Raw genomic sequence first — 144,179 nt, 5'->3', positions numbered from 1 at the left:
ATATAAAGAAAATAAAATTCATATCATGGTTTAGTAGAGGTCGATCTTTTGATTGGGTGAGCGGAGGTACTCAATAATGACCTTCCCCTGTCATACCTAAGGTTCCGAGCCAAGCATCTTTGGAGACAACAAACAGTGGTCTTGGCACGAGTCACGGGTTTCCTAATTTTTTCAAAACATTAGGTGGTGACTCCAAGATCTAGTGATGCAGTCCATTTCTGGCAAAGGTTTGTAATAAAATGGATTTTCTATAAAAATTTCCAAAACCGGACTCTCATCTATATTTCACATTGCACTCGTGAGATTAGATCAAAGAAATCGAGAGCCCGAACTATTTAACACGCATGGGTACCCACGGGCATGTTACAGTTTTTGGCGACTCTACTGGGAATTTTATGAAACCTTGACTCGAACTCCATGATATGACTTTTATTTTTAATTATATGTTTATTGCATTGTATGCATTGGTGCACTTAAAGTCCCTGTGTTTGCCCAGATACTGGTGGGAGCATAGGCAAGCTTTTTGTGACACTATACCTATCTGTACGTTACTTTAGAGGCCTTGTGTTATAACTTTTTGAGAATTGTCAAAAAGGTAGCTCCGCTATCTAAGGTTCTCAAACTTCGAAGAGAGATTATATTGACTCTTCTAACTTCCTGGGGTCTTCATTGGTTACTACTCAAAGGACTCTTTAGTGACGTCACCTTGACTTCAATCCCTAAAGTAGAGCTGACCTTATACATATAGTGAGCTATAATGCCTTCCAAAAATAGGACATGATACTTTTCCATTTCTAAGTTGTATAATACCGCTTGTTTGAATAGTGAAACTCTAGATCATTTCAAAGCTAGGACAGGGTAACCTTAGCCCTCATAGGGGTGTTTGTTCTTTTTCCTATTATGTGCAATGTATGGGATCTGGGGTTCTCAAATTCTGAACAGTAGTTCAAGCATGTTAGTTTCTAGGGGTTTTTTTTTTTTTTTTTTCCAGTGGGGGCATACAACGATTAGTTATGCGAATTGGGCTAAAGTGCTACCATAGTTTTGATTGGAAGTTCTATTTTGTTTTTGCTAAGTTGTTGTAGCACCATTGCTTTAGAAAAATTTGATATCCCATAAAGTCTACCAGTGTAAATAAATAGAATGTGTGGGTTATCTGACCATTTCTATGATTGGGGAGTGGCTACATGTTAATTGCACGGGCTTTATTTTGAATGTTGTAGATGGTTCACACTTTGACTAGCAATTTGAGAATGATTTTATTCTGAGTTCTGAATTAAGTATTGTGTCTAAGCTTGATTCCACAAAGTTTGTAGAGTTGGATCAGGCTCGAGTCATTCTAGTGTGTCAGAGTCTGTTGATCTCAGGAGTGCTAACCTAGACATTTCTGTCCTGTCTAGGTCTTCTTCGTTATTTTCTTTTGAGTCTGTTGTTATTGCTGAGTCGTAGTTTATTTTTAATAAAAGTGCCATAGATTCTGCCTACTTTTCTGTGCCTTTAATTCATTGCATTGACCAAAAAATTACAAAACTTTTTTTCCAAAACTCTTATAAAAATAAAGAGGAAGAAATTTCTTGAGATTTGTAAATTTTGATCGACTGAGAGGAAGAAAGGTGTGCTAAGCCCTTGATGAATGAGATCAATTCTGTTAATGTGGGTACTGAGAAGGATCTTGGCTTGGTACAGATTGGTTATATATTGTCTTCATAAGAGCGCGAGTGATTAGTCACTTTGTTAAAAGATTTCAAAAAAATATTTTTGCGTGGTCGTATGAAGACATGTTTGGAATTGATCTTGAGATTGTACATCATAGGATCCCTCTCGACTTGAGGTCCGACCTCCTTAGCTTTCAAACCTTGATTTAGAATGTTCAGTAATCAACCAAAGTATAAGGCTTTCATAGCCGAAATGAAGGCAACCCTTGAACTAGGGGCAATAAAGGCCCTTGAATTAGGGGCAATAATGTCGAATGTGGCAAAGATTCAAACTGGATCGTTTCTCAAGCTAATGAAAATTGGAAAAGAAGTCAAATCCCGGAATATGAGAGAATGAGTTTTATTACTGAAGGACAATTGAGTTCCTATCCACGACATTAGGGGCAAATTTAGACCCAAATTAGAGGGATCCCTACATCATCTAGTAAGGAGTAACGACCATTCTTATGGATTTGGATGGTTTAGAATTCTCAAAACCAATCAACATGGAGACTCGTTGGGTAGAAAACCTGGAAGGGCGACCTAGGCAAAAATTAGAGCATAAAAAAAATAGAAAAATGAAAAGATTGCAAGGTTTAAAACCCGAAAGGGTGGCTTTAGAAAAAGTTAGAGCACAAAAGAAGAGTGTCAATACCCGAGTGAATCGTAGTTGGAACTACGTATAACCTGATTCCTATCTTTGGGATACGTAGGTAGCTTCATCTTGAAGTTCGACCCTAATCATTTTTCAACTCACTCATCTCGTCCATGTTTGATTGGTATATCTTTATTCGACTCAACTATCCATATTTGATTGGCTTGTTCCCATTTGATTCAGTTATCCTATTTCTTTTTCATGACGAGTTCAGTTACAAAACGAATTCAGTTATACATCTCAAAGGTTGATTTCATGTTGATCGGGTAGTGGTCATTTGCGAAAATAGATTTTGAGGACTTTTAATGAAGTTAACTGATTTTCTTAAAAATTATTCCATTTTTGCAAAACTCAGACCATTCTTTGGACCAAAAAGAGAAAAATTTTAGTGCTCACAGCCTGACTCACATGATTTCAAAATAGAGAAGTGAAACAAGCATGCTAATCAAACTCTTATGTTCATCAAACTCTTTTTAGTCAAAAAACCAAAAGAAAATGTCAAAGCGATGAACTAAGGGTACAAATCAAGTCAGGTTTTCTGTCCTTTCCTCACACTCTCAAGTCCTCGTCAACAAGGTCACATTAACTTGTACTTTTCCTTTCAGTCGAACACTCGCTAGAATATGCACAGTAGTTGCCTCTGGTGATGTCCTTTTGTTAGGCGGTCAATCGGGCGGTCGACCGGTGATGCTCTGTTTTGTGTCCATTTCATTTCGACAAGCGTAAAGGGGTGCGTTTGCGATGGTTTTTGCTTTGTTTTCCTTTCATTGAGTTTTATTTTGTGTTTTGGCCAGTCATAAGCTCGACATCCAGCTTTGAATTCATTGAAATACAACCATTCCCATATTCAAAATTAAAAATAAATGGTTTTTTTATGCTCAAGTGTTATGTCATTCATGCCATTTGAATTTCCAAAACAAAACTCTTTTATTAAACTTCAAGGATCCCCGATCAAAGTGGTAAAAAAAGAGAGTTGAACCTATAGGTGCCCACTCCAAAAAAGAAAAAAAAAAGAATGTAAAAGGAAATACAGAAGTTTTCAATAGCAGTCTGACTGCAGAGATTACAAAGACAGCTTCGTTGCCGAACTCTACTATCAACTGTCTCACTTCATCTTCACTCCTTCGAAGCTTTTGAAGACTCTGCCTTGGCCTTGGCAAAGCTTCCAAAAGAAATTATTCCCCGCTGGCTGTCAAATGCGAAGTATGAGGGAACTCTAAATCGAGCCATGGAGGTGACCTATCGTTTCAGCTTTTTGTTCTACTTTTTCAATGCACTAATTTCTACTTGAGTGTCTTTGTACATACGTTGAAGCAAGAAGAGTTGCGCTGATAATTGATACATTTCAAATGTCCTATTCTGCAGTTGACGGGACAAGTTAGAGACCGCAGTCACGGTCTCCACACATGACCTCAGCATATACGAGTTAGCCTCGATGTCAGACAGTGCTGCAATTATTTGCTCAACTGACATTGCTGGAAAGCTGAGAACATTGGAAGAATGAGGGGTGCGCAATTGAGGTTAAAGAGAGTCAGAACCAGTTATCTATATCGTGGACTTGTTGAGGTCTAAAAAGAGCGTAAGAAAACTACGAGAAGAGGCTATGTCAAAAGAAAGTAATGCAAAAGAAATAGGTTGCAAGTGGTAGAAGAGAGAGTTTGCAGCTTTTTGCTCTACCTCTTTCACAGGCCTCAGTTTAAGCAGAGAATGAGGAAGAAGAATGAGACAAGGAGGTGAAGGTGTCGAGGCAATCATTGAAAAAAATTGAGGGTCTAGCTCTGTCGGTCAGGTGACGTATTTGTTGAAATCTCGTGCCAGACACGACGCTCGAAGTAGATGAAGGAAAAGAGAGAGACAAAAATAGGAGCAGGGAGAGAGACATGTATGTATATGTATATCTTTGTATATATATATCTGTTGTATGTTCTTTGTATGTGTATGTATATTGATGTGTATGTATACTTTTGTTGTGTATACTGATGCCTTTGTACATTGTTTAAACCTAGTTAAAACCTTTTCCCTTTCTGTATGAGATACGGTTAGGTATGCTTGTTGGTTTCACCACATTTTCACCTTTCACGTGAAATGGGTTAGGATTTGATGTTTACCTAGTTAAAACCTTCCCTCTTTTCGTATGAGATACGGTTAGGTTTGCTTGTTGGTTACATCATATTTTCAACTTTTACGTGAAACGTGTTAGGATTTGATGTTTACTTGGTTAAAACCTTCCCCTTCTCCGTATGAGATACGGTTAAGTACGCATATTGGTTACACCACCTTTGCTCCTTTCACATGAAACGTGTTAGGATTTTCACCATTGCTTGTTGGTTACACCATATTTCCACCTTTCACGTGAAACGTGTAAGGATTTGTGTTTACCTGGTTAAAACCTTCTCCCTCTCCGTATGAGATACGGTTAGGTACGCTTGTTGGTTACACCACATTTTCACCATTCACGTGAAACGTGTTAAGATTTGATGTTTACCTGGTTAAAATCTTCCCCATTTCCGTAAGAGATACGATCAAGTATGCTTGTTGGTTACACCATATTTTCACCTTTCACGTGAAACGTGTTAGGATTTGATGTTTAGGATTTGATGTTTATATGGTTAAAACCTTCCCCATTTTCGTATGAGATACGGTAAGGTATGCTTGTAGGTTACACCACATTTTCACATTTCACATACAACGTGATAGGATTTGATGTTTACTTGGAAAAAATCTCCCCTATTTTTGTATGAGATACCGTTAGGTATGCTTGTTGGTTACACCACATTTGCACTTTTCACATTAAACGTGTTAGGATTAGATGTTTACCTAGTTAAAACCTTCTCCCTTTCTATATGAGATACGGTTAGGTATGCTTGTTGGTTACACCACCTTTGCTCCTTCCACGTAAAATGTGTTAGGATTAGATGTTTACCCAGTTAAAACCTTCCCTCCTTGTGTATGAGATACGGTTAGGTATGCCTGTTGGTTACACCACCTTTGCTCCTTTTACGGGAAACGTGCTGGGATTAGATGTTTACCTGGTTAAAACTTTCCCCTTCTCCGTATGAGATACGGTTAGGTATGCCTGTTGGTTACACCACCTATGCTCCTTTCACGTGAAACGTGCTAGGATTAGATGTTTACCCGGTTAAAATCTTCCCCCTCTCCGTATGAGATATGGTTAGGTACGCCTGTTGATTACACCACCTTTGCTTTTTTCACGTGAAACGTGTTAGAATTGGATGTTTACCTGGTTAAAATCTTCCCTCTTTCCGTATGAGATAGTTACACTACATTTTCACCTTTCACGTGAAATGTGTTAGGATTTAATATTTATCTGGTTAAAACCTTCCCCTTCTCTGTATGAAATACGACTAGGAATGTCTGTTCGTTATACCACTATACCTCCTCCAGCGCGAAACCCGTTTAGATTTCGAGTTCATTATTTTCTTTTCTAGCGTGAAATGCTTTTGGATCTCAGGTTCACTATTCCTTTTCTCATGTGAGACATGTTTGGATTTTGAGTTCACTTTTCTTCTATCAACTGAGTTGTAGCAAATTTAATGCAATGATATGTCACATTTGTATGCGATGCACTCTCTCTATTATTTGTGTTGTGGCACATTTATATGCGTTAGACCCTCTATTATGCTTTATATCATTTGCACGAGGCTTGTCTCATAGGTTACTATCTTCATATCTTTATCATCATTCCATGACGTTGCATCTTATTACATAATCATGAATTTTCAAAACAATCAGCTACATGAAGTGTGTGAGTCCAACTTTCAAATTGTATGCCGAGCATGTCATTTGCATTCTACCCCTGAACTACACTGGTTTGATTCCTTACAATGGCATACATAAGCAACCTTCAGGTTCAACCACTTGCATTGCATCTTGTTTGTTTGCCCAAGTCTTATGACCTTGTCAAAAGGGTTGTCTTCGGGCTTTGACATTTACTCACGTCATGAAATGACTTCGAGCTCTATTAAAGAGGGGCAATTGTAGATACCCCATTTTGATCAGCCGTAAGACTTGGGCAGTTTCTGTTGATTACTCGATGATGACAATCAGAATGTGTTTTTCACAGAATCCTCAGATGAGAGATGGAATTTGATTTTTAATCCCAACCTTCACACATTTTTGGCCAATTTATTTTTAGACTTTAAAACTCTCTTTTCAAAATATTTTTTTAAATGTTTATACGATGTTCCGAGGCTCCCATTTCAATTAAAATATTACACTTTTCAGTAAACCGAGTAAGGACAAAGTTGAAATAAATGGAAGGGAGGTGAAATCTTTGAAAAATATTTAAAAGCATCGCCTTTATTGGTTTGGAGTTAAAGGAAATAGGAGGGGATGGAAGAAAACTGGTTTAGGAAAATGATGAGTATCAAATTGTTAAGAAAGCAATGAACAATCTTTATTACATTAGGCATATCTCTTTGTACACTTGGCATTTAGATGTGAGGCCACCACCATTGAAAGTAGACTTCTGGGGCTTCAATTTAGACTTAATAATCACCTAAAACTGAGTCTGAATAAGGGAGATACGCCTGTTTAAAATTAGGCTTAAGATCAGATTTTGTTGACCCGGCCAGAGACAATAGCATATCCTTTTTTTTTTGTTTTGGTTCGGTTGGGACACCCTATTGACCCATTTTCCGATCCATTCAAGTGCACTCACTCACCCTCCATTATCTCCACTCACCCTTTATTATCAAAAAAGGTTTTGGCCTTGTCATAAAGGACGAATCAAAAGTAACAAAGCCTTGATCATCATTATCATCCTTGTCATCCCCATTACCTTTGTCTTCCACTTTGTCCCCCATTCCTTGACTTGTTTATTCGTACATGGCTTACACATTCAGATTGTATATTGAAGAGGGAGAGGATGTGATGAGAAAAAAAATCTCTATCCACCGGCATTCAAAAATATATATCACAGCAGGAAATAGCCACATCGTGGGATGCTAGACATAATAAGAAAAATCATGTACAAGTGAGATGCTAAAGCATAACAAATTACATATTTATCGACATCTTGCGAACAGGTAGAAAACAAAGTTAGTAAAATATGCACGATCCTATACATAAAATCCTAATGCAATACATACACAAGAATGATTTCTAAAACATGACATGTGAAACATTACAAAACATGCGATAGCGGACAAAATCATATAATAATCAATTAAAGCACAAAAATGCAAATTTAGCTGGATCTAGACATGAATCATGTATGTAAAAGCATGGATATACATGACATGCAAGATATATACATATATACAGTTAGGGAAAATGATTAAAGAATGGGATAGATAAGAAGTAGGAATGAGGAATTATTATAACACTTTAAATAATAGAAATCCGAGGGAGATGAATAAATATTACAATACAATATAAAAATCCTTACAAACACAAAATAAAATAAACATAAGAAAATAGCAGCTTCAAGCGCCTCAAAGACCATCGGAGGTTGATCTTCTTAACGTCGAAAGGCTGCCCGGTTTTGCCTAGAGGTCGTAGGCCCGGTCATGAAGGTCACAGGTGTGGGCACAATCGTGTACTTTTAGGTGGCTACCTGGCCAACTAACGGGCTAAGTGGGCGCGGGCATGATCGTGTACTTTTAGGTGGCTACCCAACCAACTAACGGGCCGGCTAGCCCGGTAGGCTCAGCCAACCTCTTTTTTCTTAGATTTCCACAAAAAAAACAGAACTAAAAACAATATATTACCACTTTCAATTAGATTACAACAATATATAATATAACAAGAAATCAAAGCAAAATAGCAAAATAAGTAAGAAATGCAAGAAAATGAAAAGTTTGTGAAATTCACTTTCCAAGGAAATGATGAACTTCTTAGTTCACAAACTCTCTCTTGATCACCCTCAAGTGTAGGAAGTGTGTTCTCAAATCTTTAATTCGAAATTATGGAGTTTATAGTATGGAAAGTGGCTAACTCTCTAGTTTTTCTCACTTCCAATCACTAAACACTCTTCCTTATGATCAACGCAATTGATCTTTGGTTATATCAGAATTTTTAGAGTGGTTTTGGTGTATGAAAACGAGGAATTTAAGTAGCTATGGAAGCTTGGCAGTGTTTTGGCTCAAGGTTGCAATTTAGAAAAAAATTTCTCTTTTTCTCTCTTTTCTTTCTAACTCCCTCGAATGATTTTTCTCCTCATTCCATCCTCCCCCTCTTCAATATAAAATCTGAATGTATAAGCCAAAACAAGTCAAGGAATAGGGAACAAGGTGGAAGACAAACGTGATGGGAATGACAGGATGATAACTATGATCAAGACTTTGTTGCGTTTGATTCATCTTTTATCACAAGGCCAAAACCTCTTTTGATAATGGAGGGTGAATAGAGATAATGGAGGATGAGTGGCTGCACTTGAATGGATCAAAAAATGGGTCAATAGGGTGTCCCAACCTAACCAAAACCAATAACAAAACAAAACAGGTCTACTGCTGTCTTTGGTCGAGTCAATAAAATCTGCTCTTAAGTCCGACTTCAAACGGGTATATCGCTCTTATCCGGACTTGGTTTTAGATGATTCTGGAGTCTAAATTGAAGTCCCAGAAGTTTACTTTCCAATGGTGGTCGCCTCATATCTAATTCCAAGTGTATAAAGAGATATGCCTAATTTAGTGAAGGCTATTCATTTTCTTTTTAACAATTTGATGCCCATCCTTTTTATAGACCAGTTTTCTTCCATCCCCTCCTATTTCCTTCAACTCCAAACTTATAAAGAAGATTTTTTTAAATATTTTTCAAAAAGTTCACCTCCATTTATTTCCACTTTGTCCTCACTCGGTTTACTAAAAAGTGTAATATTTTAATCGAAATGGGAACCTCAGAATATCGTAGAAACATTTGGAAAATTATTTTGAAAAGAGGGTTTTAAGGTCTAAAATAGTTTGGCAAAATGGGGCGTAAGGTTTTTGAGAGAAAATCAAATTCTATTTTTCCTATTGAGGATTTTGTGAGAAACACCTTCTTGTTATTCATCATAGGGTGATCCAAAGAAAGTGCCCAAGTCTTAGGGCCGGTCAAAATAGAGTGTCTATAGTTGCCCCTCTTTGACAGAGCTTGAAGTCAATTCATGACATGATTGAATGTCAAAGCCCAAAAATGACCCTTTTGACAAGGTCGTAAGACTTGGGCAAACAAACAAGATGCAATGCAAGTGGTTAAACTTGAAGGTTGTCTACGTATCCCTTTGCAAGGAATCAAACCAGTGTAGTTCAAGGGCAGAATACAAATGACAAGCTTGGCATACAATTTGAAAGTTAGACTCACACGCTTCGCGTAGCTGGTTGTTTTGAAAATCCATGATTATGTAATAGGATGCAATGTCATGGAGTGATGATAAAGATATAAAGTAGTAACATATGAGACAAGCCTCGTGCAAATGATATAAAACATAACAAAGGGTATAACGCATATAAATGTGACACAACACAAATAATAGAGAAAGTGTATCGCATATAAATGAGCCATATCATTGTATTAAATGTGCCACAACTCAGTTGATAGAAGAAAGGTGAACTCAAAATCCAAACACGTCTCACGTGAGAGAATATATAGTAAACCTGAGATCCAAACACGTTTCAAGGAAAAGAAAAAAATAATGAACTCGAACTCCCAATGAACTCGAACTCCAAACGTGTTTCACGCGGGAAGAGGTATAGTGGTGTAACCAACAGACGTTCCTAGCCATATTTCATATGGAGAAGGGGGTTTTAACCGAGTAAACATCTAATCCTAAGACGTTTCATATGAAAGGAGCAAAGGTAGTGTAACAAACAGGTGTACCTAACCGTATCTCATATGGAGAGGGGAAAGATTTTAACCAGGTAAACATTTAATCCTAACACAATTCACGTGAAATGAGCAAATGTGGTGTAACCAACAGGCGTACCTAACTGTATCTCATATGGAAATGGAGAATGTTTTAACCAGGTAAACATCTAATCCTAACACGTTTCACGTGAAAGGTGAAAATGTGGTATAACCAAAAAGCATACCTAACCGTATCTCATACGGAGAGGGGGAAGGTTTTAATCGGGTAAACATCTAATCCTAACACGTTTCACGTGAAAGGAGCAAATGTGGTGCAACCAACAGGCGTACCTATCCGTATCTCATACGAAGAGGGGGAAGGTTTTAACCGGGTAAACATCTAATCCTAACACCTTTCACATGAAATGTGTTAAGATGTGATGTTTACATAGTTAAAACCTTCCGCCTTTCTGTATGAGATACGGTTAGGTATGCTTGTTGGTTACACCACATTTTTACATTTCACGTAAAATGCATTAGGATTTGATGTTTACCTAGTTAAAATCTCCCCTCTTTCTATTTGAGATACGATTAGGTATGCTTGTTGGTTATACCACATTTTCATCTTTCACGAGAAATGTGTTCGGATTAGATGTTTACCTGGTTAAAACCTTCCCCCTTTCCGTATGAGATACGATTAGGTATGCTTATTGGTTACACCACCTTTTCTCCTTTCACGTAAAACGTGTTAGGATTAGATGTTTACCTGTTAAAACATTCCCCCTCTCCGTATGAGATACGGTTAGGTACGCCTATTGGTTACACCACCTTTACTCCTTTCACATGAAACGTGTTAGGATTTAACATTTGCCTGGTTAAAACCTTCTCCCTATCCGTATGAGATACAGTTAAGTATGCCTGTTGGGTACACCACCTTTGTTCCTTTCACGTGAAATGTGTTAGGATTTTATGTTTGCTCGGTTAAAACCTTCTCTTTTTCCATACACCTGTTTGTTACACCACATTTGCTCATTTAACTTGAAACGTGTTAGGATTTGACATTTATATGGTTAAAACCTTCCCCCGCTCCGTATGAGATACGGTTAGGTACTCCTATTGGTTACGCCACCTTTGCTCATTTCACATGAAACGTTTTAGGATTTGATGTTTACCCAGTTAAAACCTTTTTCCTATCCATATGAGATACGGCTTGGAATGCCTGTTGGTTACACCACCTTTACTCTTTTCACGTGAAATGTGTTAGAATTTGATGTTTACCTAGTTAAAACCTTCCCTTCTCTCCGTATGAGATACGGTTAGGTACACATGTTGGTTACACTACCTTTGCTCCTTTTGCGTGAAACATGTTTGGATTTGACGTTTTCCCGGATAAAACCTTCCCTACTCTCCGTATGAAATATAGTTAGGTACGCCTGTTGGTTATATCACATTTATTCCTCTCGCGTGAGATATGTTTGGATTTTGAGTTCACATTTTCTCCTCTCGCATAAGATGTGTTTGGATTTTGAGTTCATCATTTGTGTTGTGGTACATTTATATACGATGCACCCCCTTCTTTCTTTTGTGCGATATGTATATTTGTATGTGATGCACCCTCCTTTATTTCATATCATTTGCATGAGGCTTGCCTCACCATATATTACATCGTGCATTGTATACATCATACGTTTCCAAAAGAAATGAAGAAAAAGAAAAAATCGACTTTCACTTGCATTAGCATATCATTTGCATAGTTACATTGTTGCATCACTTGGTTACAATCTATTTACATCACCATTTGAAACAATTTATACTGGCTCCCTCTTTTTGGGTTATAAAAACCATTCATTTGTACTTGCTCTTTTTCGGGATAGCGAAACTATCCCTTTCTCGAGTTGGCAATCCGAACTGTTATTGGTTAACACCTCCCTTTTCTAGGGTTGTTGTTTAAGACTATCTCTTAGTTAATACCTTTCTTGTTTTGGGACCATTCATCGGTTACATTTTGTTCTCTTATGTGAATGTGTTCGGATTGTATCCCTTGTTATGCTTCATATTACTTGTTGCATTGTATTAGTCATGCACTTTTTTCAAAAAAGAAAAAAGGAGAGTTCAATTTTCAATTGCATATCATTTGCATTCTGCCTTTGAACTACGCTGGTTTGATTCCTTGCAAAGGGATACATAGGCAACCTTCGGGTTCAACAAACTACATTTGCATCTTATTTGTTTGCCCAAGTCTTATGGTCTTGTCGAAAGGGTAGTCCTCAAATTTTGACATTCACTCACGTCAAGAAAATGACTTTGAGTTCTGTCAAAGAGGGACAATTGTAAATATCCCATTTTGACTAGCCCTAAGACTTAGGTACTTTCTTTTGAACACCCGATGATGAAAATTAGAATATACTATATTATGAATTTCTCAGCAAAAAAGTTAGATTTAAGTTTTAATCCCACCTTCAACTACTTTGGCCAAATTGTTTTAGATCGTATTTATACATATTTTTGGGTATTTTTATATTTAAAAAATATATATAAAACTAAAAAAAGAAAAAAAAAGAAAAAGGAAGTGCGCGGCGCAAGCGCACCTAATTCAATCATGCATATATATATTATAAATAAAGAAATGACAAAGTGCGCGGATGAGGCACACTTGATTCAATCATGTATATCTTTATATATAATAATTAATATAATATATATAAATAGGTTTCTTTGATGATGGGTGTCGGTCGTTTTGTTTATTTTTTATTTATTGCTTTTACTTTACATGGTTATAAATGGTGTAAGATTTTAGAAGAAAAATGGGGGATTCTCAGAGGGGGAAGAAGAGATAATAAAAGATTTGGAGGAGTACAACACGGAGATGAGAGAAAGGAGAAAGAAAATAGAAAAAAAGAGAAGGAAATAAATTGTTTTATTCTTGAGGGAATTTATCAAAAATTGTTTTAATCAACCTTCCTATCCATTGATATACACCATCCACAACCACATTAAAGCTACAATTTGACATATCTTGTTGAGATTTCAAAGAATACTCCATAATCGTGAGGGTATAACGAAGAAAGTTTGACAAAAAAAAAATTCATCATTTTCTCCAAAGGTAAATTTTTATAATTTTCTCATTTATTTTCTTTGCATTTCTCCTGCTTTAAATATGTGATTTAGGTTGTTGGAAATATTTTTCTTGTTTTAAATATGTGATGTAAATATGTGATTTAGATTGTTAAAAATGATTGGTTGAATCACCTAATGTAATTTGTTTACTGATTGTATATATTTTTGGTGCAATGGTGGGTGAAACCACCACGCACATCATGTTTCATAAAATGGAAAAATATAAAAGCTGTCTAATCTTTTTTTACCAATCCTAGTGTTTAAATATTTTCTGCGGGGAAATTTAATACAAGACTTAGTTTGGCTCAGTGGTTAAGGTTTTAGAGGTTGAAGCTTAGGTTAGGGGAAACCCCTAGAGCAATATATTTGTCTTTTTGTTTGATTTTTTTTTTGTATATTACTATTTGTGGATGATGATGTTAGCATGATGCATCGCTGACATAAGCAAACGGAATATTTCTTGTTTCACAGAATATTCCTTGGTCTTAACAGAATATCTCATGAATTTTGAAAATTGCACTATGGCCCAAAATTTTCAAATAATTGTGGTGTGGTCCAACTTTCTAGGAGGATTTTCAATAAGGCCCTCAGAAATGTGGTGAAGTTATTCCTAGCTAAAAAGACCATTTCGAACACAACTGTGAAGTTAGAATTATGAAATTTTGAATGATTTTTAAAGATTGTCGGATTCAGCTTTAATTTTGGCCACAAACAAAATGAGATAATTTGTGAATATTTGTCAGATTTTTCAATTGATAATTTGTGTATGTATTATATCATTTCTCTTGGAAAGGTTTTGTTTGCTTTGTTTTGGTCTTGTTGCATGAAAAACATGAATTCCCAAATGATTTTCCAATGGCGAAATAGAGCAACAAACAAATTTTCGGTAGATGATCTCCAAGGCCTATGCAGTTTTTGCTTTTCTTTTTAATTTGAGTATTTTTTGAGGTTTTTATTTTCTTGTAATTTTGCTTCCTTTCTCTCATTCGGTTTGTAATTATTTATTCAAAATGTTGTAATAATTTCCCTCCCCACTTCTATATATCCCATTCTTTTACTTACTTTCCTTTGTGAATATCCATCATCATATATATATTTTTATTATATCTATGTTTTGCATCCATATTTCATGCATATTGATTCGGCTAAGTTTGCATTTATAGATTTAATCAATTCCTATGTGATTATATGCGCTATCTCATGTGTCTTAAGATAATTCACATGTCATCTCTTAGAAGCTGAATCTTTGGTTGCATTTCATGAGTGAACTGCATTAGAATGTTATATATAAGATCATGCATATTTTGCTAACTTTGTTTTGTAGCTGCTCGCGGGACGTCGGTAAACATGTGAGTTTTTATGCTTTAGCATCCCGTTTGTGTGTATTTTTTTTTACTATATTTAGTATCCTACCATGAGGCTATGTTCTTACTTGATATAACTGTATGAATGCTAGTGGATGGAGGTTGTGTCACTTAATTTGGAATGATATTGATTTTCATTTTTGTAAACTCAATTTCTATGAGTTGTACATCTTCAAAATTCTTTCAAAACACATGAAATCAATTTGTTCCAAAATGCATGGAATTGTCTATACTTGTATACTGCACATAGTAAATTTTAGGATTTATTAAATAATCAGAACATAAACATATAAAGAAAATAAAATTCATATCATAGTGTAGTAGAGGCCGATCTTTTGATCAGGTGAGTGGGGGTGCTCAATAATGACCTTCCCCTCTCATACCTAAGGTTTCGAGCCAAGCATCTTTGGTGACGATGAACAGTGGTCTTGGCACAAGTCACGGGTTTCCTAATTTTTCCAAAACATTAGGTGGCGACTCTAAGATCCAGCAATGTAGTCCATTTCTGGCAAAGGTTTTGTAATAAAATGGATTTTCTATAAAATTTGCCAAAACTGGACTCTCATTTATGTTTCACATTGCACTTGTGAGACTAGATCAAAGAAATCGAAGGTCTGAATTGTTTAACACAAACAGGTACCCCTTGAGCATGTTACAATAAGATTCATTTTATATGATTAAAACAACTAATTTTTTCCTTCTTCTCCTGATGTGGGATTATAAAATAAATTATAGACTAATTAGAATTTTATCTTTATCTAGTTAAATGGAAAAAGCCAATGAAGATTTTCTTAATTGTTTAAAATTAAGAAAATTAATATGAGATATTGAAAACTCTCACAAAGCTCCTTACTTAAAACCCTATTTTCCTTATATAATATAGGGTAAATTATATAAATAGTCCCTGTAGTTTACACGATGTGTCAATTTGGTCCTGTTGTTTCAATTTTCTCGATTTTGTCCTTTAATTTAATGGATTGTATTATTTTAGTCCAATAAATAGCGGCTATTAAGTTTGATGGATGAGCAGTCAAACTATGTGTCAATTTGATCCCTATCAAAATCAAGTAAATTAAAACAACAGGAACCAAATTGACACATTGTGTAAACTTTCTGTCCACCAAAGTTAACAACTGTTATTTATTAGACTAAAATGGCACAATCTATTAAATTAAGGGGCAAAATCGAGTAATTAAAACATGGACCAAATTGACACATTGTATAAACTACAGGGACCATTTGCATAATTTACCCTATAATATATAGATAGATATGGGAGTATAAGATTCACTTTATATAAGTAAAATAACTCACTTTTTCCTTCTTTTCCCGATGTGGGATTATAAAATAAATTTTTAATTTATTTCGAATCAAATAAATCTTTTAACCTAACCAAAAACAATTTATTTATAATCAAACAATCTTTGTCATTCAATCTTTAATCAGATTAATCTTTAGTTTATTTCGAATTAAACAAATCTAACCATTATATTTTGATCAAACTGCTATCAAACAAATCTAAACCATTATATTTTGATAAAACCACTAAAATCGTGGTTAAACCAATGAATCAGTCAAACGAAAAATAATTTAGCGCAATTGTTAGGTCAAAAGACCAACCAACTTACACAAAAAATAATTTATTAAAAATTTTACATTTTATTTTAAAATTTAAACTATATTGAATTGAAACATGCACAACACTACTGTCAGGACCCAACCCCAAGGGCTTAGGATTGGAATCGCAATTTACTAAAGAATTCTAATCTTAACAAATTAAATGGCGCAGGCAGAGGCAAAATGGAAGTAAGAAAATAATCAAACAGAAAATTTACTTCATTCTACTATTTTGATAAAAGAAAGTACATCCATAGGGCTTTTATTATTTTATTATTCAGTGACCAGCCCTCAGTAAAAAAATGAAAGGAAGAAAAGAAAAGAAAAACAAAAAATAACAAATCAGCATCAAATTCTTCTGCAGGTTCCACTACACGAGGTTACGAGTCTTCCTTACATCTCATCTCCTGAAAGGGTAATAGCTATAAGCACACAACAGAGTGAGAAATATTATGCCAAGAGTATAAGTTATACAAAATAACCATGGATAGTTATTTAAGCTAAAGCATTAACATTTTGAATAAACAAATTATTTAAAGTGGGAGAAAACTGAAATATAGAAATTATAACCATAACCACGGTACAGAACAGAACAGAGGCGACATGATTGACAGTCAGAACAGAGGTCAATGGATCCATGACAAACAGAGGACCACAAAGTGGCCAAACAGAGGACCACAAAGTGGTCAAACAGAGGCCAAGGGTTATTTAAGTCCTCCAACGTACGGGACTCCTATGGTGGTATTTGCATAAAATAATTGTTTATAAAACCATTGTCAAATAATTTCTAAAATTTAAACAAACATATCCACGGGTTTCAATATAAGCAAATGGAGTTCAGAAAATAATTAACGTAATTGAATTATAACTATAAGTTATAAAACATAACTTGTATACAATAACTTATGGTAGTTCAAAATATACGCAAAATATATTATGGTGACTCAAGGTATAATATAACTCACCTTTATATTAATTCCTTACTGTCACTTCTCCGCTTACCAAAATTCCTTCCTATTACTAATCGGTCACACCTCCTTTGCTCTCTAACGAAACTATCCCCGTATCCCTATTTATAAGCAAATTCCTTTGCCTCTCAAGGGACCACATGGCATCACCACGTGGCCTTGGTTGGCATGCTTATCCTCAAGGATAAGCATCTTGATCCTTATCCATATATATATATATATATATGTATATATGTTTACAACAACAATTATTGTCTAAATGTTACATTAACCCTAATTAATACAATAATTGTACAACGACTCCTAATGTAAATTAAATTATATTTTATCGCATACCATCATAAAATTACTAATTTTATTTTACTATTACTACCACTATTATTATTATTATTATTATTATTATTATTATCGTGATTGGTTGTGGTATTAATTAAATATTTACAGTGTCACATTTCTCCCATCCTAAATAGAAGTTTGTCCCCAAACTTGATGTACCTTGGTTTTTGAAAAGGTGTGGGTATTTGGCTTGCATTTGGCTTTCCGTTTCTTATGTAGCTTCTTCAACTCGATGATTTCTCCACAAAACTTTTACAAGAGGTTTAGTCTTGTTTCGGAGAACTTGATCATGATGACGAGAATCTGCACTGGTTGCTCTTCATAAGATAGATCCTTTTGAACTCTAAGGTCCTCATAATCAACCACATGCTTTGGATCCTGAAGATACCGTCGAAGTATCGAAACGTGAAACACATTGTGAACATTGGACAGTTCAGGTGGTAGTGCAAGGCAATATGCAACTGGACCAATCCTTTCCAGTATCTTGAATGACCTAATGTAACATGAGTTTAACTTTCCTCGCTTTCCAAATCGGATGACTCCTTTTGTTGGTGAGATCTTGAGGAACACATGATCCCCTATTTGAAATTCCAAGTCCCATCTCCATGTATCTGCATAGTTTTTCTGGTGGCTCTGGGCATTGTGGATTCGCTGTTGAATTAGTTGAATTTTATCACTTGTTATTTGCACGATCTCGGGACCTAATAGTTTCCTGTCTCCAACTTCCGTCCAACACAGAGGTGATCGACACCTCCTTCTATACATTGTTTCGTATGGTGCCATTCCAATGCTTGCCTGGTAGCTATTGTTATAAGCAAATTCCACTAAAGGTAGGTGCTCATCCCAATTACCCTTGAGGTCTAGCACGCAGACACGTAACATGTCTTCCAAAGTCTGGATTGTTCTTTCAGATTATCCATCAGTTTGCGGGTGATAAGTAGTGCTAACTTCAGTGTGGTTCCCAAAGCCTCTTGCAATTTGTTCCAGAAGTGAGACACAAAGCGGGGGTCTCGGTCAGATACGATTGAAACTGGGGTACCATGTAACCAAATGATTTCCTTAATGTATAAAGTGACAAACTTATTAAGGGGTATATGATTTGATTGGCAGAAAATGCGCCAACTTCGTTAAGCGGTCTACTATAACCCATATGGCATCGTTCTTCGAGACTCACTGTGGCAGCCCGACCACGAAGTCCATAGTAATGTGTTCCAATTTCCACTCAGGTATAGGAAGTGATTGCAGCATTCCTGCAAGTCTCTGATGTTCTGCTTTAACCCGTTGACAATGCAGGCATTTAGAGATTTGGCTTGCTTTGTCTATTTTCATTCCTGTCCACCAATAGTGTTCCTTCAAATCATGGTACATCTTTGTGTTGCCAGGGTGAACCGCAAACCTCAAGCTATGTGCTTCTACCAATATCTTCTTCTTGATTTCTGGAATATCGGGTACGTATATTCGATTTCAAAATTTTAGTATCCCATTGTTTATAATGAAATCAGGATCAGGCATACTCCTTTGCTCCTCGTCCTTTTTCTTCAAAAGTTTATCTTCACATTGGCGTGCTCTAATTTCTTCAATCAAGGTCGATTCCACGGTTATGTTAGCGAGCAGTCCATTGATCTTGAGGGAAACGAGAGTACATGCCAAACTTCTGGTCATCTTTCGGCTCAGTGCGTCTGCCACCACATTAGCTTTGCCTGGATGGTGATGAATCTCTACACCATAGTCTTTCATAAATTCTGGCCACCATCGTTGCCTCATATTTAATTCCTTCTGTGTAAACAGATATTTAAGACTCTTGTGATCAATGTAAATCTCGCAGGTAGCACCGTAGAGATAATGATGCCAGATCTTGAGAGCAAAAATCACCCCAGCCAATTCCAGATCACGAGTTGGGTAGTTCTTCTTGTAAGTCTTTAGTTGTCATGAGGCATAAGCAATGACTTTTCCGTTTTGCATAAGAACGTAACCCAAACTATTGTATGAGGCATCACTATAAATTACGAACCCATCTGCTCCTGCAGAGAGTGCTAGTATAGGAGCTGTCACAAGTCTATTTTTCAACTCTTGGAAGCAACGCTCCTGTTTGTCAGTCCATTCAAATGGTGTGTTCTTCTGAGTTAGCTGGGTCAAAGGTGATGCTATCTTTGAGAAATCTTGCACGAAACATCGATAATAGCCAGCTAGACCCAAGAAACTTCGAATTTCTGACACATTAGTAGGTCGTGGCCAGTCCACAATTGCTGCAACTTTTTGGGGGTCAACTGAGATGCCATCTTTGGTAATGATGTAACCGAGGAAGTGTACACTAGTGATCCGAAATTGCATTTCTTCAACTTGGCATAAAGTTTATGATCACGTAGTGTTTGTAGAACCGTTCGCAAGTGCTGTTCATGGTCTTTCGGTGACTTGGAGTATATAAGAATGTCATTGATGAAGACAATAACGAACTTGTCACGATAGGGTTTGAACACTCGGTTCATGAGATCCATAAAGGCCGCTGGAGCATTTGTGACAACAAATGGCATGACGAGAAACTTGGAGTACCCCATAACGGGTTCTGAAAGCAGTCTTTTCAATGCTTTCCATTTTGATTTTTAGTTGGTGGTAGCCAGAACGTAAGTCGATTTTTTAGAATACTTATGCGCCTTGGAGTTGATCGAACAAGTCATCGATTTGTGGTAAAGGGTATCGATTCTTGATAGTGACTTTGTTCAGCTCTAGGTAATCAATGCATAACCTCATCGTGCCATCCTTTTTTCTTCATGAACAATACTAGAGCTCCCCAGGGTGAGGCACTAGGTCGAATGAAACCTTTGTCCAGGAGTTCTTGGAGTTGAGTCTTCAGTTCTTTTAATTATGTCATTGACATACGGTAAGGAGCTTTCGATACCGGTTGTGTACCAGGTTGGGTTTCAACGGTGAATTCGATTTCCCGATCAACCGGGGTACCAAGTAGATCTTCAGGAAAAACATTCGAGAATTTTCAAACCACGGGGATTGCATCAACAACGGGGGCCTCTTTTTGTGTATCGATCACATAACAAATATAATTACAACAACCCTTTCTTAGAAGTCGTTGGGCTGTCATTGAGGATATGACACATGGAGGGATGGAAACTCCAGTCCCATCAAAGACAAGCTCTAGTTGGTTTGGTAACCGGAGGGAGTCCTTTTTGGTTTTACAATCAATAGAGGCATGGTTAGCAATCAGCCAATCTATTCTGAAGATGATATCAAAGTGACCAATGCGGAGGGGAATCAAGTCTATGTATAAGGTTTTTCCTTTTAGGGATATAGCACAAGAATTGTACATATGAGTACTAAGAGCGGAATTACCAGAAAGAAAAGACACAAGCAATATATATCCTAAGGGTTCAGGTGTTAATGCTAACTTGGTAGCAAAGTGTGGTGCAACAAAAGAATGAGTTGAACCGTAGTCAATGAGAACATGAGCTAAATGACCACAGACATAAAGTGTACCTGACGCAACGTTTTTGGTAGCTTCCGGTTTTACAAGTACCAAAGCAAAAGCCCTTCCTTGGTGCTTTTGGTCCTTCCTCTCTTCTTCAGAGCCTGGGGGTTTTCTGACTGGTCTAGAGGGGCTAGTTGTAGGATTGGTAAGCTTTGGACAATCCCTCAGCAAATGGCCAACTTGACCGCATTTAAATCATGCTCTCGTATCTTAATGGCATCGTCCCCAATGAGCCCTTCCACAAGTAGGACAAGTTGTAATAGTGCCACATCGGGGGTTAGTAGGACCTTGATTGCTTGAACTAGTTGCACCCGAATTTACCCTCTTGGGAGGCGCAACACCGGATCTTCTGTTGTCTCTTTCCCAAAATCGCTTCTTTTGGCTTGGTTCCCCGAAACACGAGGCTTTAATTCTTTTTTCTACAGTGTACGCTCGGTTTACCATTTCCGTATAGGTTGGTAGTTTCAAAACCTCAAGCCTATCTTTGATTTCAGCATCCAATCCAGCTTCGAATTTTCTTACTTTTTGAGCTTCTGTGAGGATGACATATGTCACAAATCGAACGATTGTGTGAACTTGCTTTCGTATTCGGCCACCGTCATGGTTCCTTGCTTGAGATGTATTAATTCAAACGCCTTTTGTTCCAGCAACGAATCTGGGAAGTATTTTGCATAAAACACTTCTAAGAATCTTGCCCAAGTCACGATTTCTTCCTTCTCCAGAGTGAGACGCCACCATTCCTGTGCATTATCTTTGAAAGTGAAAGTGGCAAAAGTTACCTTCTGTCTTTTGATGTAGGGTAAAGCGTGAAAAATCTTTTCCATGTCTTTAACCCAAGCGTCTGCTGCTATTGGGTCTGGACCGCCGGTAAATGTGGAGGGTTTCAGATCCTGGAATCGTTTTATTGTAACTGGCTCTTCTCACCTCTCCGGCATCCCATTATTGATGTTGGTCTTCAAGGCTTGCAAAAAACTAGTGACCACTCTTTCTATGATTCTTTCCATTGATTCAGTGCCACTAACTGATGACTCGCTTTCGTTACCATTATTGGCCATTCTACACAGTAATAAACAAGGCATTACATTTATAACACAGCATATATATATATATATATATATATTGCATATCTAAAATACCAACTTTACTATTTTTGCAAATATAAAATTACATCTTTATTCCAAAAATAAAAAATTGTGTTAGTGTCTCATTCCTGTGACACAAAACAAAAGAGGGATCAGAACCGATCATGGTTAGCTCATGAAAACATTCTTCTCTACCATATCTAGATGGGTGGATCAAACAAGCACGGGAAGTAGTGTTGCATAAAAAGTTCAAATTCTCATCCCAACTATACTACACCAAAACACATTCATGCTGCCTGGACTGTGTAAATGGGGACAGATTGTATGTATCCCCAAAATGCTTGATCAACAATCTAGCTAAGTATCTCGATGTATGATAATTCATTACTAAAATCAACATTTTGAATATTAATAATTTCCAACGGGTTAGGGTCATTGTTAAAGATGTAGTCCTTGGGGTACACTGTAATAACCCCGACCTCCGATTAATGCTAATCCATGATTAGTTATGCCTAACAGTAATTTAAAAGGAATTCGGAATTAATTTGCATATGTAATACATTATCTTTGCGTTTCTATCTGTTTGTCATAGAATGACCTGTTCATGTTTTGACTTTGAACTGCGAATTGAAAGCCTTATCGGCGTCCGATTTTGAAATTGATTAGTGCTATGTGATAATTATAATTTATGTGACTTTATGGTAGATTTAATTTTAATTTGATTTGGTATGATTAAATAAAGTTAAATTACATTAAATGAGTTTATTACAATTTTGCCACTTAGTGGACAATCCTAGACCTACACTCCTTATACCTCATACTTGTTGATACACCCTAATTCAGACTTTTGTTTCTAGACCAAACCGAGTGAGTGAGAGAGGGAGAGTAGGAGAATTGATTTCATCAAGTTTTGGCTAGGAAATTTGAAGAATTGAAGAAAGGATTGCATAATTAGGCTTCTATACCTTAACATTCAAGAACTAAGGTAGAGATCCATCCCCTTGAACTTGAATTTGAATTGTTCCTTTCTTGGTTCATGGTTAATTAGTGTCTAAAGCTAAGAATTGGTGAATTAAAGCTTAATGCATATATGCATGTGTAATTCATGGCATTTGGGGTTGTCTCTCTAAAGAATCCTTGCATGCATGTCATAATCCAAGTTTTGGTTTAGAAATTCTTCATGTTCCATGTCATACTATCATAGTTGATCTTTTTTTTGGGTTGAACATTGCATTTGGTCATGTTTTGGAGGACTTGAGTTCAAGGATTTGCATACAAGTCTTGTGCATGAAATTAATTTCAAGTTTCAAGTTGAGTTTTGTACAATTGGTTTACTCTTGGGCCATGATTTCTTGAATTGAAGCTTTAAACATGTTTTTTTATGGGTTACTAAGTGTTTTCCAAAGATTTGGCCTAGAAAAATGAGTTTTGGATGGTTGGAGTTCGAGTTTCATGTTTGGAGATCAATCTGGATTTTCCAGAAATTTGACCCATGCTCGAGCGGGGACTTTCACGCTCAAGCGTGAAGCCTGAGTACATGCACTTCCGCTTGAGCGGTAAGAGTCACGCTCGAGCGTGAAATGCGTATACCCAGAAGTTTGTGTATTTTACAGTCCGCTCGAGCGGGGAAAGCCACTCTCGAGCGAGGGTCTGTGTCACACGCTCGAGCGAGGGTCGAGCGCTGTAGACACCCCATTTTTGACCGACCTTAAGACTCAGACGTCACTGATTGAGCGCTTGGTGATGTTGCATAATGTGCTCGTTCAGAAGTTTCAGAGTTGCGGCCGTGAGCCCTGCCTCCGGACTTCCGAACCCTCTTTTGTGCTTTGCCTCGGTTTGCGAACCAGGCTCGATTTTCTTTATTTCTTTTCCTGAGGGGAGGGAGAGGTCCCGTAGACCATCTCTCAGTGGCCGTGGGCTACATTTGGTGGCCGTAGGCCATTTTGCCCATTTCGGGGCCCGGTTCCCGGTTTTCGGAGCCGTCAGGCCGTGTGCCTCGGTTCGGGACCGCCTAACCATCTCCGTTTGTTCTGATTTTTGGCATACTTCCTTTTTACTCCCTTTTGAGGGACACTGGGGTCTGAGAAACCCACTTCGTGGCCGAATGCCACTTTCGGTGCTTAACAGCCCATTTTCGGGACCTCGAACTGCGCGTTTTGGTCCCCGAACATTCGTTTTGCAACGGTTTTCGTTCATTTTTGGTAGGTACCTCTGTTTTATCACTGGGAAAGTCACTGAAGGGTGGGAGGCCAGTAATTGTTGCAGCAACCAGTTATATATCCTCCGACGTCCTCCGACGCCCGTTTTTCACACTTCTGGGCTAATGTTGAACACCTTGGGCCCACTTTCTTGAACTTTGAACCACATACTTGTGATGTACACACATGGGAGGACCCTAAAAGTTGGTGGCCGGCCACTAATGTTACTTGACCCTTTTGAACCCCTCCTTCCGGGCTAATGTTGAACACCTTGGGCCCACTTTCTTGAACTTTGAACCACATACTTGTGATGTACACACATGGGAGGACCCTAAAAGTTGGTGGCTGGCCACTAATGTTGCTTGACCCTTTTGAACCCCTCCTTCCGAGCCAATGTTGAACACCCTTGAGCCACTTTCGTGGACTTTTAACCACAGGGTTGTGATGTACACACATGGGAGAACACCATTATATAGTGGCCGGCCACTAAACCAACTTGACCCTTTTGACCCCTAGCCGGCCGGCTAGGGGGTGTGGCCGGCCGGCCACCTGCAACAAAAATACCTGGCCGGCCATGATCCTCACACTGTTCACTTTACAGCTGTATAGCTTTATCCCCCAGAAAATATCTATATCCGGGGGATATTTTGTGGGGGAAAGTTTGCCTCCTTTTTCCCCCACCTTTTGCCCCTCTTTTTGGTCCTTATAACCAAGGGCCAACACTTGTATTAGGGGTTAGAGAAATTGCCTTCAAGGATATACATTCAAACCTCCCTCTATCTCTCTCATTTTCCTCAAAAACATCCAAGTTCTATACTTCATTCCTTCATCACCACCAAGCACCACCACCACCACTCCATTTCCAGCAACAAGGAGGGATTCTCAAAGGCTAAAGGTGCTGCAACTTGGTCCAAGAAGCAACCAAAGATTGGTCTACAAGGGTGAGTTGCTATTTCACCCTTTTTGGGCTTATTTTTGCAACTTTTCTTAACCATATATGCTTTTTGCTTTGAGCTCCGGCCATAACTGAAAGTGGCCTTTTTTTGAGCTCATTTTCACCTTTTCTTAAGGGCTCAACCCTGTTTGAGCCCCCCATATTGCACTTGCTTCAATACCCTTCTTAAATACCGTTTTCTTGCATGATTTTTTTAGCTTGTGTGTGATCTGTTTTGGAGCATGATGTAAACTGTAAATAGGCTTATTTTGAGCCCCTCTTCAACATTGAAGAAGGGATCAACACTGTTTGGGACCTCCATGCTATACTTGCCTTTATACTCCCTTTTTGGTCCCATTTTTGCATGCTTTGGCAGCCTATTGTGCTTCGGTTTTTGGCCATTTTACAGCACTTAAAATAGTCTCATTTTGGTCCATTCTTCATGTTTCATTTAGGACCTTTCATGGTTTGGGACCTCCATACGCCACTTCATGTTATATCTCTCTTTTGGTCCCCATTCTTGCATGTTTTGTTAGCCTATCATGCTTTTGTTTTTGGCCATTTACAGTTCTGAAAACAGTCTTATTTTGTCCCATTCTTCATGTTTCATTAAGGGTCTTTGGCTGTTTGTGGAATATTTTGCATACCTCATGTTATAGCCTCTTTTGAGCCTTATTTTGCATTGCATTTCTAGCATGTTTGTATACTGTTTTGGAGTTTTTACAGTTCTTTAAATATGCTTATTTTTGGTCCCTCTTCAATGTTGTAGAAGGACATTTTTCAGTTTGGGCTTTGCATATACCACTTGCCTCTTTGGCCACCTTTCGGCCCTTTTTCTTGCATGGGAGTGCAGCCATACCTGTGTTTGTTTTTGGGGTTTTTACAGTGCTGGAAAACATCATATTTTGGGCCCCTCTTCAACTTTGTTGAAGGGCCCTAACCTGTTTGAGGACAGCAGCTATGAGTTGCTTCTTAATCCCATGTTTAGGGCCATTTCTTGCATGCTAGTTTTGCCCTGTCTTTGCTTGCTGTTTGGCCATGTTTTGAACTGGAAAAATGCTTATCTTGGGATTGCCTTGCTTCTGTATTTTCATTGCATGTCCATATTGTGCATGTTTGGTATAGCTATAAGCCATTTCGGATGCCAAAATTCATGTTTCGGGAGAAATTCCATGCATCGGGTGTGTTTTCGCCTCATTTCGGGGCTGTTTTCCCCCACATTTCGTTGCTGAAAATCCATTAACATGTTTGCATATCGTTTTCCATGCATTGCATTGTGTATGCCATTGCCTCGGTTTGCGTGCCCGCGTGCACGCATTTCGAGGCACTTCATTTTCACCCACCGGCCTCTTATGTGAGTGTGGCTAAGGCTCTCTCATGTTAGTATAAGTCCATGTTACATTCTATATGCCATTTCCATGCCATTGCATTGCGTATGCCATTGTCTCGGTTTGCGTGCCCGCGTGCACGCATTTCGAGGCACTTCATTTTCATCCACCGGCCTCTTATGCGAGTGTGGCTGAGGCTCTCTCATGTTAGTGTAAGCCCATATCACATTTCCATGTCATTTACATTGCATATGTCATTTTCTCAGTTTGCGTACCCGTGTACACGCATTTCGAGGCATCTCATTTTCATAGCATTGTGCATGCTAGGCTGTATCTTAGTTGCATTCATACATGTCATGCATATTGCATCGTGTTCGGGATAGGAGTTAGCCCGGGCACGGGAAACGAGGTGCATTTCGTACTCTGAGTGACAGAATGTGTCTCAATTCCCCAGTTACCGACACTCCGGATCATTCATGATGGAGTTAGGTCTTGTTGTGTTTTCATGTGCATCCATTCTATATTGAGTTGCAATTCGACTCCTCGGCCATCATGTCTCGGTATGCGTGATTGGTGGCACGAGGATCGAGGTATGCATATATCTGTGAAAATACATTGCTATGCCCCTTTCCTGCTCTCTGTTGCAGCAAAATGAAGAATCAGCAAACTTTCGGAGTTTGGCACGCTTTCCAAGAATAACTGCTAAACAGAGGCTAATTGGGGCATCCCGGTGGATTTCCGCGCAAGACAACCCGGACATGCATCATCCATCAGAAGCAAGGCAGTCCCTGGCTTGCACGCCAGTTTTACAGTTTTCTTAGTTAATTTGTTAATTAATTAGGAATTTGTACATTATTTGGACTGTAATATTCGGACTGTAATATTCTTTTATTTGGGACTGTATATTTATTCGGACCCTCTGCGCGGGGGCAAAACTGTAATAAGTGTGCGTGAGTGTGATGTATGTCTTCCAACCCCACGTCTTTCTTCCCTTTTATTTACCTTCTTATGATGGATAGATTAGGGCATATTTCAATTAGCATACAGTATGACAGCATGTTTGCATCATTCATCTATTTTGCATGCACCGGGCTCGGCGCATCATACTAACTGCATTTGTATTTCAATTACGAGTTGAATACATGTTAGCTGTAGCATTCCACATGCCATGTTTAGAATAGCCGAGCCTGCTATAGTTTGCATTCTTGCATGTGTTGCATTAGGCAATTCTGTATACTTAGGATCATGCATGATTTCTAATGTAGTTTCTGTTTTGGCTTGGAGTACTCGGTAAGCTTTATGCTTTAGCATCCTTGCATGCGTGTGAGTGACTGCCATGAATAGCATGCTTACCATGAGGCTATGTGCTTACGTGATATAACTGCCTGAATGCCTGTGGGTGAAGGTTGGGTTACTTAAATTGGAATAAATCATCAAATGTTTTAAGCCTACCTGCGGGTAGCAAACCATTTTCAAAAAACGAACATGAAAAGTTTTGTTCCAATTCAAGCGATCCAGTCTATACTTATATGCTGTGTGCATCACATAGTAAACTAGGCTAAATAACCGGAATAAGAACATACAATGTTTTCAAAAACAGATATCATGGTTAGTAGAGGCCGATCTTTGATCGGGCGAGCGGGGGTGCTCACGAAGTGACCTTCCCCAATCGTACCCAAGTTCCCGAGCCGAGGCAACTTTGGTGATGACGGACACGTGGCCTTAGGCAAACGAGTCAGGGTTTCCTAAATTTCCCACAAAATAAAATATTTAGGTGGCGACTCTGTATCTGGCAAAGTAGTCCATGTTTGGCACTTCTTTCAAAAAAATCTGTTTTTCTCAAAACGATTTGCCGGATTTGGACTCTTTGGTTCAGACTTAGAACCGTGTCGAGCGTGAATTTCATGCATTCAACACTTTTTCATAAGTTTGCAGTTCGCTCGAGCGGGGCTTCTTTTTCTGCATGTCCGCTCGAGCGGGGAAAGCCACGCTCGAGCGTGGACCTTATCTTCAGCAAAATTTGAGAAATATTTTCAAGGCATCTTTGCATCCTCATTCTATCCTAGGCATTCCTAGGCCATGTTTAAGACTCTATAGTGAGGATTTAAGGTTAGAAACACACTAAGAACCAACGACGTAAGTTTTGTGCAATTAGAATGTGTGTTTCAAGTGTGTGTCCGTTATGTGTTATATAGGTCACATGCCGCGTGTCGTGTGATCAATCTGCTCCGTCTGTCTGTTTCAAGGCCAACTGTGAGTAATAATTTGGTAAAGTTATGTTCAAACTGTATCTACTTTCTGTGTGATAAAACAAGATCTGTTTTCCGAAATGACATGTTCTGTGCAATGAATGATTGTTCAATTTCTGATATGTATTCGTGACATCCTTAGCATCATGTGATATCTGTTAGCTGATACCCGGTATCGGAGGTTCCTTTACGGAACTTATTTCTGTCTGCACTCTGTTACCAGTACCAGAGGCCCTGTCACGAGGGCTCAGCTTCTGTTCTGTTCTGTTACCCGGATCCGGAGGTTCCTTTGTGGAACTGGTTATTCGTAACCTCACGTGTATACGTTCTGTTCTGTTCTGTTCTGTTCTGTTTATGCTAATGGATGTATCACGTAAACTTAATCATTACTTATGATTTCTGTCTGTACATGATCTGGACAAACTATGATTTTGATATAAACTGAATTATGATTTCTGAATCTGTACGAACTCATTCATTGAAACCCTTTACTCTCTTATTATTCACTGGGCTTTCACTCACAGTTTATATTATGTGTGTAGGTGAGCCGACGTGTGACCAGGGCTAGAGTTGACGGCCTTCTGTTCTGTTTTGTCAGCCAACTGTTGTGCCTCCCGAGGAGGTTCTGGTCGAAGTCTAATGCTATGGCTGTTTTTTTGTATTCATGCTAGTCTTTGTTTGTGTTTTGTAAGGACAGGTCTTGGGATATAATACTTTGTAAATATTGGTGTCCTTTGACTAGCATGCTTATGTATAGATATAAGTTTTGAAATGTTCCGTCCCATGTACGTTATCACAGCTCATTGGACCTTGTCTATTTTGTATTATTGCTTCCGCAGCTCCTTATTATTTGCTAATCTGTTCAGAGGCCTTTGGTAATCCACGGATTACTGGCTGGTTACGGTGCTAAACCTACAGAGGCGGGTTTGGGTCGTGACAGAGTCGTATCAGAGCACGTGTTCTACCGCACACACAGGTCCATATGAGCTTAGGATGTCCTAGTAAGAGTTAGGGGCATTCCATCTGCATGTGTGAGTGTGTGGTAATTCAACTGAATATGAAAACTGAATGTACATTGAATCAAATGAATTGAAGGAAACGAATAAGATTATGCCTGTATTTATTATCATTTGATGTCTGTATAGTAAGATGGAGAATGCAAAGGGAAATGGTGAAAGTGAATCTTCAGAGGCTCGCATGGGCCGAATGGAACAGATGTTAGCAGCGTTGACTGAAGCCTGGACACAACAACAAAGACAACAACCTTTGCCCCCTCCGCCTCCACTGGCACAAGCCGAGGCAGATAATACTGACATCATTAATCTGACACAGAAATTTATGAAAATGAAACCGCCAGCGTTCTATGGTGGAATTGAACCTTTGAAAGCTGAGACATGGTTGCTTGAGATGGAAAAGTTGTATGAAGTATTTCCTTGTTCTGAAACTCAAAAAGTCCTCCTAGCCACCTACACTCTGAAAGACGAAGCCCGCAGGTGGTGGTTATTGATTCGAAGTGGCAATGGGAATATGACATGGGCACAGTTCAATGCAATCTTTTATGATAAATATTTTCCCCAATGCTTCAGGGATCGGAAGGTGTCCGAGTTTCAGGAACTCAAACAAGGAAGAATGTTTGTAGCGGAGTATGGAGCTAAATTCACCGAACTGGCACGGTTCGCTCCACACATGGTGGATACTGATTACAAGAAAGCACGAAAATTTGAAGGTGGATTGGATTTGGAGGTGTTCGATCGGGTGGGCGTGTTGAAATTGCCTACTTATGTGGAAGTCTTGGACAAATCCTTAATGGCGGAAGCTACCATAGCCGCCATGAAACAAGGTAAAGCCCCAGCAACTACAACAACTGAGTGGAGAGGAAAAAGATCCGGGTTTGGTTTTAAAAAAGGCCGGTCCTTTGTTAGTAAGAAGTAAAACACAGGGACTTCAAACAGCTCGAGTCAGAGTAGTGGGTCTATTCTAGTCTATTTTGATTGTGGTAAGAGGCATAGAGGTGTGTGCTACCGGCTGTCCGGTGCTTGTTTCCTGTGTGGCCAGCCAGGTCATGTAGTGAAAGATTGCCCGCTCAGGTCTGAGACTACTAGCCGTCCTGCAGCAAGTTCAACAGGATCCGCTTCTGTGGCCAAAACCAATGCCAAAGCCAATACTGGGAAAGAACCTCTGAGACAAGGCCGAGTGTTTGCCTTAGTGCCCGGTGACATACTAAACACCTATACTATGGTGTCAGGTACACTCTCTATATGTTCTCAAAATGCATGTGTACTGATAGATTCTAGTTCTACACATTCCTTTGTATCACATGCTTTTTCTCGCAAAATGACTAGACCCTTAGAACTTATGACCTATGTATTATCTGTGTCTACGCCGTCTGGGGATTCTATGATGTGTGCTCATGTTTATCCACCATGTGATGTTATGATTGGCGATATGATGTTATATGTAGACTTATTACCCTTGGACATTAATCATTTTGATTGTATTTTGGGGATGGACTGGTTGACTAAATAATGTGCTACCATTGACTGCACAAATAAAACTGTTGTGTTTAGACCACCGAGTATGCCTGAATTTACTTTCATTGGGAATGGGGTAGTTCCTCCCCCATATTTGATTTCGGCTATGAAAGCTGTAAAACTCCTTAGGAAGGGATGTAGGGGTTATCTGTGTTATATATTGACTGCACCATCTGACAGTACTACTGTAGAAACAATCCCTGTTGCTTGTAAATTTCCCGATGTGCTCCTAACTAACTTACCTGGGGACTTAGTAGATAGAGAAATTGAATTCACTGTTGAGGTGTTTCCGAGGACACAACCTATTTCCAAGACTCCCTATAGAATGTCTACCTCTAAATTAAAAGAATTGAAAACCCAACTTCAGGAACTGTTAGATAAGAAATTTATCCATCCGAGTACTTCACCTTGGGGTGCTCCAGTTTTGTTTCACAAGAAGAAGAATGGATCTTTGAGAATGTGTATAGACTACCGAGAACTGAACAAAGTGAATATCAAGAATAAATACCCTCTGCCCCGAATAGATGACTTGTTTGATCAACTTCAGGGTGCCCAAGTGTTTCCAAAATTGACCTCAAGTCCGGGTATCATCAATTAAAGGTTACAGCTGAGGACATAGAGAAAACTGCATTCCGAACTAGATATGGACATTATGAATTTTTAGTAATACCGTTTGGGATGACCAATGCACCTGCAGTTTTCATGGATCTTATGAATAGGGTGTTTAAATCATATCTGGATGACTTCATTGTTGTATTTATTGATGACATTTTGATTTATTCTAAAAACAGGGAAGAAAATGAGAACCATCTGAGAACCACCTTGCAGATTTTGAGAGAAAAGAAATTGTATGCTAAATTGTCCAAGTGTGAATTCTGGCTTGACAGTGTGGCATTTTTGGGACATGTGATCAACAAGGATGGAGTTTCTGTTGACCCTCAGAAAATTAAAGCTGTCGTGGATTGGCCTAGATCGACTAACGTGACAGAAGTCCGAAGCTTTTTGGGACTTGCAGGTTATTACCGGAGGTTTGTGAAAGACTTTTCCAAGCTTGCCATGCCATTGACTCAGTTAACTCGAAAAAATGTGCCATTTGACTAGAATGAACAAAGAGAGGCAGTTTTCCAAGGGTTGAAAACCAAGTTAGTGACTGCACCAATCTTAACCTTGCCTAATGGTACTGATGGGTTTCAAGTGTACAGTGATGCTTCCTATAAAGGCTTGGGGTGTGTACTAATGCAAAACGGAAGGGTGATTGCCTATGCTTCTAGACAACTTCGACCTCATGAAAAGAATTACCCAACACATGATCTTGAATTAGCGACTGTGGTGTTTGCTTTGAAAATATGGCGTCACTATTTGTATGGGGTAACTTGCGAGGTGTATACAGACCATAAAAGTTTGAAATATTTCTTCACTCAAAAGGAATTGAACATGAGACAGAGACGATGGTTAGAACTAATCAAGGATTATGATTTGCAAATCTTGTATCATCCAGGAAAGGCTAATACCGTAGCAGATGCCTTGAGCCAAAAATTCAGTGCGAATTTGTCATGTTTGTTATCCAACCGAAAAGAATTGTTGACTGACCTAGAACAAGATGGGCTATTAACTGTTATCGCCGCTCAACCTATAATTCTTGACGAGATTAAACAAAAACAGTGCGAGGATGAATACCTGAAAAAGATCGCGGAGGAACTTGATTTAAAGCCGAGGCTCGGATTTGTGTTTGAGAATGATGTGCTGAAATTTCAGAACCGTCTTTGTGTGCCCGATTGTTATGATTTGAGGAAATGTGTTATGACCGAAGCTCACAGTAGTAAATTTGCTATGCATTTGGGGAACACGAAGATGTATCATAATTTGAAACAGAATTTTTGGTGGCCTGGAATGAAAAAGAGTATTGCCGATTTCGTGGCTAGATGTCTACATTGCCAACAGGTTAAAGCTGAACACCAATGACCTGTTGGATTGCTACAACCACTCCCAATACTGGAATGGAAATGGGAGCACAATACTATGGACTTCATTATGGGATTGCCTCGTTCTTCTCGAGGTATGGACTCTATCTGGGTTATAGTTGACCGTTTAATTAAGTCTGCCCATTTTCTGCCTGTCAAAACTATTTATAACGCTAATAAATTGGCCAATATCTATATGACTGAAATTATGAGATTGCATGGAGTGCCAGTGTCTATTGTGTCTGACAGGGACTCAAAGTTTGTATCGAGATTTTGGCAGAGTTTGCAACATGCTTTGGGGACTGAATTGAGACTGTGCAGTGCCTATCACCCACAGACAGATGGCAAAACTGAACGAACGAACCAAACTCTGGAGGACATGCTCAAAATGTGTGTGTTAGACTTCCAATGGAATTGGAAGACCTACTTGCCATTAGCTGAATTTGTGTACAACAACAGTTTCCACTCAAGCATTGAAATGACTCCTTACGAAGCTTTGTATGGAAGAAAATGTCGTTCTCCAATATGTTGGGCTAAAGTAGGTGATAGACCTTTGTTGGGATCGGAACTTGTGCAAGAAACGACCGAGAAAGTGAAATTGATCCAACAACGTCTAAAGACTACACAGAGTCGGCAGAAGACCTATGCTGATGTTCGAAGAAGAGATAGGGAATACGAAGTTGGGGACCATGTGTTCATTAAAGTGACACCAATGAAGGGTCAAACTCAGTTTGGTGTTAAGGGCAAATTGGCGCCAAGGTATGTTGGACCTTATGAGGTCCTTGAAAAGATCAATTCAGTGTCGTATCGGGTAGCCTTGCCTCCGGTAATGGAACATATGCACAACGTCTTTCATGTCGATGCTTCGGGAATGTTTGAGAGATCCACTCCACGTCATTGAACCGACACATGTGCTTTTGAAAGATGACTACACCTATGAGGAAAGACCTATCCAGATTGTGAATCGCCGGATCAAAAAGTTAAGAAATAAAGAAATACCGTTGGTAAAAATTGATTGGCAAAACCACGGAGGAACCTATGCAACTTGGGAAACCGAGGAAGACATGATGAAGAGATATCTGGATTTGTTCCCATTGGACCCAATGTTGATTTTGAATGAAGGTAATTCGAGTTTAGAGGACCAAACTCGAATAAGGGGGGAAGACTATAATAACCCCAACCTTCGATTAATGTTAATCCATGATTAGTTATGCCTAACAGTAATTTAGAAGAAATCCGAAATTAATTTGCATATGTATTGCATTATCTTTGTGTTTCTATCTGTTTGTCATAGAATGACCTGTTCATGTTTTGACTTTGAACTGCGAATTGAAAGCCTTATCGGCGCCCGATTTCGAAATTGATTAGTGCTATGTGATAATTGGAATTTATGTGACTTTATGGTAGATTTAATTTAAATTTGATTTAGTATGATTAAATAAAGTTAAATTAGATTAAATGAGTTTATTACAATTTTGCCACTTAGTGGACAATCCTAGACCTACACTCTTTATACCTCATACTTGTTGATACACCATAATTCAGACTTTTGTTTCTAGACCAAACCGAGTGAGTGAGAGAGGGAGAGTAGGAGAATTGATTTCATCAAGTTTTGGCTAGGAAATTTGAAGAATTGAAGAAAGGATTGCATAATTAGGCTTCTACACCTTAACATTCAAGAACTAAGGTAGAGATCCATCCCCTTGAACTTGAATTTGAATTGTTCCTTTCTTGGTTCATGGTTAATTAGTGTCTAAAGCTAAGAATTGGTGAATTAAAGCTTAATGCATACATGCATGTGTAATTCATGGCATTTGGGGTTGTCTCTCTAAAGAATCCTTGCATGCATGTCATAATCCAAGTTTTGGTTTAGAAATTCTTCATGTTCCATGTCATACTATCATAGTTGATCTTTTTTTTGGGTTGAACATTGCATTTGGTCATGTTTTGGAGGGCTTGAGTTCAAGGATTTGCATACAAGTCTTGTGCATGAAATTAATTTCAAGTTTCAAGTTGAGTTTTGTACAATTGGTTTACTCTTGGGCCATGATTTCTTGAATTGAAGCTTTAAACATGTTGTTTTATGGGTTACTAAGTGTTTTCCAAAGATTTGGCCCAGAAAAATGAGTTTTGGATGGTTGGAGGTCGAGTTTCATGTTTGGAGGTCAATCTGGATTTTCCATTTGGCCCACGCTCGAGCGGGGACTTTCACGCTCGAGCGTGAAGCCTGAGTACATGCACTTTCTCTCGAGCGGCGAGAGTCACGCTCGAGCGTGAAATGCGTATACCCAGAAGTTTGTGTGTTTTGCAGTCCGCTCGAGCGGAGGAAGCCACGCTCGAGCGAGGGTCTGTGTCATACGCCAGAGCGGGGGTCGAGCGCCTGTCGAGCGTGAATTTCATGCATTCAACACTTTTTCATAAGTTTGCAGTTCACTCGAGCAGGGAAGTCCACGCTCGAGCGGGGCTTCTTTTTCTGCATGTCCGCTCGAGTGGGAAAAGCCACGCTCGAGCGTGGACCTTATCTTCAACAAAATTTGAGAAATGTTTTCCAAGGCATCTTTGCATCCTCATTCCATCCTAGGCATTCCTAGGCCATGTTTAAGACTCTATAGTGAGGATTTAAGGTTAGAAACACACTAAGAACCAACGACGTAAGTTTTGTGCAATTAGAATGTGTGTTTCAAGTGTGTGTCCGTTATGTGTTATGTAGGTCATGTGCCGCGTGTCGTGTGATCAATCTGCTCCGTCTGTCTGTTTCAAGGCCAACTGTGAGTAATAATTTAGTAAAGTTATATTCAAACTGTATCTACTTTCTGTGTGATAAAACAAGATTTGTTTTCCGAAATGACATGTTCTGTGCAATGAATGATTGTTCAATTTTTAATATGTATTCGTGACATCCTTAGCATCATGTGATATCTGTTAGCTGATACCCGGTATCGGAGGTTCCTTTATGGAACTTATTTCTGTTTGCACTCTGTTACCAGTACCGGAGGCCCTGTCACGAGGGCTCAGCTTCGCTTCTGTTCTATTCTGTTACCCGGATCCGGAGGTTCTTTTATGGAACTGGTTATTCGTAACCTCACGTGTATACGTTCTGTTCTGTTCTGTTCTGTTCTGTTTATGCTAATGGATGTATCACGTAAACTTAATCATGACTTATGATTTCTGTCTGTACATGATCTGGACAAACTATGATTTTGATATGAACTGAATTATGATTTTTGAATCTGTACAAACTCATTCATTGAAACCCTTTACTCTCTTATTATTCACTGGGCTTTCGCTCACAGTTTATATTATGTATGTAGGTGAGCCGGCATGTGACCAGGGCCAGAGTTGACGGCCTTCTGTTCTGTTTTGTCAGCCAACTGTTGTGCCTCCCAAGGAGGTTCCGGTCGAAGTCTAATGCTATGGCTGTTTTTTTGTATTCATGCTAGTCGTTGTTTGTGTTTTATAAGAACAGGTCTTGGGATGTAATACTTTGTAAATATTGGTGTCCTTTGACTAGCATGCTTATGTATATATATAAGTTTTGAAATGTTCCGTCCCATGTACGTTATCACAACTCATTGGACCTTGTCTATTTTGTATTATTGCTTCCGCAGCCCCTTATTATTTGCTAATATGTTCAAAGGCCTTTGGTAATCCACGGATTACTGGCCGGTTACGGTGCTAAACCTACAGGGGCGAGTTTGGGTCGTGACATACACATTTCCCTTTCTTTAACAAAGTCTAGGGGCAAAGGGCCAATGATGTAGTGCGGACAGTCATATCCTAGGCCAAGGCCGAGCACGTGAGTGGGTTTTAAGATATCATTCGCGCATGTCAGCACGACTCTGCCTCCACAATAAGTAGGGTACGTCAGTAGGATCAGTCTGTATATAGATTGACCGACCCATCAATTGGGCAAGGCCTAGAAGTAGTCTCCTAACTATATCTTCTGAGTCACTCCATCCTTCTGGTGAGGCGGGACGTGGTGATCTACTAAGATTTCTTCCAAATTAATAGGCCCGAGCTCCTCTCAAAATGCCTTATTAAGGATAACCTCGGACATTCCTACATCACCAGAATCAGTCAGAGTACAAATGTGGGATTTTACATAAAAAGGCTAACGTCGCAAGTAAATAATTATTTCTTTAGTTTACTATTTATTTATTTTTTTTAAACCTACCTCTGATACCACCTTTGTCACGACCCAACTCTAGGGGCTCAGGGCTGGAATCGCAACTTACTAAAGAATTCTAATCTTAACAAATTAAATGGCGCAAACGGAGGCAAAATGGAGGTAAGAAAATAATCAAACAGAAAATTTACTTCATTCTACTATTTTGATAAAAGAAAGTACATTCATAGGGCTTTTATTATTTTATTATTCAGTGATCGGTCCTCGTTAAAAAACATGAAAGAAAGAAAAGAAAAGAAATACAAAAAATAACGGATCAACATCAAATTCTTATGCGGGTTCCACTACACGAGGTTACGGGTCTTCCTTACATCTCATTACCTGAAAAGGTAATAGCTATAAGCACACAACAGAGTGAGAAATATTATGCCCAGAATATAGAGAGCACAAAATAATCATAGATAGTTATTTAAGCTAAAACGTTAACATTTTGAATAAACAGATTATTTAAAGTGGCAGAAAACTGAAATACAAAAATTATAACAATAACCACGGTACAGAACAGAACAGAGGTCACAGGAGTGACAGTCAGAACAGAGGTCAATACATCCATGACAAACAAAGGACCACAAAGTGGTAAAACAGAGGACCACAAAGTGGTCAAACAGAGGCCAAGGGTTATTTAAGTCCCTCAAGGCATGGGACTCCCATGGTGGTTGTCATGACCCAAATCCGCCCCTATGGATTAGAGTCATAACCAGCCAGTAATCATGAGATTACCTGCGGCCTTAGTCAGAAATCGAGTCAAATTTAATATTAGGGGGCCAAATTGCGGAAGCAAAATTTTCAAAGATTGTCCAATGAGTTGTGTATACATGGCTTGACCCAAACATTCTCATATTCATATAATAACTCACACCATACAAACATTCATATTATGTATGTATTATATACATCCAGGATCATTCACTGGTCAGTATTAACAAAACCAAGGTTATACAGAATTGGTCATATATGACCTCAAAAGATCAAAGGACAAGTAAATCAAAAGTAAGGCCTCTTGCGTGAGGCGACCTTGGTTGACCTCTCAAAACTTGATTTCTCAATGCTCACTGGGGTTGGGACTGGACATCCCGTTGCCCACCTACATACATAAATATAAAAAATGAGCTAACGCCCAGAGAATAATACCAAAAAAAAGAGTTCATGAACAAGATTCTTGTAATCATAGTTCATTATTACGCTTAGTACTTGATGTTAAAGCAAAATGACCTCAGGTCTTTTACATCATATCCCAAGTACAAAACGACCTTGGGTCCAATACTTACAGAACGACCTTAGATCCAATTCATATATATATTTATTATGTGCACACATTTAGATCTATGATCATATCCATCCTTGTATTCAAAACGACCTTAGGTCCATATCTTTTCCTTACCCCGAACGGCCTTCGGCCCATTTAATAATCATACAGAACGGCCTTAGGCCCAACCCACATCCTCATTGAATATACTAAACGGCCTTAGGCCCATTTCATACTCATACATTAACCACTTCAGACATTTCATTCTGAAGTGAGTGATTGGAATGCTCATTCATATTATCACTTTAAAGGTTTAGAACCTTACCACATAGGCTTCGTTTAGAAAATAATGTGTATTCAAAATATCTTTGTTAAGATATTACTCACCGTGTTTCGATGCTTGATTCGTCCTTATACTTGACCCTACATAATTCATAACACATTGGATCATAATACCATTCAATCCATTCTTTAGTTTGCTTAACATTCTTCTACTTCTTTCGTATCCTTTAATTCATTTACAATGTTCAATGCATGCCTAAGAGTGCTTAGAAATGAAAGAGAACGAAAAACGAAACATAAAACAACTTTTCAAAATTTTTGAAACAAGGCTCTCCGCTCGAGCGCAGCTTTTCTCGCTCAAGCGGACCCCTTTGGTCTGCAAAAGTACTGGTTACCTCATTTTTGCGCTCGAGCGTGAATTTCGTCGCTCGAGCCAAGAGTCAAGACATGTAAGTGGGTGCTCGAACGTAACTATTCCCGCTCGAGCGAACATCAATGTCTGCAAAACTTCTAGGAGCTAGCATTTTACGCTCGAGTGACGCTTTCCTCGCTCGAGCGAACATGTTGAATTCTGGGATTTCCAGAACTATGTTTGAAGTCCAAAACTTGATTCGAAAAACTCAAAACTCATATTTTTGGTACAAAAACATGGAAAGACATTACATGACATGGGATTTAAGACCAATTGTCCAAAACCATGATCCAATTCTCAAATCATTCCATATTTTTCTTGACAACTTCAAAACACATGCAACTAAGCTACGTACCTTTATGAATCATGCATACATGTAACTCATTGGCTCTAATTCTATTTCAAATGGTACAAATGATGCTTATAATCATGAAGCTCATCAAAACTATGCTTGTGTGTATGATTTGGTGCTCAATCCTTTATGTTTCATGCTTAAGTGAACATAATCATAGAGAATGCAACATGAAAGTATATACAACTCCAATTTCATCGCATTCAACTCAATCCTTGCCCTTAGTCACATATCATGCTTGGATTTACTTAGTTATAAATTTAAACTCATGAACTTGAGTTCAATCACTCACCTAGAAGCTTCAATCTTTCAAATCCTAGCTAGTTCTTGAGTGAATTCTCTTCAATCCTCCAAGCTTAAGCTAAATCCTCCAAATTGTGTTCTTTCTCTCTCTATAATCAGCTCACTCTTTCTCTCTTAGAGTGTATTTCAATTTTTTGAACTCATAATATGAGCTTAAGTGCATTAAGATTCTATATATATATATATATATATATATTTCCTTAAGCAAACTTAATTAGAACTAGTTAATTGTGCCTAATTTAATCAATTTGATCTAATTAATTCGATCCAAATTAATTTTTAATTAAATTTCACCATAGGCTCTAAAAATTAGGCTAATCTCAATAATACAGTGAATTTCGGTTTCTGACGCCTTTATGGTCTTCAATTAAAATTTTATAACAAAAAATCAAACAGATTTTCCTACGGTGAACAGATAGAAATTCACAAACACATATAATCATATAATTAGCATTCAAAATCATATCAAGCTCATAATTATAAACATAATTAAGATTGTTTAGCATAATACAAAGTTGGGTTGTCACAGTGGTACTTATAGAAAATAATTGTTTACAAAATCATTGTCAAATAATTTCTAAAATTTAAACAAACATATCCATGGGTTTCAATATAAGCAAATGGAGTTCAGAAAATAATTAATGTAATTGAATTATAAATATAAGTTATAAAACATAACTTGTATACAATAACTTATGGTAGTTCAAAACATACGCAAAATATATTACGGTGACTCAAGGTATAATATAACTCACCTTTATATTAATTCCTTACTATTATTTCTCCGCTTACCAAAACTCCCTTCTATTACTAATCGGCCACACCTCCTTTGTTCTCTAATGAAGCTATCCTCGTACCCCTATTTATAAGCAAATTCCTTTGCCTCTCAAGGGACCACGTGGCATGACCATGTGGCCTTGGTTGGCATGCTTATCCTTGCGGATAAGCATCTTGATCCTTATCTCTCTCTCTCTATATATATATATATATATATATATTACAACAACAATTATTGTCTAAATGTTACATTAACCCTAATTAATACAATAATTGTACAACGACCCCTAATGTAAATTAAATTATACTTTATCACATACCATTATAAAATTACTAATTTTATTTTATTATTATTATTATTATTATTATTATTATTATCGTGATTGGTTATGGTATTAATTAAATATTTAGAGTGTCACAACTACAATATTAATGGGAGTATAAGATTCAATTTATATAAGTGAAACAACTCACTTTTTCCTTCTTTTTCTAGATGTGAGATTATCAAATAAATCATAAACTAATTAGAGTTTTATTTTTATATGGTTAAATGAAAGCTAGCCAATGGAATTTTTTTAATTGTTTAAAATTAAAAAAATTAAGAAAATTAGTATGAGACTTTGGAACTCTCATAAGCCTTCTCATTAGAAATCTTCTTTTCCTTATATGATAAGATGACGTGACTTACTCTCATATGAAATGGTCCCTCACTTGAAGAAAGTTGATTTGTTGTTATTGGTTGCCATCTCATTAGAGATGCAATTGGGAATGATAAAATGAGGAATGAGACTTTTCTCATTTTAAAAATTATATAGTTTTTGAGGCTAGGATAAGTGTGTACATGGACTTGTTAGAATAGATATTTTGCAATTTACTTAATAAATTGATATATTATGTTCAATAAAAAATATATATTATATTCAAGATTTTTTTATTGTTTTGAGATTATGTTCAAGATTAGAATTGCCTTATTTGTCTATTAATATGTCACCAAATTACTATGAAAGGTTATAATCATACGGGGTTTGGGGTGGGTGCTGAGCTGTGACAGCAAACGCCACCATTTTGATTTGTATAATAAATAATAATAAAATAAAAAAAAAAACAACAGCCCAAATCAACAACTCCTCAAGGCCTACCCCAAATCAACGAGCAAGGATCCTCTAGAATTTTTTTTTTTTAAAGTTTTCTAGAGTGGTGTATTGTGTGGTTGAGATTTAATGACAAGTTACATCAATTTTTTAACATTAAATCTCAACCACATAATACACCACTTTAAAAAACTTTAAGAAAAAAACACTCTAGAGGATCCTTGGTGCAAATCAACAGCCCCCTCTCTCTCTCTCTCTCCTTGCATTTGCGTGCTCGCGCAATTGGAAGATTGGATCCACTTTCTTCTTGACCAAAAACAAAAACCAAAGCAAAAATAAATAAATATTTCGATGGGGTTTGAGGCTGTGATAGCACAATCCTCTTGGAGCATTGAAATTAAGGGGTTGTTTGGGATGACCTAAATAAGTGTACTTTTTGTCTTTTTACGAAAAGGTGTACAGAAAAATAGAGAGATGATATAATAAAAAAAAGATAAAAGATGTGACATAGACAGGCCCACAAAGGCCATGAACCACTATAAATAACCCGAGCCCATCATTCGGGGCCCAATGCATAACCCTGCCGATGGAGTCTGGAACAGCTAGAATCCAATATGGCACCAAGAACCAACAGCATTCAGACACGCGGCGGGTGGAGGATGAGCCACATCAGCAGACAAAGATCTACAAAGTTATTGCCACTACACATCACCATTAATGCAGTCCATCACAGCATTTATTACGACAACACCTCTCCGTCGGAACAGGACCCCCTTACCCTGAGCAAGGTAAACTACAGCATAGGCTTTCGGCAAGGAGAGCAGGTCGGAAGGGACAACAAAATGATGACAAAAGGATATAAGCAAATGTTGTAGACAAGAAAAAAGTTTAAGTTCTCTATCTCGAGTCCTCTCCCATATACTCTGCTTCTCTTCCTAACTTGCTCGTCGGAGAGTTCGCTGGGGGACTACTTCGTTCCCCGTTGAACTTGCCTGCAGGTTATCTGGTGGGCCTGATCATTTGGATACGGGCTGGAGGAGCTTAGACCTGTCTGATCCATTCACTGGGACGAACAGCATTAATAGTTGGCGTCGTCTGTGGAAACACTTTGCTCCGCACGCCAGTTGTGATCATTGTCGCCGGAGGCCCCGTTCCAACAACCTCTCTCTCCTACCCGTCAAAGTGCATGGTCACGACTAGATCCATGGCTTCTCACAATAATGTTACCGACCATCAAAACGACCCCCCCAATCCAAACAACCCACCACAGTACTTTATCGAGCTTACCAACAGCATCAACCGCATGGCCGAACAAAACCAGGCCTTGATAAATGCCTTACTCCAAAGGAACCTTCCGATTCCTCCTCCACCACCTCCAGATATTCCCCCCAACCGAGAAAGAACCCCGAGCCATACTGCCCCCAACCCCATCCACCCAACCTGGAAGGTTTACAACCTCCCCACCCACACATAAATCTGCCACCACCACCCCCACACCCGCCGGTCGTAGCACCAGCCCCTGAAGGGGAGACCAGCAGTGCCCAACCTCTACTGACTGACCAGGGGGACCACGTTCCACTCTGGGACGCCGAGCTCGGAGCAATGAAGCTCTAACTCCAAGGAGTCATCCAGAACATTCAGAATAAACCCTCTACCACGGCAAATTCACCATTTGTTGCCTCCATTCGGGACAAACCTTTGCCCGCCAAATTCAAGATGCCCACCATTGACTCCTTTGATGGTACGACAGATCCAGTTGACCATCTGGAGACCTATCGTACACTCATGATCCTTCATGCCTTCCCCGACGAGATCATGTGTCGGGCTTTCCCTGTGACACTGAAGGGGTCAGCCTGACTGTGGTTCAGTCAGTTACCGGCGAACTCTGTCTCCACTTTCCAGCATCTCATCGACTCCTTCCTTAGCCATTTCATTGAAGCCCAACGCCAACGCCGTCCTGCAACCCAACTCCTCAACATCCGTCAGACCGAGGGGGAGTCACTACGTAGCTTCGTTACCCGCTTCAACACCAAAGCCCTACAAGTAGCGGAGAATGACGATAAGGTCATCCTTACGGCTTTCATGGCCGGGCTGCGATCGTCCAATTTCCTCTTCTCCCTCTCCAAAAACCCCCCGACCTCTATGGCAGCCCTATTATGCAAAGCTCAGAAATATATGAATGCCGAAGATTCACTGGCCGCTCGCCAAGATCCAATATCCAAAAACCCGCCCCCCAGAGAAAAGAGAAAAGACTCGGAACCATGAAACACCCAGTATAACAGCCAAACGCCCCAATATCCTGACCGACCTCCTCGCACTGACCGGTCGGCACCAGCACGACCCCCCGGTCGGTTTGAGCGGTACACACACCTCAATTCTACTATGGAACAAGTTCTCCACCAAATCCAACGGGATTACCCCCTCAAATGGCCCCTGCCTTCACGGACCCCTTCCAACCGAAAAGACCAGTCCAAATACTGTCGCTTCCACCAGGACCACGGCCACAACACTGATGATTGCATCAACCTCAAGGATCAGGTCGAGACCCTCATTCGTTAAGGGCGTCTCAGCCAATTCACAGACACCCGCCCGCAACAGAGGCAACGAACCGAGCCCCTCAGAAACAACCGCCGACGTACCCCACCTCGGCAGCCAGCCTAACCTGCCCAAGGCCATAACCGCCTCCCACAACAGCCTCGACCCCCAAGTAACCCCCCTCTACCAGTTGGTGAAATCTGAGTCATTTCTGGTGGCCTTGCTTGCGGCAGACCGTCCCGCTCCGCTCAAAAAGCAGAGCTCAGGAAAATAAGGCAAGGTTCGGACAAAGGAGTGGACACGGTAGACCGACCTTCCAAGCAGCCCAAGAAGTGGACAGAGCCCATCACCTTCACGAACGCCGATTGTACAGGCATTCGTTATCCTCATGATGACCCCCTCGTCATTTCTGCCCTTCTCTCCAACTATAAGGTCAGGCAGGTTCTCATCGACAACGGTAGTTCGTCTGACATCATATTCCTCAGTTGCTTCCGCCAGCTCAAAATTGGAGAGGAAAGCCTATCCCCTCTCCAAACCCCCTTGGTCAGTTTCACTGGCGACCGGGTGACCTCCATCGGCTCCGTTGACCTCTCCATCACTATTGGCGAATACCTACGGCAGACTACCAAGTTACTCACCTTCCTTGTGGTCGACTGTCCCTCTGCCTACAACATCATCCTCGGTCATACCGCCCTCAACGCTTTTCAAGCTATCACTTCAACCTATCACCTCGCCATAAAGTTCCCCACCGACCAGGGGGTCGGGACAGTACGGGGAGAGCAAACCATCGCCAGGGAATATTATGTCGCCTCACTCAAGGAAGTCAAGTTGAAGGAGGCCATGATCATTGAAGGACTTGACGCCCGAGATGAGGATGGACTGGTCAGGGGCGAACCGGTGAAGGAGCTCGTTGAGATTCCCATCGATCCCACCAACCCAATGAAAACTGCTAAGATCGGCAGCCAGCTATCCCCCCAAGCCAAGGCCGACCTTACTGCACTTCTGACCGAGCACAATGATGTATTCGCCTAGACTCATTCAGATATGCCAGGCATCGACCCTTCTTTTATAACTCATTGCCTCAGCGTTGAACCTCATTTCCGACCGTACCGCCAAAAGCAGCGCATCTTTCATCCGAAGCGCAATACTCTTATAGCCGCAGAGGTCGACAAACTCCTTGAGGCCCAATTCATCAAAAATGTCGACTACCCTAAATGGCTGTCAAACGTGGTCCTCGTCCGCAAGAACAATGGCAAATGGCGACTTTGTGTCGATTACTCTGACCTGAACCGAGCTTGCCCCAAAGACAGCTATCCTCTGCCCCGCATAGATCTGCTGGTCGATGTCACAGCCGGTCATCAAATGCTCAGCTTCATGGATGCTTTCTCCGGCTACAACCAAATTCTCATGCATCCGTCCGATCGGGAACATACATCCTTCATCACCGACCGAGGTACCTACCATTACCAAGTAATGCCATTCGGATTGAAGAACACTGGGGCCACCTACCAACGGTTGGTCAATGCCGTCTTCCATCACCAAATAGATCGGAGTATGGAAGTATACGTCGACGACATGCTAGTTAAGAGCAAACTCTCCACTGATCACCTGACCGACCTGCAGGAGACCTTCGCCATGCTACGTAAGTACCAAATGAAGCTCAACCCAGAGAAATGCGCCTTCGGCGTAAGATCTGGGAAGCTCCTGGGTTTTATGGTCAGTCAGCGGGGCATTGAAGCTAACCCTGAAAAGATCAAGGCCTTGATTGAGATGCAGTCTCCCAGGACGGTCAAGGAGGTCCAAAGACTCACTGGCCGAGTTGCAGCCCTCAACCGTTTCATTTCTCGCGTGACAGATAAGTGCCTACCGTTCTTCAAGATTCTTCGGCAAACTTTTGAATGGACAACTGAATCTGAAGAGGCTTTCCAGTAGTTAAAGCAGTGCATGGCCAATCCACCCCTCCTTTCACAAGCGATCACGGGCGAGTCCCTCTTCCTCTATTTGGCCGTCTCAAGCACCGCAGTCAGTGCAGCTCTTATTAGGGAAGACGACTCTGTCCAACGACAGGTCTACTACATCAGCCGGGCTCTCAAGAGAGCAGAGCAGAATTACCCCCTGTTAGAAAAATTATCCTTAGCCTTGGTCACCGCCTCTAGACGACTCCGTCCTTACTTCCAAGCCCATTCCATAGTGGTCCTCACCGACCAACCCTTGAAGATGGTCATGCAGCAACCAGAACTTTCCGATAGACTTATGCAGTGGTCTGTGGAACTCAGCCAGTTTGACATCTCTTACCACCCTCGAACAGCAATTAAGGGACAGGCTATCGCCGACTTCATCTTGGAATTCACTAATCCTACCCCAACCACTGCCCCTCTACCCCTGCCAGCTCCCATCGAGCCAGAAGACCCTCACTCTTGGACTCTCAACGTCGACGGATCATCCCGCAGGCAAGGTAGCGGGGCTGGCCTCATTCTCACCAACCTTGAGGGTGGTTATTTCAAATGTGCGCTCTGTTTCTTGTTTGAGGCCAATAACAACGAGGTCGAATATGAGGCACTGATAGCAGGCCTTCGCCTAGCCAGGGACATTGGTGTCAGCTACATCCAAGTGTTCAGCGACTCTCAGCTCATCGTCGGGCAGATCACGGGTGAATTCGACGCCAAGGAAAGCACAATGCGGACTTACAGGGATCTTGCACTTCCCCTGGTTCGCCTTTTCAACACCTTCCAGATCAGGCACATTCCCCGGGCAGAGAATTCTAAGGCAGATGAGATGGCCCAGCTGGCCTCCGCAGACCAGTCTACCCTCAGCAGTGGCGTCCGTCTCGAATACCTATCCCACCCTGCCATTTTCCCCGACCCGCATGAAGTACAATTCCTCCAAAATGAGCCCATCCCTTGGGCGTCGGACATCCTTCGATTTCTAACAGCGGGGGAACTTCTGGATGACCACCAGCATGCCGCCAAAGTCAAGGCAAGATCGTCCAATTACATCCTCGTCGACGGCATCTTGTACAAACGTGGTTTCTCACGCTCCTATCTGCGGTGCCTCAATCCGACTCAAGCAACTTATGTGATGCAAGAAATTCATGAGGGCATCTGCGGCAATCACTCGGGCAGTAAGTCTCTAGCCCACAAGATACACCGTACCGGTTATTTCTGGCCCACCCTTAATCGAGATGCGACCGATTTCGTGCTCAAATGTGATAAGTGTCAGCGTTTTGCCAACATCCCCCATGCACCCCTTACAGAGTTGATCACACTTTGCAGCCCTTATCCGTTCGCCAAATGGGGGATCGACTTGGCCGGACCACTCCCTACTGGCCGAGGCCAAACCAAGTTCGCGATCGTTGCCATTGATTACTTCACCAAGTGGGTAGAGGCAGAACCCCTCGCCACCATTACCGAGCGGAACACAACCAAGTTCATCTGGCAGTCGATCGTTTGCAGGTTCGGCATTCCTCAGGCCATCATCTCCGACAACGGTAAACAATTTGACAACGCCAAGTACAGGAAGTTCTGCGCCGACCTCCAGATTCAACCTTGTTTCTCATCCCCTGGTCATCCCTAGACAAATGGCCAAGTTGAGGTCACCAACCGCTCTCTCCTGAAGATAATCAAAGCTAAGCTAGAAGCTGCTAAGGGACTTTGGGCTGAGGAGCTACCGAATGTACTCTGGGTTTATCGCACTACAGCTTGGACGCCCACTGGGGAGACCCCTTTCCGCTTAACATACGGCGCTGAGGCGGTTATCCCAGTAGAAGTCGGTTTGCCTACTCCCAAGGTTTCACATCCGGATCCAGCACTAACCGAAGAACTCCGTCGGGCTGACCTCGACCTAATTGAAGAACTCAAAGAGACCACCGCTGTCCACTTGGCCTCATACCAACAGAAAATGAGAACACACTACAACCGCAAGGTCCGACCAAGGAAGTTCGTTGTAGGGGATCTTGTCTTGAGAGAAGCAACTCTCGCTACCAAAAATCCGGCTGAGGGTAAATTGGCAGCCAAGTGGGAGGGACCCTACATTGTGAAAGCCTGACCCCGACCAGGCACTTACCGACTTCAGGACATGGAAGGTCGAGACCTCCCCCACCCATGGAACGCTGAACACCTTAAACGTTACTTTCAATAAGCTCTTATTTTTGTATTGCTCAGTTATTGCATTTTCTTTTCGGGAAATTCACACATTCTTGATATTCCCCCATACAATGTAACTTCTTGATTATATATCTCAATTATCTATATGTTGTCTCGGTAACATTCTTATTTGCAGTATTAAAAGCCTCTGCCAGACAGAGCACTAAAAGCCTCTACCAGATTGAGCACTAAAAGCCTCTGCCAGACAGAGCACTAAAAGCCTCTGCCAGACAGAGCACTTAAAGCCTCAGCCAAACAGAGCACTAAAAGCCTCAGCCAGACCGAGCACTAAAAGCCCTTGCCAGACAGAGCACTTAAAGCCTCAGCCAAACTGAGCACTAAAAGCCTCAGCCAGACTGAGCACTAAAACCCTCTGCCAGACAGAGCACTTAAAGCCTCAGCCAGACTGAGCACTAAAAGCCTCCGCCAGACTGAGCACTAAAAGCCTTCGCCAGACTGAGCACTAAAAGCCTCCGCCAGACTGAGCACTTAAAGCATCAGCCAGACTGAGCATGAGCCTCCTCGGGCAGCCCGACCGTTCACACCCCCTGCCGGACCGCGCGCTAGATGCTCCATCCAGACTGAGCGTGAAACACTCGTCCAGACTTAACACATAGGGCTGGGTCCAAACCACCCATGCAAAACTTCATACCTGTGGAATTCACTAACACACTTAGTCACAATTCCAGGTCCTCGTCTTCACACCACTCTTTGCTTAGTCCAAATTCCATAGACGTTCTTATCATTTTATTACATTTAACTTTCTCAGGCCTATCATTTTATTAAACTTTAAATTCCACTCTGCCTTGCACAGTTTTTAAATTCCACCGTCATTTTATTACATTTAACTTTCTCAGGCCTATCATTTCATTAAACTTTAAATTCCACTCTGCATTGCGCAGTTTTTAAATTCCACCATCATTTTATTACATTTAACTTTCTCAAGCCTATCATTTTATTAAACTTTAAATTCCACTCTGCATTGCGCAGTTTTTAAATTCCACCATCATTTTATTACATTTAACTTTCTCAAGCCTATCATTTTATTAAACTTTAAATTCTACTCTGCATTGAATCCTTATTACAAGCTTCAATTTCACTCTTATTAACGAGGAGTTCTACAAACACTTTTCCCAGGCCTCATTTATCTAAGATCCACAAGCAGAAATATTCAAATAACAAGCACAACTGAAATTTTATTCGTTTACAACTTTGCACAAAAGTTCATTACAGCAATTTATGTACAAAAGTTCATTACAGCAATTAAAAACAAAACAAAACAAAACAAAAACAAACAAAAACAACAAACCAACAAACTATCTTTTTCTCCTTCCGCCCCAGTTACTCCTCCTCACTGGAGAGGAGGTCTTCTTCTTCAATGCCTTCATCCAGGAGGGTTTGTGCCACATCGTCTTCGCCAATTGTTACACTACTAAGGTCTAAGTCTGGGAACAGATCTTCAGCTCTACGTTTGAACATCTTCCAGCTACTATCCCAGTACTCAGCCATTTCGTGCTTATAAAAGTCCGACTACTGGAAGCTCTCAATAACTTCTGCTTCAATTCTGCCTCCAGCAGTCGTCCTCGATGGGCCCGCCTCCCCAGATTCCTGCCTAGCCAGGTTACTCGCGACCGCGGCATCAACCGCCGTCTGGAATTCGGCAGACCCTTTGAATTGCTCCACTACTGCGACGCACAGATCGGGATAAGCTGCCCTTTCAGAAGCTGCCTTTGCACTCTCTTCGTCCAGCTCTTTCTGTAGGGCCACCCTTTCCGACGCCGCCTTCGCCTTTTCCATCTCCAACTCCTTCTTCAGGCTCTCCTTCTCCGCCGCCACCTGCACTCTCTCTGCTTCCAACTCCCTCTGGAGCCTCCCTTTCTCCTCCCCTGCCTTGGCGCGCTCGCCCTCCAGTTCCTTCTGGAGATCGCCCACTCTGCTATCCGCCTCGTCCTTTTGCCTGACTAGCTCCTCATTATTGCTCATAGCCTCTTCATGTCGCTCGACCGCGACGACGCGGGCTCTTTGGGCCTCGTCCAACTTCTTCCGCTCGCCAGCAAGTTGGAACTCGAGCGACACAACCTGGCGGCATGTGTCCACCAGCTCCGCCTTAACCGTTTGCAGCTCAGTGTGGGCACTCTCCCAACTTGCACTCTTCTCCTTTAACTTTGCAAGCTGGGCCTTGGCCTCATCTGCCTTGAGTTTGGCAGCCCCCGCCTTCCTCAGCAGGACCCCTGCTAAGGTGGTTACCTTCATTTGAGCGGAGTATAACCCCCTTAGCAGCTCAGCCTCGTTGAATCTGGAGGCCGAGCGCAGGGCTGCCTCTTCTACAATCCCTACAAGGCGATCTGCCCCTACTCTGGCTGGGCTTTCTTCTCCCTCCAGCCGCCCCGCCACCGCACGAGCATGGTAGATCGCCGTGGTCCCACTGACTCCTCCTTCTTGAGGTACAAGACCCCCATGGGGCTGTCCCTCCCTCCTTGGCCCAGGGCCAACAGCCTCACCCTCCACTTGCCTTTCGGGGACGACCTTTGCAACCCCTGTGGCGATCGCCGCCACCACTGGCACCACCTCCATGACCTCTGAGGCAACATCCACCACTTCTGGGCCACTTACCCTTCCTGGGGCCCCCTCCACTTCTCCCCCTTCAGACCCCACGGCCGCACTGGTTTCTTTCACACTCTTCTCCCTCCTCCTCTTCTAGACAGGCACTTCCTCACTCTAACTCACTCTCTTCTTCTTCTTTCCCACGCCCAATGCCTCCATCTCTTTCAATGACCTCTCCTTCAAAGGGTCGGCTGGGGGCGGCCGCGACACAAAATCGCCCAAGTTTTTCTCTCCCAAGGGTTTGGGGCGAGGTCGAATCCGCTCCCTCGCAACAGGTTTGGATGGCCGGTCGACCTGGGACTCTTTGAATTGTTGGGCTTTAGCAAGAGTGGCCTGATCCTTTGCCTCATGCACCCTTCTCCTCGCCTCCAACTCCGTTCGGTCGAGATCCCCACTACTTGGCTTTGGCCCCAACCCCGCCTCAAACAATGCCGACGGCTGAACGAGCTCATCCCATTTGGCCTTTTCTCTCTCCCTCCACTCCTTCACCCTCCTCACCCTCCCCTCCCCTCCCCTCCCCAACTGCCCCCAGTTTCAGCTCCACAGACCTGATGGGCACTTTCCATACGGTGCGCGCTCCAAGCCCCCCATTGGTAGACACATAGAACCATCGCGGCCACCACCCCTTGATTGACGACGGCAGACCCGCTACCAACCCCTTCCCCACTGCAGCCTGCAAGGTGACCCACGTCTCCTGCTGCCCCGACGCCTTATAACACGCAAAGAATTCATCTACTGTCATGGCCTCCCCTCCATTTTCCTTCAGCCACGCACTGGCACAGGCCAGCAGGATCTTCCATGCGTTAGGCATTAGCTGCCCCGGTGCTACCTCCAGACGGTTAAGCACATCCACCACCACTTGCGGCAGTGGTAACCTCAGTCCACTCTTCAAAGCTTCCTCATAAAGGGAAAACTACCCTGGCCTGGCGTCAAACGGCCTTTCCGTTGCTATCGGTAGCAACAACTCCACATCCCCAGGGATCTGGTATTTTTCGCGGATAGCCTCCAACTCTGCCTCAGTAATCGTGGATTTGTCAGCCTTCGTGTCCCAATGATCTGGTTCCGCCTGGCTGATTGGCTTTGGAGTTGCTATCATGGTGGTACCGTGGGATCGTACCACTGGCTCCCCCACCCTCTCTGTCCTATACTGCGCCGTTAGCTCCACAGCATCGTCATCTCCAAGCGGGTCCACCTTGACAATCGCACTCCCTTCTTCGGTCATTTCTGTGGTATGTCTGCGAATCGCTTCGGCGGCAGGAACAAGGAAATTGAAAAAGTGTTGCAGAGGTGTATTGTGAGCAACAAAGGAATTCACACTTGGAATATTTTGATTTTTTGTACACAGGTAGGTGAATCGAATAATGCCAAAAGCCCACGGTTTGCCCGTATTCCAAGGGTCCCAATTAATTTTCGCCAGTTTGAAAACTTTTCAAAATCATCCGCCAAAACCGTCTCTTCAACACCCACAATGACCTAACGTTTCGTTTGTGATCCAACGCCTAATCTTCCCTCCTTTTGGGGGATGTGGCCACGTGTACGGCCACGATGCACTGACCATCCCCCTTACCCTGTCTTTTCTACTTCCAATCATCACTTTCCACGCCGCCCTTTGAGCTCCGCGCCAATCCGCCCGTCCTTCGCACGATCAGCCCTCCCCACGGTCGGCCTGCCCTCAACGGTCGGCCTTCTCGCGCGGCCAGCCTGTCCTCACGGTCGGCCCCTTAGGTCGGCCTGCCCTCACGGTCGGCTCCTTGGGTCGATCTGCCCTCACGGTCGGCCTTCTCGCGCGATCGGCCTGCCCTCACGGTCGGCTCCTTGGGTCGGTCTGCCCTCTCGGTCAGCCTCCTCGCGCGATCGACCTGTTCTCACAGTCGGCCCCCTTGGGTCGGCCTGTTCTCAACGGTCAGCTTGTCCTCACGATTGACCCCTTGGGTCGGCCTGCCCTCAACGATCGGCCTTCTCGTACGATCGCCCCTCTTCACGGTCGGCCCTTTAGCTCGGCCGGCAGGCCCTCCGCTCAAACTTCGCACGATCAACCCTCCCCACGGTCGGACAATCCTACCCTCGCCTCGCCAACTCGGCCGCCCATCCCGGTCGGACCCATCTTCCTCATACATATTCCCTTCGCTGGTCTGAAGCTGCACTCGGGAATAGGGGACTACTGACATAGACAGGCCCACAAAGGCCATGAACCACTACAAATAACCCGAGCCCATCATTCGAGGCCCAATGCATAACCCTGCCGATGAAGTCCGGAACAGCTGGAATCCAATATGGCACCAAGAATCAACAACATTCAGACACGCGGCGGGTGGAGGATGAGCCACATCAGCAGACAAAGATCTGCAAAGTTATTGCCACTACACATCACCATTAATGCAGTCCATCACAGCATTTATTATGACAACACCTCTCCGTCGGAACAGGACCCCCTTACCCTAAGCAAGGTAAGCTACAGCATAGGCTTTCGGCAAGGAAAGCAAGTCGGAAGGGACAACGAAATGATGACAAAAGGATATAAGCAAATGTTGTAGACAAGAAAAAAGGTTATGTTCTCTATCTCAAATCCTCTCCCATATACTCTGCTTCTCTTCCTAACTTGCTCGTCGGAGAGTTCGCTGGGGGACTACTCCGTTTCCCGTTGAACTTGCCTGCAGGTTATCTAGTGGGCTTGATCATTTGGATACGGGCTGGAGGAGCTTAGACCTTTCTGATCCATTCACTGGGATGAACAGCATTAACAAGATGAATTATTTTTAGGTTGTCAAACTTGGCCTAATAATTTCTCCTGAGAAAAATTAGTGGCAGTGACTATGGATTGCTAAGCACCCCATGAGTGGGGCACTGAGAACCCGACCCGTTTCTTGGCGACATCATCTTTCTCCCTACTACATCGATTTCCCAACGGACTTGGTCCAACTCTCCATCAAACTCTCATCCCCTGCATTGCCTGCCCCATGGATGCCGTCATTGAGTCTTCTTCGTCATCGTCATCGTGGTGGTGGTGGACTGAGGTCGATCAGGAATGGCGGCAAGAATAAAAGGAACCTTAATCTTTAAACCATGATGATGATGATAATGATGATAATGAAGATGATAAAGATAAGGATGATGGTGAGCAATATGATCAAGTCTTGAAGCTGGTGAGCAATTTGATTGAGCCTTGAAGCTGTCATTTCCATGTCTAGTGACCAAATCAGTGCTTTCACTAATTTTTTTTTTTTTTTTTTATCATACAAATCAAAACGGTGGCGTTTGCTATCACAGCAAGGTGCTATGACAACACCCACTCCAAACCCCGAGTCATACGACTATAGACCTGTTTATCTCAACGAATAAGGTTGTAACACATCATTAAAGTTCAAAATTAATAGTTTAATTTAGTTACGGTAATTTTAATTTTTAAAAAAAAATCCCCCAAATGTTTTTGAATTAGAAATGAAAAATTTGTTGATGTCGCTGTATCAAAATCATTGATTATGAAATGGATCCATATTCATCCGACAATCTGGATCTAAACAAAGATGAAACCTAATCCTAAACATTTTTTACCATCACCAAGATTTTTTTTTTTAAATAAAAAGTTAAGCTGGCACCATCCATTTAAAAAGTTGCGGAATTCAATGGTTTTTTTTTTAATAAAATTATTTACTAATTAATGAAAAAGTTTTGAGAAAATTGGCCTAAGGTTCCTCCCCACTTTTCGTAATGGAAGAGATCCACAAAATTATTTTTTGATGTCTAAGGTCCCTAAACATATATCAGAAAAATTTGACCTTACCAAATCAAAACTCATCTCTCTCTCTCTCTAAACTTCTCCATTCTCAGGAGTTCGAGGCAGTCCCTCGCATTTGCCGCCTCATTCTCGCCGTCTACGAGAACGACCTCCGCTACCCCTACGACATCTACGCTCCCTTGTGCCTACCATCATCTTCAAACACTCTCCCGGCATAACTCCGTTGATCGAGATTGCTTTCTGTACAAGCAGCGGCAACCTGGATAATATATTTGTGTTGGTCTATCCATGCCCTTCTCAGAGTAGCTGTGGAACTCTAGGAATAGGAGGATAGCTTGATTCTATAAAATTCAGATTCTCATGTGTTGCATGGATTGGCTGACAAGAATGCTGTGAAAATTTAATGTTCGATAAGTTTCATGTTTCAAGAGTCTGGAGTTATCCATCCTTGAGTTGCGGCTGTTTGAAGTGTAATGGATGATTATAGCCACCCTGAAGGGCTTTGAACTAGAAATATATGTATTTATCTGTCTTTTGATTTTGTTGTGTGAAAACCTCCTTGCATGCTTCTGAGATTGCAACTAACTAGTGTCTCTGGATTGGTGAACTTCAATACAGTGGCTATATCGGTTAGGTACTGCATTAAAAAATTATTCAAAGGTTGGAGTGCTGAGCGGTATCCCCAGAGAAATTCTCTGGGCTTGAACTAAAATTTCTCTGGATTGATCTAGAGAAATTTCAAAATTTCTCTGGAGAGGTAATGTTGATATAGCTAGTTATCATGCATGTTCATGAAACTTCCAAATCCTCTTGTAAATTTGCAGTTCTTTTGTTGAATGATATGCTATACCTACTATTCCTTCTCTATTATAAATCCTTGAATTTTACAAAATTGTTTTTGGAATCTTGCTGAGTTTTTCAAATCTTGCTCAGTATTTCATATATTAATGCCTTACTATTTGTTGAAACATATTGTCAAACCTCTCCATTCAAACTATGATTGAATCACAATATACAGAGTTCCATTGCTGTTGCACATATTAGAGCAACCTGCATTTTAGATTGCATTTTCTGCAACCTACACCTGCTTCCACGAGGTTGGTCTTCAATTTATGTCCAAAGAAATTTGGTGGATAAATCTGCAAACATCAATATCAGTTCCAGAGAAATTCAGAATTTCTCTAGAGATAAATTTGGAAGTCAGAGAAATTTGGACTAATTTTCTCTGGACCAATTTTCTCTGGATCAATTTGAGGGACCTTAGACATTATGAAAATATTTTGTGTCCTTTATGCTATAAAATGTTAGTACGAGAGACCTTAAAAAAAAACCCCAAAAGTTTTTCACTTTAAATGTTAATAATTATAACGTTTATCATTAATTTTAAAATATTTTTTTTATCTACACACTGACGTGGAATTTTCCCTGAAAAGTTAAGCTGGCACCATCCATAAATGTAGTTTTTAAGGCTTAACAAGAATCAGCCGTATCTTAAAAAAAAGATCAACAAATAATATTGAAAATGTCCTAAAAGTTGTTCTATTTCCATTCTTTGGTGTCTTTGTCATCACCTTTTGTTTTCTTTAGGGGCAATTTTTAATGAAAATCATATAAATTAAAAATAAATAAATGTTTGAAAAAAAGTGCCATATAAAAGAAATTTTTTCAAAAGTTATTGCAGAACTAAAAAGGTCTTACAATTAGCCATTTGTAAAGTGCACAAAATCAAATTATAAAAAATATTTAAAAGTTTATATAATAAAGCAGGAGAGTTTTTTAATAGTGAAAATATTTTTCTCATATTATGACATTTAGATGATTCAAATCTGTTAAAATTATAAAACAATGGTTGAGATGTATTTTTTAAAAACATATCATGTGTGTATATTTTCTACTTTCCTACTTCTCTTTCTTACTTTTTTCTTTTTTCACCTAACCTCTCATGATCCCATGAATAATCTCATGAATGATCTCATCATCCCACATTATTCCCTCTTTTCTTGTTATTTTTCCCTCTTTTTTATTTTTCTCCCTATTTTTTTTCATTTATTTTCATTTACAGTGTACCCTCAAGTACAAACATACATTAGTATATACATATGACAAAGGTCTGCCAAAGTCTAAAGGTGTTCTCATTTGCTTGTATTACTTTATAGTCCCTTAAGTTTTTTGGTCCAAGTTGTCACGCTGATGATTATAAAAACATGTGAAACGGAAATATTTTTTAGCAATGAATCTTTATATTTTTAACAAGCGAATATTTAGACCAATAATATTGAATAGATAGAGGAGGAGACACATTAAAGAGGATATTTTGATTCATCAATTATTAAAGAAAAGACAAATTACATTCTCAGTCCTTATAATTTATTTTTTATGTCAATTTAGTATTAATAATTTTAATTATATCAATTTTACATTTAAATTTTTTACATTGTGTTAATTTATTCTAATTGATAATTCTCATTTAGAAACTAGATCAAAATCAAGGAATAAAACATTTAATTCATTTTTCTCAAAGTGATTAACGGATTGACATCTAATTTGAAATTATCAATTTCTTTTTGGATATACCATTTTGTATTTAATTTTTGTCTAATTTTTTAATAGATATTGTCAGTTTGATTAAATTAACACAGCACAAAATTTTCAAGAATAAAATTGATACAATAAAATAATAAAAACTAAACTACCACAAGTGAAAAGGGGGTAGGAGTGTTATTTATCTTAAGAAAAATGATTTATTCACACAATTTCATCCCTTTCAAATTCTCTCAAATGAAGTGACAAGTAAAATTTTAAAAATTAATCCACGTTTCAATACCCTTTCGAAACTTTCCTTACACTCAAATTTTCTTACTGGTCAGAATCTTAAAAAGGTGTTTTGTTGAGCATAAAACCCACATACATATAGCAACTAGTATAAGATTTGTGTTCTATCTTCTCCTGCACCTTAATTGGAAATGAAACAGGCCAAACAGTATTAATTGAGACCAATTTATACAGTAGCCAAGTAGCTATTCCCAAGCTAATCCCCTGGAAAGATATTACTTTTTTGTTCTGGTAATCACAAGCGAGGTCCCATTTCCATATCCATGGGATGCCAAAACGGATACTGAAATGGACTACAGATTTACTGATGGAGAGTTCTCTGTTTTATTTAAAAATGAATAAGCACGGGAATAGGCCACATGCCAGTCATTATATGCTGTTCGAACAGATTCTGGTAAAATGTCTAACGAAAGACCAAATTTATCCCACCAAACGAGGAACCAATTGGGGACATCGTTTTTAAGGACTTCAGAAGCAACACGGATAAACCAAGAATGATTCTTGATTGGATTCTGGTAATAAAAAACCTGGGTAAAAGCATCAATATAGTCCTAGTATGTATATTTAGTCTGTTTGTTTCTGAGATCAAGATCACGGGTTGTATGCGGGTGGATGCCCCAAGTAGAAATGGGCATAATGGTACGGATGACAATCTTACTGTATTGAATAAGGCTAGCAGCTTTGTTGACATCATGCAAAGTGTGCTTGATTTCAACGACCCCAGTTTCTGTTAACATCTGTTCATAGATGTACCTATACTGGTCAAAATGCGGAGGAGATTACTGGGTAGTAAGATACCTGCGTTTAATCTCCCATGGATCTGACATCCATTGTTCATCTGTTGGTTCAATCCAGAGGACAGTTTCCTCGGTAATACTGTTGGGAGTATACGGATCTTCCGTCTTCAGAAGAATATCCTTTGACGAGGGATTACTGGTTTGACCTCCTCAAGAGAGGGGTGGATATTCTGTTTGATCATAGCGAGGGGTAGAACCCCGGCCACGACCACACCCACGATGGCCTCTACTGGTCATTGACAGATTTCTGCAAATATTCACGGGTTAAGAAATCAGGCAAAGAGTTAATTTCTCCTTTAATATATTCAATATCAAAATCAAAATTGGATAAATAACTTTGCCAAGTCAAGAATCTGTTTGGATGCAAGATTTTTGACATCCTGTTTAAAAATCTGTTTAGCAGCAGAGCAATCAACTCTAATGAGAAAATGCTGGTTTAATAAATCATCCTGAAATTTAATAACACATTTCACAATGGCTAAGCATTCCTGTTTAATGGTCGGATAATTTAAAGCGGCTTGATTCCAATGCCCAGAATGGAATCGCAATAATTCCTCTTTCTGAGTCTTGGGATTAAGCTGTTTTAAAATTCCACAGAAACCTTCATTGGAAGCATCAGTTTCAACAATCTTCTTCCAATTAGGGTTTGGTAATTGTAAACAAGGTAACTGTTGGACTTTAGACTTAATACGTTGAACGGCTAAAGTATGTTCTGGTGACCACGGTGGCGGATTCTTTCTTAACCTGGTATACAGAATGTTAGCATCGGCAGATAAATTATGATAATAGTCGCGAACATAATTAAGACTGCCTAAGAATCTCTGTAATTGAGTTTTGTCTTTATAAAGACTTTAGAGATTGGTACTTTGCTAATCATACTCCTGACCAATTAACAGCATATAAAACTTAATATTACCAGCACCTTGAGTTGCACCAGAAATTAATACCTTTCGTAGAATGGTACCAAACAGTTAGTCAACCTCAATTAGATATTATCGAGGACCAGTATAAAACCTGGACCACAACCGAAGGACAAGCAATCAGTGCTATCCATCCGCCACCTCAAGCTTTAGAGTTAGCTCCTAATGGAGAGACTACTCGTCAACCCTTATTAGCCACAGCATATATAGATGCCCAATTAGGAAAATTTGCTAAAACCGATTATATTAAATTAGTTGATTTAGGTTTAACAGTTAAACAACATAATTACACAAATTTAATCTGTCAAACTATGAGTAAACAATTAACCAGAATTGAAGAAGCTGTTTCTACCTTCAAAGATAGAAGCTTAGCTTTACCAGTAACAGGATCTTCTATCCTACATCCAGTGTCCATTAAACCGCCATTAGAGATTAGTAACTTTAAATTAAAAGCCTCTAATAACGAATTTATGGACACCCTCTTACAGAAAATGCAGACATTAAATGTCCGCCCTCTAGAATCGCAACCACCTGGACAATCCAGTGGATCAGTCCAGATGCTTAGAGCCGACCCAACCAAAGACAATAATAATTTATCACCAGAACAGATTTATGAAGTTCAAATGAATTTCCAAGCACCCTCATCCGTTAATAAACTTCATTCGTATAATTCCTCTCGACCTGCTATGTTACCACCTAGCCGGAACTATTACGCTAGACCAACTCCTCCTGATCTTCTTTATGAATAAACCTATATTAATGACCAGGGAAGCTACCATGGCAAAACCATTTATGAATGGAATATAGATGGTGAATCCGAATATGGAATTTATAAGAAATTACACCAAATGTTGATGTATGCGACCGTATGTCATCAGTATAATAATCAGGACCAAGCCATTGCTAAGTTTATTATTAATGGTTTTACCGGAAAACTCAAAGGATGGTGGGATAATGTTCTTACTCTCACTCAACAGGTAGAAATTCTTAATTCTGTAAAAGTTGAAGTCGATCCAACTACCTACCAGCCTGTCCAACAGCAGGATGCTGTTTACATACTTATCCAAACTATCATCCTCCACTTTGTTGGAACCAGTACTAGTACTCATGACCGTGGTCGTGAGCTCCTTCAGAATCTCCGTTGCCCATCTCTTACCCATTTCCGATGGTATAAGGATGTTTTCCTTCTTAAGGTTATGCAACGACCTGATGCTAACAGTACCCATTGGAAAGCCAAATTTGTTGATGGTCTTCCTACCCTTTTTGCCGAACGAGTTAGGAAAAAACTTCGGGACCGCCATGACTGGATGTCTATTCCTTACGAACAGTACACTTATGGACAACTCTGTTCCATAATTACCGATGAAGGTCTGTCCCTATGTAATGACCTTAAACTTCATTTTCAAATGAAACAACAGAATCTAACAGGAAGAAAAGAATTAGGTGAATTTTGTGATCAATTTGCTTATGAACTAGTTATTAAATATCCAGGTAAACCCCGTAAGGTTTCTCATAAGAAATCTTCTAAGCCTTTCCGACAAAAGTCTAATAAGACTAGCCATCCGCCAACAACTAAGAAGTTTTATCCCAAAAAATCAACCAGTAAAAATAAAAGTAAAAATAAATCAGAAGTGAAATGCTACAAGTGTGGTCAAACAGGACATTAGAATTTTATTTTTATATGGTTAAATGAAATCTAGCCAATGGAATTTTTTTAATTGTTTAAAATTAAAAAAATTAAGAAAATTAGTATGAGACTTTGGAACTCTCATAAGCCTTCTTATTAGAAATCTCATTTTCCTTATATAATAAGATGACATGACTCACTCTCATATGAAATGGTCCCACACTTGAAGAAAGTTGATTTGTTGTTGTTGGTTGCCATCTCATTAGAGAAGTAAATGGGAGTGATCAATTGAGGAATGAGACATTTCTTATTTTAAAAATTATATAGTTTTTGAGGCTAGGACAAGTGTGTACATGGACTTGTTAGAATAGATATTTTGCAATTTACTTAATAAATTGAAATATTATGTTCAACAAAAAAATATATATTATATTCAAGATTAGAATTGCCTTATTTGTCTATTAATATGTCACCAAATTACTATGGAAGGTTATAATCATACGGGGTTTGGGGTGAGTGCTGAGCTGTGACAGCAAACGCCACCATTTTGATTTGTACAATAAATAATAATAATAAAAAACAACAGCCCAAATCAACAACTCCTTAAGGCCTACCCCAAATCAACAGCTCCCTCTCTCTGTCTCTCTCTCCTTGCATTTGCGTGCTCGCGCAATTGGAAGATTGGATCCACTTTCTTCTTGACCAAAAACAAAAACCAAAGCAAAAATAAATAAATATTTCGATGGGGTTTGAGGCTGTGATAGCACAATCCTCTTTGAGCATTGAAATTAATAATTTCTCCTGGAAAAAATTAGTGGCAGTGACTATGGATTGCTAAGCACCCATGAGTGGGGCACTGAGAACCTGACCCGTTTCTTGGTGACATCATCTTCCTCCCTACTACATCGATTTCCCAACAGACTTGGTCCAACTCTCCATCAAACTCTCATTCCCTGCATCGCCTGCCCCATGGATGCCGTCATTGAGTCTTCTTTGTCATCATCATCGTGGTGGTGGTGGACTGGGGTCGATCAGGAATGGCGGCAAGAATAAAAGGAACCCTAATCTTTAAACCATGATGATGATTAGGGGTGTGCATAATACCGCTGAAACCGCCAAAACCGCACCGAACCGCACCGCCAAGGCAAATTCGTTATTATTTGCCAATCGAACTGCCGGTTTTTGGTAAGAAAAATGACAAATTCTAGTGACACTTTTATCAATCCGCCGGTTTCTATTTTTCTTCCAAACCGCACTGACCCGCACCGCTATTAAGTCATGTTTTATAAGATTCTAAAAATTCTTTTTTACTTAAGTTTGCTTGTTCTTCTATATCTTAGAATATAGTTTTACATTACTGCTCGAGGAGAATTCAAGATGTCAGTAATCCAAAATAAAGTTGGATTCCAATTCACTTTTCAATCTTTTTTTTTTTTTTTCTGGCCATGTTGCAAACTTGCATCAGCTCACTTTTCAATCTAAATACTTTTCAACAGTAAGCATTTTCAATATATTGTAAACCCTGAATGATATTAATTTTATGTATTGTATTTGATCATTGTAGCTTCCACAGATGCTTGTAATAAACTGATGGCATAGTCATTGATATTATCATGTTGTTGCTACACTTGCTGCATCAGAAGAAAGTTTCGCAAGATGCTTAACATCACGGTATCTCTCGTCTTTTTTTTACTCTTTGATTTAAGTTTTGTAATTTGAATTATATTTTTTATAAACCGCCAATCCGCCCGAACCGCCAAGGCAAATCCGCCATTATTTGCCAACCGAACCGCCGGTTTTTGATAAGGAAAATGGCAAATTCTAGTGACACTTTTATCAATCCGCCACTTGCCATACGGTTTCTATTTTTCTCTCAAACCGCACCGACCTATACCGCGCACACCCCTAATGATGATGATGATGATGATGATAATGAAGATGATAAAGATAAGGATGATGGTGAGCAATTTGTTCAAGTCTTGAAGCTGGTGAGCAATTTGATTGAGCCTTGAAGCTGCCATTTCCATGTCCAGTGACCAAATTAGTGCTTTCACTAATTTTTATTTTTATTTTTTTAATATACAAATCAAAACAGTGGCGCTTGCTATCACAACAGGGTGCTATGACAACGGGTAATGTTAGGGACATCAAATTTTCTACCAAATAAATAACCAAATGTCTCACATGGGTGTGGGGTCTGCAATTTTGTGGGCCCCACTGTGAGACATTTGGTCATTTATTTGGTAGAAAATTTGAGACCTCTAACATTTTCCCTATGACAACACCCACTCCAAACCCCGAGTCATACGACTACAGACCTGTTTATCTCAACGAATAAGGTTGTAACACATCATTAAAGTTCAAAATTAATAGTTTAATTTAGTTACGGTAATTTTAATTTTTTAAAAAAATTCCCCCAAATGTTTTTGAATTAGAAATAAAAAATTTGTTGATGTCGCTGTATCAAAATCATTGATTATGAAATGGATCCATATTCATCCGACAGTCTGGATCTAAACAAAGATGAAACCTAATCCTAAACATTTTTTACCATCACCAAGATTTTTTTTTTTAAAAATAAAAAGTTAAGCTGGCACCATCCATTTAAAAAGTTGCGGAATTCAATGGTTTTTTTTTAAATAAAATTATTTACTAATTAATGAAAAAGTTTTTCACTTTAAATGTTAATAATTATAAAGTTTATCATTAATTTTAAAATATTTTTTTATCTACACACTGACATGGAATTTTCCCCGAAAAGTTAAGCTGGCACCATCCATAAATGTAGTTTTTAAGGCTTAACAAGAATGATCAGCCGTATCTTAAAAAAAAGATCAACAAATAATATTGAAAATGCCCTAAAAGTTGTTCTATTTCCATTCTTTGGTGCCTTTGTCATCACCTTTTGTTTTCTTTGGGGGCAATTTTTAATGAAAATCATATAAATTAAAAATAAATAAATGTTTGAAAAAAAAGTGCCATATAAAAGAAAATTTTTCAATAGTTATTGCGGAGCTAAAAAGGTCTTACAATTAGCCATTTGTAAAGTGCACAAAATCAAATTATAAAAAATATTTAAAAGTTTATATAATAAAGTAGGAGAGTTTTTTAATAGTCAACATATTTTTGTCATATTATGACATTTAGACGATTCAAATCTGTTCAAACTATAAAATAACTAGCAGTTGTCACACGTGATACGTGTGCAATTCAAATAAATATAAATAAAATAAAACATTTATCATATATTGTATGTTAATTAAGTGGTAAGAGTCTTATTTATTTGACATATAAGTCTCAGGTTCAAATCCCCTCATTTCATTTATCTAATTTTTTTTTTTATTTCAAATAAAAAAGTAGACACGTGACACCATAAGAAATAAAAGTTTCAAAACACCATAAGAGGTGTTCACTTTATAATAATATAGATGGTTGAGATGTATTTTTTAAAAAATATCATGTGTGTATAATTTTTACTTTCCTACTTCTCTCTCTTACTTTTTTCTTTTTTCACCTAACCTCTCATGATTTCATGAATAATCTCATGAATGATCTTATCATCCCACATTCTTCCCTCTTTTCTTGTTATTTTCCCCTCCTTTTTCATTTTTTTTCATTTACAGTGTACCTTCAAGTACAAACATACATTAGTATATACATATGACAAAGGTCTGCCAAAGTCTAAAGGTGTTCTCATTTGCTTGTATTACTTTATAGTCCCTTAAGTTTTTTAGTCCACGTTGTCACACTGATGATTATAAAAACACGTGAAAGGGAAATATTTTTTAGCAATGAATCTTTATATTTTTAACAAGCGAATATTTAGACCAATAATATTGAATAGATAGAGGAGGAGACACATTAAAGAGGATATTTTGATTCATCAATTATTAAAGAAAAGACAAATTACATTCTTAGTCCTTATAATTTATTTTTTATGTCAATTTAGTATTAATAATTTTAATTATATCAATTTTACATTTAAATTTTTTACATTGTGTTAATTTATTCTAATTGATAATTCTCATTTAGAAACTAGATCAAAATCAAGGAATAAAACATTTAATTCATTTTTCTCAAAGTGATTAACGGATTGACATCTAATTTGAAATTATCAATTTCTTTTTGGATATACCATTTTGTATTTAATTTTTGTCTAATTTTTTAATAGATATTATCAGTTTGATTAAATTAACACAGCACAAAATTTTCAAGAATAAAATTGATACAATAAAATAATAAAAACTAAACTACCACAAGTGAAAAGGGGGTAGGAGTGTTATTTATCTTAAGAAAAATGATTTATTCACACAATTTCATCCCTTTCAAATTCTCTCAAATGACGTGACAAGTAAAATTTTAAAAATTAATCCACGTTTCAATACTCTTTCGAAACTTTCCTTACACTCAAATTTTCTTACTGGTCAGAATCTTAAAAAGGTGTTTTGTTGAGCATAAAACCCACATACATATAGCAACTAGTATAAGACTTGTGTTCTATCTTCTCACCTTAATTGGAAATGAATTTGTGCAGAGGTAGAATCCTAAAATAAATAGGAAAGAGAAGCGTTGAATGGGCCTCACCAAAGCAAAGTTGGGCCTTGTGGGGGCCTGGAAGACTTTCTTCTTGTTCGAGAAAGGCCCAGATCCTTCGACACCAACGCACATGCCTACGTAGGGTAACGGAAACTTCGTTTGATAGACGAACAAACAAACGCATCAAATTACAATAATAATTCATCCTCCAAATCCTACTTTTGTTGGCTTTTGATCAATTCATTCCTATCAGAAAACTATATATATATATATAGAGAGAGAGAGAGAAAGAGAGAGAGAGACAAACACATAGAGAGAGTTATTGAAAGATTATTGAGAGAGAGAGAGAGAGAAGAGGAGATGGATTTTGAGCTGAGAAGAGCGAGAGAAAAGCTAGAGAAAGAACAGAGGGAGAGGAAAGAGAAAGCCAGGTTGAAGCTGGAAAGAGAGAGAAAATCCAAACAAGAGGCTGCCAGGCAACGCGACGCTATTGAAGCCGCTCAGCGATCTCGCAGGCTCGATGCTGCTAATGCCCAACTCAAGGTCATTCTTCTTCTTCTTTTTCCTATCAATTGATTTATTAATGGTGAGCTTGATTTTGAGCTAATTGAATCGATTATTGTGTTCTTGTTATGGATAGGGGGAAAAAAGAAAAAATAAAAGATTTTTTCAATTAGGGTTTATAGACTGATGGTTTGTTTCTGATTTGGATAAATAACATTGAGTCTCTTTAGTTTTTTGCAGTTTCATACTTTTATGTGGTCACAAATTTTATGTTCTTCATCTGGGGTAATTTGTGATTTTAGGCAGTCTTTGGTTGACTGGAATGAAACTGAATTGGAATTCCTTAGCCTCCTTTAAAATGTCCATTCCCTTATAATGCATCATGATTCCATTTGCAATGTATTTTTTCATAAATTTGTTTGTTGAACCAAACTTGAGAATGGACATTATGGCGGAATGATCATTCCATTCTAGCTCATTCCAATGAACCAAACATAGCATTAAGGTTTGAGTATGCATTTGGAAAAGTGGTACATCTTTATGCTGTGTTCGGATTATGGATTTGAGTACCAAACCCATGATTCCAAACACAGTCTTCGGTGGATAAAAGAGAGAGACATGGAGGAGTACTTGAATAGCATGGTACATCTTTAATTACCATTGCCATATGGTTTATATTAGACAAGTTGGTTAAAAGTTGGTTTTTTTGACTTTTTCTGAAAAAATGTCTAAAAAAAATAGAGATTTGATATGACTCAAAATAGGCTAAAAGTCAAAATTTGACTTTTAAGCTATCTTTCCAAAAGAGCCCATAGTTATGCTGTTTAGTTGGAGCTTGGAAGTTGCTGTTGAATTGGTTAGCAAAATTGTGAGAATGTTTAGGTAAGAGTTAATTTACTAGAACTCGGTGTTGTTGGATTAAATTGGAGTCTACGACGCCTGGAATTGTTGTGACGTTGGAGTAGTTGAGGAAAGTTTTGATGAATTTTTTTCATATATATTAAGACAAATTTTAAGTGCTGTCAAGACATCTGCACACAAAGTATAATACTTGAAGGGATCAAAAATCAAAACTCACAACATGATGTTAGGCAAACCATATTTCATTTATAGATTAGTGATTTAGTTTCACTTTCTTCTTAACATCCCTGCAGACTATGTAAAAAATTAATCCAAGGTGCCTATAACAGTCAACAATAGATCTCAAACTATCCAAATTCGAATTTCAACAATCTCCCGCATATAATTGTTTTAAATTGATTCCATCTTTTATTTTTATTTTTTTTGATAAATAGACAAATATTATTAAGAAAGTATCAAGATGATGCAACAAATACAAAAAGGCATTCCCAATGAGGGGAAAACTATAAATAAGCACTAACCAATCACCTCATCTAAAAAATTTGAAAAAACAAAAATATCCGGATCAACCTTCCTCTCCAACCAAACTATACATAACTGTGAGAGGATGATTCTCTAACCAAAGGATACCATGATACACCTCTCGAAAGGTTCGTCTATTCTAGGGGTGTACAAATAACCGATCACCCGATGAATCCGATCTAAACCGACCGACCCAATAGCTTCATGGACGGCTTTGTCAGTGTGAACGGTCGGCTGCGGTTGAGATTCATCAAATTTTGGTAAATTTTGGTCGAGTCATGGTTTGTTGGGAAAAAAAAATCATTTAATCCGAACCGACCACTATATATTTAATATAATATAACGTTTGCATCTCACCATTTATTGAGTCAGAAGAATATTTTTATTTTTTTACCTTCCCAAGACAACCTTTCACCTTACGTTGCCCATTATTGCTTTGTATTTTTGTTTTGGTCTTCCCAAGACAAAGACAAGACCTCACCTTTTTGACTTCACATACCTTACACCACCGACTTACTCATGCTCTTTCTCTCTTCTCTCAAACTTTTAAAGCACTTTCCTGTTACCAAAATCTCTAAACAAAACTTTAAAAAAAAAAATATCAAATTTTAAAATCTTTATCTTTAAGTCTTTTACTCGTACAATTTCAACCATTTCTCTCTGCACCTCTCACAAAATTCTCAAATAACAAAACCCCAACCCATTATCTTTAAAGATCAAAGTTTCTTCTCAAGCGATTATGAAGATGAAGGCCATCTTTGCTCTGGCGAATAATGATTTCCATCTTTGCCGAATGGCTTCGTTATTTTCGTGTTCAATGATTTGGGCTCTATTGTTTCCATATTTTCATGTTCGATGATTTGGGCTCTAATGCGTCCATCACTGATGAATATGGTTATGCCACTCCATCTCTACCCAAAAAAAAAATAAAAATTAGATCTATTTTTGAAGGCCTACAGAAACCTTCCAACAACCTTTGTAATTTTCTAGATCTCTTTTTCACCTTTGCAATTTATTTTTATTTTTGCAAATATTATTGTTGAGATGATTTTGTTTTGATTCAAATCTGTTGCTGATCTTTTGTAAGTATGTTTTTTTTCTCTTTTTTCCTTTGCTCCTTTGATATTGTTCGGTTTCGTCCAATCCGACCACCAAATTGATCAAACCGAGTTCCACAGTTTCGAACCATACATCGGTCGGGAACGGGTGAGTTTTTTTCAATCGATATGGTTGGGTCGGGTGATGGATTTTTGGTAAACCCAGTCCAACTCGACCTGTGCACAACCCTAGTCTATTCTGCTCCAACCAAACCAGTCACATCAAACCTAAGAAGCACGGGTGCGGGTACGAGTACGGTACGGGTACGAGTGCGGGTACGTCGATACGGCAAAACCTCAAAAAAGTAGGATACAGGTACTGCTGCGGTACGCCGATATTTTTTTTTTATTTTTTATTTTTTATAATTATGGTTAAAAGATCCAACCTACAAATTGAAATTAAATATCAAAACTAAAAAGTATGATTGATTATTAATTTTGTTCTAATTAATTTTTATAATTTTGTTCTTATTAATTTTTTTGATTATTAACATTATATAAGTGTGATTGATTATTAATTTTTGTGTTCTAATTTATTAATTTTTTTGATCTATTTTTTTAAATAATTTATAAAGGCTATATATATAATTTATAAATAAAAACATATCATACACATATATAAGTATAATTTATAAAAACATAAATAAAAATATATAATAAAAAAATAAAATTTATAATAATATAATATAAATTATAATTTATACTATATATATATATATATATATATCTATATATAATATCTATATCTAGGTTATAGCTAAGAGAGAAACAGAGTCGAAGAGAGAGGAGAGAAATAGGTGAAGTGAGAGAGAGAGAGAGAAAGAGAAGGCGAAGGTCGTCGGAGGTTGTCAAAGGTCGATCGAAGGTCGTCGAGGTCGATCGAAGGTCGTCGGAGCCGTCAGAGCTTCAAACCAGGTACTCCTCTCTTCTCTCCTCTCTTCTCTGTTTCTTCTCTTCCGTGTTCAGAACAGCTGAGTTCTGCCGTACCCCAGCGTACCCACGGCGTACCCAAGCCATACCAGTTCTCCCAAACGTACCGAGACACTGTTTGCCGTATCCGGTACGTGTGCAGCTGTACCGGTACGCGTACCAGCACGCGGTAAGTACCCGGTACGAGTACGGCACCATTTTTGGAGTACCCGTGCTTCATAGCATCAAACAGAATGGTGCTAGCACCCACACCCGGCAACGCTGACGCCCAATCCGAGCACCTCGTCCGGCCCAAACGTATCCAACACCCCTCTCGATTGAACCTAAGCCATCCCAAAAAGTAAACAAATAAAACCCCACAGCCGCGAAGCCACTGAACAATGAAGAAACAGATGATCCACCGACTTCGCATCTGCATAGCGCATACAACACCGATTCACTAAAACATGCCCACGTCGTGCCAAATTATCTAACGTGAGATTTCGCCTCAAAGCTACCTTAGACGAAACATCTGGCACCCAAACACTCTTCCAAGGAAAAACCTTCCCACAGTCCCCCACCAAACCCCAATAGAAGATGAAATTGAGGACCGCCCCTTTGCCCCCACCTCATGCCACACCATAACATCAAGTCGCACGCCAGTGATACCTAACCCATATCAAAAGCCCCACAACTCCATTAACTGAGCCACCTCCCAATCTTGCACCTGTCGCTGCAACTGAATATCCCACACCCCCACCCTCCACGTAAGATGCCACCGTAGCCTCCGGATATCTACTTCCATCTTTTATTGAAATGTCTACTTCTCCAACTCAAGGCAGGCCAGCAACCTGAAATAAATAGATAACATCGTTTTGAAAGATAGGTTCCTAGGATGTTGTGCCTATTATGAGTATCAGTTTTTCCTTTTTGTCTTTTACTTTTCTTTTATTTATTTTTTTAGTTTTGCTTTTGCACTTGGGGTGGGGGGTGTGATTTATATGTGTAACAATATATCATCTTTTAATTGAAAAATATAAGGTTTATCGTACCTGAGAGCTCTGTTGGTTTGAAAAGGAGCTGAACTCCTCAATTTCCAATCTGTAGAAAAGATTTTTGGTTTGAACTATCAACCAGGAAAAATTACCATTCTACCCAATGAATGATCAACAGCTTCAAACATGTTGGTGCCGGTTTATACAGTAGTTGAACATGAACCTCATTTATTAATTCCTCTAGGTGTCAAAGACAGAAACTATTTTCTTGCATGTATGCTAATCAGAAGATTCTTTTAGGTGAATTGAACATCAGTGAAAATAATCTGCTCCCTTTTAGCACCATTTTTACCCTTACTTGGGCTTGATCTTATTATTTGAACTTGGTTAATTTTGATTTTTTTTTCCCCAGGCTAATCAGCAAATGGAGGAAAGTCGATTTGCTGGAAGAGGCATTGTGTTTTGTCATGTTTTGGAAGCTGTGGCTTACCAGGGCAATGGAGATAAAATTAAACTACCACCATCCTGCTTCACAGAATTGTCTGAACAAGGTGCTTTTGACAAAGGACCGCTGCACTTCAGGTTATCTGTAATTGATCAAGAAGCTTTTTCAGATATCAAGGATGATCAAAAGCATAGGACAGCACACGCTGGTGTCCTGGAATTCACGGCAGAGGAAGGTTCAGTTGGGCTTCCTCCTTGTGCATGGAGTAACTTGTTCCCCTCTGGTGCTCCAAAGACTTCTCTGATTGAAGTTCGTTATGTTTGGCTTCCAAAAGGAATTTATGCAAAACTTAAGCCAGATGAGTTGGGTTTTTCAGACATACCCAATCACAAGGCTGTACTTGAAACTAGCCTTCGCCAGCATGCAACTCTTTCACAAGATGATGTGCTTACAGTAAACCATGGTACACTGACATACCACTTGCGTGTTCTTGAGTTAAAGCCCTCTTCTAGTGTATCTGTTCTAGAGACAGATATTGAGGTTGACATTGTGGGTCCTGATTCTGCTTCAGAAAGAACAAATCAGCATGTCCTGAAACCGCTCGTATTTGGAAAATCAGAATCTGGAATTGTCGAAGAAGGGAACTATATTTATTACAAGTTCTCAATAGACAAAGAAGGTTGGGGGAGGATTTCTTCTGTGGATACCAAAATTGAGGTAAAAATAGAATCGGATACAAAGGATGGAGATACTGATCTTTACATTTCTAGGCATCCTCTCTTATTCCCAACCCGGCACCAGCATGGATGGTCTGCCCATGATGTTGGTTCAAAGGCTTTGATCTTTAGCTCCAAGGACCCGAACTTGGGAACGGGTACTTACAGCATTGGTGTATATGGCTTCAAGGGAACAACAAAGTACTCAATAACAGTAACCATTCAAGATAACCATGATCAAAAAATGGGTCAACAAGCTTCGTCTTCCTCATCACCTATGGAGATGGATACTGTAGAGTGTAGGAATTGCAAGCATTATATACCCACTAGGACTATAGCACTGCATGAGGCATATTGTAGCAGGCATAATGTTATCTGTCAGCATGCAGGTTGTGGGATTGTTCTCAGGATGGAGGAGTCCAAAAATCATATCCACTGTGACAAATGTGGACAAGCTTTTCAACGAGGAGAGATTGAGAAGCACATGAAGGTTTTTCATGAGCCGCTTCACTGCCCCTGTGGTGTTGTGCTTGAGAAGGAACAGATGGTAAGTGATGTATTTCTGGCTGTTTTTTGTAGTTTGTAATTTCTGATAGATGTTGTCGTAACTACATCACAGACAGAGACATGCAGATTTCAAAAAAATGCAGGACATGACACAACATGCTTGGGATACGTGCAAAACACATAATTTATATATATTTATTTTTATTCTATGTCAAACATTTATTTTCATCAAATTATAAACCTTAGATATGCTATTCGGGCCAAAATAATAATAATAATATTTTTAAATAGGCCATAGCATGTCCAAGTGTCCCCCATCATGTCCCTAGCTTGTCCCGATGTGTCCAACACGTGTCTGGTGTGTGTCCATGTTTGACATGTGTCGGATACTAGTATGTGATCTCCGGAGAGGTGTCCGTGATTCATAGGTCTAACAAATTAAACATCGTCATCAGTCCTGGCAGGCAAACGTAATTTACTGTCCCACATTGAAAGTCATGCAAAATCACACTGATGCTGATGGTTTTGAAAATCCACAAACTGGATCAAAGATGTGATTTAGGATTCGAAAACCTTAAAACTCAAGCTTTGTATTGTGGCATCTATTTGTTCATACACTTGTCTTATTATTATTATTTTTACCTGTACTTTTTACTTTTGGCAGGTGCAACACCAGACCTCAGATTGTCCCTTGCGCCTAGTTACATGCCGGTTCTGTGGAGACATGGTTCAAGCTGGGAGTTCTGCTGCAGATGTACGGGACCGATTAAAAGGACTTTCGGAGCATGAAAGCCTTTGTGGATCCAGAACAGCCCCATGTGATTCTTGCGGGCGATCTGTCTTGCTGAAGGAGATGGACATTCACCGAATTGCCGTTCATCAAAAGAATTAATCCAGAATTTGTTCTTATGCTTTTGTGTTCTTCATGATGCTACAGCATGCTCAATCTGGTTGCTCTGTTGCAGTTGTATATTATTTTATGAATTCTTTAAATGGAAATATGCATTTATCTATAAAAGCAGTATAGAAAATGTCCATGTGAATTGTAGTGGTGGTAGTTTTCTGATGTTAGTGCATTGCATGTGTCCCAAATTTGGTAATCAATCAAGTAAAATAATTTTTTTTTCTTTGTATGATTCTGTCATGGTGAACATAATGATTAAGAGCTGACCTTACTCCAAACTTTTCTCACTCTAAAATCTTTAGTAAAATGTGCCCTACTATTACTTAAATTTTTTTTTTAGGGTTTTATTATTATTATTATTATTTATTTTGAGGACAAAGATAATGTAGGTCATATAGAAATCAAGCAACTTACCAGACAAATGAAAAGAAAAACAAAACAAAGCTTATATGCCCAAAATAAAGAAATCCAATACAAATCACAAAAAGCGGTCAAAATATAGTCATGGTTTTGAAAAATTATCAACCTTCTTATAAATGTAGTTAGAAGAAACAAGATATGTATCGATTTTAAAATCAAACTTGCCGAATTATTAGGCTAATGAGAATGTGATTCTGAGTCGTCATGATACTAGCATTTAGAACATATTAGAATATGAAATCAGAATGTGATTTTGAGTCCTCATGATACCAAGCTAGCGTTTGGAATATACTATAATATGAAGATTCCTACTAAAATAAGTAATCACACTCTTAAACTAAGTAGCAATTTAATTCCACTACTTTTCCTTACGAATCTCATGATTTTTTAAGGAATATTAGTCATAAATAATAATTGAGTTTATAATATTTAAAATTTTATTATTTTCTTATTGAAATTTTTTAACAAAACTAATTGACATAAAAATTTTCAATTTGCTTCAAAATTTTTATCATCCAAATATAACCTTATTTCCATTTGATGAGGGGAGGATATAGGCAGCATTTGTACCCGGGAAATTAGTCCATTAAGTTTTATTATTATTGTTATTATTATTTTTATAGCGACTCAGGTTTGAATTCAAAACGTTAATGTTTTGGATTTGGATTTCATTGCTTTTTTGGTTGTTCATGTCTTGTTTTCGCTCATTGTTTATTGGGTTTGGTTATCAGAGTGTCTTGATTGCGTTGGGAACAAGTTGGTGACTTGTTTCTCAAGTTGCTGTTGCCCAGAAATTTTTCTTCTGCGCTTGAGCGGCATTTTCTGTGCTCGAGCGGCACTTCCTGCGCTCGAGCAGTCATTGTGAACTTCCAGCACTTTTGCAGGTCTGCAGAGATACTGGGAGTTGTCATTCTTCGCTCGAGTGGCCATTCTTGAGCTCGAGCGGTACTTCTTATGCTCGAACAGCGGTCACTCGTCTGTAAAACTTATGAGAGTTTGTATTCTATGCTCAAGCGGTCACACTTTTTGTGTCTGGATACTCGAGCATCACTTCTTGCGCTCGAGCGGACTGCGTGATTATATAAGGCTGTAGTGCACTGAAAAAGTCACTTTTTTCTTTTTTCCTCTTTTCTCTTTCTCACTTTTCGTCATTTTAGGGTTCCTTGGACCTAGAAGCTTGGGTTTTATGTAGTTACACCCATTTTCTACCCCTAGTCCTATTGATCAAAACGTAAAGTGTTATGAGGGCTTCCTTTTGATCTGAACAGATCATGTTATGAGGATTTTTAGCTTTTCTCCTCTTCGCTCCTAGAGGTAGGGATTCTTGAGTTTCTTTCCAATACCTCTCTATAGATAGACTTGCAGTATTTTTATTACATTTAAAAGTATAGTTTATGGTTGATTTTGTGAAAAAGCATAAGAGTTGATTTGAGTTTAAATTGGTGGGTTTATGGGTTATGTTTACATTTGATTTTGGATTGTAAAAAAAAAAAAAAATTATGTTTAGGATATTGGATTGGAAGGGTTTGGTATTTCATTCGTAAATTGTAGAATGTTGAAGCAAGGTTGTTTGTAAATTGGAAATTGGGGTTATGTTGTGGTTGTTTACCAAATTGGGACTTTGGGGTTAATGATAGCAGATTTTGGTCGTTGTTGCGTACGTTGGGAATTGGAGTGGAGAAGCCCTATTTTTAAAACAAATTGGGATTTGCTATGTTTTTATAAAATGTGAGAATTTCCAATGAATAAGAACATGGAACTACCTAAGGGTGTGTATCTATTATTTCAGATTATGTAATTGGCATCTAGAGTTTTGTCCTTGGCTATCGGTAGAGGATGGTAATGATTGTTGTTAGATATATGCCATGTGTACTATTGTAGAATGGACTATGTGATATGAGATGATATGTTGTTGGTTGTAAGTGGACATTGTGAATAGACAATTTTATTGTTGAATTATGAATTATGTTGTTAAAAAGGTAATTGGAACGTCTATAAATGTTGTTTCTATTATGAGCTTGCTGTTGAATAATTATGGTTTTAAGGTATAATACTCCATGATGTGTTTTGGGAATATATGAAATAAAGGAAAACCACGTAGAACAGTGGTTCGTAGAGTATATTTTAAAAGAAATGAGTTAATGTAATTAACAGATTGTGGCTATTATGATGATAATTGAACTAGGTGTATGTATTACACCCGTGTAGTATTCTGTTGATTAGCTCGTTATGCTTTTAATGTCATATTGTTTGGAGGTCCATTTCCCGCCGTATTTTAGCCGGTAAAGTGTGGCGCCTTGACAGAGGTTTCCTCGTCCCTTCCGGTTTGCGCCCAGTAAAGTGTGAAAAGGGGGTTCGTTTCCCGCCGTATCTTAGCCGGCAAAGTGTGGCGCCTTGTGATAGGTTCTTTGTTCCTTTCCGGTTTGCGCCTGGTAAAGTATGACCTGAGGAGCACCTCCTTCCGGGTGAGGCCGGTAAAGTGTTATGTGGTATTGGTATTGTTTGATCTGCCATCCGTGCTGTAGGCCGGTGGAGATGAGGTTGGTAGTATGTATTACTTCAGTTATTCCATTTTGGATATATATACGTGTTGTCGATTTTCCTATTGTGGAGATGAGATTGGTAGTATATATTACTTCGGTTATCTTGTTTCAAATGTATATATGTGTTAACGGTTTCATGCCGATCTCCTTTTTAAATCCTTGGGCCTATGGTCAGGAAATGTTGTAGATATATATGTTTGGATGTAAATGCTTATAGTGTATTGAGAGGTAGGGTGGAGATTATGATTTGCATGTAGAGTTATATTTTCAGAACGGTGGGTCAAGTGAGATTCTTTTATGTTAACATGAGAAGTTTTATCAAAGAAAGAATGAAGTTTTAAAATATTTTCTTTTGAAAGTAACGATGGGAATGTGAAAGAGAAGAATTAATTTTATATTGAATTATGTCCAAAGGAACGAGTTTGAGAAAAATATAGTTATATGTGTATATTTTGGATATTAAACGTCACACTACTTATATGGTATGTCTTGATACATTCATGATCATTTTTATCTATATGTTATGATTGGTTAGGATCTTTTACTAGGCTTAGTGCTTATCCCATATGTTGATAAACTTTTTTAGGTACAAGGCTAGAGGAATCGTGTATGACTTGAAGTCTTTTAATTGTTGCCCATGGGGCCTTTTACTTGTTGGCTGTATGCCATATGTTGTATTAGGGTAAATCCTTTCTATTTTGTTTATTGTCATTTAATGTAAGCCTAAGGATATTATACCATATTTTATTTATATCATCATTGTTGTCGTGAAAGAATGTTATTATTTATTCTTGTTCATTTCTCAACTAAATGGAATCATTATAATGAATTTGGTAATGGATTCGAATAATAAAAGTCAGGGCATGACAATTGTTTTATTAGTTTTTTTTAGAAAGGAAGTTATGAAAACAATCCACATTATAAGAAGAAAATTACAAAGTGAGACTACACAATCGCAAGAAATAAGGGCACCACATGACAATATGTACTCTAAAAAATATGTAATAATTGTTCAATATTTTTATTTAAATTTTTTTATTCCCCTATCTCAATTAACTTTTAATCATTTGTGCTTCAAAATTCTTATATTTTGGGATTCTCACCATCTCATGTAGCTATGAACATATTGAAGTAGAATAACAAGAAAATTTGAAGACATAAGATTCCTGGCCCATTCCCATGATAAGCAAGGCCTCATCCAATAATAATGGGATCATATTGTGTGGTAGGTTAGTCAACGAAAATCATTTTATTTTATAGAAAAGCATCTCTTTTTTTATATTTATTTTTATTAACCATCAATCAATGCCTAGATTTGTTTAATTTTTAATTTTTATGAGTTTTTAAGTTGTACTCTGAAGACTGGAGGTTTCTTGTCTCACCTGAGAACTCAGATTCTGGAACATGTTGCTCTTTGATAGGCCTCAACATATGGAACTAAGAGGCACATAAACAATTGATTGGGGGTTTCTCTATGTGAGGTGGTTATTCTCAACTCCATATATACCCATCAATGGATTATTATATGATATGGGTAATACTGATATTTCATATATATTATTTTTTAAAATTATCTATACAATATAGTTGGCAAGGTGTACATTAGGTTGTACCTCAATAAATATAAATAAAAATAAGTGTCCATTTAGGCTCTGCCACCTTAGGTACTGATAATTCCAACCTTTTTGCTTACCTTATTTTATGAAGTATTCAAGTATTGTTCATATCTTGTGATCATGTGTGCATCTTGATTACAACATTGTTGATCTATTGCAGGATCAAAGGCATTGTTTGATTACGGTAAATAAAAGAGGATATGAGGGTTGATCCAACATGAAAATAGTCTATATGTTTTGTCTTTCTTTATCTCATGTTTAGTTGTTCTAGATACAGGGGATCCAGATATTATATCCCTAATGTTATGTTTTTGTTAGAGGATTTGAGAGATTTGGAAAGGAAAAGAGAAGAGGTGTGTGAAATTAGGTGGAATGTAAGTATATTTTATTTACTTTTCATCAATTTTTTTTTTCTTTCTCTTTCAAAATCTCTCTCCAAATCCTCTAATCAAATGCAAGGTAAAAATGTGGGATATGCCGACCTTTGAATATATGTTTATCTTTCATCCAATAACTAAAAATAGTAACTCTCCTCTTATTTATACTATATTTTATCCTAACTGAGAGGGAGATTTATGATTTGAGATTGGGCCGTGACGTTAGCCGAACAGATTTGGGCCGAGGTATTGGACTCCAAGATCAGGCCGTGATATTACTCGGTGATGGCAAAGCCCGCGTGGAACCGAGCTATATGATCTCGGTTCTGCGAAGGGCGGACAGGTGGAGGAACAGCCCAGATGAGGCTCCCCGGCTCACGCGTTGTAAGGCTGTAATGCACGCACCTTAACCCGGTAGGAAGGCCGGCACTTGGAGCTTGGCCGAGAAGGTTGTTAGCTAACCGGCACAACCAATCTCCAGTTCAGCTTCGCCGGAATACAGTTGAGCACGGATGGAATTAGGCCCGGTAGTAGGAAACTATATCAACTGCATTTCGGCATGTTCAGTATGGCCGTTGATAGCCGAGATAATGTTGCCCGGCTGCCGTGCTCCCAGCAGAGTGGGCTGACAGTTGGGTTAGGTGATGCATAGCAAGATTTGTGCTGACAAATGGGATAACAGAGCCACGTGTAGAGAGACCAATGGGAGTAGATTTGGGGCGCAGAAGGGTATATAAGCATGTCTGCACCCCCCATACGTGACAGGAACATTTTGTAAGGAAATTCTTACACTCAAACACTCCTCTCTCTCTTTCTCTCTATCCTAAGGTGTGCGCTAACTTGATCGTCGGAGGGTTTTTCCGGCCACACACCGCCGGGTAGCTCACCGTTATTTGCTCGCAGGTGATCGGACTGAAACGAAGCTCGGAAGGAAGGAGTACGGGCTTGCCGGAATATTTACTCCCCGTATAATTGGCGCCGTCTGTGGGAAACTTGACAGACAAAACCTTGTCTTCCAAGCTCGTCTGATCACCGTCCATGGCGAACAACGATGAGTTTCTATTGTCCGCCATAGACGGAGCCACCCCGGAGTTCACCCGAAGGAGAGAAGGACCTCCCGCCATCCATCCAATGGCGGACTTGGAGACACCCACCGGAGGACAGACAGGAGACGCGCGGGATAAGCGCGGAAGAAGTTATGGTCATTCACGAAGTCCGGACGGTCATCGGCGGCGGAGAGAATCACATGCCCGACGTCTGGAACACAAGTTGAGGAACCAAGACGCTGTCATCCGGCGAATGGCGGCGGAGATGGAGGAGCTCAAGCGGCATGTCAAAGGGAAAGGTGTAGCTGGAGTGGGTGACCACAGTGAGCACACCCCATCCCGCCGTTCAGGCGGTCAGAGTCAACGACGCACTCCGTCCATTTCTATTACCAGAAGTTACCAGGTTGGTGATTCCGACGTGCATGCAGAGATGTCTAGCGCGCAAGACAGCACCTACCGGCCCTCACGTCCGGTGACGACGTCAAGGTACTCTTACTCCGCTCATTCAGAAGATTTGCGGGCGGTCTTAAAGGAGCGGGCTCGCCGGCGCGAAGCTCAGAGGATACCGACGTTCCAACGGCTATCCTACGGGGTTCACGCCAGCGAGGAGATCGGAATGCCTCCACCCCGCCAAGCAGTGCCACTCCTAGTGGATTCATATTTGGCCAGGTTGAGTGCCACCCCTTTCTCCCTGGAAATAGAAACTACACCGCTTCCGGCAAGCTTTCACCAGCCAAAGTTCACGCTTTACGACGGGAAAATCGATCCCTACATGCATGTAAGTCATTTCTGACAGGTCATGGCTGGACATAGGCGAAATGACACTCTTATGTGCCTCATCTTTCCGTCCAGTTTGGGCAAACTGGGCTTGAAGTGGTTTGAAAGGCTGCCGGAGGGAAGTATTGAGAGGTGGCATCAGCTGGCCGAAGCCTTTGTCACGCGCTTCAAAACCAACACAAAAACACCAACGGAAGTCGATCATCTACTGAGTGTCAAGATGGAACCGAGCGACACGTTGAAGGCGTACAACTCTAGGTATTGGGAGACCTTCAACGAGATCTTAGATTGCCCGGTCAACCTTGCAATCACTCAATACAAGCGTGGTCTCCCGGTCAGATATAGACTGCGGGACTCGCTTACCATGCACCAACCGACGTCCATGGGCCAGCTCATACAGCGCATCAATAAGCACATCCGAGTTGAGGATGATACGTCAGCATCTACCGTGAAGGCAACTCCGGTAGCAACAGACAAGAAGATAGCAGGCAAAGTGCACGCAGTTGGGCAAGAGTCCAGCCGCTCAAATGACCGAGCAGAGGAATCGGACCGTGGCTCGAAACGCAAAAACCGGGGTAGAGGACGTCGGAATGACCGGGATGACTGCCCCCGAGATGACGTAACGGATACAAACAGAAGGTTGAAGGCAAGGACTGGTATAACCACGGTCTTCAAGATTCCGATCTATCGCATACTTAGTGAAATCTGAGACGAAGAGTATATCCGGTTTCCTGCTAAGTTGGGCGATGGACAAAAGGGCTACAATCCGCGGTATCGTTGCACGTTTCATCGGGAGCGAGACCACCGGACTGAGGATTGTTTGCCATTGAGGCAACACCTGGAAGAGCTAGTCGCGGCCGGGCACCTGGATCTTTACATTGATGGGGGCGTTAAGGCAAATCAAGTTTCGGTTGATCCGCGGGGACCGGATGACCGGGATGCACCTCCTCAAGGGGTTGTGAATGTCATCCACGGCATAGTGGAACCGGCGCGTGTTTGCGAGCTCCGTGGTATGATCAAGAAGGCAGAGCACATGAGGGAAGTTTTGTCAGTCCAACCTGCGCTTAAGAAGGGGAAGACGGAAGCAAAAGATGTGATCAGTTTCTCCTCAAAGGACTTGGAGCGCATTCAGACACCGCACAATGACGCCTTAGTAGTTACACTCCGCGTCAAAGATTTTGAAGTGAAACGGATCTTGATCGATCAGGGAAGCTTGGTCGAAATCATGTACTACGATGCTTTCCAACAGCTCAAGCTCCGAGATACGGATTTGGCCTCGGCGACATCGCCGTTGGTTGGTTTTAACTCACAACCGGAGTGGCCTTTGGAAAAGATTATCCTGCCAGTCAAAGCGGGATCCGTGGTCAAATAAGTGGAGTTCTGGGTATTGCAGGTGTCATCCACTTACAATTTGATCCTTGGAAGGGGATGGCTTCACGCAATGCAAGCCGTGGCATCGACTTTCCACCAAATAATGAGATTTCCCTCGGCTATAGGGGCAATCGAGGAGATTTGGGGCGATCAAGTCATGTCAAAGCAGTGCTTCGTGGCAGTCAACGAGAGCCGGGCTGCCAAAGGATTTGTTCAAATGATTGAGGGACCGGAAGACCAGGGTGTCTTGGATGATGTGGGCACCAAGGTCGAGGACAAAGCTGTCGAGGAATTGGTGGAGGTGCGAATTGATACAGAGCAGCTGGACAAGTTCTTCTTGCTCGGCTCAAACCTTACAGCCACAGAACGGACCGAGATGGTTGAGTTTTTGATGGCCAACATCAAAGTTTTTGCATGGTCGCCTTACGACATGCCCGGCCTCGATCCTAGTTTTATTTGCCATCATCTCAATGTCTTCCCCGGAGCCAAGCCAGTTATTCAGCGAACAAGGAGATCGGCGCTACATCACGCCGAGGTAGTTGCGGAAGAAGTCAAGAATTTGCTAGAGGCACGAGCAATTCAAGAAGTACACTATCCTCGGTGGATCTCAAATACAGTGGTGGTACCGAAGAAGAATGGGAAGTGGTGGGTTTACGTTGATTACAAGACCGTCAACCGAGCTTGTCCGAAGGATAGCTTTCCTTTGCCTAGAATTGACCAGCTTGTGGATTTGACGGCTGGACATAACAGGCTAAGTTTCTTGGATTCCCACCACGGCTATCATCAGATTGCCATGCATGGCCCTGACCGAGAAATCACCTCGTTTACTACACCAAGGGGACTCTTTTGCTACCGAGTCATGCCTTTTGGTTTGAAGAACGCCGGGGCAACTTTTCAGAGGATGGTGACCAAGATGTTTGCTCCTTTGCTGGGCTGGACAATGGAAGCCTACATTGATGATATGGTGGTTAAAAGCCGGCATCAGGTAGATCATTTGTCCGACTTGGTCGAGATGTTCGCCATTCTCAAAAAGCACAAGCTACGCCTGAATGCGTCTAAGTGTGCCTTCGGCGTGGGATCCGGAAAATTCTTGGGGTTCCTAGTCACGAACCGAGGTATCGAAGCAGACCCTACACAAATCCAAGCCGTGCAAGAATTAAAACATCCTAGCTCGGCAAAAGACGTGCAGCATCTGGCCGGAATGGCCGCCGCGCTTAATCGATTTATAAGTCGGTCATCAGATCGCTGTCGCCCTTTCTTTCAGTCCTTAAAATCAAAGTTCTCTTGGGATGAAGAATGTGACCGAGCCTTGGCCGAGCTCAAGGAGTATCTGTCTTCAGCGCCACTGTTGGTCACACCGGTGCCTGGAGAAGAGCTCTATCTTTATTTGGCCGTATCACACCGGTGCCTGGAGAAGAGCTCTATCTTTATTTGGCCGTATCACAGTATGCAGTCAGTGCGGTGCTTGTCCGGGCTGAAGGAATCAAGCACCTCCCCATCTTCTATGTCAGCAAAACTTTGCTACCGGCAGAGTCGAGATACTTGCCGTTGGAGAAGCTTGCTTTGGCATTAATGATGGCTTCAAGAAAGTTGGCGCACTATTTCCATGCACATACCGTCATCGTCTTGACCGAATTCCCCCTCAAAGCTTTATTCGAGCGGGCAGACTTCTCCGGGCAGATTCTTAAGTGGGCGGTCGAGTTGGGACAGTTTGATGTGAAGTTCCAGCCGCGCACTACTATCAAAGCCCAGACTTTGGCCGACTTCGTCGCCAAATTCTCACCTGGAACTCATCCGGTATGCCCGGTCGATATTACCGCGGCAGATGATGAGGTGCACGCAAGAGCAACCGAGATACAACCAGTTGGTGGAGGTAGCGACGCGGAGTTTGCACGCACCACTGAAGCACCCTCAGTTTGTACGGTTTTACCACCTGGTAATGCGTTGACGGAGTTGAATAACACCGACCAACCAGCTCTGTCCGATCCCGCATCACCAAGGGGGGAAGAAATGGAACCACACAGCTCAGAACCTGCGGCCGGCATAATACCGTAACCTGGTGATTCGCCTACGGACTTGAGCATTGCAGATCAACTTGCTGAGTCCAGTGCCGAATCATCAAGGGTGACTAAATTGGAACCGATCAACACAGAACTTAAAACCGCACAGCCGAGCAGTCGTGATCCCATCAACCTTCAAGCCTCTCAGGACCCCTCAGAATGCTGGAAGCTCTTTCTAGGGGAGATGTGGAAACTTTTTGTTGATGGAGCCTCGAACCGTCACGGCGCCGGGCTAGGTATAGTTTTGATATCCCCAGACGGGTTGACAATTGAACACTCTATCACCATTGGCTTTCCAGCATCCAACAACGAAGCTGAGTACAAGGCGCTTTTGGCCGGTCTCAAAAGCGCGCTTCAGATGCAAGCTTCCGAGCTAATGGTGTACAGTGATTCCCAGCTTGTGGTTAACCAAGTCGTTGGGATTTATGAAGCAAAGGATGACAGAATGGAAAAGTACCAAGCTTTGGTCAGGGAACACATCAAGCAATTTCAGGCAATCAGAGTTCAACAAATTGGCCGAGAAGAGAACAACCGAGCTGATGAGCTGGCCGGCCTCGCTTCCATGGTTGATTGCGCATCTCCTAACCCCATGTTAATTGAATTTCTTCCGCGGCCGAGCATAGGGGAAGCCGGACAGACGGATGTATTCTGCACCGCCCTAGGTCCTTCCTGGATGGACCCTATAGTCCTGTTTCTCAGAGATCGGATTCTGCCAGCCGAGAAGAAAGAAGCGCACAAAGTCCGGGTGAAATCAGAGCGGTTTTGGCTCTCTCCATCTGGAGTGTTGTATAAAAAGTCCTTCACCGGTCCTTATCTGAAGTGCGTGCATCCGAGTAGCGTGGAGGCCTTCTTGTATGAAATTCACGAAGGCCTCTGTGGCAGTCACATAGGGGCAGGTCCTTGGCCTACCGTGCTATTTCGCAAGGCTATTGGTGGCCGTGCATGCAAGCCGACGCACAGAAATATGTTCGCAAGTGCGAAAAGTGCCAGAAGTTTGCGCACCAGATCCATCAGCCGGCCAGAGAACTTCTTCTCCTAACCAGCCCTTGGCCTTTTGCAATGTGGGGATTAGACATAGTGGGGTCGCTCCTGACAGCTCCAGGCAACCGGAAGTTCTTCATCGCGACAACCGACTACTTCTCCAAGTAGGTTGAAGCCGAGCCTTTGGCAATAATCAAGGAGAAAGACGTGAAGCGGTTTGTCTGGCAAAATGTAGTAACACGGTTCATCGTCCCTAAAATTTTGATCTCTGACAACGGCACCCAGTTTGACGGTCACCTATTCAGAGGGTTTTGTGAAGATTTGAAGATTGAATTCTATAACTCCATTCCGGCTTACCCGCAGTCCAACGGTCAAGCCGAGGCGTCAAACAAGACTATTCTTGACGGACTGAAGAAGAGACTTGAGAAGGCCAAGGGAAAGTGGGCCGAGGAACTTCCCAGCGTCATTTGGGCATAACGAACTACCCCGTGGCGTTCTACCGGGAAAACTCCATTTGCTTTGGCTTATGGCATGGAGGCGGTCATACCTTTGGAAGTAGGCATGCCCACTCTCTGAAGTGAAAGTTTCGAACCTGAGCTAAACGCCGAGGCCATTGCTTTTGAAATGGATCTGGTTGAAGAACGCCGGGAAAAGGCGCTCATCCACATCGCTGCCTACCAACAAGAGCTGTCAAGGAAGTACAATAAAACGGTGCACCTCAGACCATTCAAAGTAGGTGATTGGGTTTTGAGAAAAGTTATGGGCAACACCCTGGTGCCAGGTGAAGGCAAACTAGGGGTAAATTGGGAAGGACCCTACAAGATAACCGGTCTGGCGGGCAAGGGGGCATACCACTTGGAGGATCTCGATGGTAGAGGAATACCCCGGCCATGGAATGCGGCCAACCTCAAACTGTACTATTTCTAGCTTTTGTTTTCTTTTTTGTGCAAAAGGAATTTTTTGCCTTACACTTCAGAATGTAATTCTTTTTGTCAATATATAAAAGTGTCTTCTTTGACTGAGCATTTTGACTGATTGCTTTGATTTCTTGAGATCCCAACCGAGATGAATTACTCCGGTTGAAGGAGTTGGTGGTTTGTCTAACTCAGAGCTCCCAACCGAGATGAATTACTCCGGTTGAAGGAGTTGTTGGTTTGTCCAACTCAGAGCTCCCAACCGAGATGAATTACTCCGGTTGAAGGAGTTGGTGGTTTGTCCAACTCAGAGCTCCCAACCGAGATGAATTACTCCGGTTGAAGAAGTTGGTGGTTTGTCCAACTCAGAGCTCCCAACCGAGATGAATTACTCCGGTTGAAGGAGTTGGTGGTTTGTCCAACTCAGAGATCCCAACCGAGATGAATTACTTGTTCAATTCTCAGAATTAAAACCGAGATGGTGTATTCCGGTTATACAAGATGTTAAAAGAATTAGTGATTCGTTCCACTTTGTTTTTCCCACCGAGATGTTTATTCCGGCTGCAGAACCTCAATTTTGTTAAAATTTACCGAGGTGTTAACTCCGGTTAAGCTAGTTGGTGATTTGTGCAACTTAGTCATTCAAACCGAGATGTTTTGCTGAAGATAGAGTTGGAGAGAACCATGCAAACACTTGATGAAATTAAAGCTTTTCATTGATAAATAGTTCATACAAAATGTGGGAAATTTAGCCCGGTTACATTTGCAGACAGAAAAAAGAAAAAACTAAGCTAGGGGGGAGAGATTGGTGAATTCATCATCCGGAGTTGTCTCCAAGTTCACTACTGGAGATCAGTCTTCAACACCGGCCTCAGTTCGGCCGGGCTGCTCCTGTTTTGGTTGCTCCTCTCCATCAGTACCTTCCCCGGCCTCTTCTTCTTCAAGCCCTTCCTCGGCCTTGGCCTGCAATGCACTGAAGACGTCATTGGCATATGGCACGAGGTAGGCCGTCAGGGAAGCAAGCGGCGGGGTGGCAAAGACGTCAGTATCAGGTCCCTGACCGAGATGCTCGCAGGCAGACTTCCAACCCGCTTTGAAGTAGATATCTTGGGTAGCGAAGACCTGCTTCTTATAGCTTCCCTCAGCTTCTAGGAAGCCGGCGTTGTTTGCATCTCGGCAGTCCTTTCTTCCTTGACTTTTTCAGAGCGTCCAGCTCGGCTTGGAGCTCATCGCGCTTCTTCTCGGCCTCGTCAAGCTGACCGTGCAACTTGTTGTTGTCAGCATTGGCGATTTGGAGAGATGCTTTTGCCCGGCCAAGCTCGGCTTGGAGGCTTTGGACTTGGCTTTTGGTGTCGGCTGCCTTTTGCCGAAGTCGGTGGATGCGCTCCATGACTAAGTGTTATTTTTGGATGGCCTGCAAAAAGGAAACCTGATCAGAGAAGAAGAAACCGTGCAAACACTTGATAAAAATTTCAGCAAAGGATTGAGACTTACCCTGGCCATGGACTTGACTGAAGACCTCACAAGCCGAGTGTCAGGAATGTGGTCGCTGCCAACCACGTCGCTCGGCAGGAGAAGGGCTTTGGAGAGATCAAAGGCAAGAAGATGTTCTTTGTCTCCCTTGATGGAAGCCGTCTCCGGGATCTCTTTTCCCCGGTGCTTGAGCTGCGGTCTCCATGCCGGCGTTGGGTCAGCTGTGACGGTAGGTTGCTCGGTGGATAGTTCGGTAATCAGCTCGGCAGACTGGTCCGCGCGAGCTCTTTTTCCAGCCCGGCGTGTTGCTTGGCTTGACTCCCCGACAGCTTAAGAAGCAAGGGCGACCACGGCGCCCCTTGACTGACCGGCGGCTGGAGAGCGGGTGACGACGCTTGGTATCTCGGCAGAAGTTGCGGTGAGCAGGTTTTGATTCGGCTTCGTTTGGCCATCTCTTACTTTTTTGTCAACCGGATTAGTGGAACGTCTGGCAAAGTTGGATCTGGAGGAGGTGATGGAGCACGGAGGAAGTCTGTAACTTTACTCCGGCGGGGAGCGGAGTATCTGTAGGTTGGAGTGTAGCCGAGCAGCTCGTTGCAATCTCAGTGGCGATGGCGGAGCACGGTCCGAATTGCCTCTACGTTGGGAAATTGGTAGTTGGCTTGCAAGGCTTGGATTGCTGCAAAAGAAACAAGAAAACTGGTTAATTACAGAATAAAAATGGTAGGCTGACCGAGCAAGTTTGAGAGGCTTACATGAGGAACCGAAGTTCTTGCTTATAAACCAGCCCGGTACCTCGGCTGTTTCGTAATTGCCCAACACACAGAAAAAATTATCGTCATGCAAGTCTTTATCCGGGGTGCCGGTTACAATTTTCTCCTTGCCCGATCTGATTTTCAAGTAATAGGCTAGGTCGTCACTGGTGTGACCCATCGTGTATTGCCTTAATATCTCGGCTAGACCTAAGTTGGTGCCTAGCCGATTGTTCAGTTCGTGGACGCCGTTGATAATTCGGTAAGTGTTGGTGGACACTTGTGTGGGTGCCAGCCCGGTGCGGCGGAGGAACTCGATGATAAGGGGGTTGAGTGGGAAGTGGAGACCTCCTTCGACGATCGACAGCACGGTGAAGGGGCATTGTTCTGTTCTGCCCCAATGCGTGGTCTCTTCTTCTGGAGCTCTAGGTGGACATAGGCCGGGATGCCGTACTCCTCCCTGAACGCAGCTAGGGCAGTCGGAGTATCTACGAGGAAGCAGAATTTCCCCATTTACGACCGACTAAATTAGCTCGGCTTTGGTTTGACACTGTCAGGTGATTTGTGGCTGCTTGGTCTTTGGGAGCCTTAGGATTGGACAGTGGTTCCCTTGGACTCTGCAGGAAAATGAGGGCAAGTGTAAGAGGGAGCGCGGTCGCGCAAAGCGAGCTTGACTTTAGCTCGGTCGTCTAGAGTGCCAAACCACATCGGTTGTAGAGGCTGACAAGGAGCTCGGCCGCCCAAGCAGACCAGATTTTAGCCCGGTTGAGCGGCCAAGACCTTTGTTGTCCCGTTTCTTGCTATGGTTATATCTAACAGGTTATTTGCTCGGTCGAGATGGTTTTTTGGATCAGACGAAGACCTGGAGCCCGGTCCGCCCCAGTTCTTCAAAATTCATCAGCGAAAATGAAGAACACCATGAATAGTGGGAGGTTTGGGACGATTTCTATGGCCTACGTCCTAAGAACTATGTTTTAGTGCCCTAATGTGTGAAATATTTAGGAAGATAGCAACAAAAGAGGAGTTGAAGGACTTACCAGTGAAGGGTAGGGACTATTCCTTCGAGCACGAAGAATGGCAGATGAGGCTTGGAGAAAGTTGCTTGAGCTCTAAAGCGTCGGATTGCAGAGAGGCAGTAGGAGCGAAATGAGGAAGAGGGGGCTTGTATGTATAGACGGAGAAACCACCAAGAATTCAAATTCTGGTGGACGGCTGGATTGGCTGCTCGAGGTCCAATGGAAGCCTGCCACGTGTCCCCATTTATGACGACGTCAGAACTAAAAGGACAGGTTGAAGAGTCGAGGAGACAACCGGGCAATTTTTAAAGAAAAGGACGTCTATCGAGGAATATAACCGAGCAAGTTTGCAGACAGGAATGTCAACTAGCCCGGTCGCCATTTCTCATTCTGCGGACTGAGGAAGTGTTATCCCGGTCGAAATAAGTAATCCCAATCATGCTTTTGCGGACGGAATTAAGGGGCAATTGAGAGGGAGATTTATGATTTGAGATTGGGCCGTGATGTTAGCCGGACAGATTTGGGCAGAGGTATTGGACTCCAAGATCAGGCCGTGATATTACTTGGTGATGGCAAAGCCCGCGTGGAACCGAGTTATATGATCTCGGTTCCGCGAAGGGCGGACAGGTGGAGGAATAGCTCAGATGAGGCTCCCCGGCTCATGCGTTGCAAGGCTTTAATGCACGCACCTTAACCCGGTAGGAAGGCCGGCACTTGGAGCTTGGCCGAGAAGGTTGTTAGTTGACCGGCACAACCAATCTCCAGCTCAGCTTCGCCGGAATACAGTTGAGCACGGCTGGAATTAGGCCCGGTAGTAGGAAACTATATCAACTGCATTTCGGCATGTTCAGTATGGCCGTTGATAGTTGAGATAATGTTGCCCGACTGCCGTGTTCCCAGCAGAGTGGGCTGGCAGTTGGGTTAGGTGATGTATAGCAAGATTTGTGCTGACAGATGGGATAACAGAGTCACGTGTCGAGAGACCAATGGGAGTAGATTTGGGGCGCAGAAGGGTATATAAGCATGTCTGCGCCCCCCATACGTGACAGGAACATTTTGTAAGGAAATTCTTACACTCAAACACTCCTCTCTCTCTCTCTCTCTATCCTAAGGTGTGCGCTAACTTGATCGTCGGAGGGTTTTTTCGGCCACACACCGCCGGGTAGCTCACCGTTATTTGCTCGCAGGTGATCGGACAGAAACGGAGCTCGGAAGGAAGGAGTACGGGCTTGCCGGAATATTTGCTCCCCATACACTAACTAAACATAGTAAAAATAATCCCATATTATATATAATTTATCTCATATCATAGACATACTATACCACATTATATATCCCTAAGTATTATATATCTTCTCACTCCTTTATATACCATTTGAATAATCAAATCAGAACTTACAACATAAACTCCTCTTTATTTTATTTTTTATTTTTATTTTATGGTAAATAGATACTTTTGATTAAACTCGATATGAAATGTCATACAATTTATCTCACATGATAATTGTAAATCATTTATTCCAAAATTTGAAAATATATTATAACTTTATGTATTAAAACATTTTTTATCTGAAAATTATAGAGGAGCTGAATCTTTTAGTTTCCTATTCTAGCCACAATGTTGGGGGTTTGAATGTGCCATGTTGCCCATTATTACTTTGTACATTCTTCTTCTCATACAAAAAAAGTATGGTATTAGATGATCTATCTATGATTTTAGGGTAATGATGTAATATGACTAGTGAGTCATGTTACATTGTCTATTGTGCCATGCCATTGTGACCTTGCAATTGTTGGTGAGATTCACTGAGCCAAAAAATTCACACTCCCATGAAAACTTTCGTTTGGGAATAGGCTAATTTAGTAATTTTTTAATTATTTGACTAAAAAGATAGATAAAAAAAATTTGTATGTTTGGGATGATTTTTTGGCTAATTACGAAAAGATGTGCAAAAAGTAGAGAGAAAAGAGAATCTTTGACTTTTTGGTATGGGTTGTTGGCTTTTTGGCTAATTTAGTAACTTTTTGGCTAATTGGCTAAAATAGTCTCTTGCCAAACGAGGCCTTAGTAGTATGAATTTCTGATTGCAAAAATGTTTTAGAACTCTAATTTGTGAGTTTTAATAGCTCTAATATGTATGTGGAACCATCAAATGTGATGTTTTGACAGTTTTTTTTTTTTTTTTTTTTTTTTTTTTTTTGAACTTTCCACCTCACTAAAATTCAATTAGAGTTCTAATTTTAAAAAGACGTATCATTGTTGTTTTTGATTGTTTTAAATGGGTGAGGGGATGAGTATAGCTTAGCCAGGCTAGTAAAAGTTAAAAAAATCTTCTGTCTAAACTCATTCCGACAGTAGGTTTAAAATTTTCATCTCAGGTTGGACCTCAAAAATTATATTAAAATTGAAAGTTTGTCCAATAAATTCGTATTATAGTAAAAACCAAATATTACTAAATTAGATACTAATAAGTTTGTAGTTTAGTTGACATGAACACTAAAATTTAGTAGGCATATTTCCTTCTTAAAATTATTTTTTAATGAAATAAAATAAAAATTAAATAAGCTATATATGTACTATGCAAATTAAATTATACTTTTTACCCATACACTTTCAAACCAATCTTAATTTGGTCTCTCAGTTTTTTATTGTAACAATTAATTTCTTACACTTTACGATCACATTGCAATTTGGCCATTCTCTCTCTCTCTCTGTATATATATATATATATATATTTTTAAACTCTGAAAAAATGATGCTTTAAGGTGTCATCACTGCATCCGTGAGCGGTGTTGAATTCATTAATAGAAATTGTTATGTAACCTTAATATGAGACCTTTTTTTGGGCAAAAATATAAATTTATTTTCCTTTTTTTCCCTTCTATATCTCCATCGTATTTCTTTTCTCTACGTTTTTTGTTATTATATTTTCCTTTAGCAGGATCTCGGCTTAATTTTCGAAAAAAAGTTTTCTTTTTTTGTTTTTTTTTGTTTTTGTTTTTCTCTGCAAATTAGGGTTCGTGTCCATCTGTTCTTTCATCTTCTTCTTGATCAGGTTTCGGTTACTCATTGTATCAGATTTTTATTACATTAATCTCTACTCTGCTATTCCCTTTTTTTCCCCTACAGTTTCACCATTTCTCTTCACTCATGGCCATTTTTAACAAGTGCCCTAGAACACAAGTATAAGACAAATTATTTACAAAAGAGTAATGTTAAAGATCCCAAACATTTTAGTAAAAATTTTAACAAATGTCTCACATGGGTGTGATACCCACACAATGTGGGTCCCATGTGGGTCCCACACCCGAGATATTTGGTAAAACTTTGGAATTCCTAACATTTTTGTTTGCAAAATATAATACACTTTTTATTAATTTCAATACACCTTTATTGAAATCAATACATTTTTTAATATTTTAATATATTTTCATTGCACTTTTTACCCAATTTCAAACATTAAACAATGCTTAGGGGGTCCAACATTAAACGATGCTTAGGGGTTAGTTGTTAATATTTGTCATATGACAATATTGACTTTTACAATTCAAAATGAGAGAATGGAATTTGAGATAAAATACTAGTGTAAAGTGTAATTTTAGCCATAATTTAATCGTGGATTTGTGGTGGCATAGATAGCGGATGAGTTAGATACGAAATTTTTTTTCTTAGGTAGGGCTATAAAAGTAATCGTTATTATTTGTCTATCTCACAGTCACTTATTGTTAATGACTTTTTCAATAACTTCTTGGTGTATCTTGTTATTACCAAGGAAGATTAAGCTTTGCACCAAATTAACCGCACACCCAAAAAAAAAAATACAATAAAAATGGAGAAATGGATTTACAATTTTGTCCTTAAAAATGTGATGGTTATATAACAATTTTTGTGAGCCAATTTAATACTAAGCAAAATGGTTTAAAAGTGAAATGAATTGATTGTTACAATTGTAATTAATTACCCATAAAATACAAGTGTATAGTGTAATTAATTACCCATAATTCACTATTTTAAAATTAAAAAAAAAAAACCCATAATTTAATCGTGGATTCGTGGGGGCATATAGATAGCGTATGAGTTACATACGCAAGAAATTCTGAGTTGGGAGAGTTATAAAAGTAGCCGTTACTACAACACCATTCTTAAATTGCCGAAAGCTAACGTCCAAGGTTTTTCAACCCATCAAAACCGACACAAACTATTTCAATATTCATAAATTCAACCCATCATCATCGTCACCATCGATTCGCTATCTCATGCTTTAAAATAACATTTTCCTTCCCTTTCTCTCTCTTTCTTTTACTTTTTATTAATTTTATTCAAAAAGTGGCATTGATTGATTGAGTGTATCAAGAATCCCACTCCACCTGAGTAAAAAAAAAAAAAAACTCATGACTTTGTCGTTTTAGTTGCAGCAAGACCTTCAAACTCTGTCTTTTCATGTCCTGTTCTTGATCCCGTTTCTCACTCACAAGTCCAATAATCAGGTTCATTTTGGACTCAAACGCTAGGGTTTCAATCAGCCTTGAAAAGGGTTTTTTGGGTTTCTCAAGCACTCAACAGAGAGTCTTCAAGTTTAGAGATCAACAGTATGAATCTTTCTACTCCTCCTTTAATGTACAAAATTTCCGTTTTTTTGTTTTTGTTTTTTTATTTTTATTTTTTAAAGTTCTTGTTCATAGTGTATATTTCAGAAATGTATATGTGAATATGAGTATACACTTTTAATTTAATGGAAGAAGTTGAATTGAGTTTCTACAGAAATAGATATGAATCTTCCTCAGAAAGTGGATATAACTAGTTGATCTATGGTACTGAGGAGTAATTTTTACACAACCTGGGCATATTGGATAATATGCATTGGTATTTTCTGAATTTTGATTATTTTTGTCTAATTTTTTAATTTTTTTTTGGATCTCTGCGTTTTTTTCCTCCAATTGACCACAAACTATGAAGCATGGGTATTACAACAAACATGTCATACTTGTACTTAGGTATTGATATATGTACCAGGCATATTTACCCAATTTTTTTCTTAATTTTTGCAATACTTTAGAGTTACCTAGTATTTACACAAGCCATACCTCAGCTATAGAGGTCATTAGTTTCATTGGACCTTTTTTTATGCTTATAATGATTTTAAAATTAAGATTTGTAAGTTATGTAATATAATGACATTTAATTTTGATTTATACCTTACTTTTGGCATTAGGATCTTAACTAATTAGATCTTTTAACTAATTTTTATATTAGTCCAAACTAAAAACAAACATATTTTAGGAACGTATCCACCGGTACCCATACGCTGTGTTTTTTAGATTTCGCCATATCGACGTACCCGTATCACATTGGTATTCGTACCTATGCATGTGCTTCATAGATTTCAAAAAATCAAAAAAGAAAAGAAAAAAATGAAGATTCAATCCAGGGCAGGGTTGCCCAATCTACAATAGGGATTAAGATGAAATCTCAATGAGATGTTTTTTTTTTTTACATTTAAATAGTATTTTCTAATTTTTTTATTTTACAACTTTATAATGTAAAATTCATTTATCTCTTCTAATTTTTTTAAAAAATTAAAAATTAAAAAAATTTGGAGTTATTCATGGCATTTACTATTAGGGCTTTCAGATAATGACACTTTTTTTTTTTATTTAAAAAAAACTAAATTTTAAAAAGAAAGACGAAAAAATAAAACATGGATCTTTGGATTCCCTTGACTACCGGAGATATTCATATTACTTTTGTGTTTTTTACTATGATAATTAGTGTTCATTAAAACTTTTACTATTGAGGGCCTTTAGACGAATAGGACTTTTATCAGGCTTTATGATGGAGGGCCTTTGGACAATTATTACTTATTTTGATCTGGCTAGCCTTTGGACAAGGAGGTTTTTTTTAGTGGCCTAATGATTGAGCAGGCACTGGCACAGGGACAAGGCCGGAAAACTAGAAATAACTAACAAAAAGAGTTGTATTGAGGAAATGGGAACCTACAAAGTTTAGCATGCCTGCTCCTTCGGTGTGTACAGTTGAAATTTCAATAGGTTTAGGTTATTCATTTGACAACAGTAAATATGTATATATATATGTATACATATGTGGAGACTTGGTTTATTTAAATGATTCCCAAAAAAACCAACCATTGTTTTTATGAAACATGCTCTTTCAGTAATCAGAAGTTAAGTTTTTGGTTGGCTGTTGGTCCAAACAGTGTAATATGTGACATGACCTGCAGAACATGCTCGGTTGCTACTTGCTAGTTATCCTTGAAAGTTTAGAGAAGAGAAAGAGTTAGGAAATGAGTGAAACCTCATCCCTTTTTATATTAAGAATAAAGCATAATTACAGGAGGGCCATAAGGCATGAATTATGGGCCAGCTCATTACAGCCCATTACATCAAATCAGAATAAAATATGTGAATATAATTCCCTATACTAACAATCCTAATCTTTGTTGTGTGAAATTTGCCGTGTAGTTCTTGATATTTTGATTAGTTATCCTTAATTGGATGAATAATGCTGGAAATATGTTTCAGAACTGAAGTAAAACATGACTAAATGTTTGGTGGAAGTGAAATCATATTTCTCTCTACGGAAACTTGAATAATTAACTTCACTGATATGACAACAGATAGAATTTAGAGGCATCACTGTTGGGATCATTCATATATCTTCCCTTTCATTTGCATCTATTGTATTAAAAAAGTTTCTTGTTCTTTCTTTGAAAAGAAACCCTGATCGAGCATTTATGAACACAATGCTATTGTTGTATTTAAAAAATGGAGATTTTACATGACCTCTTTGGTGCCTTAAGTAGTCACTTCTGACACTGAATAGCACATTACAACTACTCATAGTAGCGCAGTTGTGGGAATTGTTGTTAAAGTGAAAAAATCTTACTCAAGTTTTCCTGAATTTTTTTGCATTTTGGAATGTTGTATGTTAGTGCAAGATGAAGATTTTTTTGGGGGTACTATCATTCCTGTGATCTTATGGGAAAACCACTTTGATTGGCTTGAACGTGTTTTGTTGTCGCATTCCACTAGCTCATTTGTACTGCTAAATCAACACCTTTTTTATTCTTTGCAAAAAATGGGACACGTCCTTATGATGAATGCAGATCGGTATAGAGCATGGTCTTCTTCTTTTTTTTTTTTTTTTCCGTACTTTCTTTTATTTATTTATATGTTTTTTTTTTTTAGTAGTGAGGCTAATTACTCTGCATCCAAAGCAGTAGTGTTCATTCTTGTTCAGTTGTTCATTTTGATTGTATTACATGAGATATAATAAGACATTCTCTTCAATACAGGGAAGTATACATCTTTTTTGAAGCGGATAGATGGCTACACTTAGTGATATAATGGTTGCAGCAGCTATTAATATCCTCACTGCGTTTGCTTTCCTTGTGGCATTTGCTTTACTTCGGATCCAGCCTTTCAACGATAGGGTCTATTTTCCGAAATGGTACTTAAAGGGTTTAAGAAGCAGTCCAATGCACTCAGGTGCATTTGTTCAGAAGATTGTCAATTTGGACTTCCGGTCATATGTGAGGTTTCTGAATTGGATGCCTGCTGCATTGCAAATGCCTGAACCTGAGCTTATTGACCATGCAGGATTGGATTCTGCTGTTTACTTGAGGATTTACTGGACAGGGTATGCTCTAGCAGCTTTCAGTTCTCCTGATTTTCATCTCTTCGTTAATTCTGAAGTTGGGTGATGCCTTGCAGTTTTACAAGGCATTGGTAATAAGTTGGCAAAATTCATCAATGGAATTGTGTGAAAGGTGAATTTAAAATGGTTTCTAACAACACTTATCAACACACACCTTTTCATTGAATTTTGCAATACCGAGTTAATAGTTTGATGTGTGTTTGAGTGTTTCCTAATTTTTAGAACACATTTCAGGACAATACTATCTGTGGAGTTGATTTGAGCCATGATCACTTTAGACCTTCAACACTTCTATGAATAATAATTGACATACTATTGGCAGAAGCATTTAATTAAGAAATTTGAATTCAAATAGGTACTATAGAAAATTGACTATAGAAGGAGTAGAAGAATCTATTTGTGATTGGAACAACATAGGTTGATTTGAATGGTTGTATTATACATGCTGCATTCTTTTGTCATTTATGAAACTATGGTCAATGTCTTCCTTTGGTTCCTATAATTTTTATTGACTTACATTCATTGCAATTACATTGGAATTTTTGAGTTACTTAAACGTTCAGGATTTACACAAATATGAATATATTTTTATAAACTTTTAGATATAAACATTATAAACAAGTTCAAATATATCAGCTTTTAGATTGTTAGGAAATTCATCAAAATCTTGAAAGTTTATCTAAAGTGAGAAACACATTGTGGTTTTGGCATGGTAATGTCAGTGCAGAGTAGTGTAGTGCATCTTATACTTTTGCATGATCATTTCCTTTTTTAAAGTTTCTTGCATCAGTTATTTTTTTTATCCCAATATATATATATATATATATTTCTTGCATCAGGTACTCTAAAGCTTTATAATAAATAAATAGTCTAACATTATGTTCATCATGAGTTTGAGAATGCTAGTTTCTTTTTGCTTTCCTGGACTGATCATGTTTCCTTTTTTCCCAATGCAGACTTAAAATTTTTGTTCCTATTGCATTCCTTGCTTTCACAATCATGGTGCCAGTTAATTATACCAATGGAACTTTAGAGCATTCTAATTTAACTTACAGCAACATAGATAAGCTTTCTATCTCAAACATTCCAACTGGATCACATAGGTAAGCAAGATTCTGTGCTAAACTTGCTATATATTTTAAGTCACTTTTTTTCTTTTGCCATAAATATGCTGAATCGTCTTCTCGTGTTGGTCATGAGAGATTTAAGTATTATAAGTGAAATTTTGCAATTCATAGTAATGGACAGTTTAGCTTCCTATGCAAGTCCACACAGATGTTGGAAACTATGATAGAGTTTTATATAGAACTTTGATCTTTATTTTTGCTCTCGAGTGCTTTCTGTGGGAACAGCCTCTTCTATTTAGTTTATGTAAAAAATTTAATGGTTTTTAGTTGGGTTTTGAAACAGGACAATATTGAGAGAGAGAGAGAGAGAGAGAGAGAGAAATATTTTTCTCTATGGCAAGGGAAAAGTAAATTTATAGTTTCTTCACATATTTTAATTTAATAAATAATTTTTCTCTATGGCATGTAGCATTTAGCTTTGAATAGGATGTAATTATATTTTCTTTCAGGCGTCGGGGTACTGTGCAATAAACGAGTACCCACTAGACTAAAAGGGAAGTTCTATAGAATGACTATTAGATTAGCGATGTTGCATGGGTCGGAATGTTGGGCAACCAAGGAACAACACGTAGATAAGATAAGTGTTGCTGAGACGAGGATGTTAAGATGGATGTATGGCAAGACTAGAAAAGATAGCGTTAGAAATGAGTATATTCGAGAATGGGTAAGAGTAGTACCGATAGAAGATAAGTTGAGAGAGAATAAATCGGGATGATTTGGTTATATACAATGGAGACCAATAGGTAGTAGTGAGATGCGATACAGTGACGATAGATGGAAGTATTAAGGGAAGGGGCAGATCTAAATTGACGTGGGTTGGTGTGATAAATAGAGATATGAACCTCCTTAATTTGATTAACGAAATGGCTTTAGATAGAGTTGAGTGGAGGAGGAGGACTCATGTAACCGACCCCATTTGATGGGACTTAAGGCTTGGTTTGGTTTGGTTAACTCATCTTTTTTTAAGCTTTCATGAAGTTTCATGATTAAGTTATATCCTTTCCCCTCTATCAATTTACATCCTCTTTTTACGGCAGCAATGTTGATTTAGAAACACATTTTTTGTCAAAACTATCTAAAGGTAAGGCATGCAGTTAACTCTCAAAAGATTGGAGGCTATCGCACATATTAAACAATTTGAAGAACCTCATGAGGACTTTCTGAGAAGTTGCCCTTTGGATGTAGATTATACCACTCAACTGTTGGGGCTAGTGGTTAGATTATTCATGATTTTGTTTTCTCCTCATTAACACAGAAGGGAACTTAGGTTTAAAGAGTTGTTACTTATAAGATCTCAAATTTCAGTGCTATAAATTTCTACTCATGTTTTGGATTGCAGATTCTGGGCCCATTTGGTGATGGCTTATGTCTTTACCTTCTGGACATGTTATGTGTTGAAAAATGAATATGAGATAATTGCTTCCATGAGGTTGCATTTCCTTGCTTCAGAACATCGACGCCCAGATCAGTTTACAGTAAGTTTACTCTTTGTCTCATCAAGTTAATATGTATATGTGATTACTGTATTTTTATTCCTTTTGTTTAATAGTCAAAATTTTATTTCATTTGGAAAGATGGTTAATATATGATGTAATAATAACAGGTAATGCTAGTTCATATTTCAAAGTTCTAATCTGATGCTGTCACTAACTTTGTGTCTTTTACTAATTTGTGAATTTACGCATTTTTATGTAGGTACTTGTCAGAAATGTGCCACCAGACCCTGATGAATCAGTTAGTGAGCTTGTGGAGCATTTTTTCCTGGTCAACCATCCAGATCACTATCTCACTCATCAGGTCTTGTTCTGCTACAACTTCATTAACGTTTTAAAACTACGTCAGAAGTTAGGATGCCATTGAAATTTATTTGAATATTGCTATATGCACCAATTGGTGATGTGACATAAATTAAGAAGTTTTTGGTATTTGTAATGTGATTAATGAATGGGGGGTCAATAATAATGTCATAACTAGTGTTAGTACACTAATTAGTATACTAATTGGTGCATGTAGCACCACCGAATTTATTTATATCCCTTTTCTTTCAGTGTAAAGCGGTTGCGGTCGCCGTAACGGTGGTGGTGGCGCGGTTGCGGTTGCGGGGTGTAAAGGCCGTAGTGTAACGGTTGCGGTAACCAGAACCGTGAATTTTTTTATTTTTCTCACAATTTGAAAAAAACTTACCGATACGCATATTTTTTTCCATGATCATATTTATTGGGTCAAAAATAAATATTGATAAATTTTTGTAAATTTTTAAGCATGATCCAATATATTTCATATTTTTAAATCACTATAAACTGAGTTTTTTACATTTTATTTTAATAATTAATGACTTTATATTATACAAAAAATCAATCACTAACTATTATATATAAGATAAACAATAAAAAAAGTAAGAGAATAAATAAGAGCCTAAATATATATTAATATATATACATATTTTAACCAAGCCAAATAGATAATGACCACACTTATTATTATTATTATTATTATTTTCAAACAATATAAAGATAGACACACACAAATAAAATGGTTGAGTGATAGCAGTTGAATAGAATAACATAGGTCTTACAGTTTCAACAAATCAATAACATGTTCTTCATCTTTTCTCTTCTCTCTCTATCTCTTACTCCTCCATTTTCTCTCTTTACCTTTCCTTTTCTCTCAATCCCTCTTCCCCTATTTTTAGTTTTTTTTTATATGTTTTTTCGAAAGAAACAGTTTGGAACCGTTACATAACGGTGCGTAACATGCCATTACGGCACCGTTACGGCCGCTACGGCCAATACACCTGTGAATCTCAATCACACCGCAAAAGCGGCCGTAACGGGTGGCGGTAACTGCCAAAACCGTTATGTAACGGTTGCGGCCACTTTTTAAAACCTTGAGTGTTCGTTACGTAACGGTTGCGGCCACTTTTTAAAACCTTGAGTGTTACTTTTCAAATATCACTTGTGTACGTGCCTTAGTTGCATGAAGTAGGAGTTTCCTGCTACTAAGGTACACACACATGAAGAAAACTGGGGGGTTAGGACCAGCCTAAGTAAAACTTGGTTCATTAGTCTCATTCTATGTGAGCAAGAATTTTTTTTGACTTGTTTATCTAATATAAATCTAATAACCTTAGCTAGGGCATCTTTTCATGTTAACTCCAGTTATGTAACTCAACTTGAGTCCAATTATAATAAGGGCATGGCTCTAAGTGGAATATTATATGCAGTTCACTAGGAGTTTGTACTTTATACTACCTTTGCTGCAAAATCAATGTTATGCATTCTCTCCTGTTAATTTGGCTTGTAATTTCATTTGGAGGATAATCACTACCGCCACCGCCACTACTCCACCACTAACACTACCAACGCTGCCACCTCCACCACAACCACCACCACCATCACCACTGCTGATGCCACTCTACGATCACTCCCACCACCACCCCACAACCCCACCACCGGCACCATTAACACTATATGTTGCAAAAAAAATTCAATATAGTAAACGGGTTGGTTGGGTTCATTTCTCCAACCCATGTCCAATCCAACCCAATGCAACTCGACCCATTTATTAAATGGTGAGTTTGGGTTGGATTATTTTAAAATGTATATCCTGTTTTGACCCACCCAAACCCACCCATTTGCCAGCTCTAATAAATAATATGGTTATCCTTTGAGGATGAAGGTACGATCAAGCTGAATTTTCATTCACACTGAAGTATGCTTTAGTTCAAACTTACGGGAATGATCGCCAGAGATCAAGGCAAGCATCGAAAGTTAATTATGGTTTTTGAAGGGGATGTGGGGGGATGCAAGAAATTTCGCTGTTGATTATTATGTCTATGCTGAAGCATATCGTTCAGCAATCCTCATCCTTCAGTTTTCCGGAGTAATTGTATTTGATTTTTTGACTGTGATGGCTAGCTGTTTCTTGTTTATGAACTAAATACTACTAACATTCTTCCCAAGCTAATGCCAGTGCTGTCAACAAGAATTCATTATTAAGCTTGTGTTGATTGCTCAATTACGTTTTCTTTTTTTTTTTTTTTTTTTTGGGTCCTGAATTATGTTCTCTGTATGAGATACTGATTACGTTTATATATTACTAATGTATTAACCTCCATACACTATACAATTCAAATGACCAGTTATTTTGCTGAGGATGTATTTGTTTGCTTACACAGAGTTTGCTTATAGGTTGTATACAATGCAAATGAACTTTCAAAATTAGTCGAGGAGAAGAAGAATAGGCAGAACTGGCTTGACTACTATCAGCTCAAGTATGCTAGAAATCAATCAAAAAGACCCTCTGTGAAGGTATCCCAATGACTGAAAATTTGTTGATTTTGAAACTGGTGTTAATATGCCAAGTTTAGAAGGAAATTAGATCATGCTATATCTCACCATTAATTACTAATACTAACATCTTGTCAGGAAAATGTTTTTCATTAAGCAGACTGGTTTTCTTGGCCTTTGGGGGAAGAGGGCAGACGCAATTGATTTTTATACGTCTGAGATCGAGAGAATATCAAAAGAAGTAAGTACTAGACATTCATTTTCTTGTATAATGCTCATACTTCAGGGTTGTTTGCCTATTTGTCCCCTTATGATTGAGCTTCTTAAATACGATATTCTATAGCTATCTTCACTTTATATACCGATTAAAATTGATCATTGTTTTGAGACAAGAAGAAAAGGGTACCATAAACTTAATATTCTCAAACTTCATCATTTTTCATTTTTCTTCTTCTAGTTAAGGAAAAAGTTACTTTTCTCCTAGTGATCATTATGCTAATTGTTTCACTTGAACGTTTGTTGTAGATCTCTAAGTCATATGAATTCTTATTATAGCACAGGATTATTGTTTGAATGCATGCATGGCTTCAAACCCTAAAATTCATGAACTCTCATCAATTAATTAAATATTTATAATTTTGGTTTAAAACTTACATAATGATATTCCCAAAGTGTCAGCTGAATCTAAGGATGAGACTCCAATTTGTTTTGAGGGGATGCAATGGCAACGGTTGGAACATTTTGAGAGACTGATAACAAAAACCTCTTCTTGTTATCCTTGGAGCTTTGAGAAAGTTTGATTCAGGTCCTAAACTGCATAAGATAAGGTAGCTTACCCAAAAATAATTATGACAAATAGGGTGATTATTATTGCTAAGGTGAAGCACCTCTTTCCTTCTTTTATTCTTTTTCTTCTTTGCATGAATAACCTAAGGTACTATTCTCAGTTATTGTTCACATCACAGCCCTCAAAAAGTGCACTTTTCATCCCCAAAGCCCTATTTAATCACTTCCAAATCAATCTTAGCTCCTTTTCCCCTCCATATTGACCTTCAATTCAACTATTAAAACCTTAGGTTGTTCACTATTTAGGACATTAAAAAGCTACCACTTTTGAATTCAAACCTAATATCACAACTATTCATCTTCAAGCCCTACCCAACCCTACCTCTAGAAGCATTCCATAGCCCAAACACACCACAATTCGTACAGTAGGCAGCCTTTAACCAGGTTTCTTAAAGTTGTCCTACATCACAATGCTAACACAACTTTTAAGTGACATGTAAGCATGCTATTGATGATCATTACTTGCAGCTCTTTTATAAACAAACTGATGCAGATTAACAAATGCTGACGAAAAATTAAGGATCTAAAATATTGATTTTTTAGGCCATCCACATTGATATGAGGTTATGCAATCCCCTCCTTAAATTTTCTCGTTATTCGAGTTTCACCCTTACAAGGGTTTATGTACAAAGAACGGATGATATACTATTATTTCCAAAGAGTTTAAATTTGATTTCAAGGGATTGTTTGTTAAAAAAAATTGACACTCGAAACTTCACTTTCTGCTATGTTAGGTTTTGATTAAAAGCACTGGTGACTAGCTAAATCATTTGATAGTTGAACGGCATGGGTTGGACCATAGTAAGCTACCCGAGAAAGGGAATTCTACAATATACCAAACCAAACCAAACCAAACCAAGCCTTAAATCCCATCAAATCGGGTCGGCTGCAAGAATCCTTCTTCTCTACTCGACCCTATCAAAGGTCATTTGATTAGTCAAATTAAGGAGATCCATATCTCTATTTGTTACACTAGCTCACGTCAATCTAGGTCTGCCCTTTCCCCTAATACTTTCCTCTGCCGTTACTGTGTCGTATCTTTTCACTGTTGCCGTTGTTGGTCTTCGTTGTATATGACCAAACCATTTCAATTTACTCTCTCTCAGCTTATCTGCTGTTGGTGCTACTCCTACCCATTCACGAATATGCTTATTACTAACTCTGTCTTTTCTAGTCTTGCTACACATCCACCTTAGCATCCTCATCTCAGCAACACTCATCTTATCTACATGTTGTTTCTTAGTTGCATAACATTCCGTCTCATACACATTGCTGGTCTAATAGCCGTTCTATAGAATTTTCCTTTTAATCTAATGGGTACTCATTTGTTGCACAGTACCCCAAACACTCCACTTAAGCCACCCCGACTTAATTCTATAGACCACATCTACTCCGATCTCCCAAGCCATTGTGATAATCAATGCTAAATAACGAAAAAGTGCACTCTTAGATAGTTCTTGGTTCTCAATCTTCACTTCTCCTCTGTGTCCATTGTTAGTATTACTAAAATTACACTCAATGTACTCTGTTTTAGTTTTTTTTATCCTAAATCCTTATTCAAGTGCTTATCTCTAAGTCTCTAACTTAGTGTTAACTCCTTTTCTAGTCTCATCCATTAACACGCTCATCTGCACAAAGCGTACACCATGGCACATCATCTTAAATATTTCTCGTCAACTCATCCATAACTAAAGCAAAAAGTTAAGGGCTTAAGGTTGATCATTGGTACAACCCCACAGTAATTGAAAATTCACTTGTCTCTCCAACCGACGATCTAATAGTGGTCACCAGCCCTTCATACATGTCCCTAATTACATCAATGTAGCCTTTTGTCACCCCTTTCTTGTCTAACACCCACCAGATTATATCCTAAGATACTCTATCATATGATTTATCAAGATCGATAAAAACCACTATTAAGAAAGCGTATTCTGCAATATCCACTTGGAAACCTATTTGATCATTGATTTCTATCTTAAGGAAGTGTTGAGTCCCTTACATCATGTGCTTGGTGTTAGAGATGTCGAAGAGTAGGGAACGAGCATATTTCCAGTGCTCTAGGAATATCAGGATAGGGAAAATACCTCAACTTTGTCACTTTAGATGAGATGATGAGAAGAATCTTGTGGTTAATTAGATTTTTTTTTTTTTTTATATTTGCAGTTCATGGTGCTAAGCTTCTGCATTATACATATTCTTGAGACACAAGCACAATAAGAAGCTTATTTAAACACATTAAGTTGGCATTTGGGAACACAAACACTTCTCATGTGCATTTGTACCAATTTTTTTGGAGGGTATATCTGCCTCAATTCCCCGCCCCCCCAACACCCACCCTATATTGTGCATTTAAATATTAAGAGAATGTTCTTTCTACAAAACCTCAACTTTGTCACTTCAGATGAGATGATGAGAAGAATCTTGTGGTTAATTAGATTTTTTTTTTTTTATATTTGCAGTTCATGGTGCCAAGCTTCTGCATTATACATATTCTTGAGACACAAGCACAATAAGATGCTTATTTAAACACATTAAGTTGGCATTTGGGAACACAAACACTTCTCATGTGCATTTGTACCAATTTTTTTTGGAGGGTATATCCGCCTCAATTCCCCCCCACCCCCATATTGTGCATTTAAATATTAAGAGATTGTTCTTTCTACAACATCTGTTGCATGGCAGCATTCGATTGTACATAGCATAAAGAACGTGTTTAATTATATCTTTCCCAATTAAATATATAATTTGACGTCTGTTTATTGCCCATCTGATTATTTGAATGGATAATTGTCAGATATCAGGAGAGAGAGAAAAGATTGCTCACAACACTAAATCTATCATGCCAGCAGCATTTGTTTCCTTCAAAACTCGGTGGGCAGCTGCTGTTTGTGCACAAACTCAACAAACCAGGAACCCAACTCTATGGTTAACTGAATGGGCTCCAGAGCCCCGTGATGTGTTTTGGGTTAACTTGGCTATTCCATATGTTTCACTCACAATTAGGAAGCTTATTATTGCTATTGCGTTCTTCTTCCTCACCTTCTTCTTCATGATTCCAATAGCATTTGTGCAGTCCCTTGCTAACATTGATGGAATCGAGAAAGCAGTTCCCTTTCTTAAGCCGTTAATTGAAATGTGAGTTCACTCTTTCTCATCTTCCATTCATTATTATCATTGTTACAATCATAATTCATATATTTTTTTGCTTTTCTTCTTCTTCTTTAGGGAGTGCCCCCACTCCAAAATTTTGATATATAGTAATGCTGTTTTTTTTCCCCTTCAACATGTATATATATATGAATCTCATGTAGGCTTAGCATAAGATGGATCTTGACATAGGGTTTAGGATGGCTATGTAACTAATGTACCCTCCTTCATATGGCCTTTTGGCTTAAAAAATAGTAAATCATATTAGAAGTCCCTAAACTTTGCACTTTTTTCAAGTAAGCCACTAAACTAAATTTTCATTCAAATAAGGCCTCAAACTTCCCAAATTAGTCCAATATAGCCCTTTTATTACGTTTTGTCCACTTTTGACAATGAAGTATATCATATAGAAGCAACCTAAAGGATAAATTGATAAAATTAACTTAAAACCCTTTTTTTCCTACAATTAAAAAATAAAAAAATTATTATCAACCTCAAAATACAAGTGCTGGTGAAGGGAGGGGCGTTGGTTCTATGGGCTTTTTTTTGTGATATTAGGAAAATGAATTTGTGATTACTTTTACCTATTTATCTTTCAGTCAGGTCCATATAATGTACTTAGCAACAAAGAGTGGATGTAACGTAACAGCAAGGGCTACATTGAACCAATTTGCATAGTTAGAGAGCTTAATTGAATGAAAATTTAGAGCAGGTTGCCAACTCCACTCTTGCCAATCAAAATCGCATTGTTGTCTTATTTTCTCCTTTCAACAGAATGTATGTGTGTAAGTTGCCATCTTTTAGTTTGATATAATGAGGCATCTCTCTTTTGAAAGAATTTCATACTATTGCTGTTATTTGTGAATTTAATGCCCAATCATTCCCTGTTGGATATCTGTTACATGTTACATTTACTGGGAGCATCTTTTCTCTTATTCTTCATCTTCTTCTTCTTTTTGTCTTGGCTTTTTTTCTTTTTTTTTTTTTTTTTGGTCTCCATGCAGGAAGGTTGTCAAATCATTCATCCAAGGTTTTCTTCCAGGAATCGCTTTGAAGATTTTTCTCATTTTTCTACCCTCAATATTGATGATTATGTCTAAGTTTGAGGGATTTGGCTCCATATCAGCTCTAGAGCGGAGATCTGCAACTAGATATTATATCTTTCAGTTTATTAATGTATTTCTTGGAAGCATAATCACTGGCACTGCATTTCAGCAACTGAACAATTTTATCCACCAGTCTGCAAATGAGTAAGTTATCATCATAAATGCTCCATGCATTATGCTATTCAAAGAATTATGAGTTGCAGCAACTATAATTTCTTATTTTATTTGTGTATCTATATATCTCTAGTCTTTGTATTCACTTGCAGAAATCTTGTTATGGTCTGAAAATATCACCAACCATTTTGAGTTGCACACAGTTGCTTTGGCTGATTTAGGTTTCTTAGATGTTGTTCCTAGATCATGATCCATCTGGATGAGTCAGTTCAGTAGTTGCATTCCTTGTAAGAGAAAATCCATTTCCCCACAGTTACACTAATAGTGATCAATGAGGTGTCACAATTGTGTTGAACAAAAATTTGTCTAATCATGGTCAATGAGGTTTTTATGTCACAATTGTACCAACCAAACCAAACCAAGCCTTAAGTCCCATCAAATGGGATCGGCTACATGAATCCTTCTTCTCCATGCGGCCCTATCAAAGGCCATTTCATTAGTCAAATTAAGTAGATTCATATCTCTATTTATAACGCTAGTCAACGTTAATCTAGGCCTACCCCGTCCCCTAATACGTCCATCTACCGTTACAGCATCGCATCTCTTCACTATTGCCTCTGTTAGTCTCCGTTGAATATGACCAAACCATCTCAAACGATTCTCTCTTGACTTATCTTTTATCGGTGCTACTCCTACCCATTCCCGAATACACTCATTCCTAATCCTGTCTTGTCTAGTCTTACCACACATCCACCTTAACATCCTCATCTCAGCCATACTCATCTTATCTACATGTTGTTTCTTGGTTGCCCAACACTCTGTCCCATACAACATAACTGGTCTAATAGCCGTTCTATAAAACTTACCTTTTAGTCTAGTGGGTATTCGTTTATCGCACAATACCCCAGACGCACTTCTCCACTTACACCATCCCGCCTTAATCCTATAGGCCACATCTGCATCAATCTCTCCCGCTGTTGTGATAATCGACCCTAAATAACGAAAATGTTCACTCTTAGGCAGTTCTTGGTTCTCAATCTTCACTTCTTCTCTGCTTTCATTGTTATTGTTACTAAATTTACACTCCATGTACTCTGTCTTAGTTCTGCTTATCCGGAATCCTTTAGATTCAAGAGCTTTTCTCCAAATCTCCAACTTTGTGTTAACTCCTTCTCTAGTCTCATCCACTAACAGAATATCGTCTGCAAAAAGCATACACCATGGCACGTCATCCTGAATATTTATCGTCAACTCGTCCATAACTAAAGCAAAAAGATAAGGACTTAAGGTAGATCCTTGGTGTAACCCTACAGTGATAGGAAATTCATTTGTCTCTCCAGCTGGCGATCTAATAGTGGTTATCACCCCTTCATACATGTCCCTAATCACGTCAATGTAACCTTTTGTCACCCCTTTCTTCTCTAACACCACCATATTATATCTTGGGGCACTCTGTCATATGCTTTCTCAAGGTCGATAAACACCATATGAATATCTTTTTTCTTTTCTTTATACTTTTCTATTACTCTCCTCAAAAATCGCTTTCATTGTTGACCTACCAAGCATAAACCCAAATTGATTCTCTGACACCTCTGTTATGTCTCGCAATCAGCGTTCCATCACCCTCTCCCACACTTTCATTATATGACACATTAGCTTGATTCCTCTATAGTTGTTACAATTCTGGACATCACCTTTATTCTTATAGATTGGCACTAAAATGCTCTTCCTCCACTCATCTGGCATTCCTAGTCAACAAAATTTTGCTAAACAACCTAGTCAACCAAGCAACTCCCTTTTTACCCAAACACTTCCAAGCTTCAATAGGGATATCATCGGGTCCTAAAGCTTTATTTGATTTCATCTTCTTAAGTGCAATCTCCACTTCAAAGTTCCTAATCTTGCGATAGAACCTATAGTCTTGGTTTATCGTATTACTGGCTATTTCTTCCCCTATTGTCGTACTTCCATGTTCCTCATTTAACAGTTCCTCAAAATAATTCTTCCATCTTTCCTTAATCTCATCATCCTTCACCAATACCTTAGAATCCTCACTCTTGATGCACTTTACTTGATTAAAATCTCTTATTTTCCTCTCTCGTATCTTAGCAAGTTTGTATACCCTCTTCTCTCCCTCCTTACTATCTAGTCTAGTGTATAGGTCATCATAAGCTTTCAACTTAATCTCTCTCACTACTTTCTTGACCTCCTTATTAGCCAATCTATAGCTCTTAAGGTTTTCCTCAGTTCTATCATTCTGTCACTTTTTAAAGCACTCTTTTTTGGCCTTAACTACCGCTTGAACCTCTTTCCCCCCACCACCAAGTTTCCCTAGAGCTGGGTCTCATTCCTTTCGACTTTCCAAGCACTTCCCTTGAGATTCTCTTCATACAATTGGCCATCGAATTCCACATAGTGTTAGCATCACCTTCTAAGTCCCAAGTACCTTCTTTATCCATTCGATTCTTAAATATTTCTAGTTGATCCCTTTTTAGGTCCCACCATCTCGTTTTATGACGCCCACCAACCTTCCTAGCTTGGTATTGCCCTCTAAAATATAAATCTAGTACCAAAATCCTATGTTGAGAGACCAGACTCTCTCCAGGAATCACAATTGTGTTGAACAAAAATTTGCTAGACAACAACATGAAGATTGGAGCTTACGCGGAGTTCGTCAACCATTTATACATGTATTATGGCATAATTGGGCAAAGAAAAAATACGTAATATATATTTTTATCATCCATTTAAATTAGCATATATTGGGAATTCGTATCAGTAAGAACTTGAGAAATATTCAGACAATCAATCCATAAATTACCAGTTACGGATTGAACTGTCATGTATTTTGGCTTGCTATGCGGTAAGCATTTGTAAATTTGACTAATTTTGATGTGTGAATCACTTCAACTGAATCTTTTCTGACATTCTTAGCATGTTTGTCTCGTGACTGAACTAAGAGCCTTGACATCTTGTGATTGCACGATAAATTGGTTTGCAGGAAGTTTCTTTTTGGTCCCTCAAGTCCAAGAACATAAAACCACTGTAGAATTAGAAATTTAGAATACATAGAATCTCAGCCTCATTTACATTACATGTACACATTTTTTGATCCAGCTTATTTGCAATCATTTATATGTTACTTCATCTAAACTATATTTTATATGCTCTTTTGATCTTAATGTGTAAAATAAATTCTGAGTGGCTTACTTGGGCAGAATCCCAAAAACAATTGGTGTCTCAATCCCAATGAAAGCGACCTTCTTTATAACTTACATAATGGTGGATGGATGGGCTGGAGTTGCTGGGGAGATTCTGCGGTTGAAACCGCTGATTTTCTATCACTTAAAAAATTTCTTCCTTGTGAAGACTGAAAAGGACCGTGAAGAGGCAATGGATCCAGGAAGCCTAGGTTTCAACACAGGCGAACCTCAAATACAACTTTATTTCTTGCTTGGCCTTGTTTATGCTGTGGTCACCCCAATTCTGCTTCCTTTCATTATAATATTCTTTGGCCTGGCATATGTTGTATATCGCCATCAGGTACCATTATTTCAAAAAAAAAAAAGTTATGTGTTATATGTGTCATACTGATAAAGTGGAAAAATGTGAAGAGCAGAATCTATAGCAACAAGAATACTACAACCCTTCTAAAAATCTATTGAATCCTAAGATCATTAGAATTATAGGGTAAAGAAGAGATTTCTCTCAACAAAATTGTGTATTATTAATCAAATCTGTATAACCCTAAGACTAACAACCATTATTTATAATAGAAGAAAATTCCTGAAACTAGGATTAAAATATATATATATATATATATTAGGAAACAAAATTAATTGTTGTAAAGCAAGCAATTCTAATTCTTGTAGGACAAGAAAATAGGAATCCTAAATAAACAGGAAACTAAAGATATCAATTACCAAATAATAAAATGAAATATATATATTTTAAAATTTCCATCTGCATCATATATGATATATCTAACTTACCTGGTATGATGTTGAGGGTTTTTTTTTTTTTCCCCTCTAACAAAATCTTCTATGAATATGTAGATTATAAATGTCTACAATCAAGAGTATGAGAGTGCTGCAGCGTTTTGGCCAGATGTCCATGGACGCATTATAACTGCATTACTTGTCTCGCAACTACTTCTAATGGGACTGCTAAGTACAAAAGCAGCTTCCCAGTCAACTCCGTTGCTCATCACACTCCCGGTGTTGACCATATGGTTCCACAGGTTCTGCAAAGGTCGTTACGAACCAGCTTTCATCAGATACCCATTACAGGTTAGTTGTTAACTGTTGCAATTTGTGTATACCTGTTGGTTTGTTATTTATCGTTATGGTTGACTTTGCTTTGTTCGAGTCAATAAATTTAATCTAATTCATTATATATAAACCATCTATTTTGGTCATGTTCTCAATTGGATTACCAGTACTAGTTTTTGGGCTGCAGTAACCAGAAGACTTCTAATACTGAATGAATGTGTTATCTTACTTCTAATAAAATAATAAGTGGTTGGAATGACCAGAACCATTTAATGTTGAGAATATCCAAGTCAGCAGTTCTGTTTGACTGTATTTTCATTTTTCGGAAAACAACAAACTTGTTTGGCAAACTATTTCCCAAAACCTTTAAAAAAATTTGTGAAAACGATTGTTGTTTTTGATATTTTCATTGTATTTGTTTCCATATATATGAAGAATAGAGGAGAGGGAGAAACTTTAAATCGACACAATGGAGTTACAACTATTTGAGAAACAATCCTATTTGGTTGTGAAACTTTAAATTGACACAACACAGTCACAACTACTTGAGAAACAATCCTATTTGGTTGTGTTCTCTCTCTCTCTCTCTCCCTCTCTCTCTCATTGGATTTTTCTAAAAAAACTAGCAAACAGTTGAGCCCAAAGTTCAGTCACTAGAAAAAAAGTTGAGCATCTTGATACTCTGCTTAACTTTCTTGCACTTTCTTGTTAAGTCATAACTTCGATTATCCTTCTCATTTTATTTATTTATTCTTTTGGTGGATTTTTCAGGAAGCAATGATGAAAGATACCTTGGAACGTAATAGGGAGCCAAACCTAAACTTGAAAGATTACCTTCAAAATGCTTATATCCATCCAGTCTTTAAGGGTGGCGATGAGAGTGAAAATGAGAGTGATGCAGCTAGCGAGGATTCAGATCAGGAATTGGAGCTCGTCCCAACAAAACGCCAATCTCGAAGGACTACACCTTTCCCCAGCATACACAGCGGTTCTTCCCATCCTTCGCTCTCTGAAGTACACATAAATTCACAGCCATAACATTTGTCATTTCACAGCCATAACATTTGTCATTTGTGCACTTAGATTTCCATTTCTTCACTCTACATTTAGGCTCTTGTAAAGGTTCAACTTGGCGGATAAGTTAAAATTTTGAAATAGATTGGGGATGTATATAATTAGCTTGAAATGAGATTATTTCAACACAATCAGTGTGAAACTTTTTTTCAATATATTATCGGTCTTGTTTCTCCTACTTCAACTGGTTTGAAGTTTCTAAATTGGACGTGTCACATACAAGAAATGGAAAGAAGTCTTTAGCTTTCAACCTCCCAAAAATCCATGACCATTGTTTATGTATATGATGTTATGTATGTTTTCTATTGTAATTCTCATGTTCATTGTATTTTGTTATTTAGGTTTCTTGTTGACTTGTCCTCAAACCTATGTAAAGGCTTTCTATGTACAATTATGATTATGATGGAAAATATATAGGATTTCATATTCCCTCTCTTCTCTCCTCCTGTGTCTATTGGGATTTTAACATGGTACCAGAATCAATGACTCAATGATCTAGGGTTTCATCATCAAACATGACTCTGTGTCATCTGTCTAATGCTCTGTTGCTGCTATCATTTCTCTTGCCCTTCAGTTCACTTCCCCAGCCTCATCTTAAAAAAGCACCGCACATGCTCTCACCCTGAAGGGTGGAGCATAAGTGACAGCTCATCACACAATTTTGCTTTTTGCACGGCCATTTCCAGCTCATCGATTTATCCTAAACCAGCCCATCTTCTCTCAATTTACCAATGTTAGAGGTCGGGCTCATCAAATTATATATTTAAGGATATATGAACTTGGCAAAAAATTGTAATATTTTTATATTTTTAATCAAGTATGCGAGAGAAAAATGGTGCTACATGTAACTTATAGTGTCAAAAAGATATTTATAGTAATTATATAACAATATGTATCATGTACATATAATAATAGTGTTATATATAATTATATAAGAAATATACGTTAAAAAGTATCCGACACATATCTCATACCTTTATTCGAGTGTCGGATGTCCGACACAGGTATTTGATTTATTTTGAAGAATCCGTGTAACATAAGTTATAGTTTCGTAAAAGTATGGAGCAATGTGATAGATATCTCACACAATTTTGAACAACCCAAATGATTTATTTTTTTATGGGGTACTTACGTGTAGGTCTTAATAAGTGGACTTATTATCTAATAGGTCATATGAAAAAAATTTCTCATAAAAAAAGTCACTAATTATAAGTTTAGCGACAATTTATAAAAATTATAATAAAAAAAAAGTCACTAATTGTCAATTTTTAGCGACATACAAAAAAAATTGTCACAAAAAAATTATTTTTAGCCATAATTTTATCAAGATTTATTTTCAATAGGACTTAATAGGAATTAAGTCCAACTATTAGGACCTATTGATAGTTTACTTATTTATTTATTTATTATTATCAATTTTAGTGATCTTGCTCTCTACTCTAGCAAATTACTTTGGGGGTGTTTGGTGCAGCTTTTTTAAGCCAACTTATGGCTTCTGGCTTTTAAAAAGTTATTTTGGACTGTTTGGTTAAACTTATTTCAAACAGCTTCTGATTCTAACAACTTATTTTAAGTCAAAAAAACTGATTCTGAGAAGCTGCTCACCCCTTGCTTCTGATTATCAGCTTCTGCTGTGGACATGTTAATTCACGGTTATACTCTTAGATTTTTTTATTTTTTATTTTCTTAAAAATAGAAAAAGACTCAAATGGACTATTAAATATTATTATTATTTTTTATGAAAAATGTAGACAAATAGTGAATAATAAAAAATAAAAATTAATTGAAAAAGCTACTTCACAGCTTATTTAACAAACACTACTCAGCAACTTAAATCTATAATCCAACAGCTATACCAAACAGATTAACCGCTTTTGATTAAAGTCATAATCTATAATCTGTTAAGTTATAATCTATAATCTGTTTTAACAGCTACACCAAACACCACATTTGTATCTTGCCTCGGGTACATTTCATTCATTATTTGACTTCGCATGTTGTAATCGCATGACATCTAAAATTCTGGTACTCACTTGTCTATTGCTTTGTATCTTGCCTTAGGTACATTTTATTCATTGTTTGATTCTGCATGTTGTGATCGCATGACATCAAATCCTACCAAGAGACCAAAACTTTGTATCAGTCATGAACCAGAATCCAATCATGAGAAAAATCATAGGAACACATACTCAACTCTAAACAAAACACATTCATAAACCAATACAAGGGTAGACCAGTTGTCTTACAAAAATTGTCAAGCTAACCTAACCTAACCTAACCTATATACAAATAGATATAGACGAGTGCATTATGAATGACATGGTTGATATGTACAACACTTATCAAGGATGTTAGAGGTCCATAATTTTAAATTTTAAATTCACCTATAATAACATGATAAGGGATTAGGTCTTACGTGATTAAGTTTGTAAAAATTAAAAGTTGACACGAAATCTCTCATGTCATTGTGAGTAAAATCGAGAGAGATTTTTTTAGAGGTTTCCACTTCTTTTTCACACAGTTGTTTTGTGTGTGGTCTAACGAAAGGGAAGTTCAAAAAGTAAAATTTGAAGATGAAATAAATGGCCAGCAAGGTTTGACTTGTCTAACAAAACCACTATCTTGTTCATGGTTTTAAACAAGTCGATGAATAATAAATCAGAAATTCAAAATCCTGATGGAGCAATGCATGAAATCAAAATTTCATAAACTCAAAATTTCATAAACTAATTTAGTTAGCAGGAGTTGAATAATTAAAAAACAATTAATCCAAAACTGAAATAATTGAGATAAGTTTATAAATAAAAAACTGTATACAATTAAAAAATGGTGAATTACAAGTGCAATATACTAAAATTATTTACAGAAATATGGGGGATGCAACTCTCTTTGTGCAAGAAATCCACCGAAAGAGTTGCAACCCCCACCCCGTGTAATTATTATACTAAATTTATTAAAAAAAAGTGTGATGTTGTTCATGCCAAATTAATGTTTTGACTTAATATATTAGTATATACATAAATTAGAAAACCAAACTTCTCTAGTGTGGGCACTGCCCTCACACTTTAGAGAGAGGTCCTAAAAAATGAATGCAAAACTTAAAAGGAGCCCAACTCTATTTCTAAATGAGTCACGTATAAGTCTCATTGATGACAATTAAAGTACGAAACAAAATGAGGTTAAAAAAGGGTAAAAATAATTCCACCTCATTGCTATATGGGTTGTTATTATCAAATTATCAAATATTCTCTAGCGACATCTTAAAGGGGTTTCCAAAACTGACATTGTCAAAAAAATATACTTACATTAACGCTGTGTTTGGTTGGAGGATTTGAAGAGGGATTTGGAAAGGAAAAGGGAAAAGTTTGATGAAATGTGAATAAAATATACCTACATTTCACCTAATTTCACACACCTTTTCCCTTTTCCTTTCCAAATCATTCCCCAAATCTCTCAACCAAACACAGCATAAAGCTGAGATATTCAACAAGCAAAAAAACTTAGTTATACATACATATATATATATATATATATATATAGAGAGAGAGAGAGAGAGAGAGAGAGATTAACGCTATGTTTGGTTGAGAGATTTGATAAGGAATTTGAAAAAGAAAAGAGAAAAAATATGTGAAATTAAGTGAAATGTATATATATTTTATTTATATTTTACTTATCTTTTCATTTTTCTTTTCTTTTTTCAAATCCCTTCTCAAATCTCCTAACCAAATGTAGCGTTAGGGTTACTTGATCATAGGAGAGTGCGGTCTTTGCGATGTTGAGGAAATGAAGAAATCGATCGATCGTGGAGACAGAGAGTTAGGGCTATTGGAAATCGATTGATATAATAATGGCTTAGAACTAGAAATCGAGAGAGTTACGCAGAGAAAGGCTTGTGATATGTAATGTTTATAGATTCTTTTTATTCATTTATTTGGCTTGCTCCTGGAAATAGAGGGATACACAGAGAGCCTATTGACTCAAACCAGATATTTTATCTCATTGGCACCTAAGCCACTCAAGCCTGGTTTGGAAACAAGTTATTTTGATAATTTTTTAACTTTTTAACTAAATATGAGGTAAAAAAATTAATATGTTTAAAATGATTTTTTGATTTTTTACGAAAAGATGTACAAAAGTATAAAGAAAATAGTCTTTTTGATATAAGTTATGAACTTTTTAATTTTTTTTATTAACTTTTTGATTTTTAAACTAAAATTATTACATGTGAAACAAGACATTAGTTCGTGCCCCAAACCCCATACCTTTCAATTGCAAGTTTATGAATTACCCCAAAATTCAAGAACTACATCCGAGCAGTTCATAAATTACTATATTAACGGGGGAGAATTCATAATTTATGGCAACATTTAAACCTTGTTGCCTTGTTTTTAAAGTAAACTCACGCTATATCCTCACGCCTTTGTTTCAAAACAAAAGGGAACAGAAGAATGTTACATATTATTAGCATGTAAATGCGGGTGCACACATCCGGGCCCAGCTATGTTTGGCATTGCCCTTTGGCAATGAAAATGAAGTTGCTTCTCCAAGTACATTATGGTTAGTTTCTCAAATGGCATTTTGTTAACCAGTGTACCACGCACACAAGAAAAAGAAAAAGACAAAAAATAAATAAAAAGAAAGTATAGGATTTAATGTATTTTTATTGGAAAACTTTATGATACACATCTTGAAGTTATAATGTTTGTGGTGCTAGTTATGGTTTTGTTATAAATTATTGTAATTGTTATTTTAGTTATGACTGAAGAGGTCTTTGGTTGAGATTTATTTATGATATTTGGTTATAATACATTGTGATGTTAGTTATAATTCAATTATGACCCATTGTTATTATAATTCTGGTTATGACTAAATCTTTGGTTCAATTAGTTATTTGATACAACTTATTGTTTATAATTTATTTATTTAAAAATTTGTACAAGATTATTTGGTATAATTTTTGTTTATAATTTATGACATAGAAATAACTTAAATAAGTTTTCAAAAAATTATCTTTTGAAAGTTGGTTGAGTAACATTTTTGACTTCTATTTTTGAATTATTAATTTCTAACTTATGGTAAACTTTACCAAACAAGACATGTTACTTATTAATATATGAGAGTGTAAGTATATCTATAATAAGATGTAAATGAAAGGCTATGACTTGCACCGGTAATATGTTTATTATTTTTTTTTGCATTCTCTCATATGTATGTAATTCCTTCTTGTAATAATACTTTCACTAGTTTTAATTTTTTTTTTCCATTATTTTTGCATCTCTCTCCTCAGTTGTCTTATTAAATTGACATGGATAAATGTGAATCTTTCATTTATTAATAAAGAACAAAAATTTATTTTATTCCCTTATATAGTTTGAGGTCAAAACATTTTACCATTTATTTTTTAGGGACATTTACACACAAATTTTAATTTAAAAACTTATACTCCATTAAGTCCTAATTAAGATATTTTGTACCTTTAAAACTTTAAAATATCAACTTTCAAATTGAAAAAAAAAAAATTATATATTGAAAAAATTGAAAAACTAAATTATTTTTATGTGCAAAATTGAAAAGTTTGTGTCCATAAAGAAGCATAATGATGTAATATTGATGTGCAAAACTGGAAAAAAAATTAAAATTAAAAAAACTGATAATGTTCTCAGTTTTAAAACTAGAAAAAACGTTTAATCTCATACTCATTTTTTTTTCATCAGTTAGTGAAACAGTTATCTGAAGTATTACTATGCAAAACTGATAATGTTCTTAGTTTTAAAAATTGAGAAAAATTAATAATATTCTCATTTTTACTAAATATGACTTATTAGTTCAAAAAATCTTAAATAGGACTTGAACTATCATAACATTTGTAAAAAAGACTTTTAAATAATTAACTCTATTTTTTATAGGTCAAATATAATCAAAAAGTTTTCATATGATTTTGGACAAAACTACCGCTATTAACATCATTAACTATAGTATAAATGTAAAATAGCTGTAATACTCTCAATTCTTAAATATTTTTTTTATTATTTTCTCTCTCTACTCTTTTATACCTTTTTGTTATTAATTTCTCTTCCTTTTTTTTTCTTCATAAAATCAAACTAACTATTAAAAATAGTATATGTGATACATTTTTCGTTAGTTTGGATGAAAAAACTAATAGTAACAATCTTAAAATTCATAGAGGCTTTGACTATGTACGGAGGAGAAATATTCATTGTCGCCCGTATACCTTGCTACCAAGCTTACTTTGCTCTAACCAACGTCGTAATACCTGAAAGCACAACTCAAGTGAGCTACCCGTGCGGGTGTGTTGCCGGAAAATCTCTCTGACAGTCAAGTTAACACTCTTGGAAAGAATAAGAAATGTAATTAAGGAGAGTTTAGTGTAGGAAATTCCAGACCTTTTGTTTGGCGGAGTTGCGCACCTTTTATATATTATTCCCTTAAGATTATGTGCGTATACTACGTCGCTCGTCCTTTACTGGACGCGTGAATGTACTACTCTCTCATTTCTTTACATGTGTGCGCGTCAATACTGTGAAACATTATCGATAAAACAATCAAACAATATTGACGCATTTTATTGACAGGTTTTCTCCTTACACTCCAATTGAACCATGTACTACACGGTTGCTAACCTATCTTCAACAAGGCTAATTTCAATTAGTTAAGCCTAGGTCACTTCATGTTTAAGCCAGCTCTGACTGGTTGGCTCCCGAAGAATTCTACTAGCATGATCCGCTATATTCTGCTCGGTTAAGTGTCGTTTACTCGTTGCTCAAACGAACTTTGCATGGCCCTTCGCCTTGACTAAGATTCTTAGCTTGGTCAAGAGTCGCCCTCATCATCTTAGCCTGGCTATTCTCCACTGCGCATACTTAGCTCGATTAAGATCCTCCGCTTGATCTATATCCAATGTGTAGGCTTATCTCGGCCCATAGTCCAAGCTCATTCAGCTTGGTAATGCCGATTTCATGTTAACTTTGTCGCATGATCAAAGGTCCACATCAAATTTAAGTTAGCCCATTTGTTCGGCACAAATTCTTCTCTTAGATTATATTTGAACCATAAGGAGTAAGGTATGCCAACCCCAAACCACGAGGTATAAAATGAATTTAACACTATAATAAAACATGAATTTATTTATAATAATCAAATTGTCATCTTGAATAAATTATCTTGTCATTTAAAAATTTCAATTAGATTGCGTATCCTTTTAATTCTATTGATTTACACAATACATAAGAAAAAAAATATAAAATAATAGATACGTAATCAATATAACTATAAAAATATATTATATATGATATGGGACGGACCAATATTATAATTTTTCGCCATGTTGATTTTTATTTGTTATATTTTATGAAAAATAATTTTGTTGGTGATTACGGTATCGACTTTCCTTTTTAACGGCTTAGCCGCTCTCCGCTGTTCACACCTTTATAACCGTCTCTCTCTCTATATCTCTCTCTCTTTCCATTGAATGCAAATTCCAATTCTCTCTCTTGGAACCGTTACACACTGCGTTATAGGCATTTGCAGGGTGGGAAGAGATTGAGAAAGAAGATCATCGCCGTCAATGTCATCTTCCATGACGAAGAAGAAGCGATCTTCTTCTTCTTATTTGTCAGGGCGCCGTCTCTTCTCGGTGGGGTCGAAGCTGGTGATATGGCTGGCGGCCATTCTCTGCTTTGTGGCACTTGTCAGACTTCACTCCGAATCCACCATCATCATCACTGACTTTCACAAGTTCCGCTCATTCAACCATCATTTCCAAGGTTCTCCCAAGGTCGCTTTTCTATTCCTCACTCGTGGTGCTCTTCCTCTCGATTTTCTCTGGCATACCTTCTTCCAGGTTCATCTTTCTTCTCCCTCTCTTCCCTCATTATATATATATGCTAGCGGTGTTTGCAAATGCGACAATCTATAAACCACGGTCACTGATATGGGTACGGATTCGGTACAAATACTCCTACAATAAAAAGTAGGATAAATACACTTGACCTCCTCTCAACTATCACTATTTTTCACCTTGCCTCTCAAATTAAAAATTGATATTATCCTCATCATCTTATGAAAGTTTTCAATGTTAACAAAATTGACAAAAAAATGTGCATGTAATCAATCTATCATAAATATGACATGTTCATATTATATGTATTTTTTTTGCTAGTTTTATTGATAGGTCGTTCCCCTCTAGTGACGCGTTGCGCCTGCCTCCGGGTGTTTCGAAAAGTGAGCAATGGGCGCCGCATCGATGCCTGGGTGCGGTGAAAAATGGGCAAACGTTTTCGTGTTTTTCTGGACGAGCGCGGGTAAAGAAACTTGTCCAAGACTATAGGTTTAGAGTAGCCACTTGGAACATAGGAACCTTAACTGGTAGGACGATGGAATTGGTAGATGTTATGATTAGGAGGAGAGTTAGTATAGCTTGCATACAAGAAACTAAGTGAACAGGAAAGAAAGCTAGGGAAATTGAGGATATTGGTTTTAGGTAAGGATAGACGCAGGAATATGATAGGAATCATAATGGCCAAGGGTCTTGTAGAAAGTGTGGTGGCGGTCACTAGGAAAGGAGATAGGATTATGCTAGTTAAACTAGTTATTGGAGGGAATATAGTGAACATTATTAGTGCTTACGCCCCTCAAGTAGGGTTAGATGATCAGGCTAAGAGGGATTTTTTGGAGCAAATGGATGAGATCTTGCAGGAGATACCCGTAGGAGAGAACCTGGTTATAGGTGGAGATTTTAATGGCCATATGGGCATAGATAAACTAGGTTATGAAAGGGTGCATGGTGGATACGATTTTGGTGACAGAAATGAGGCTGGAGAGAGAATCTTAGATTTTGCGTTGGCTTCTGACCTGGTGGTAGCCAATACTATGTATAAGAAGGGGGATGAGCATTTGATAACCTTTAAGAGTGGATTAGTTAAGAGTCAAATAGATTACTTCTTAGTGAGAAAAGTGGACTGCCAAAATGCAATGATTGTAAGGTGATTCTTGGAGAGAGTCTGGTCTCTCAACATAGGATTTTGGTACTAGATTTATGTTTTAGAGGGCAATGCCAAGCTAGGAAGGATGGTGGGCGTCGTGGGACGAGATGGTGAGACCTAAAAGGGGATAAACTAGAAATATTCAAGAATCGAATGGATAAGGAAGGTACTTGGGACTTAGAAGGTGATGCTAACACTATGTGGAATTTGATGGCCAATTGTATGAGGAGAATCTCAAGGGAAGCGCTTGGAGAGTTAAAAGGAATGGGACCCAGCTCTAGGGAAACTTGGTGGTGGAGAGAAGAGGTTCAAGCGGTAGTTAAGGCAAAAAAAAGAGTGCTTTAAAAAGTGGCAGAAGGATAGAACTAAGGAAAACCTTAAGAGCTATTGATTGGCTAATAAGGAGGTCAAGAAAGTAGTGAGAGAGACTAAGTTGAAAGCTTATGATGACCTATACACTAGACTAGATAGTAAGGAGGGAGAGAAGAGGGTATACAAACTTGCTAAGATACGGGAGAGGAAAACAAGAGATTTTAATTAAGTAAAGTGCATCAAGAGTGAGGATTCTAAGGTATTGGTGAAGGATGATGAGATTAAGGAAAGATGGAAGAATTATTTTGAGAAACTGTTAAATGAGGAACATGGAAGTACGACAATAGGGGAAGAAATAATCAGTAATACGATAAACCAAAACTATAGGTTCTACCGCAGGATTATGAACTTTGAAGTGGAGATTGCACTTAAGAAGATGAAATCAAATAAGGCTTTAGGACCCGATGATATTCCTATTGAAGCTTGGAAGTGTTTAGGTAAAAAGGGAGTTGCTTGGTTGACTAGGTTGTTTAGTAAAATTTTGTTGACTAGGAACATGCCAGATGAGTGGAGGAAGAGTATTTTAGTGCCAATCTATAAGAATAAAGGTGATGTCCAGAATTGTAACAACTATAGAGGAATCAAGCTAATATGTCATATAATGAAAGTGTGGAAGAGGGTGATGGAACGCCGATTGCGAGACATAACAGAGGTGTCAGAGAATCAATTTAGGTTTATGCCCGGTAGGTCAACAATGGAAGCAATCTATCTTTTGAGGAGAGTAATAGAAAAGTATAAAGAAAAGAAAAGAAAAAAGACATTCATATGGTGTTTATCGACCTCGAGAAAGCATATGACAGAGTGCCCCAAGATATAATATGGTGGGTGTTAGAGAAGAAATGGGTGACAAAAGGCTACATTGACGTGATTAGGGACATGTATGAAGGGGTGGTGACCACTATTAGATCACTAGCTGGAGAGACAAATGAATTTCCTATCACTGTAGGGTTACACCAAGGATCTACCTTAAGTCTTTATCTTTTTGCTTTAGTTAAGGACGAGTTGACGATAAATATTCAGGATGACGTGCCATGGTGTATGCTTTTTGCAGACGATATCGTGTTAGTGGATGAGACTAGAGAAGGAGTTAACACAAAGTTGGAGATTTGGAGAAAAGCTTTTGAATCTAAAGGATTCCGGATAAGCAGAACTAAGACAGAGTACATGGAGTGTAAATTTAGTAACAGTAACAATGAAAGCAGATGAGAAGTGAAGATTGAGAACCAAGAACTGCCTAAGAGTGAACATTTTCATTATTTAGGGTCGATTATCACAACAGTGGGAGAGATTGATGCAGATGTGGCCCATAGGATTAAGGCGGGATGGTGTAAGTGGAGAAGTGCGTCTGGGATATTGTGCGATAAACGAATACCCACTAGACTAAAATGTAAGTTTTATAGAACGGCTATTAGACCAGCTATGTTGTATGAGACGGAGTGTTGGATAACCAAGAAACAACATGTAGATAAGATGAGTGTAGCTGAGATGAGGATGCTAAGGTAGATGTGTGGTAAGACTAGACAAGGCAGGATTAGGAATGAGTGTATTCGAGAATGGGTAGGAGTAGTACCGATAGAAAATAAGTTAAGAGAGAATCGTTTGAGATGGTTTGGTAATATTCAACGGAGACCAACAGAGGCAGTAGTGAAGAGATGCGATGCTGTAACGGTAGATGGAAGTGTTAGGGGATGAGGTAGGCCTAGATTAACGTTGACTAGCGTTATAAATAGAGATATGAATCTACCTAATTTGACTAATGAAATGGCCTTTGATAGGGCCACGTGGAGAAGAAGGATTCATGTAGCCGACCCTATTTGATGAAACTTAAGGCTTGGTTTGGTTTGGTTTATTGATAGAACGATGATATAAGGGTTAAATTGAAAACTTTTAAAAGATGAAGGGGACATTGTATCAATTTTTAGCTTGACAAGGCAAAGTGAAAAACGGTGATAGTTGAAGGGTAAAATGTAATTTGTCCTAAAAAGTAGTGTAAACGTATAGTTGTGTACCTTTGTTAAAAAAAAAATATTTATTTTTTATTTAGAATAATTTAAAAATTAGTTAAATAATTTAGTTTATTAGAATTCAACTTAAATTCATATTTAATGTCAAAAGTAAAGGTATCAACCAAAATTATAAACAATAACTTAATTTTAAAATCATGTTAAGTATAATAGTAATAATAAAAAGTTCAATGAAATTAGAAGAAAATACTATTTCAAGGTATGGCTTGGGCATTTATTAACTACGTTTATGGTTTGGTAAAAACGAATATTTTTCAATAAGTGTTTTATGTATCTAATATTTATGCAAAAGTACCACACGAAGTACTTAGTATCCAGTACAGGTACGACATGTTTATCAAATATCCATGTTTCATAGTTGACAATTTTACATTTAAATTTTGGGTAGTGTGGTGCATGGGGGAAACTATTTAACAATTTTGAGATGTTTGATAACAAGAAAAATTGTTTAGCCGCTATTAAATGTGGAGGGCATTCTTGGAAAAACAAAGGCCTTGTTTGGTTTGGTTTTGGGAAATAAATTTTCAAAAAATTTTTTAGAAAAAGAGTTTAGAAATTTTTTTAGTTTGTTTGGTTGTATATTTTGGAAATAGTTTTGGAGTATGGGAGTTTGCAATGATTTGATATTTTGTTATAGTTGAATAGATGTGTGTGAGAGAAAAAGCGATTGAGAAGGACAGATGAGCGAGAAAAAGTGATTGATTGATGTGTAGGAGATAGAAAGTGATTTTGGAAATTTTTTTTCAAAATCACTGAACCAAACAAAATTTTTAAAAAATTTCTTCAAAATTTGTTTATCAAAACCAAACCAAACGAGGTCAAAAAGTGTGACAGTGTCCCCTAAATTTATATATATACACTTAGTGGTGGATGCAAATGCGATAGGTTTACAATCATACATTTTACATTTAAATTTTTGGACTGATTGATGAATGAGAAAACCGTTTAGCAATTTGGAACATTTTAATGAAGGAGGTAGTGGTTATTGAATTTGGCAGTTATATTGAATGCAGTGGTAATTCTGGGAGGAAAAAAACGTGAGATATTGCTCACACAAAATGAGATGTAAACTTCATATAATTGAATAGATAGAATAGTTAGATAATAGAATAGAATAGATGTAAACATATTGTGTGTCAAACTGTCTGTTGGGATTGACGGGTTTGGTGAAAAAGGAAATGAAATAGAGAGATAGATAACTCTCATAATTTGTTTGAATGATAGAGAATGTGAAAAATGATGAGAAGTGGAAAAAAATAGTTATCTAAGTTTTGATTTGGTGAAAATGTACAACATTTTAACAATACCTAAATTACTCATCTAAATACAAAACCAGAAAAAATGAAAACTCTTTTTCTTCTTTCTCCAAACAAAATGGTGAAAAATCACTATCATCTAAATCTTTTGATTTCTTTCTTCACCTAGTTTAATAAACGGGCGGTTTATGCATCTGTGTCATTATATATGTATATATGTTGTGAGAAAGAGAGGTTTTTGAGTAATGTGTTGTAATTGTGGGATTATGTGAGTTTGCAGAATGGAGATGTTGCAAATTTCTCAATTTACATACATTCAAGGCCTGGTTTTGTGTTTAATGAGAAAACAACAAGGTCAGCTTTCTTTCATGATCGGCAAGTAAGAAACAGCATCCAGGTACCAATTCCATATGCCATTTACATTGGTAAATGGCTTCGATTTGTTTAGTTCTTAGTTTGATTATTTGGTTTTTGCTGAACTTTTCATTGAATTTGTTTCTCTTTTGATTCTGTTTTGTTGTCACCAAATTGGACATTCGTGTGGCAGGTGACTTGGGGGGAGCCGACTATGATAGAAGCAGAGAGGTTGTTACTTGAAGCAGCTCTTGAAGAGCCAGCTAATCAGAGATTTGTTCTCCTCTCTGACAGGTTGTTTGCATTGCCAGTTTAACTGTCTTTCGAGAATTATCTCCTACATTTATTTGAACTGCTAAATTTTGTAGTGCTGTCGATGGTATTGCATTAATTAAACTCTTCCATGGATTTTAAGGATTTTCTTTAATTTTCTCTAATTAGCCTAAATTTTTTCTCTAAATTTCATTTGGTATTTCTTACCTTTTGAAATGAAACACAAGATTCAAGGCCATCAGCCCATCAATATATTAGTATGAAGTATGAAATATGAGTTGTTTCCCCACTACATTCACTTGAAGGACAATAACCTCTCTTAACTTGCTCTGTCAAATTGCGTCTTTGTTATCCTCTTGGTCTGAATCTTTCTCTGACCCTAGTCTCAATTTCAATGCCATGTGCTTAACCTTTCTGTTATGCAATCATGTTGACCTAGGAAACCCAATGCTCTATTAAGCTGTTTCATATATGCTGGGTTTTCCTATCATCTTTGTTGCATAAATTTATGTTATGTTCTTTGTGTTTTACTTTTTAGCTGATTATTTAGATGTCTGCGTTAATGTTATTTTTTAGTGCCTTTTTCTGGCTTATCTTTCTATTATTATTCTTTACATGTGTGTGTGTATGAGATCTTTATCCACTCAATGATGTTGAGGAATGTATTGGGTATAGATCCAGTGACATGTGTCCGAAGCGTTATAATCCTGTATCGTCTCAAATTTCCCATGAATTTTTTTTTTCTTCGTTTTATTTATTTATTTTCATGTTTTTAAATTAGCATATGGTGTACAATATTAAGCATCATATTGTAAGTGTCTAATTTATTTGTTTACTTTGCTTATAGAACAACTAGTCAGCTTAGTGATTTCTCCATTTTTTGACTTTTTTTTCAAATTGGAATATATTTTTACAAGTTGCTTATGTTACAGCTGTGTACCTTTGTACAACTTCCGTTACATATACAACTATCTGATGTCTTCTCCAAGAAGTTTTGTTGACAGGTAAATAGGCGTCATATCTGGAAACACACTAATGAATTTATAGATTAATTCTACAATATCAGCACTAGAAATATTTATTTTAACCAGATGCCACTGAACTACATGGGTTCGACTCAATAGGAGGCCATGGGTTTGACTACCCCTCTCCCCTCCAATTTACCCCCAAAAAATGTTTCTTTTAGATTTCAAGGATTTACTTTCCTTTTTTTATGCATGTCAATGAAGCATTAAAGCTGATGGTTTACTGTAGTTTGTGCGGTACAGCTTTCTTGATGCAAAAGAAGTTCGTTACAATCCAAAGATGTCACCTATAATACCAAAGCACAAATGGCGAAAAGGATCCCAGGTTTTTCTCTGTCTTTTCTTTTAATTTCCTTCTTAAAATTTAATTAAGGTGGGCCATTTCTGGGTTGGAATTGAATAGGCAGTAAGGCAAAAACCACAAACTTCATGAAGAAATCATGAAAATCTTATATAATAATGGCAGACACACTTGTATAGCGTTAACATTATAACACGATTGTTCTAGTTCATGTGTATTACATTTTGATTTGAATTTGAGAAGATTTTATCTAGACTTCTATGCCTAGTCCTGTAGCTAATCTGATGTTTTATGTCTGGCAAGTTGCTTAACTATTGTATATCAATGTACTGGTTGTGTGCGTGGAATTTGTACAAGACCTTGCCAAAAATAATACCCAGGGCAATTTTTTGAGCATATCATGTGGTGAACAATGAAAAGTTATTTTTAATGACTGGGGTCATGATATTGGCATTGTGAGTTTGTCAAAGGCCATTTAAGGGAATTCAGTCTGCTGGGGCTTTATTTAGTTTGTCTGCAAAATTATCTATTTGCATCCAAATGCTTCTTGGTTAATTATATTGTTCAATTGATGATATGAATAATTTTTTTGGATTGGTATTGATCCATGTCTTATCATTGTTATGGAATTTTTTATGTGATTTCAGTGGATTACATTGATCAGAGAACATGCAGAGGTGGTTGTGAATGATAATATCGTTCTTCCTGTCTTCAAGAAATTTTGCAGGGTATGAATGGAAACAAATTATTGCCTTTTTGAATGCAGTAAGGTGCATTATTTTCTCTTCTCTAAGAAAGAAATGCTGATTTTGTTGATTATTCATCTTCATATAACTGCTTCTTAATTGTTTCATTAAAAAGTATATGCAACTTGTAGCTGATTTGTTCATCACCATTAATTTTCTACATTTGAGACAGTTCTTTTTGAAATTTATTGTCACACTGTTTTGAGTCATCAATCAATTTCTGCTAACGCTTGTCATCTTCCAGCGACTACGATGGCGACCCTTTGCAGGCTTAGGTAAAGCAGGAGAGTTGTTTTCTGTAAGTAACCTTTCTTATGAATTTTCACATGGAAAAACAATATTCATTTTGGCTTTGAAGTCGCATAAAGTGAATATTTTTACTCTCTTCCAATCAGTGCCTAATCGTTTAATATTTTTTGAATTGTGATGCAGAGACTTCTGGGTCTATACAATTGCATCCCAGACGAACACTATATGCAGACTTTACTTTTAGTAAGTGACAAACTATTCCTCTGTTGTGAAATATCTATTCGAAATTATCTAATAATTGCTGAATTTTTAGTTGTATCATTGTCATAGAAGTTGATTGGCTTTTATCTTCATAGGAACATAGTTGTCTCATTTTTTGGTGTTTTATTTTGGTATTTTGGATAGCTTTTTTATTATGGGTTGAAATTTTTTCCCCATCTTTTTTCTCTTTCTTAAAATTATTTTAAGCAGTGTGTTAGCATTTAATGATCTCATTCGTTTTCTTTTACTATAAGATGAGAGACCTAGAAGTTGAACTGGAACGAAGATCACTGACATACTCCTTATGGAATCAATTTGTTGGGAAAGAGGATAGAAACTCTTGGCACCCTATTACATTTCAATATGCAGATGCCGGCCCTCAACAAATTAAAGAAATAAAGGTGAGTTATTGAGCTACATTCACTCCAATGCTTTAATGATTCATACATATAACATTTTTCCATGTCTGATTCAACTTATATGCAAAACCTTTTTCAGATGCTGTAGTATGTGTATTGGTCACATTGACTTTAGTCTACTTAGGATGATCAGTGGCTGCTTAGAAGGATTATATGTTACTGTCATGATACTATTGATGTGAGATGCTCAAAATTTTTACAGATCATTATATGTGTGCTTTGTCAGAAACATAATTTGCAACAGAGTCGTGGGTCTAATTAAAAGTTCTTTTCCTGTTAAAATTGGCGGTGGCCTTCTTCGTCCATACTAGAGCCTCCGCAGATTGGGCTCTAGCTTTGCTCTCAGCCCTTCACCCCTTTTGTGAACTTTTGGGACTTTAGTACTCTACATTCTTCCAGTTACTCTCGACCTAGGCCAAGTTTGGCTAACCTAAAAAAGTGCACTTATTTCATCTTTTTATCTTTTTTGGGTCACATCAATCAACATTTCCTCTCTATTTTTTCTACACATAGGCCTAGTTTGGCTACTGCCAAAAAAGTGCACTTATTTCATCTTTTTATCTTTTTTGGGTCACATCAATCAACATCTCCTCTCTACTTTTTTTACACATAATACAAAAAAAGTCAAAAAGTGCACTTATTTAGGCCTCGTTTGGGAACAGGCTAATTTAGTAACTTTTTGGCTAATTGGCTAAAAAGGTAGGTAAAAAAAACTTGTATGTTTGGGATGACTTTTTGACTAATTACGAAAAGCTGTGCAAAAAGTAGAGAGAAGCCGTAATTGTTGACTTTTTGGTATGACTAATTGGCTAATTGGCTAATTTAGTAACTTTTTGACTTTTTGGCTAAAACAGAGCCTTCCCAAACGAGGCCTTAGTCTTCCCAAACTAGGCCATAATACAAAAAAAGTCAAAAAGTGCACTTATTTAGTCTTTCCAAACTTGGCCCTAGTATAACGAAAGAGGCATTCCCTTTACTTTTTGGCTTAGTTCTTTGTTTCCAATAATGCACTTGCATGATTGCACTCATTGGAGGAGACAAATTGGTTGTTATGGTCAGTGTTGTGAATACCATACTGTTCTGGGTCATGCTAGAACAAAAACGGTGCAAAGAGGGGTGCATTCCGTTTTGGTCAATTTTTCAATTTGTCGCATATTCTGTTTTACAATTTTAACTATAGTTTTTTGTTAATTGAACATTGCGAATGACTTACTCAATTTTTTGCACTAATATTTGTATAAACTGTTAGAAATTGGGCGCCCATGTAGCATGACCCTTAGAACCTTTTGAACCTCATCCAAATGGGTTTTGAATTTAAATTCAAACCTATTTGGATGAGCCACTCAGGATATATATCTATCATATCATGATATGGATAGATGATATAGATATCAGATATTATCTCATTTAACCAATGGATAAATGAGATAAATATAATATATATCTGATATATGGTTATGGGTAACCAAGAGAGAAACAACGTATGTTTATGTTTTGTTTCTACCCATGATACTGACTCTCTCCAAAAAATAACGATCAAAGTCATTTTGCACTGTGGTTTGTGTGGGTGATATTCACCATTGTAATATCACCCCACTGCTGGGATTGATTGATTGAGTATGGAAGCACGTGATTTATCCACGAGGTTTTAGATCAAACGAGGTATGATCTAAACACTTTATTCCGCTGCATGTTTTGTGTTTTGATTTACATAAACAATAAAAAATTTTAATGTATTTGATTTACCATACCATGGCCCCAAAATAGAATTCTCGACTCTGCTCCTAATTGAACTAATGAAACTATTCTGACTTGACAAGATTTTCTATTTGTTTTTGATAATATTTGAAAGTCAATTCACCTCTGTAAATTTATATATTTGATTTTCTATTATTTCTCCACCAATGCCCCCCCCCCCCCTTTTTTTTTTTTTTTTTTTCTCTTTTTAATTTGGCAGGATATTGACCATGTCAAGTATGAGTCCGAAGATCGAATTGAATGGTGCCGTACTAATTCTACATCTGCTCCGTGTTTCTTATTTGCGAGGAAGTTCTCACCGGGGGCAGCTATGCGCCTTTTGACTTCTGGAGAGATCGGTTTGTTTGATGTAGCTACATTGTTGGATACACCAATATGACTATAGAGCAACCATAGCAAGATACAAAGATTTAGATAGGTATGGGGATGTTTCCTGATTATTACCGACAACTAACTCACAATGTATGCACATGCTCACAAACAGATAGGCTATTTTTTTTTTTTGGATTCCTTAGAGAATAAGATACTAGATCTGTGCAAGCTATAATTTTAGTTTCTATCTGAGGATAGTTCTATGAAGTCTGAATGGGAATTAATAAGGAGAAGCTGACATAATAGGCCTTGTGCTTTCATGAAAAAGGGGGAAGCGCAGTTTGATACAGTTTGATATGTACTCCCTTTCTGAAAAAAAGAACAAAAAAAAAAGAAGAAAAATTATTGAAAACATTTCAAAATTGTAACCAACATGGGATTTTTTTTTAAATAAAAAAACGTTTTAGTCAATTTGAAAGTTAAAATTAAAATAATAATTAAAAAAAACCAACATTATTTTGAAAGAAGTACTGGCTAAAACCGGAATTACCTAACCCTTTTTTAATTTTAATGGCATTTGTTTGGAAAAAAACTCATGAGAAGACCTCTAGAATGGAGCTATGAACTCCAACCTCACAATGCCAATGAAATAATGCAAATGTATTCGTTTGAATGTGGGTTGTCTTTTTAGCTATTTTAGTTTGAGATTAAAAAGTCTCGTTTGAGATAAGATTTTTGACTTTTTTGACTTTGACTAGGGCTAAAAAAAAAATGAGGCCCCAAATTACGGCTATTTTAGCTCCAACCTTTATCCCAAACGGATTAGAAGGCATTTGGTAGAAAGTAGAGTTTCTGTACACGAGATGTTGCGGATAAATAAATTAATGAAAAGTTAATTTCTAATTTGGGGCCTCAAAAAATTTTTTTTTGGGGGGGTCAATCGAAAGGAGATAGATTACAACGTCATGAAATAAAAAAATAAAAAATAAAAAAAAACATTTATTGAGACAGTAAAACAAAGCGTTTTAAATTGTGTTATGAATTTTTCCAACGTTAGTGGCAGAGGACAGTCATGTTTTGTGTGTATATATATATATATATATATATATATATGTGTATAATAAATAAAAAAAATCTACAACACTAAGGGCCTGCTAGTAACATTTAGGACCTGTTTAATGACGTTTATATTTATTATTGTATGTTTAAATTTATAGAATTTTGAAAACTGTAAACAAAATTCGTTTGGTTTGTGTTTTTATTTTTAAAAAGTTGTAAATAGTTTACAAAATTAAGTAAATTTTGTAAACAGAAAAAACTTGGTTTCATTTTCTATTTAATTTTTGCTTCATTTCTACTTCTTTCTCCCAAATCTTCCAACTACCTCCCATTGGTCTCTCGTCCTTGTCTCAATTTTATTTATTAAATATATTTTTATATATATAATACTTATAAAATTTAATTTTTTTAATGTAATAACACTAAAATATTAAAATATTATAGTTAATATTCATTTTTACTCATTTATTTATCATACTACATCTTTTAACTCTCATTAATTATAAATTATTATGTATAATATACTATATTATCTTTATTTATTATTATTATTATTTTTTATTTTTAAAACTACAAAACTAACTTGTCCCCGCCCCGATATGATATTGGGTGGGGGCGGAGGACAACAAATCTGCCCCAAACTCGCCATGTTATTATTCCTTCTCATCGCTATTGGCTATCATCACCAACAATGATCTCATCCGTCAACCACCTTGGCCACCACATCCCTCAACTGCAAACCACTTTCAACTACTACTTTAAGCAGTTGACTAACCATTATCTTGACAATCACTTGTGACTAACACTTTTTTTGTCCAATAACCACTTATAGCCATTGCCAATTGTTTCTTACCGGTAGCAACCACTTTCGGTCATTACTTTCCATTGCCAACAACCATCTTAGGTCACCATCTTCTACTGTTGATAATTATCTTCCTTAACTCCATTTTCACTTTTTTTCAAAATAAAATTTTAAAATACTTATATTTTTTGTAAACAAAAAATAGTAAATTGTAAATTTTGCCAAATGACACCCAAGCAATTTAAAGAATGTGTTTGAAAGAAATAAAATAAAACGGAAAAGTAATAAACATAAAAACTACTGTTTCTTTCTCTCAATTTCGTCTTCTCTATCTCGAAAATATCATATAAATTACTGTTATGATGTTATTAATGATTTTTCTCAATCAGAAGAAAAATGTTGATAGAATCTAATTTTAACAAACTAATCAATCAACTTAGCTGAAAAAAGAATAAAAAAACAAAAAATCAAAATTATAAGCAATTCGGGCTTCCAATGGGGCTTAAATAGACAATTCGGGCTTCCAAGTTGTAAGCCATTTATTTAGAAAACTCGCATTACAATTTGGACTGCACTTGAACAATCTCTTAATCTGTTCAATCTCTTAATCTGTTCCGAATTGCACCCCTACCAAGCATGAGAGGATCATGTATAGAGAGGCTATTAATGAGCATGTACAAACTGAATATATATAGATATATATATATTTTTTGATTTGACTTCTTTTCCATTGGATTACACATCAAGTTCAAATTTGTAAAAGTTGTAAAAACATCCGGTTCAAGTAGAGAGAAACTTTTACCTTTTCCTTTAAAATATGCAAAAGGAGGCTACAAATTATGATAACGATCATAGGTAAAATTAAACATCTATACTATATATTAAGTAAAATGGAGTTTTTAACCCCAAGTTTTGTGGGAATTTCAATCTCCCAATCTAAATTTCTTGATTTTTCGATTTAAAAAAAAAAAACCTTTGCATTTATTTACTTCTCCCAACTCCCAAGTCTTACCCTCATAATAACACTTTAATGTATTAAGAACAAGTATAAAAGAAATTCTTTGAAATCCAACACATATGAATTCTTTGAAAAGTCTCAACACATATGATTATTATCTCTCATAATAACACTTTAATACATTAAGAACAAGCATAAAAAAAATTTCTTGAAAAGTCCAACACATATGATTATTATCAAAATATTAAACTTTAATATCATATAAAAAAGGAAAAAAAGAAGACATTTAAAAAAAAAAAATTTAAAATCACAATTCACATATATAGATAATTGTAAACACAATCCGTGCATAGCACGGGTGATATGCTAGTACTATATATTAAGCAAAAAGGGGTTTTTAACCCGCAAGACCTTTGGGAGCTCCAATATCTCAATCTTAATTTTCTAAATTTTTTATTTAAAAAAAAAAAACTCAATATTTATTGATTTGGTCAAAATTCTCTGATCAACATTTATTAACTTTTTTCAATCCATATGTTTTTCCACATACGTGCATTTATTGATTTGGTCAAAATTTCTTAATCATCATTTAAAATCACTTCATACAAATAATTATAGATACTAACTTCTCTCATACACTATAGGTAGTAATAAAATTGTTAAATTATTTTTATAAAAAATCTTAAAAAGCATAATTTAGATATTAAAAAAATTTAAAACAAAAAAAAATATCTATAATTACCCCGTGTATAACACGGGTGATAGGCTAGTTCATAATTACAGGAATGGTTAATTTTACCTTATTATTTTGCATACAAACAAAAAAATTCATTGAATTAGGGAGTTCAATCTTACACTGCATCAATATTTGTATAGGATTTTCTTTCTTTTTTCTTTTTTCTTTTTTTTTTCAAAAATGAAAGTTTTACAATGCAGGGTGGGTATAATGAGAAATTTAGTAAGGATAAATAGAAGCTCTCAATAAAATCAGGAGAAACTACAGAACGGTAAGAAGTAGGGCACTTTATTCTAAAAATTAAGATTTTTTTTTTAGTAACTTTATGCATAAAAAAATTGTACACCAATATATTTGTAATTACTCTTGGCTAAATATATGGCTTGGAGTTGGTATTCAATGGTGGGCCTATTTGATTGGGCGAATTACTCGAGGACTTGACAACTTATTCTCAAATTAGATTTGTAGAATTCTCTTTCATTTAGTAGAGAAAAAAAATCATAGATTTGTAGAGTTTGATTTGAATCTCTAAATTTTAAGCGTGATAGAGATTGATGGAGTTTCGTTATGAACAATCTGATTTGATTCTCTGAGTTTTATACTTTATGGAGATTGATAGATTTTGATAAAAAGACTTTCGGAACTTTAGAGGTTTAAATCCAATAGTTTTCTCTTACTTGATGTAAATTTTTGTCTCTATATCTTAATTTTGTATATGTAGAATTGTGTTGGAGATGATCCCTATTTATAGACATGAGTAGATAAAAGTCTTAATAGATTTGAATTTCTTTAATAATTATCTTTAATTTATTTAGAGACAAATATCAAAATATCACTTGAATAGTGTGCTTGACCACTTTAATGTGACAAGTGGCTTAAGTTGATTAGTAAAAAACTTATTTGCTAGAGGTTCAATTTGATTAGCCAATATCACAACCCAAACTCGCCCCTATAGATTTAGCGTCGTAAACGGCCAGCAATCCTTGGATTACCAAAGGCCTCTGAACAGGTTATCTCATAGTAAAAGGCTGCAGAAGCAAATATATATGATATACATAGCCATTGAGCTGTGTAGACATACATGGGACAGAGATTTTCAAAATTTAAATATATACATACATACATACATACAAATGTAACGTCAAACTTCCATAGTCATGCATCACCATACAGGTCGTATCATAAGGGACTAGCCCAGTGTACAAAAAAATAAAAACAAAAACAAGGTAACAAAACGTCCTTAACATGGTTCACAAAACTTGACTTCTCAGATAGGAACCTCCTTGTGAGGCACTGTGGTTGGTTGACCCAAAACTCTCCAGGCAGCATCTTAGGCTTGGCCACACACCTGCTTACCTACATACATAATATAAATAGTGAGCGGAAGCCCAGTGAAAAATAACAGAGTAAAGGTTTTAATGAATGATGTCCGTAACAGAAACAAAGTCTTGTACATAATCAGAATTCAAATCAGAAACAGATTCATATGCGTAGTCTTATTCATGTTCATAATTCATACATTTCTCAAGGTCATACGTGGTACATCCATTAGCGTTAACAAATCCGATGACCTATAAAGAGATGGCCATGAAGGCATTCCGATGACTCATGTGCACAGAGACGTTTCCGATAACCCATAAAGGGACAACCATAAAGGCATTCCGATAACCCAAAACGGAACGACCATAAAAGCATTCCGATAACCCACAAAGGGACATATATCATATAATGCTAAGAATGCCACAAATACATTTCAGAAACTTGGACAATCATTCATTCATATAAAACATAGCATTTCAGAACACTGTTCATTTCATATCATCAGAAATAATTAAACTTAAACATAACTTTACGGAGTTATTACTCACAGATAGCTCCGGTAACAAAATAGAGAAAGCGGGTGATTTGAATAGTCTATGGCGCGTGACCTACATCAACACATAGCATATACATATTGAAACGTACATTCGGGAGGCAATGAACTTAACTCTTTTAGTTCTCCGTGTGTTTCTAAGTCTTATCTTCATTATAATGTCTTAATTAGGACTTAAGAATGCCTAGGATGCAATAAAAATGCCGAAATGTGATTTGAAACACTTAGTCAATTTTGCTGAAAATAGGGTTTTCGCTCGAGCGTAACTTCCTTCGCTCGAGTTGAGGTTCAAAAATGTGACTGGTCGCTCAAGCACAACTTCCTTCGCTCGAGCGGTCTGTAAACTCTGCAAAAGTACTGGTTGTTTGATTTTTCCGCTCGACGCACGCTCGAGCATAAAACTGAGGTCTTTGCTTGAGTGGTCTGTAAACTTGTAAACTTCTAGGAGCATGCATTTTATACTCGAGCCAACTTTTGGTCGCTCGAGTGGAAGTGCAAAACAAAGGGTGGTCGCTCGAACGCAGGATCTGTCGCTTAAGTGAAGAACTAAAATTCTGGAATTTCCAGATTTGCTCCCAAGTTCAAAACTCGAATTCAAAACTTTAGAATGCAAACTTTTAGCCCCAAAACTTGAGAAAAACATGTTTAAACTTGTCAAACATCATGAATTCAAAACCATTTCGCAAAATCAAGGCCCAAGAGTAAGTCAATTATTCAACCCAAGTTTGAAACTTTCATATATATAACATGTATGCAAGGTTATGAACTCAAACTTGCTCAAAACATGATCACTTTAGATAAAATGGTGAGAAACTTGATAAATTCTCAAAACAAAGCCAAGATAGACACATGCATGTGAGGTTTGTTTGAGATTCAAACTCAAAATGTGATGAAAATGCATGCATGCATGCATGCAATGTATGGTTCATATTCACCTCTAAAAGCTTAATTTTTGTTCTAATTCCTCTTCAATTCATGTGCTATGTCTCCATTTCACAAGTAAAATCTCAAATCCTTACCGAACCCTTGAATTAGGCTCTAGCTTGCTATATCTTAAAGCTTCCAAGCCAATTCCTTTTAATTCTCTAGCAAATTCCTTTCAATCCCAAGTTTGATCTCAAACCCTCTTGGTCTCTTCTTTCTCTCTCTCACGTTTTGTTTGTTCATATAGGGTCAAAGATGTGATGAAGAGAAGAGATGAGTTGAGGCACATACAGGAGCCTTATATATGCTTGATTAGAGGTGATTAGTTAAAGTTAATCAAATAGACATTAAATTATTCTAATTTAATCATTCCAAATCGAATTTTAATTAAAAATACCATAAAATTTTAAAAATTCTAAATAACACAGAAACCAAGGCAATTTCATGATCGGATATCGACAAGGCCTTCAATTTGCAAAACAAATCAGAAATACAAACAGATATTTCTACGACAGACAGATATAACCACAAATAATGCAGTGTACATGTAATTAATTTAAAACTTTATCTTAATTACTTATTATGCATTCTTACTCATATGTTTTAAGCTCATCACAGGTCGGAGTTGTTACATCCAAAGACTTACCGTATTATTTTAACAGGTGGCAATATTTGATTTGATTATAATGTAATTTTGATTTGAGATCAATTAGATACCTTACAAGATTTGATTTTCCAATAATTGTGCCATATTCGGTAGCCCTTCAAAAATATGTAACGATTTGTGATTGGTTGAAAATTTTCAAACTTGCATATATTTTTAGAATAAAGCTATACGCACCAAGTGGTAGATTTTCCAATAATTGTGCCATATTCGCTAGCCCTTCAAAAATATGTAACGATTTGTGATTGGTTGAAAATTTTCAAACTTGCATATATTTTTAGAGTAAAGCTATACGCACCAATTGGTATACCAATTAGTATACTAACAAATAATATGGTATAATTTAGAGGCTTTGGAATTTTGTAGATTGTATAATGGGTGGAGTCTATAGTTTTGAAGTGACAATGTCATAGCATATATTAATACACTAATTAGTATACCAATTGGTACATGCAACACCACTAATATTTTTATATCCATAACAAAACAAACTAAATAAGAAAGAGGATTATTTATCTCAGTAATCCAACTAAATAATTACGAAAAAATTACAAATCAGTAGGATAGTGAAATAATATTTGCATTTTATAAACCATAAATTTTTTTATTTATAGTATAATTATTTTTCCCCTATCCCATTGATTTGTAATTTTCCTAATAATTTATGACTTCACTATAGTCTATAAATAACTCTCAACCTTCAATTCAAATAATAAAGGCGGGAAAAATAATCATTTTCGTTTGGAGAGCCTTTCCATCCAACGTTGACAACTCTGTCTCCTAAAAATAACAACAATACTACATATCACTAAATTCTTACTACTAACACTACCACTAATGATGTGACAATTAAAAAAAAAAAAAAAAACTAAGACACAAAACACATGTGGCAGTGGATGGGACCCACTGCCACAGCCCTAGTGTAACCACTAATTAGTGGTCTGCATCATTTTTCTAAAAAATAATTATTAGGTGCTCTTGGAGTGCCACGTACATTATACCCGTCATATTTTTCAATTACGTAATATAAAATTATAGATAATATTTGGTTTAATTTTTAAATTAATATTTAGATCAAAAAATCAAAAAACATGTTTGGTTAACAAATTTTCAAAATTATTTTTTCTCTCTCCTCTTTTATTATCTCTATTTTTTTATTAATAAATAAATCAATCACTTTTTCTCTCTCCTTGCTTCTATGTTCTCTCTCATTCTCTCATATTCTACACATTAATTATCAATTTTTTTTCTCACACCCATCTATTCAACTACAATATATATATATATATATATATAGAAATCATTCCAAAATTATTTTTAAAACTTATAAGGGAAATTTACCAATAAATCATATTTCATAAACTCTTAAACCAATTAGTCCCAACTTTATTCTTTTGTTCGGGTAAGTCCTATCAGTGGGGAAGTTTGTTACTTATTGATCCTATTTTCCATATTTGGTCCTTTTGTCAATTTCCTATGATCATTCTTGTAATCAATCCAAGCAGTGATTGAATTCCCACTCTTGAGATCAATATCAATCGATTTAGGATCAGCAGTCATGATCGAAACCAAGCTTTCAATGTCCAACCCAACATGATTATCATTCGGATCATTGAATTGAGAATCGAGCCTAGTATCAAATTCAACAGCTACAAACTTGTTCTTGGTCAATTGAGACGAATTGACAAGACGCAAGTGCCTTCCTTGACTACCCAGATTCCGATTTTCAGGGGATAGAAAGAAACACAACCCGTTTCCGAAAGAAGTGGGATTTAGACTAGTGATTGAGAAAGAGAATCTTGTAGAGAAAGAGACTATGGAATTGGCGTTGGGATCGAAGAATGGAATTGGGTAGTTGTAAATGGCGGTACCGGAGCTCAAAGACGGGACAGGGAGGTCTCGGGTGAGGCCGACGAGGCCGTTCCGGAGGTAGGCATCGCCGAGGAGAGTTGGGTTTCGGAGAGTGAAAGATGGGAAGTCGAAGATTATGTTTTCTGAGGAGACTTGTGGTGGGTGTGAGGAGTTGAAGAGGAAGAAGAGGAGAGAGAGAACAAGAAGTGTCCTATTTTTATTCCTTTTTTGTTACTTGTTTGTTACTTGTCTGTGTGTATCTGTGTGTGTGTCTGCCTGTGTGTATCTGTGTGTGTATCTGTGTGTGTGTCTGTCTGGGTGTGTGTATCTGTGTGTGTGTGTCTGTCTGGGTGTGTGTATATGTCTGTGTGTGTGTATATGTGTGTGTATCTGTGTGTGTGTGTCTGTTTGCCCCTATGTGTGTATCTGTGTGTGATAGGAGAAAGATGGGACTAAACGGTTTAATAGAATAAAAATGGGACCAATTGGTTCATAAGTTTAAATTTTGGGATTTATTGGTAAATCTCCCAACTTATAATCAAATAAATTTTTAAAACTCTTTTCAATAACTTATCTTTCAAAATACAACTCTTTTAAAAAAACTATACCAAACGGAGCTATGAATTTCACTTTCTCCACTAATCATAACACCTCTCAAGCATCACGTGGCCATTTTACTCCCTCATCCTACGTAAATTGTTATGGTCTCGGAAACAGTTTCGTTGATGAAGTTTTTCAAACCCTAACATCTGATCAATTTTCTTTTGGTGAAATCTCAATCTTCTAAACTGTTTTCATGGTTGAAACCCTAAGCTCTAATCCTCTGACGAGAACAGTCACGGTGTCACACCTCCAATCTCCGACCAGCCCCTTCTTCTTAGGCTCTAATGACAATCAACTCGAACGTGCCCAGGCACATGCCACTCGAGCCGCCGCCGTCCGTAAAAAACCGGCACCACTTCCGCCGTTCTTCCTCCATCTCTCAATCCCTATCTTGACAAACAACAGATTCTCAAGTTGTTTCAAAACTGCATTAAACTCATTAGCGAAAATGTTCGTAATCCCCCACACTTTCTTCTTTTTCTATGCACTTATTTATATGTGCGTTTGTTCTTTTTAAATGCTTAAGGTTTTCTTGTGTAATGGAGAATTGGAAATGCATTTTGATTTGCAGAAAATTAACCAAAAGAATACATCAGAGATGAATCTGATAGGTCACCTCTTTGACATAATTAAGGTGGAAGAAGAAGATGATGTGGAAACAAATTTTCAAAAGGCAAGTTTCACCTTATTGTGATTTTATGGATATTGCACAGTTTTGCCCTCCATTTAGACCGTGGGATGAGAAAAGGAAAGAAATTATTATATTTTCTTACTATCATGTTTGGATGATTGGGAAAGCAAGTATATGAGGGAGGAATATGTGAGTGATATTTTTTTTCTTTGCATTTTAAGGAGTAATCTTGGTAACTTTTTTTTTTACAATCAATTAACTTGTATTCAGGAGTGTAAAACTGGCCCATGAGCTTGTGGCCCACCCAAAGCGCTCCCTTGGCCCTAGCCCAAACCCAATTCGAGACCCTAGGCCTAAGCAGTGTGTTCTGAAACCCAGCCCGTGGCCGGCCTAAATTTTTTCCCCCCGCCAACTCGGATCGACCCGACCCAACCCAACAGTAAAACTTCTCAAAAGACAGAATTTTGAAAAAAACCAAACGGTTATATGACCATTAATCTCAAATGGCCCAATTTTATTTATTTATTTATAATTTGACCCCCTCCAACTCCTATAAATACCACCCCCTCTCCCATTTTATTTTTCACAGAAAAATCTCTCCCTTAAACTCTCATTCGCTCTCAACTCTCATTCTCTTCCAATTCTAAACTCTCTCAATTAATTTTCAAATCTCATTTGTAAGTGGCAATTGTAATTGTACAAAAAGAAAATTTTACTAAAATAAGCTAATTTTTTTGTATTGCATTAACTATTTGAATTAATATTTATTAGCTACTTATTTTTTTACGTTAATTATTTCTTAACATATATTACTTGTTATTATTTACTCTTTATTTTAATTAATTGTTGTTCATATATATTATGTTATTTAAATTACTATGAATCCTAATTTTTCTAATGTTTATGTTGATGTTGATCAATATACACAGCATGAATATGTTAATTCTCTTCTACTGTACCTAATATCCATTTTCCAACTGTAGCATCATCATCTAGGGCCATGTCTAGTACAGTTTGGGAGCATTTTGAAAGAAAGTATTTGTAACTAATCTTGATGATACAACTGTAGTTAAAGCAAAATATAAATATTGTGCACATTTAATTAGTGCTGCATCGGCGGGAGTACTAGTCATCTAAAAATGTGTAACGCATCGAAAATGGGCAGGGTATATCTATTTATGCAACAAAACCCACCTGATAGACAAACACATATATATAGCTAACTATTCCATACATCTATTTTCATTAAATCCCAAATGCCAAATACATGATATTCACATCTCAATGCCCAAGTTCCAATCCCAAGCACGCATCTTACAACAACTATGAAATAGAAGCCAAATAGATAATAAGTGCTCTACAGGCTTACAAATTTATTCAAGAACATTCTTGATTACACAAAATAGAGTTTCAACTCAACGCAAATACAACCATGAGCTTACATTCAACAAATAACAATAAAACAAAAATGAAGCCTTAGCGCCGAGTCCTCCCAAGTCAATGCATTGGCGGAGGCATAACACCTGTACCTGAAATGGTTTCCCTTATAGAGTGAGGCACAACCCAGTGGAGATATGCTGTACAACATATGAACCATCACAAGACTAAAGAGGAGTATAATCATGTCATGCTCATAATGAAACAGTTTATCTCTCTTTTTATAAAGCATGCAATGCTGAGAAGCAACAACAGATATAAAGCCATTTTCATTTTAAACCACATCTGTTACATGAATACAGGCTCTGTGAATCTCTAGGTGAGTGTTTGTAAGTAGGCCCTAATGCACTACCACTGTCATTTTTACCAGTAAACTGAAAGACTCGACACCTAACCGCGCGGTTCCACACCCCCTACCCAGATTCACCATGTCACGCCCTAAACTCGCCCCTAGAAGTTTGGACATGACCACTTCAGAAACGGACACTTAACCTGTTATATATATATATATATATATCATATGGGGCCTGAACGGAAGCATTAAATATCAAAATTTGACAATAGAAACAAACTCCATTGAGCTACTACTATCATGCCAGGATCATAAACTTTTAAGAGACAAATAAAATCTAAAATATACACCTGAACATCGGTTATAAACATACATATATACAGGCCCAGCCCCATCATTGGGCATATACAAAAACATGAAAGCTATATACATCAACCTTAGATAGACACTCAAAAAGCAAGCCAATATCTTAATAGCTCAACAAAATCAATGGCTTTGTATAGTGCCTGGACACACGAAGGTTGACAAAAGAAAGCAAGCGTCATGGCTAGGACTGACCACCTGATTGGTGACCTACAGAAACAGACATAACAGAGAATGAGCCGGGCTCAGTGAATAGTAATACATAAATAAAACAATGCTTAACTTGAAACATAACATATAGCAATGCATATAAAGATGCAGAGTTCACATAGTTAGTCTGATTTTGTGCTAAGTACATAACGGCCTTAGGTTCAATCTTACAACATAAACATGATGGCTATAAGCCCTTGAAACATGATGGCACAAGGCCCTTGAAACGTGTAGCATTAAAGCCCTTGAAACATGGTGGTACAAGGCCCTTGAAACATGGTGGCACAAGGCCCTTGAAACGTATGACAGAAAAGCCCTTGAAACATATTTTGGCATTAAGCCCTTGAAGGATGACATGTAGCCCTTGAAAAGTTGGCACGAAGCCCTTGAACATAGTTTGGCATTAAGCCCTTGAAGGATGGCATGTAGCCCTTGAAAAGTTGGCACGAAGCCCTTGAACATAGTTTGGCATTAAGCCCTTGAACATGCATGTATGAACCCAAGAGGTGTCTCACACGGATTCTAGAGGTGACTCACATTGTAGCACTTAGTTCTGTGTAGCACTTTGTTTCATTTCATAACAACTTATATTGATGGCCATAAGCCTCATAACTTTCATGGAATGGCTTTCAGCCTCATAATTTTCACATATGTATGGACTCAAGAAGTGTCTCACATGGACTCTAGCGGTGGCTCACAATGTAGCACGTAGTTCCAAGTAACACTTTGTTCCATACAATAATTAATAGGTTTTCCAGACCAAACCGTACATATCATGTCATATCATAAACGGAAACAAATCATACATATTCGTTATGCTTGAATCATAAACAGAAATCAGAAGTCATATTCGTTACATACTTGAATTTGTAACATACATGAACTTGTAGCATGCGTAAACTTGTAACGTACTTGAACTTGTAACATACATGAACTTGTAACACCCATGGACTTGTAACATGCGTAAACTTGTAACAGACTTAAACTTAGAACATACGTAAACTTGTAACATACCTATGCTTTATCTTCTAATGTTTTAATATGTGATTGTTTGGTGAGCTAGTGGTTGCTCACCCCCTGCCTATACATGTGTACATGGAATGCTTTTCGGATTTGAAGATCAAACAATGGATTTTACCATTTCATAAGTTTAATGTAGTGATGGACTGTATTACTTCATTTGTTGTTTGTCTGAGTACTATTTTTTTTATAAAGGGTAGTGTCATCTCTTTTATTGTAAGCCTCAGGGCATTTCTTTTATTTGTATGTAAATGTCATTGTTGTATAACGA

At 37.9% G+C, this 144,179-nt stretch overlaps 4 protein-coding genes across 5 annotated transcripts; 3 read left to right on the top strand and 1 right to left on the bottom strand.

The window, feature by feature from the left end:
• Positions 1–17,791: 17,791 nt before the first annotated feature.
• LOC145796119 (uncharacterized) lies at positions 17,792–18,421 on the bottom strand. The gene has a single exon (XM_082881133.1). It carries the CDS (start codon positions 18,419–18,421, stop codon positions 17,792–17,794), a length of 630 nt encoding a protein of 209 aa, XP_082737259.1.
• Positions 18,422–65,798: 47,377 nt separating this feature from the next.
• Positions 65,799–73,252, top strand: LOC145795332 (uncharacterized). The gene is made up of 3 exons (XM_082879431.1): positions 65,799–66,221; positions 70,979–72,274; positions 72,899–73,252. Exons 1-3 carry the CDS (start codon positions 66,039–66,041, stop codon positions 73,124–73,126), a joined length of 1,707 nt encoding a protein of 568 aa, XP_082735557.1. The 5' UTR covers positions 65,799–66,038; the 3' UTR covers positions 73,127–73,252.
• Positions 73,253–92,578: 19,326 nt separating this feature from the next.
• Positions 92,579–112,394, top strand: LOC114281849 (hyperosmolality-gated Ca2+ permeable channel 1.5). Of its 2 annotated transcripts, none has more exons than XM_082879429.1 (12): positions 92,579–93,074; positions 95,798–96,141; positions 97,116–97,262; positions 98,626–98,761; positions 98,982–99,083; positions 101,477–101,596; positions 101,736–101,816; positions 105,216–105,556; positions 106,573–106,818; positions 110,007–110,331; positions 110,844–111,077; positions 111,831–112,394. In XM_082879429.1, exons 2-12 carry the CDS (start codon positions 95,828–95,830, stop codon positions 112,095–112,097), a joined length of 2,313 nt encoding a protein of 770 aa, XP_082735555.1. In that variant the 5' UTR covers positions 92,579–93,074; positions 95,798–95,827; the 3' UTR covers positions 112,098–112,394. The 2 variants fall into 2 exon arrangements, with proteins under 2 accessions (XP_082735555.1, XP_082735556.1); XM_082879430.1 differs by having other exon boundaries at positions 92,645–93,074; positions 95,798–96,271.
• A 7,120-nt stretch (positions 112,395–119,514) lies between these two features.
• LOC145795330 (glycosyltransferase BC10-like) lies at positions 119,515–130,752 on the top strand. Its single transcript, XM_082879428.1, has 10 exons — positions 119,515–119,994; positions 125,068–125,184; positions 125,335–125,435; positions 126,347–126,418; positions 126,683–126,764; positions 127,388–127,468; positions 127,731–127,784; positions 127,919–127,978; positions 128,251–128,397; positions 130,373–130,752. Exons 1-10 carry the CDS (start codon positions 119,719–119,721, stop codon positions 130,550–130,552), a joined length of 1,170 nt encoding a protein of 389 aa, XP_082735554.1. The 5' UTR covers positions 119,515–119,718; the 3' UTR covers positions 130,553–130,752.
• The last annotated feature ends 13,427 nt before the right edge of the window (positions 130,753–144,179 follow it).

The sequence above is a fragment of the Camellia sinensis genome, chromosome 7 (genome assembly GCF_055761805.1).
Source record: "Camellia sinensis isolate YWXY chromosome 7, ASM5576180v1, whole genome shotgun sequence".
In the NCBI taxonomy this organism is placed as follows: Eukaryota; Viridiplantae; Streptophyta; class Magnoliopsida; order Ericales; family Theaceae; genus Camellia; species Camellia sinensis.
Note: the sequence above shows the minus strand (reverse complement) of the source record. Positions and strands in the feature narration are given on the sequence as shown.

Bases quoted from the DNA above. Each gene is read 5' to 3' on its own strand.
- LOC114281849 (XM_082879429.1), top strand. From the start codon at position 95,828: ATGGCTACACTTAGTGATATAATGGTTGCAGCAGCTATTAATATCCTC. The intron at 98,762-98,981 runs GTAAGTTTACTC...ATTTTTATGTAG, and splicing joins GACGCCCAGATCAGTTTACA to GTACTTGTCAGAAATGTGCC. The intron at 101,597-101,735 runs GTATCCCAATGA...TTCATTAAGCAG, and splicing joins CAAAAAGACCCTCTGTGAAG to ACTGGTTTTCTTGGCCTTTG.
- LOC145795330 (XM_082879428.1), top strand. From the start codon at position 119,719: ATGTCATCTTCCATGACGAAGAAGAAGCGATCTTCTTCTTCTTATTTG. The intron at 125,436-126,346 runs GTTGTTTGCATT...CTTATGTTACAG, and splicing joins TTTGTTCTCCTCTCTGACAG to CTGTGTACCTTTGTACAACT. The intron at 127,469-127,730 runs GTATGAATGGAA...GTCATCTTCCAG, and splicing joins TCTTCAAGAAATTTTGCAGG to CGACTACGATGGCGACCCTT.
- LOC145795332 (XM_082879431.1), top strand. From the start codon at position 66,039: ATGGATTTTGAGCTGAGAAGAGCGAGAGAAAAGCTAGAGAAAGAACAG. The intron at 66,222-70,978 runs GTCATTCTTCTT...TTTTTTCCCCAG, and splicing joins CTGCTAATGCCCAACTCAAG to GCTAATCAGCAAATGGAGGA. The intron at 72,275-72,898 runs GTAAGTGATGTA...TACTTTTGGCAG, and splicing joins TGCTTGAGAAGGAACAGATG to GTGCAACACCAGACCTCAGA.
- LOC145796119 (XM_082881133.1), bottom strand. From the start codon at position 18,421: ATGTTACGTGTCTGCGTGCTAGACCTCAAGGGTAATTGGGATGAGCAC.